Source organism: Macrotis lagotis, chromosome 2, assembly GCF_037893015.1.
Source record: "Macrotis lagotis isolate mMagLag1 chromosome 2, bilby.v1.9.chrom.fasta, whole genome shotgun sequence".
NCBI lineage: Eukaryota > Metazoa > Chordata > Mammalia > Peramelemorphia > Peramelidae > Macrotis > Macrotis lagotis.
This window is the reverse complement of record NC_133659.1, coordinates 64,411,101-64,555,279: the sequence shown is the minus strand read 5'-3', so window position 1 is coordinate 64,555,279 and position 144,179 is coordinate 64,411,101. Positions and strand designations below refer to the sequence as shown.

The window sequence follows — 144,179 nt, the reverse complement described above, 5'->3', positions numbered from 1 at the left end:
CTCCAGTGGATTAAGGCAAACAGAAGTTAAGTACTTGTCCATGATCACACAGTTAATATAGTTCCAGTCTCAGTACTCTATCCACTGTGCCACCTAGCACTTCCTAGTGGCAAGTTAATATTTAATTATTAATAGTGCTTTTGGAACCATGATTTCTTTAGTGTCTGTTTTCTTTTGCTATGGTAGGGGATCAGGGAGATTAATAATAATCCCCCTAGAATTATAGGAAAAATGCTCCTTTTTATGGGTTAAGAAAATCTTTTATTATTTGATTCACTTCCTTGCTCTTTACCTTTTGCATGTCTTAAATGCCTTTTCTATTATGTTTAGGTATCTTATGTGTATATAGTAAGAGAGGGAAAATTTTTATTGTAGGTAGGTTCTGGCCACGAGTTGAATATGTAACTAATAGGAACAGCAAGTAGCTAAATGCTGATCAATTGGAGCTGATTAAAAAAAAAAGAGAAAGTCTGATGCCTAGGAAAAGAGGTATGGGGGTTCTTACTAATTATTTGCAATTTTTGTAGCAGATCCTTCACTGTGATACCCAGTATATTTTGGTAGTCTCTTACTTATCTATCTCATTTCTCCCAGTGAAGTAAAGATTTACTATTCTTCCCAAAGTTTCCCATACAAGCAACCAGGCTTTGCACCTACGTAAACTTCCATAAATGTCTGTGACCAAGTAGAGGAATAATTTTTGATTGTTTAAATGATTTCTGTATAAGCATATTAAAATTAAATAAAAAAATCCAGTATAGACTTTTATGACTCCTAAACACTATATTTTTAAGAGTTTAATACTGCAGAAAAATCTAGTAGAGTCCAAAGTCTGGGACCCTTGTTGGTCCCAGTACAGCTTGTCTTGCTTATTAGCAATATATCCACCAGTCAGACTCTTAATTCAAATGTAGCTTGGGTGGAGGCAATTTAGTGGGGAAAAGAAGAAAGAATGATCTAACACTTAAATGTTTTACTATAGTGCTTCTTTTGCATGGGGCCCTGAAGCTAGGGGAGAATTGGAAAGAACAGCTCCTTTAATGTCCCAGAAGGATCTTCAAGATCATCTAGTTCAAGAGTCTAATTTTATAGATGAGCAAATTGAGGCACAAATTAATTAAATGACTGACCAAGATCACACCGATTTTAAATGGCAGAGCAGCATTTCAGTCCCAGGCTCCAAAGACTTGAAGTACAGTGTTCATTCTATTTTACCTCTTCTGCTTCCCAATCATAATACCTGTCCTTCCTAGCAGATGTGGAATGAGGATTCTATAAGATATAGATATGAAAGCATATAAAAATGCTATACAAATATTAGATCTCATTATTTACATAGATAACTGTGGTGGACAGACATGTTTAGCTTCTCCTTTTTGGTCATCTCATCCAATTACTAACATTACTTATATGAGTTTTCAGGAATAATTGCTTTTTTTCTATTTGGGATATTAAAAGTGCTGTTCTTTCCATTCCCCCTTTCTCCTGACCCCCATCTCCAAGCCTCCCAACCAGAGGAAGCACTATGGCAAAGAACTTTTATTTTAGATCTCTCTTCTCTGGTATTGCTCCCACTAAATTGCCTCCACCCCAACTACATTTACAAGTATAGCCTGACTAGCAAAGACTTGTAACTTAATAGTCTTTATTAAAACAAAGTAAATGTTTAAATCAAAGAAACATGAGCAGACTTTTCCACTGTTTAGAGTAAAAGATTTCAGGTTGCCATGAGAGAGCCAAAAGGAAGATATAGGAATAACTGCCCTGGGATCTGTACTCTGGGATTGGTGGTTAGTTTTTTGGTTGTTGTCTTGTTTGTTTTTTACTTTTTAATTTTTAGCAACAAAGCATCTTATTCCAAAATGCCTTTTGGCCTGATTGATCCAAACTGCATAACTCCCTGAGTCCTGGCTCCTTTCTTTGTGGCTGCTACTTCTGTTGGACTTTAGCTTTCCCATACAGTTCTAGCTGTGTTCCACACAGTTTCTTAGGACTTTACCTTCTCCAACTCCATGCCTCTTTAATGCTTCTCATTCAAAACTAGACTTTCCTTGAGTTTGATTTATGCCTGGATTGACTAAACTGATTTCTAAAGGTTAGGCAGGAGGTTATAGACAACCATTTTCCATCCTATGACTGTTCTTTTTCTAATTTGTTCAAAGGATTCAGTCACAGTATCACTTAGTATCGCCATATTTTTAGTGTTAGTTTGGGTTTCTTTTTCTGTCTTAGGATTTCAAGGATCAACTAACTCCTTTACATTATCCCTTGAATTAAATATTTTCAGTCCTCATTATGGATGAGTCTGGATATATTTGTCTTATTGTTATTGTCTCTCATAATCTAAGAACACCATGACATTAAATGAAGATGGCATTATGTTTACTATAGTGAGGGCTATGTGCAATGATATCCTTCTCATTGCCTTTTTCTGAACCATTTTACCCTGTGGACTGATTTGAAAGAAAACAGGGCTGCTGGTGAAGGTCTGGATGCTGTGGAAGTCCTTGACATTTTGCAAAATCACCAGTATGTGACTTTTCTGTAGACAAGTTGGCAACAACATGGTATATTCATACCTGTTTCATGGTGTAATTGTCAGTACACTCCAATAGTAAATATTAAAGTTGTTTACTGAAAAGTTTGTAGTTGAATCCTGAGATCAAGATGAAGGTCTTCTGGGAGGTGAACCACCATCTATCCCAGTCCTTGCCTCTCCATACCCCATCAATCCTCTTAGCTGAGTGCCCTGTGGAGCCCAAAGCATTTACTTTGAAAAAAAATTAGAGTGTTCACAGCAGACCCGAGTTGTCTGAATACCCCAAATAGGAATAATGGAATGAGACTCTGGTTTTTGCACCACTTGAGATGAAATTCCTGGACTGCACAAGAAGGACCAAAGTTAGAGTATTTGCCAAGAATGTTTTCATCAATCAGAAATGAAAGTTGGAAGTTCAAAGATGATCAGATGTTTGCCTATAGTCTTAAATTCCGGTTAGCATTTTAGTATCTATAATTCTAAATGACATGTGGGTCATATTATATTCTCATATCACAAGAGCACAGAGTGTACACATTCATACAAACAAATGGAATAATCATCCATAACAAAGCAATGCAATGTTGACAATGATAGACCTTCATAATAAGTAAACAATAACCTTTTATTAGTATGTTCCAAGGAAGCACTGTGGTAATTTCTGGGGATACAAAGAAAGACAAAATATGGATCTTGTCATCAAAGCTCACTTTCTAATGGAAGAAACAGCATGCAAATGATAATGACATGCAAAGTATATATGATGTAAATGGAAGACAATAGAAAGGTAAAACAACAGAGAAGGGGAAGGATGGAACCAGAAAAGCTCAGAACAGGCAGAGACAACATTATATAGAAAGAGACAATAGCAAAATTATGCATAGCTAATGGGCAAATGTAAGGTACATAAATGTGTACTTTTACTCCTTGAATCAAATTATGAATAAATCAATATGAATCACACTATGATCAATGAATATGCAATTACATGCAGGTAATTTTAAATTAGTATTGTAAATATTTCTTTGATTTTCCTTTGTAACATCATAGAGGAGTCAGCTTATAGGTAGTCTATCTATCCTGATTCCTGTTTCCCATATCTCACTCACATAGTAAGAATATGTATCTCAACTAATCCTTCCATTTTTCAATGCTGGAGAATCATTGAAGTAAAATCTTTGGATCTGTTTTTGAGGCTGTAGTGTCAGTATTCCCATGGTATTCTGCTACTAGTTGCCAATATTTTTTAAGCGTCTGTGTAGACTGCAAGGGGTAGTTTGGGATAAAAATAGGAACCACAATAATTTTGCAACATCTTGATGGGCTAATCTCCCAACCACTTGGAGGCCTAATATTAGAAAGTCCCCAGCACCTCTTGAAGGAGAAATAAACCATAGCAAACTATGCCAAAGCATTCTAAAGTAGAAAGTTCCATCCATTGTTGTAACAACTACTCATTGTCCTTGGAGCAGAGATTTTCTTTTTGTCTAAAAGGACTTCTTTCCCAATTGTAAATGTATTTGGTCACTTCCCTTTCCTTCTGCCTTTAAACACAGAATATTTTTCTGATTGTGTTTTTTTTTGGTGTCATTTTTATTCTTTATTTCTTTTTAACACTTTCGTTCATTACTTATTTTTAAAACTCTTTTCTTTTTAAATTTTGAGTTCCAAATTCTTTTTCTTCCTTCTTTCTCCTTCCACAGCTACTGAGAAGTCAAGCAATTATGATATTAATTATATATGTGTTTATATGTATATATATATAAAACATTTCCATATTAGTCATATTTCTAAAAAAGCAAGAAAAATAAAGGAAGTGAGAAAATTATACTTCACTTTGCACTCAAAAGTTCATCAGTTCTCTCTCTGGAGGGATATAGTTTTTTTTTTTATCATGAGTCCTTGAAATTGTTTTGGATCATTGTTTTGATCAGAGTAGCCAAGTCTTTCACAGTTGATCATCATTACAACATTGCTGTTCTCATAGTTCTCATAATTTTCATGGTTCTCATAGTTCTTCTCACTTCACTTTGCATCAGTTCATATAGGTCTTAACATGTTTTTCTGAAATCATCCCTTCTTGTCATTTTTGAGCACAAATAGTATTTCATCATGATCATATGCTACAATTTGTTCAGCCATTCTGCAAGTGATGAACAGTCACTCAATTTCCAATTCTTTACAAAAAGATCTGTTATAAATATTTTCTATATCTGGGTCCTTTTCCTGTTTTCTTTGATATCTTTGTGATATAGACCTAATGGTAATATTTCTGGGTCAAAGGGTATGCACAGTTTAAATTCCTTTTGGACCTATGATCCAAATTGTTCTCCAGAATGGCTGGACCAGTTTACTGTTTGACTAGTAGCTCATTAGTGTATCTACTTTCCCCTCATTCTATCCAGCATTTGTCATTTCTGATAGGTGTGAAGTGGTACCTCAGAATTGTTTTGCTTTATTTTTCTCTAGTCAATAATAATTAAGAAATTTTTTCAACTGATCATAAATAGTTTTTTATTTCTCCTGAAAACTGGTTACTTTATGTCCTTTGACAATTGGACAATAGCTCCTATTTTTATTAATTTTGCCTCAGTGTATATATTTGAGAAATAAGACTTTTATCAGAGAAACTTGGTGATAAATTTTTGATGTTAACTTCTTGTCTATGACACCTTTTAGCACAAGCTTTTTTCTAATTCTAGTTTTTTTCTAATTATCTTTTAATTAGAGCTATTTTTGTTTTGTATAAAATCATGATTGCTGATCCTGCCTTTTTTTACTTCAGCTAAAGCATACTAGATTTTACTCTAGCCCTTTATTTTAACTCTCCATGGCTTTCTATTTCAGCATACTATTGGATCCTGGTTTCTAATTCATTCTGTTAATTACTTCTATTTTATGAATGAGCTCATCAATGAGCTTACATTCCTAGTTATAATTACTAACTATATTTCTCTCCATTCCCCTTTTCTCTCTCTCTCTCTTTTTATCTTGTCCCTCTTCAAAAGTTTATTTAGCTTCTGAAGTCTGCCTCCCTTAACCTGTCCCCTCTTTTGTTATCCCCTACTTTTTCTCTTATCCCTTTCCCCTTCTATTTCCTTATTAAGTTATATTTCTATATATAATTCTGTGTGTTTGTTTGTATGTATGTATGCAAACGAGTGCATACATAAGTATGCAAGTATATATTCTTCCCCTTTGAAAGAATTCCAATGAGAGTGAAGTTCAACCACTGTCATCCCCCTTCCGCCTAATTTCCCTACCTCTTTTATGTGAGAAAAATTTCCCTATTCTACCTCTCCCATGTCCTGTCTCCCAGGACATCCCTCTTTCTTACCTCCTCATTTTTTGGGGGGATTATTCCAACATAACACTTATGCTCTCTCTATGTAAATTCCTTATCTACCCTAATAATAATAAAGATTTTTAGGAGTTACAAGTATCATTTCCCCTTATAGAAATATAAACAGCTTAGGTTTATTAAATCATTTATGATAACTTTTTCATGTTTATCTTTTTATGTTTCTCGAGTCTTATATTTGAAAATCAAAATTTCTATTCAGTTCTGGTCTTTCTACCAGGAGTATTTGAAAACTCTCTCAATTTAATTGAATATACTTTTTTCCCCCTAGAAGGATTACACTTGGTTTTGCTGGGTAGGTTATTCTTGGTGATAATTTGCTTTCCAGAATACAATATTCCAAAGCCCTATACTCCTTTTTTGTTTGTTTAACATGGAAGCTGCTAAATTTTGTATAATCCTAACTGTGGTTCCACAGTATTTGAAGTATTTCTTTTTGGCTACTTAAAGTAGCCTCCTCTTTGTCCTACAAATCTTTCTCCCTCTCTCTCTCTCTCTCTCTCTCTCTCTCTCTCTCTCTCGATATATATATGGCAGTAATCAATGATTTTAAAATTATTTCTCCTTGATCTATTCTTTTTAGGTTTTTTGCAAGGCAAATGGGGTTAAGTGGCTTGCCCAAGGCCACACAGCTAGGTAATTATTAAGTGTCTGAGACTGGATTTGAACCCAGGTATTCCTGACTCCAGGGCCGGTGTTTTATCCACTGCACCACCTAGCTGCCCCTTTCATCTATTTTCTAGATCAATTGTTTTTCCAATGAGATATTTCACATTTCCTTTTACTTTTTCCTTCTTTTGACTTTGTCTTATTATTTCTTGATGTCTGCTAAAGTCATTAATTTCCAGTTACTCAATTCTAATTTTTAAGAAATTATTTTCTTCAGTGAGCATTTGTACCATTTTTTTTTCCATTTGGTCAATTCTGTCCCCTTCCGTCCCCTTATTTTACATTTAATTTATTGAAATAAACAGGTATTTGTATAACATTATATAATAAAATGATTGTTGTAAATGAAACTGCAAAGCTATTATTTACAAGCTGCTATTTGTTTTAAGTATATAATAAAGTTATCATGTGTATTTCTTTTTTCCCTTTTCTTCTCCCCCCTCATCTTAGAGATGACTACCATTAGACACACATACACTCACATATTTAAAATTATACTATACATACTTCTAATTATGAATAAAAACAAATTTGAATAACTAGAGAAATATTCATTGTTTATGGGTGGGGGTCAATTTAATAAAAATCACAATTTTATCTAAACTAATTTATATTTTCAATAGCATCCCAATTAAATTACTAAAAATTTATTTAATTGAATTAAAAAATAATAACAAAAATCATTTAGAAGAACAAAAAGTTAAGAATATCAAAGGAACTAATGAAAAAATGTAAAGAAGTTTAGCATTACCAGATCTTAAACTGTATTAGTAAGATGGTATTATCAAAACTATCTTGTATTGACTAAGAAATAGAAAGGTAAATCAATGGAGCAAATGGATGCAATTTACACCATCAAATACATATAATAACCTTATATTTGACAAATGTAAAGACAAGATTTTGGAATAAGAATTCATTATTTGGTAAAAAAAAATTGTTGGGAAAACTGGAAAGCAATATGGCAGAAACTGGTCATAGATTAATATCTTTCATCACTTACCAACATAAAGTCAAAATCTATCCATGACCAAGATATAAAGAGAGACATAAAAAGAAAATTAGAAGAAGATTAATATGTTATTAACAGACTTATGGATAGCTGAAAAATTTATGAATAAGACATAGAGAACAAAATTTGATGTAAAATGGGTAATTTCAATAACATTAAGTTAAAAAGGTTTTGTACAAATAAAACAGATGTAGCCAGAAAAATTTATAGACATGGAAAAAATTTATAGACAATTTTGCTTTGCTTTTTAATGAGTGTTTTGGTGAATTTTTGTTCTTCTTTTGCCATTAGGTCAATTCTTTTTTTTTAAGGTTTTATTTTCTTCAATATTTTTGGTACCTCTTTTCCTAAGCTGTTAATTTTCTTGCATTCTCTTTTTTCTTTCCCTAAATTTTCCTCTACAGTTCTTATCTACTAGGAATTTTTGTTGGACTTGGGTCCAATTAACATTTATCTTTGAGGCTTTGTTTATAGCTATTTTTCACATTAAATCTTCTTTTAAATTTATGTTTGGTCTTCCTTGCCACTGTAGTAGCTTTTTCAAATTATTATTATTTTTTGTTTGCTCATTTTCTAGCCTATTTCTTGACTTTGATCTTTGTGTTAAAGTTGGGTTCTGCTTATCTGGGTGTGGGGAGGAACTATTTCAACCTTTAGGAATTTCTGTGCTCCTCAAAGCTAGAACTGGGAATATGCAAGTTTTTGGTGCTTCTTAGTTGGTATGATCCTGGGAGAGGTATGTGCTTTTGTCTTCACTACAGGAGAAATCCTTGTTTTCTGCAGCCACAAGCATTTACATTTCTTTCTTCTGAACTATGATCACAGCCCCTCCTTCCTTGTGAACAACCACCAGTGCCCTGGAACTGTGAACTAGAACTGCAAATGGTCAATAGAATTTCCACTTGGTGGCAGCTATACCTAGTGTCAGCAAGATGTTCCATGGATCTCTTTATGACAAGTTGTCTGAACCTGTTAGAGTCTCTAGAACTGAAAGCTCCCCAAACTTTTCTACTTCTGTAAGTGCTGTTGTATGCGTGTGCTCCTAACAGGTTTCTGCCCAGGTGTCATAGACTTCTGCTGACCTTATAAGTTTTCTTAGGCTTTAGGAAAAAATGTTTCTTACTAATATTTTATTGACTCTGCTACTCAAAATTTGATTTGAGGAGTAATTTTAAAATTGTTTAGAAGAGAATGTTGTAACTACTCCTAATCTATCATCTTGACTTTGCCTAAGATTATTTTCTTGTAAAAAAAAATCCTGTTAGTTGCATTTCAAATACTCCCTTTTTTCTCTCTTGACTCATTGCCATCTTTCTCTTTCCTCTCCTTCTTCTGTGTAATGTTTTGCTTAGCTATCCTAAATTGCTACAAAATGTCACTGATTGGCTGTGTAACCTAAGCAGGCCTGAAAGGAAAAAACAAATATGTACCCCCCCCCTAAAAAAAAAAAACTAAAGTTGCTAAAAGTGGGAGCAGCCCTTCTTAGCTTGCTAATAAAATTCTTAGTTCTCAGTTTGGTCTCCTATCTTTGATCCATAGTCATAGGACTCTTTTAGATTAGATTTTTTTTTTCAAGGCAATGGGGTTAAGTGGCTTGCCCAAGGCCATACGGCTAGGTAATTATTAAGTGTTTGAGGTCGGATTTGAACCCAGGTACTCCTGGCTCCAAGGCCGGTGCTCTATCCACTGCGCCACCTAGCCGCCCCATAGTCATAGGACTCTTGCTAATTTCTGATGATAGATATATCATTCCTAAGAGGTCCCATTCCTTTTGGTCAAGAGAATTCCCCGACAGATGTGGAAGTCTGTAAATATTGAGTCTTAGTATATGTTCTGCAGTATCCTGCTAGTAGTTATCTTGAATATCCTAGAATCCATGTCAACTAGTGTTGACATGCCAAAGATATTCTCTAGGTCTAAATGTGTCAGAAATAAGGTGTCCCCTTTCCTAATGTCACCAACAACCTTCTTAGGAAACTTCAGACTGTCTCTGATGGATCCCGGATATGGGCAGTTTGTCACTCAAATCTCTAAATTCAAGCCCTTCCAAAGACTGTAACAGGATTTTTGTTAAATATCTCTTACAAAATGACTAGGAATGATGGTGATTTTTGTTCTATTTTGCAACACATTAGTAGTGCATTCTACAGTATCAGTCATCGCTGCCATTTATGTCTGATCCTGAATCCAGATGGAATAAACCAATAGAACATCAGTTTATTGTTTCCAGAGTTGAGCAGGACATTTTTCTCTAGTTCTCTTTTCTTTTCCCAGCACTAGTCCTATAGATATACAAATCTCAGCTTTTGCAATATCAAATTCATTTTTCAAAAGTTGTAACAGTATAAGAGAAAGTAGATCTCTCCTACTTAACTCTTGTTAGTGTTTTATTTTATCTACCTCTTTGGCTTCCATTGCTTGAGTACACTCACTTTTCTAGTTAATTTGATTTTGTCCTTGTTTCCATCTCTCATCAGATTTTCTTTGTGAATATGGTCAGTTGACTCCATATCTGCCGGTCTGCTCACTTGCTTAGCTTCCATAGTCAATACTTTGAAAGTCATTTTTAAGGTTGTTAGTTTTTCAGAGAAAGGTTTTTTTTTTTTAGCTCTCTAAAAATCTTTGAATATTTTCACGTGGTCTACCTTTTTTTTTTTCAGAGAACAATAGCTATGTATTTTCTATAGCAATCTGAAGGCATATACTTAGATAAAGTCAACTCCATAATCCTTTGATTCCTTGGTCAACCAAGGTATGTCTGCTCTTTCCTGGGCTATTTTTCTCATCTGTCTCAGGTGATTGTTCATCCACCTCATGCTAATGTTGTTCAGGACAAAGGTTCATAGTGTTATTTAGTTTATCCAAGATTTAGGACAGTATTTTCTCATTGTACTGAATGTTGTCACCAAACAGTACATTCCATCTTAAATATTAGACCTGGGCCAAAAAACTACTCCAGTTTTTGTAAGCATTTCTGATTGGTGATTTCAACCTTTCTTTTCTTTAGGATTCAGTGGAATTCAAATGTGAAATCTGTTAATTTCCATTAGATAATTTATTTATTTTCTTTTACACATTCAACCCAGACCTCTACTATTCCTGAGATAATTCCTTTATTGACTGCTATAGGAAGATATTTCTGAGTGTGGGTATAAAAAGAAAGCACAATTAAAGGTAATTACAACACAAAAGAAAGAAAGAAAGTGAGAGGTAGTTAAGAATTCACTTGGGTTTTGGTTGAGGTAGTTTTAACAGAAAGGCTGTTGATTAACTTTTGAATACAATGGATCAAGTTTAAAAAGTGAGAGAGGCACAAGCCACCCCTTACATGCCCTCAGGGTCCATGGGAGGGACAGTGTTTTTGGGAGTGGTCAGAGTCTTGTATTGGAGAGATTGAAGTAGGAGGTGTGGATATAGAATGGACCCCTCCCTAGTTTAAGGTGACATATTTTTGCACCTAAGTAATCTAGTTTGACCCACAGGTCAGCCAGGGTCAAAATAAAAGTCAAGAGGAACATTTTAGCAGTGCAGAGATTAGAAAGATCAGTTCCTGTTATATACATACATACATATATACATGCATGCATATATATATAAATTTATATAATTTCAGGATTTAAATATTTTAACAATATAGAGAAAGATTACAAAATTTGTTTCCAGTTAGTTACAATATTTCCCTGTGTCCATAATTCCCTGCATCAAGAATGCCTATTATTGTTGTCTGCAATGAGGTATTTTTGTCTCATGTCTACCTTCAGATGAAGCTCTACACAGGTATGTTTTTTTTTTTTTCAAAAAAAAATTTATTTTATTTTGAATATTTTACAATTTTTCCCCTAATCTTGCTTCCCTCCCCCCCCCCCCAACCCACACAGAAAGCAGCCTGTTAGGCTTTACATTATTTCCATGGTATACATTGATCTAAGTTGAATGTGATGAGAGAGAAATCATATCCCTAAGGAAGAAAAATAAAGTATTGTGCCTGATTGTTGCACTAATGGAATGAGCAAGTCCATCAAGGTTGGTCATCACCCCCAAACTGCTGTTAGGGTGTACAATGTTCCTCTGGTTCTGCTCATCTCACTAAGCATAAGTCCATGCAAATCTTTTTGGGCTTCCCTGAATTCCTATCCCTCTGGGCTTCTAATAGAACAATAGTGTTCCATCACATACATATACCACATTTTGTTAAGCCATCCCCCAATTGAAGGACATTTACTTAATTTCCAATTCTTTGCCACCACAGAGCTGCTATGAATATTTTTGTATAAGTGATTTTTTATACATTACTAAAATATTCTTGTTTAAGAGTAAACATAATATCCCCTCCCTTCAAAAAATATAGACCTCCATGTGAAATAGTAAAGGAAAGAGGAAAAAAAAGTGTGTTTGTCTGTGTTCTGATACTATCAGCTCTATCTTGGGTGGATCACATTCTTTATAGTAAGTCCATCATAAAAGTTACTTACATATTTTTCCACAGTTGCTGTTGCTGATTGTAAATCCCTCCATCCATGCTGTAGGGTCGCTGAGTAGTGCAGTGGACTGATCACTGCCAAGAGGCCCTGAGCCCACATACCATCCTTGAGACCCAGCAACTACCCGACCCTGTGGTCCCAGACAGGTCACCCAAATCCAGCCCCTTGTGAGAAGTAAAAAAGAAAATGTGTTATATCTGATGGTTCTCTCCTATGATCTACCCTCTTCTTTATTACCTACATCCCCCCCTTTCCCTTTTCCCCTCTTCTCTCCTTTTTACTCTTGATGTCTATACCCTAATGAATGAGTATGCTGTTTCCTCTCTGAGCCATTTCTGATGTGAGTGAAGGTTCCCTCATTCCCTCTCGCCTTCCCCCCTTCCATATCATTGCAAAAGCTCATTGTAAAAAGAAGAAAAAAATATCTTTTATATGAAATACCTTAGCCTATTCTACCTCTCCTTTCTCTTACTCCCAGTACATTTCCCTTTTAGCCATTTACTCCATTTTTACACTATATTATATCTTCATATTCAGTTCTCTACTGTGCTTCATCTATAAAATCTACTTCTACCTGCTCTATTAAATGAAAAGTTTCATATAAGTATTAACAGTATCATTTTTCTATGCAGGAATACATGCAGTTCATCATCATATTTTACCCTTCTCCTCCACTCTCCATGCTTTACCTGAGTCCTGTATTTGAAGGTCAACCTTTCTGTTCAGCTGATTGTTTCAAGAGGAACATTTGAAATTCCCTTGGTTCATTGAAAGTCCACCTTTTCCCCAGAAGAGGATGTTCAGTTTTGCTGGGTATTTGATTCTTGGTTGCATTCCAAACTCTTTTACATTCTGGAATATTATATTCCAAGTCCTATGAGCCCTTATTGTAGTTGCTGCTAAGTCCTATGTGATCCTGACTGCAGCTCCATGATATTTGAATTGTGTCCTTCTGGCTGCTTGTAATATTTTATCTTTGACTTGGGAGCTCTTGGAACTTGGCTATAATATTCCTGGAGTTTGTTATTTTTTGGATCTCTTTTCAGGGGAGATTGGTGGATTCTCTCAATTTCTATTTTGCCCTCTGCTTCTAGGATATCTGGGCAATTTTCCTGTAGAAATTCTTTAAAAATGAGGTCAAGGCTCTTTTCCTGATCATGACTTTCAGGTATCCCAATAATTTTAAAATGATCTTTTCTGAATCTGTTTTCCAGATCAGTTGTTTTTTCAATGAGATGCTTCACATTTTCTTCTAATTTTTCATTCTTTTGGTGTTGAAGTATTGTGTCTTGACTTCTTGTAAAGTCATCAGCTTCTTTTAGCTCCATTCTACTTCTGAAGGATTTGTTTTTCTCAGAGAGCTTTCTTATCTCCTTTTTGATCTGGCCAATTCTGCTTTTTAAAACATTCTTCTTCTCAATGACTTTTTGAACTATTTTATTCATTTGAACTATGCTAGTTTTTAACATGCTATTTTCTTCAGCATTTTTTTGATCTCCTTGACTAAGCTGCTGACTTCTTTTTCATATTTTTCCTGCATCTCTTTCATTTCTTTTCCCAATTTTTCTTCCATCTCCCTTACTTGATTTTCAAAATAGTTTTTGAGCTCTATTATAGCCTGAGGCCATCTTCCATTTTTTATGGAATCTTTAGATGCAAGAGCTTGTACTTCCTCATCTTCAGATTGAGGAGGATTCTTGGGATCATAGACAATGTATTTCTCAATGGTGTTCCTCTTTTTTCTCTGTTTACTCATTTCTCCAGCCTGTGCCTAGTTTTGGGGTGCTTCCTGAGCTATTGAATATTATTGGGACACCCACTTTGGATTTTTTTTGGTACACCCCACTGGAACCTTTATTCCTCCAAGGGCATATGCTCTCTTGCCTGTCCTTTGATATGTAGATAACCACAGGCACTCCACTCTGTCCTGAAGCTGAGAGGAGGGTCCTTGCTATCTAAATATGGATGGCCAAACTGCAACCTGGATCTGAGTGTGGGCAAACAGCAGAGTCCTGCCCCAGGGAGAGCAGAGAGATTTCTGCAGTCTCCTCTGACCCCTCACCATCTGTGGGCTGTGCTCTGGAGGTGCAGGCTGGTTTCCCCCGATTCTTGCTGTAGGTTCTACAGCCGGTATTCCTCACTCCACACTCATTCTGGTGTAGCAGAGTTCTCTCACAGACCCTTCAAGCTGTTGCTGGTGATCCCTGGGCTGGGCTGGGCTGTGTTGTGGCCACGTTTTTTTTTCTCATTGCCTGGTCCTGGTGAAACACACCTTTCTTGCTGAACTTCTGAGTTATCTTGGACTGGAAAATGTATCACTCAGTCTTTCTGTGGGTTCTGCCCCTCTAAATTTTGGCTAGAGTCATAATTTGTTGGCTTTTGGAGTTTTGGGGGGAAGGAATTTCTGGGAAATTCTGCCTTCATGCCCATCTTTGCTCTACCCCCCCCCCCCCAAGATATGCTTAAAACTCTCTCTCTCCTTATCTCCACCTCATGTCTCCACTGACTTTCTTCTAATCTTATTTCAAGTGCCACCTTCTGCAAAAATCCTTTGCTAGAGCATTGGCCCTGAAGTCAAGAGGACCTGAATTCAAATCTAACCTCAGATACATGATATGAGTCATTTAACCCTATTGTCCCAAATAAAATTAGAAACCTTTCCTAGTCCTCTTTAGTCTTAGTGTTTTCCCTTTTAAATCACCCCTAATTTGTCCTGTATATCTCATTTGAATCTATTTGCATGTTGTCTCTCTCTCTGTTAAAAAATGAACTCATTGAGAGGGACTCATTTTGTTTTTTGTTTTGGCTTTTCTTTGTATTCTCAGCATTTATCACAGAATCACCTGGTAGGTTCTTAATAAAGATTTATTGAATGATTGATTAATTTCCTAAGGGCAGATTTTGACTAGACTTGGGGTTTCAATTGATTCTCAAGCTATAACTAAAGCCAAAAGATCTTGTTGGTCAAGGAATGGATGCTTTAAAGATTGTTGTCTGTTCCATTATATTCACTCTCAAGGATAGGGGTGAGGGAATTCCCAAGGGATAATCTACCTCAGTAGGGCTAAATCTGGAGTCTAGAAAAAGGGCTAACTTTCCTCTAATTTTAAAAGTGGGATCAAAGAAGAGAATAAGTTCTTCTTCCTTTCACTTTTGCTTTCTACTTTAAACTTCTAAACTTGTCAGATAACCAAGGTAGCATAACTTGCTGATTCCATGTATATAGGATGCTCTAAAAGTCTTTTATTAGCTTTATGTTAGAATATCCTATATAGAAATTATTATCAATAATATTGCCCAGGTAGTCCCTGCAATATAGATTCTTATTTATATTGCTATTAGAATTAAATATAGCATTTTCTAACTTTTTCTGTACTGAATTTCATTTTTATTTTGGGGTAAGTACTTTTTGCTCAGTATAAAATATAATTTATAACAGTGGCTATGCTTCTAAATCCTATTTCCTAGAAATCTTCCTTAGGTTTATAAAAATAGGGGACACCTACATTTGTGCATCAGTTCTAGTTGAATAATTAAATTTAGTCACTAAGGGATAAAATCTTGAATAAATTAAATAACCCTATGAACCTTTTTCCTGTACAACACTAGCATGAGGTAAAAACAAAGAAAAATACATATTAAGAGCAACTTGGAAGCACAAAATTAGTCCACAGAGAGCAATGTTCAATTAAGGGAGCATAGAATGTTGGTAAAGTGACTACTTATCTGTTATCAATTACTCTTAATTATAAATACTTAGTCTAGAGTGATTAAAATAACTTTTATTAACTCTTCTTTGCAAAGAAGGACCTTTTCTCCAAGTGAAAAAAAGGCATGAATTATAACAATGTTCAGTCTTATATGCAGTTGTTTAGGCTTGTTCCTTCCCTTCGTGCCAATCATTGGTCAGGGTTATAATCTAATTAATACATTCACCCCTATATGTTTTCCCTGCTCTGCTCATTATACTAATGAGCACAGAGGACCATGAACTTCTGGAGCAGACACACTTGTAAATGACAAGGACTCTAGGTCAACTTGAATCCATATGGGACAGGGCTGATCTACTCTCAAGTCTAATCAGGTTGGGATCAATTCCTTTGTCTTACACACACATAACTGCCCACAATCACAGGGAGACACTAGTCTTTGTAATGCATTATATCTATATCTATATCTATATCTATATCTATATCTATATCTATATCTATATCTATATCTATATCTATGTCTATGTCTATGTCTATGTCTATGTCTATGTCTATGTCTATGTCTATATCTATATATCTATATCTATATCTATATCTATATCTATATCTATATCTATATCTATATCTATATCTATATCTATATCTATCTATATATCTAACAATCTCCTTGCATTCTGTGGAAGCCAAGCACCCACTTTCCTCATCACACTCCTTGTTACTGACAGGACTGCTGACTTTTTCTAAAATATTTTTACTTCCTCATTATCAGAGACATGAACCCATTCTATTTTACTGATAGAATTTTGTACTATTTGGGTTATTAACTGGATCATGCATGGGAGGCATATAAGTAATAAGATTATCCCACTCAGGGTCAGTAGTCACTTTCCTAACTAGTATCCAAAATTAAAAGTTAATTTAGATGAGATCAGACCATAATGTCACCAATTTGCATCAATGCCATCAATCAATCAATCAATCAATCAATCAATAAACATTTATTGAACACCAAGATCAAGCAGGAAACATTTGTCTTGCATTCTATGCTCCCCTAATTAAATGTTGCTCTCTGTGGACTAATTTTGTCCTTCCAAGTTGATCTTAATATGTATTTTTCTTTGTTTTTACCTCAAGCTAGTGTTATACAGGAAAAAGTTTCATAGGGTTGTTTAATTTATTCAAGATTTTATCCCTTCATGACTAAATCATGTTTCCACCATGAACCAGTAAACCAGTTCATCAAAGAGGTATCAAATGGGCTTGTCCAGGTTTGAAGAGTGGCACATGTCAACTTTCTGATGTCCCTCATTACTTCCGTTACCACTTGCTCATTGTCATCTATCTTTCTTTTTCTTCTTTTTTCTTTTTTCTTTTTTTGTAAGGTAAATGGGGTTAAGTGGCTTGCCCAAGGCCACACAGCTAGGTAATTATTAAGTGTCTGAGGCCGGATTTGAACCCAGGTACTGACTCCAAGGCCGGTGCTTTATCCACTACGCCACCTAGCTGCCCCATCATATATCTTTAGGAAGTGACCTGATAGGTTCAATTTTACCACAAGTTTTCCTTCTTCAGCAACAGGTGGTTTAATATGAATCTATACTGAATAACTCTCTCTATTGTTTGCATGGCTTAGAAACAAGTCCAAGGCCCTAGCTATCTGATTGGTAATTATTTCTGCTACAACTTGGAGTCTAATCAAGATATAAATTGGGGTTCTATAGCCCTAACTCCCTTTCTGTGCCCAGGTAGCAGGCCCAAAAGTCTGGATAATTCTTTCTGGATGCCATGAATTTCCCAAACCATTAGCATCCCCAGACTCAATTAGTGGCATATCTATTATACAACCTTACCCCCAACCTTACCCCCTTACCTCCTCCCTATGTTGGCAGAAAGAAAATTTTGACTTTACCAACACTTTATAACAACTCCCTGACCTATCCTTGGGCAGATGGGTATATGCAGTTGTAATAACAATTGCCCTTACCTTATGGATCCTGACAAGGGATCCAGTTAACATCATTACATCACACATGAGTCTGGGTCCACCTATCTCTATAAATTGTACAGTCCAGAGTACGTGTACCCTGCTTCAGGACATAAGTCTACAGACATTTGCTACTCCCCAAGTAAGTGTCATGTCCAGGCTGGTATAAACAATAATCACCCTGAACTGACTCCATCAAATGCCATGGATGTTTTTCCTCTCTGGACCAGAATCTTATTCCATGGTGCATCTCTGACCAGAAATTGAGAACACAGGTCAGATTCAGGGGGACTGACACACAAGGCTAGTTCTCAAGTTGTTGTGGACCACAGCAAGTCCAACAGTCACACCAGAAGACTGGGCAATGATTTCTTTCAGCTGAATGTATTTATTCTCCCCCCCCCCCCCCAGCAGAAAGCACCAAGCCAGTAAAGACTAGTATAAGGGGAGTAAACATAGTGGTATCCTTCAGCAAATCTTCTCACTATTTCTAGTACCCCATTCTCTAAATCAGAGATTAGACTCTCCCTAGATAGGATATACTCAGATTTATGTAGGATATAATCATACCTCACAACAATCCCTACCTCCTTTTCTCTCACCCCACCACTCCTCTTTTCTATCAAAAGCTTCATCCTTTGGTCACTATATTATCTATAAAGAGGGGGCCATAAGTAGGGGTGACACACTTTTAGAATTAAGGGGAAGTTAGATCAAAATGGGCAGATCCTCTGATCAAACAACTCATACACATAGGCACAAGATGGAAAATATGAACAGATGAACTGGTCCAGTGTCTGTCTGTCTGTCTGTCTGTCTGTCTGTCTGTCTGTCTGTCTGTCTGTCTCTCTCTCTCCTTCCTTGGAAACATCTGATGTCCTTTTGCATTTTCTGACTCTGTTCCCTCCAACTCAGATGACTTGTGTAGAGAGCTCTTTTTCTGATAAAGGAACTTGTATGTTAACATTTTATTCAGATCAAAACACAAATTTTCAGTACAAAAGAGAAAAATTCTGGAGCTTATTACAATTTACATTTTGCCTTACTGTCATGTTGATATACCTACTTCAACACAATAAACTTCCACAATTGTTTCACTCCATGAGAGAACTCTAAAAATTGCTAAATTAACTTGAGTTTGTAACATATACATTTGCTAAACATCTTGGTACAAAGAGTATCCAACAAGTGATTACAAATAAAACAGACTTTACCTTTTGCTCTCCTTACAATAATGACTAAAACATCTCTAGCCAAAATGAATTTTTTTCCCCCAAAATATTTCCAAATATACCATTGTTTTTCTTTTTCCTGATGTATGTAACTGACTCACATTCCTTTCCTTAAACTAGAACTTGGAACTATGATTATACAGGTTCATATCTTTATATTCTAAAAACTTCCCATTCTTCTTAGCTAAATATCCTCTTCCATAAAAATTAAGGGGTCTTAATTCTTATCAAAAAACATAGCTGACAGTATGTGCCAGAACCACACATTTAATTTATCTGGCTCTTAAATTCAATTTATCTAAAACTTCTATAGCTGATTTGCTTACATCAGTTTACTATAAAGATTCAGAATATCAAAGGAAAATTCCTTTATGGATATAATTTTGGATGTTATTGTTCATGCAGAGGTCATATGGGCAATCAAATGTTTTAGGCCAGATTTAACCTACTAAGTAAAACATTATCCAAATGTCACATTTGGGAAATCAAGAAAGGGTTCAACCTCAGACCATAATGTAAGGTAATCCCTTGAACTGTTTATCCTAATACACCTGTCACTTGTAGTCTTCAGGCCCCTATTGGGCTCCAGAAAAAACATTGACCCACCAACACTTCCTTTTGCTGACCATTCCTGGTATCAGACACAGAACAGAAATTCAATTAAAAATCCCATGATCTAAAATAGTAATTTTCCCTAATTAGAACTTCAAGTGAGTTCAATTCACTAAATTCCAATTTTAATCTTGATGGGATTCCAATTAATGAGCTCCCTACCCCAAAACTCAAATCTCTGAATGTCCTTCCTGGGTCCTTGCTAAAATCAGGAATTCTAACTATGATTGGCCCTACATTCCCTATTTCCTACCTCTTGCTCAAGGCCTTTGATCTCCAGTTTCCTTTTATTATAGGGTTGCCTTCTAACCTTATGCAAAGATCAGTTGAATTCTTCCAGCATTTGGAACATTACAAAACCTCTTTCACAGTCATATGCCAAAATTCAACTAAAAGGTCTATTGTTTTGGTAGCAATAGCTTCTGATCTCCAGCCCCATATCCATTTGTCTGAAATCATATCTGTTCTTTCTCTATGTACAGGTGGTATGTCAGATGCCTCTTGGCTAGAGACCCCTTCTTCTAGCCTGCTGAATTATACAATAAATAAATATGTCTTTTGGCTAGGAGATTGCCTATCATCTCAAGAATTCTCACATAACAATTATCTAGAAATTGTCACAGAAAAATCTTAAATTATTAATATTATTTTTATCTTTCTTATATTACTTAGGTGCTTTCACTTCAAAGCAAACAACCACAGTTTTGGGATATATAACCACAACAATCCATACACACACACACACACACACACACACACACACATATATATATAACTGGAAAATTTCTATAAAGAAAAATTCACATTAAACCTGTTTAATAGTCATGCTTAAAGAACAAATCATTACTTTCAGAATTCTTTGAAACCATTAGAACATTTTAGATGACTTTAAATCGTCAACATGTGTTATAAATGCTTGGTCCAGAGTGATTAAAATGGTTTTTTATCACTTTTCTTTGCAAAGAAGGACCTTCTTTCTTAGCAAAAGAAGTCCCTGAATTATGACAATGTCCAGGCTTATATGCAGTTTGAAAGACTTGCTCCATTCATGACAAGCATTTATCTGAGTAATATCGAATTAATATATATTCACCTCTATACATTTTTCCTGCCCTACTCTTTATACTAATGAGCACAGGGGAGTGAGTAATATGTATGAACCATCTTGAGCAGACACACTTGTAAAGGGAGAGGACCCTAGGTCAACTTGGAACCAGATGGGGCAGGCCTGATCTAATCTCGGGTCTGATCAGGTCAGGGTCAGTTCCTTTGTCTTACACTCAAATACCTGTCCATAGGTACAATCACAGGCAGACCTTAGCCTTTGTAATGCTACACACACACACACACACACACACACACACACACACACACACACACACACACACACACACACAGAGACACACAGAGACACATTTAAACTAGGAATCTCCTTACATTCTGTGGAAAACAAACTCCCACATTCCTTACATTACCTAACTCTAGAATCATCTCATTTTTAAATTTTGGTTATCTTGGGAAACTTCCTGTCTTGGGACAAAAGTAACTAATATTTTTTATAGTATTTTTGTGGTTTATATGCCACTTGATATATAACATCAAAAGTCTCTGAAATAGATAAGTTGGCAATTGTTCAGTCATTTCAGCATTGTTTGGATCTTTGTGATCCCATTTGTATTTTTCTTGGCAAAGACACTGGAGTGGTTTGCTAAATTTCTTCTCTGGTTCATTTTACAAATGAGGAAACTGAGGAAATCAGGGTGAAGTAACACACAGTTAGCAAATGTCAGAAGTCAGACTTGAATTCAGGAAGATAAGTTTTCCTGACTCCAAGTCTAGTACTCTTCATTGTGCCACCTAGCTTCCCCCAAAGATTACTATTATAATTTCCCCACCTCATCCCACCACCTCCTCCTCCCCCTCCCTCCACCCACCCCCAATTTATAGATGACCCAGGGAACTAAGACCCAGGGAAGAGATAAAAATTGTAAAAGGTAATTTTATCAGCTATTAACCAGTCAAATCAGGATGCAAACTCAGATTTTCTGACTCTAAATCTAGGACACCTTTTCTTATCACACTGAATATGAAGTTTGTGATAAGGATTTGCTAAAAGCTAGAAAAGGAGGAATTACTCCTGGAAGAGTGGTCATGTGGTCAGAAGCTGACAGCGTTTCTGGTGAATGAGAAGCACTTCTTATAATGTTCCCAGTTTTCTATTGCCTCATATGATTAGATATTAAGAGTTGTCTTTTCTAGTTTTGTGGCACTCATTCATGAATGAATGATTTAGGTTTCCTGTCCCTTCTTGGACACACACTTTTTTGCTTATAGAAGTCTGTGCCATTCAAATATGCCGTGTAGTACAGGGTATGTCTGGGCTTTTATTCATGGTTCCCTAATACTGATATTACTATATGAAATGGGGAATTCTGAGGTACAGAACATAGCACCACTCCATACATATCTGCACATTCTCATTCATGCCTATCAAACCTGACAGGGCTTCAGATTTTGTCCATAATACATTTGGCTCCTTCGCATGAGCTGTCACAGTCCCAAACTCCCAGAATTGCTGCATAGTCACATTTAATATTCTGTCTCAAACACAATTCTTTTTTCACAGTCATTCTAGCTCTTATACAAATCCAACAGTTCTCTCTCTGCTTAAAAAAAATTAGTTTATTTTTTAATTAGAGGACATTTCTTTTTTCTTCTTCTCACTTCCCTCCCACTGAAAAGCAAACAAAAATAAAACCCTTGTATCAACTAGAAAGGGTCAAACAAAATAAATTCTTTTATGGTTATGTTTAAAAATGGATGGTTCCTTCTACATCTTGAATTCTTTGCCCAAAAGATGAATAGTATGCTTAATCATCCATCCTCTGGAATCAAGATTAGTCTTTGTATTGATCTGGGGGCAACTAGGTGGCACAGAGGCCATAGAGTGCCATGCCTGGAGTCAGGAAGATTTATCTTTCTGAGTTTAATTATGACCCCAGACTGAACCTGGACAAGTCACTTAATTCTGTTTGCTCCAGTTTCCTTATCTGTCAAATGAACTGGAGAAGAAAATGGCAAACCACTCTAGTACCTTTGCCAAGGAAATCCCAAAGGGTTAATCATGAAGAGTGGGGCATAACTGAAAATGACTGAACAACAAGCAACATTATATTGATTGGAATTCTCAAACCTTTAAAAGTTGTCTTTACAATGCTGAAGTTATTCTAAAAATTGTTTTTTATCTTCTCCCTTCTCTCCAGTCTCTCTAATTATCTTACCAACTAAACATAAGATCTCTAAGCTGGGACCAGTTCCTCCCAGTACCCTTAACAATAGCATCAAGGAAATAGTCAGACACCTCTTCTATAGACCTGCAAAATAATTCCTTCTTTCCACCTTGGTATCCTCTGATTCTATCTTTTTTACCAAAACATCCGTTAAGGAGGTGATAGCAATAGATCTTTCTTACAGCTAGAGAAATGACATCTGGGGAAGTATGAACTTTCATAACAAGATGCTAAAGATTTCCAGGGTGGCCAAGAACAGCTATACTTGTGTTTGGGGAATGTCTTGAAATCTCCAAGGAATAACTATGATGACAGAGGTATGCTGTCTCCAGGTCAGTGCATTTGCATCAACTCTGTGGTGGCCTGTTTCCTTGACTCCCAAAAAACCTTAGTGGCTCAGAATAAAATCATTGCTTGTAACTTGTTACAGATACAGAGCCCCAGAATAATAATAACACTAACATTTTTTTTTTTTAGATTTTTGCAAGGCAAATGGGGTTAAGTGGCTTGCCCAAGGCCACACAGCTAGGTCATTATTAAGTGTCTGGGGCCGGATTTGAACCCAGGTACGCCTGACTCCAAGGCTGGTGCTCTACCCACTGCGCCACCTAGCCGCCCCTCTAACATTTCTATAGTGCTTTCAGGTTAACAACTCACCATAAACTTGCAAGGTAGGTAGTGTCTGTTTTAGTCTTCCCATTTGACAGATGAGAAAACTGAGAGACAGAGAAGTTATGGGATTTGTCTAGAGTTTTGCAGCTAATAAGTGTCATAACTGCAATAAACTAAGGTGACTTCTAGATTTCTAAAATCTCCAGACGTTCTCTGTGTACAGAAGAAAATATAAAACCTTCTGCTTGACTTTTGGAGTCCTGACTTGTTTCATATTTTTTTTTATAGATATTTTGTTACAGCTATTCCCTGTGTAGATAAGTATCTTGGAGGTGGAAAGTTGATTGTTAAAAGTTCAGTGTGAGCACTTATATCTTGCAAATTGGCAAATGCCCAAATTAGGGCTTAATTTATTGTTTTGTTAATTGTCTAAACTAAAGATAGTGATGAACAAAATGTTAATCATTCAGATTAAATTTAAAAGCGTGTGTATGTTTTTCCCACCAGAGTTGGTTGTTAAGCATTTACCAGCAGCTAGGTGGTACAGTGGATACAGCACTGGCCTTGGAGACAGGAGAACAGGAATTTGAATCTTACCTCAGACATTGGACTTTTTAAAAAACATTATTTATTTAAGGCAATGTGGTTAAGTGATTTGCCCAAGGTCACACAGCATTTAAATTTAAGTCCTCCTTACTCCAGGGTTGGCACTCTATCCACTGTGCCACCTAGCTGCCCCAGACACTTGACTCTTGCTAGCTGTGTGACCTTGGGCAAATCACTTAATCCAATTGCCTCGCATCCAGGGCCATCCCCAGTTTTCCCGATTCATATCCGGCCACTGGACCCAGAAGGCTCCGGAGGAGAAAGTGAGACTGGTGACTTAGCACAACCCCCCTTATTCAAATCCAATCCATACGCTTGTCAGAACCTCACCTCCCTGTTGTCATGGTCTTCTCTGAGAATGAAGGGCAAACCCGAAGCACCACAGAAATGTTAATTAGTGTTATTGTTATTATTCTGGGACTCTGTATCTGTATAAGCAATGATTTTATTCTAAGCCACTAAGGTTTTTTGGGAGTCAAGGAAACAGGACACCACAGAGTTGATGCAAATGCACTGACTTGGAGACAGCATACCTCTGTCATCATAGTTATTCCTTGGAGATTTCAAGACATTCCCCACTTCTCTACATTATCCCTGGAATGACCTATCTCCTCATTTTCCCCCTCACAAAATTTCTAGCTTCCTTCAAAGACAGATGGAGCTCCATATATTTTATATTTCCTTATTTGTACCTTATCCTATTTTCACAGAAGAATTTAAGCTTTTTGAGGTCAGAGACTGTTTGGTTTTTGTGTTTATGAGCTCATAAGTGAATACAAGACATTTACAAAATAATGCAAATTAATTTTGAGAGATGCCTTATTAGAAGTTAGGGCAATCAGTAGGTCTTTCTAGAAGATAGAATTCTAATTGCCCTTTGAAGGAAAGTAGGGATTTTATCAGGAGAAATGTCAAAGTGAGTTATTCCAGGGAAATGGGATCATCTATGCAAAGGTACATAGGTGGGAGATCGAATTAATACATTAACATAATTGTTTTTCTTTTGTCATTTACCTTATTTAATTCATTCATTTTTTTCTCTTTGAGTGGTACTCAGTATTTATTGTAATCTGTCTATATAACATTAAAGAAGCATGAAAAGAAAAATTGTGGAAATTTCAATTAATTCCTTGAGTCAAAGGATAGAAATATGGGAAACTAAAATGGCAACTAAAATGATAATTTCAAGTTCAAAGTCAATGAAATTCTTTTTTTCTGACTTCAGGTATAGAAGAATTCATGATAAAATGAAACCCAACTTTTAATGTCTTTTGTCACCATATTCTGTCATATTGTAATAATTTGTACATATTCCCTGTTAGATTATAAACTCCCTTAAGGAATGCTTAGGTATGATTTATTTATCTTTTTTATCCTCGGTGTCTACTACCATATTTTGTACAGTAGTAAACGATCAAGAAAAAATGTCACCTGAATGACAGTCAGATGACAATCATTTATTAAAGCTCCTACTTTATGTCAGATACAATGGGGGGAAAAGTGAAAGTCCTTGTCCTCAAAGAAACTTGAACTCACTGGAGAGAAAGTAGTACTCACATAGATATTAATAATAAATTGTAAGAAACTGAATTGGACAATATGCCTTTTATGGACTTTAAACTACCTTATTAGGATGGAGGACCTAATGATGTAGAATCAAGTGCACCAAGGCTATTGTGAACTCCTGTAACTTGATTCAGACTGAGTTATAAAAGCTTGTTCAAACCAGAAACCATCACTTCCTCTGCTCTTCTATCATATAAACTACATTCTTCTGCTCCTCCAACCTAGCATTTTAAAGACTTCCACAGTAAAAGTGGTAAATAGCTTGTGATTTACTCCAACATTGACCTACCTAGCCATCTAACTGAATGCATATAATTCTTGTAAGTCCCTTTTCTGGGCATCCCTGCCTGAAAAAGGGAATGTGTTTCCCCAAATTGCAATTCCTTGACCCTGAATAAAATGCCTTACTTTATTCATTGATCACTTAGTTGCTCTGAGTTCTTATTCAGTTTGAAATAATGCTGTAAGAAGTGGGATCGGAAGGAGAGCATACATATTTAGATCCTGGATTCAGTCCTGTGAGTTTGGTATCTTCGAGGACCTATTGTATCCATCCAGGGCCCAGAACCTAGACTGTGCTTCTCAGATCTCTAAACTACCACTTTTGGTTGAGTTCCCCAAGTATTTATTTGAAGATTTCTGGTGATTAGTTCTTAAACTTTGCCCATGGGGATTTGGTTTAGTTATTCTCTGGAACAACTTCTGGTTCAGCAGTCATTTGGGCCAGAGTCTGGTTATTTGGTAACAGCTGCATATATCTGTAAAAATGATAGTTGATAAGTAAATCTTGTGTTTGAGAACATGTCTAGACAAGACAGCATCTTCCTACCACTATCATCTTATTTGATCCTCATAACAACCTTGAGATGAAGGAACTATTATCCTTAATTTAGAAATCAGGAGAATGAGGAAGATAAAGATTAAGGAACTTGCCCAAGGTCACACAGATTTGAACTGAGGTCTTTCTGAATTCAGGTCAAGCATCACCTAGCTGTCTCAAATATAAAATGTACACAGTTTTATAGTAAGGGAATCAGGAAAGGTCTCAGTGTCTTAAATTGTTTGAAGGAAGTTATAGATTCTGAGTTGGAGATGAACACTTATGTTTGGGGAAAAGCAAATAGGTCATTTTGGCCAAAGTGTAGAATGTATATGAAAGGAGTAATGTGTAATAATCTTGGAAAGATCATTTGAAGTCAGATTGTAAAGACTTTTAGTTGCCAGACAGGACTTTGAATTTTATCCTGGAGGTGACAGGAAAAGATAATTAGCCCTGTTTTGAAAATATTGTTTGGTTGAGTCTTTCCAACATTAGACTGAACATCCTCACTTTATTCAGTGAACTCTTAAATGACATGATCACCAGATCTTCCTCATCATGGTTCCTTTCTGAAGGATGTCCTTCCATCAACTGTTCAAGTGACAATCTATATCTTTCTGCTGTAAGACATTGAAGTTTATTTTTGGAAGGAATCTGAAAGAGATTTAGGGATAGCAGTGAACTATAAGCTCAGTAGGAGAGCACAATGCGAGACAGAAAATGAGATCTTAGTTTTCATTAAGAGGCATAACTTGCAGGAATAAGGAAGTGATAGTTACATTCTTCTCTATTAAGAAAAAATAACAGAAATCTATTTTCTTTCTCTTCCACTTCCGCCCCATTGAAAAGTAAGAAATGAAAAACTTCTTGTAATAAAATGCATAGTCAAGCAAAACAAATTCTTATAAAGCTATAAACAAAAAGGGATATCTCATCCTGCGCCTTAAATCCATCACTTCTCTGTAATAAGTAACTTGTTTCATTATTGGTCCACTGGAATCATAAGGAATAAAAATGGAAAGATTTATTAGTGGAAAAGGTTAGATTAAAAGAAAAGTTATAGAAGTATCCTAGTGTCTTAAACTTACGTCTTGTTCAGGTCCCCTGACCACCTCCTACCCCTATTTGTCAGAATAGTAAGTTTATGAGTAGCCATTATAAAGGGACAATAGTAATAAGTAAGATTTCAAAGGGGAAGCTGGAAGTCATGTACAAATCATCTCAAAGATCAAAGGAACATATCGCTCTCTCTCTCTCTCTAAATATATATACATATACACATATGATTATTAATATAATTTGTATATGATACAATATTCTAGTAATATGTGATGAATCAGGGGAAGTTATCTAGACACTGTTTTCAGTGGTTTTGTTTCTATTATATGTAAATCCCAGACAAATTTCAGAACATCACAGTTCCAGATCAGCAGAACATCAAAAGTTGTTGATAACTTTGAAATAATTTGAATACATAATGAATTTAACTTAAGGTGGCACAAAACTTGGTGGCAAAAACCTCTAAAACAAGACCTCAAACTCCTGCTTCCTTTATCTCTGCCCTCCAGTACTCTTCCATTTCCATTGGTTTCATGTAATCCAGTCAGCTCCCAACTCTAAAACATGGTAATGTGAATGGTATGCTCTGCCTCTCCTTATTCATCCGATTTCCTTTTGACATCCCATTCCCCCATCCTTGAGCTGGGACATCTGCCTCTGTATCCTTTTTGCTGCTTGTCACTTGTTAAATAATTTGCCACTGTGCCTTATTAAAGTGTGATTGCTACCCCATTTCCTATTGCCAATCATGATCTTTTCTGGCAATTCGCAGAACAGGACATGTCTGCCCCATTTAATAATTATTCATTTAATATTAATCTAATATTTAATATTAATTTAATATATTAATTATTAATTCACCTAATGCTCAACAAATACAAAGACCCCAACTACTGGGGAAGGACTCACTATTTGAGAATAATTGCTTGGAAAATCAGATAGCAGTATGGAAGAAATTAGATTTAGACAAACATTTAATATTTTAGAGAAGTCTAAACTCCAATGGATATTGACCTAGATTTAAAAGGTCACAAAAAAATTACAGAACCATGGAAGAAATTATCTCTCAGATTTGTGAACAGGAGAAAAGTTTATGAACAAAGAAGTTAAAATAGATAATTTTGACTGCATAAAAATAAAAAATTTTGAACAAAGAAATCTAATGAAGCTAATTTAAAAAGAGAAATAGTTAACTGGCAAAAAAATCTTTAAAACATATTTCTCTGATAAAGGTCTCATTTCCAAGATGTATTTGAATTTTTTAAACTAGTATATTAGTGAAAATGTTTTAATTTGGCACCTAAGATTCAAAAAGAACATTAATCACCGATTTTTTTTAAGATACCATTTGCATATGATATCCCACTCGATGAATGATCCCAGTGAAAGCTGTCTAATTCAAGTGATTTGTTCATCAATCTTGCAGCTTTTATCCATGGCTTTGATGAATCAACTTTTCTTGTAGTTTTTAGATCTGTCCTGCACTTTAGGGAAGTAATTTGTCATGTTGATATGTCAATCAGTATGATTAAATTCAACAAATATTTGTCAAGTTTCTTTAAATAGAACACTGTGCTAGGTTCTAGGAAATTTTAGGTAAAATATTTTTTTCTATCTTGTTGGAACCTGCAGTCTTCTAGCAGGAATATAACACCTGGATAAATAACTCAAGTTCTTCAATACTTCAAAAGAATTGATATAAATTTTGTGGATTTTCTCTTCATTGATATAGATCAAGAGTTTGCCATGCCTTGGTAGCCATTTTTTTAAAGATTTTATTTATCTTTTATTTACACATTACTAAAATATTCTTGTTTAAGAGTAAACATAATGCCCCCTCCCCCACAAAAATACAAAATCTCATGAGAAATAAAGTAAAAGAAAGAGGAAAAATGTGTTTCAGTCTGTGTTCTGATACCATTAGCTCTGTCTCGGGTGGATCACATTCTTTATCACAAATTCATCATAGAAATTACATATTTTTCCACAGTTGCTGTTGCTGATTGTAATTCGCTCCATCCATTTCTCCCCACTACCATCTATTATATATTTTCTCTCTCCTTTCACTCTGTCCCTCTTAAAAAACGTGCTGTGGGACAGCTGAGTGGCGCAGTGGACAGAGGACCGGCCCTGTGTGCCAAGAGGCCCCAAGCCCACATCCTATCCCTGAGACCCAGCAACCACCTGGCCCCGTGGTCCTGGACAAGCCACCCAATCCCAGCACCTTGCTAGAAGTAACAAAGAAAATGTGTTATATCTGACTATCCTCTCTTATGACCTACTCTCTCTTCTATCGCCCATATCCCCTCCCTTCCCCTTGTCCCCCTTCTCTCCTTTTTCCTCCTATACCCTATTGAGTGTGTGTGTGTGTGCTGTTTCCTCTCTGAGCCATTTCTGATGAGAATAAAGGTTCCTTCGTCCCCGCTCACTTTCTCCCCTTCCATACCATTGCAAAAGCTTCATGAAATATCTTTTATATGAACTATCTTAGCTTGTTCTTGGTAGACATTTCATATGAGTTACTTTCATCAAGAAAATCTTGACCTAGTTGCCTGCTTTCTAATGGGGAACATCTTGAAGCTTAGCTTGACTGGTCCTCAGACAACAAGGGCACAACCCATTGGAAAGTTCTATTGAGATAGAGATTGTTCTTCATTTGTATGGCATTTTGAAACTTGGTGTAAAGTCCATGCTACAATGAGGCTATGGAGTAGTAGAGGATACAACTATATTATATAACTAGAATATAAAATAATGCCTAACGAGTCATAGGAAAGATACCCACCACAGGTAAGGTTTTGTGGAGGAGTTTGTATTCAAGTTGAGCTTCAAAGGAATTAAAGGGAGGCAGAGATAGCATTCTAGTCATATAAAACAGTATGAGCACAGATGTAGAGTTTGGCAAGCTTGGTTCTTGTTCTGGGTCTGGAGAAGATTCAAGTTTGATTATAGAATGAAGTATTTGGAAGGGAATGAGGGCAGAAAAAGGGGGTTTCATATTGTGAAAGGTCTTTTGAATGCCAAACAAGACAATGAACTGTACTAATTATGCACTGAAAGATTTTTCCACATTGTTTTGCAAATTTGAAAAAGGAAATCTGGATGGGAACTCTGCATAAAGAAATATGGATTGCAGATGGAAGAGAATGAAGGCAAGAAAGGAAAAAATATCTTTTTTTTTTTTTCAAAGAAAGTACACCAACTATGGGTGCTTGTTGGAACTGAGGATAGAGCACTGAGTTTAGTTACTTAGTCCTTATTTAAAATGCTGAAAATAAATTGATTCTATATATTATAACAAGCACACAGCTTCCAGATTATTTTTAAAAAATCATTGCTGTGGGAGTTGCCCAGAATAGAAGATATCTGATGAATTATATATCAAATAATGATCAGTCTAGTTAATTTTGAAAAGACTTATTATTAGCATGTGATGAATTTTGGGAAATGATATCCACAGCATGCACCAAGAAGGATTCAGTTAGCCTCCATCCACTGGATCCTTGTGTGGTGCATGTCTTTTGAGGCATGGAGATGACATGGGCTCTTAAAGGATATGCCAGAGTGTAGACTCTGACCTCCTGCCTAAGTGAGAAAGTCTTTAACTGTGACTTTTGGTCATCATGGGTCTGTTGTCCAAGGACTAATTTTGTTTAAACTTAGAGAATTCTATGATCTGAAGGGGGAGCATCAGGCAGTGCATAGAAATGAGATGCTAACTTAGAGAGGACTGAAAAAATTGGGTCTACTGATGATTTTACTTCATAATTTTCATCATATCTTGGATTCTGAGCTTCCCCCCCCCTTTTTAATGCATTTGATGTTGATAAGCCTACATTTAATACAGAGGAATTACATTGTTCTTAAAATTTGCCATATTTATCTCAAGAAAGCTTTCTGTCCATAAGATTTAAAAGTATGTATTTTAGGATGACTTTTTCTTTCTCACTCAATATAATTAAGCCAATGACTTAATCTTGAATTCCATTTATTATTAACATATTTTTTTACATTTAATCCATTTTTTTGTATAGGATAAGTTCAGAGAAAATATTTTATAATATTTTTCTTTTTTTTACTAGTGTTTTCATAATGCAATACACACTGTTACAAAAATGAATTCATTGATGTGTATAATTTCTTTTATAGATGTGAATTGCAGCTCTTCATGCCTGTCTGTCTTAGGTGACTCTTATATGAGTCTTTCTCTAAGACATAGGGTTCTACTCCATCTGGGGTCCTTCCACTCTTATACTCTTTCTACATTAGAAAGTTGCTAGTGAAGTCCTGAAGTTTTTCTTTCTTCTTGCCATGTAACTGATACATTTTAGGCTATCCATTTCTTGATTGATGTCTTTTCTGACTTTGCATAATCTCTTAGTTATGATGTGATGTAGTCTGCTTACACCTGCCAATTGCCTCTCTGTCACTTTTATGGGTAACACTCAACTTATAATTTTTTAAAAAAAGATTAAATAGTTGATTATTGCTAGCCCTATGAGAAAATTTGTAGTTTAGTGTTTAAAAATGGATCTTTTTTTTTTTTAGTTTTTCAAAGCAGTGGGGTTAAGTGACTTGCCCAAGGACACAGAGTAAGATAATTAAGTGTTTGAAGTTGAATTTGAACTCAAATCCTCTTGACTCCAAGGCTGGTGCTCTATTCACTGCACAACCTAGTTATCTCTTTGGATCTTTATTTTTTTATTTTTATTTTTTTTAGGTTTTTGCAAGGCAAATGGGGTTAAGTGGTTTGCCCAAGGCCACACGGCTAGGTAATTATTGTCTGAGACTGGTTTTGAACCCAGGTACTCCTGACTCCAAGGCTGGTGCTTTATCCACTACGCCACCTAGCTGCCCCATGGATCTTTATTTTTAAAAGAACCCTGGATCATTTAAAAAAATGAGTTGAAGAAAGTGTTAGGAAAAATAAATATGTGTTATTTACAAGTTGAACATAGTATTTCACTATTTTATTTATGAAAAATGCTTAACACAATTTAGAGATTATATTATTCAATCCCCTTATTTTCTAGACTGTTTCATTGTAAGATAACTGGTAGACAAGTTATAGTATTTCATGGTTGTACACAAAATTATAGATTTAGAACTAGAATTGACTTAAAAGATTATCCAGTCCAGCTCTTTTCTTTCTTTCTTTTTTTTTTTAGTTTTTTTTGCAAGGCAATAGGATTAAGTGGCTTGCCCAAGGCCACATAGCTAGGTAATTATTAGGTGTCTGAGGTCACATTTGAACCCAGGTACTCCTGACTCCAGGGCTGGTGCTCTATCCACTGCACCACCTAGCTGTCCCAGCTCTTTTATTTTCTAGATAAGGACATAGTTCTACATTGATGAGGAAATATGTTTAAATAATTTAAATGATTTGTCCAAGGTCACAGATATGTTGTGTTAGGAAGCCAGGATTTAAATGCTTATATTCCAAATTCAGTCTTTTCCTGATATACTACTCTGATTCCTCATTATTTTTCAATCATTAGATTAAAAGCTCTTGGAGGGCAGGGACTATCTTTTACCTCTTTTTAATATACTGAGTGCCTGACACATAGTAGGTACTCATCATATATTGACTGATATTTCACACTGCTTATCATCAGCAACAATTGATGGTGAGCAGGTATCAGTATTCATATAGGTCACAGACGTTGTTGGAGTGGTAGCATTCTCTAGAACACTAATCCTGCTTTCAGATCATCCCTTACAACTAAGAAGCAACTCCAATGGAGAAAAGTCTAGCCCATCTCAGCAACTGCCCACTAACTGCCACCCACAGAGCGCAGGTTAACTGAAGCAAAAAGACACTTGAAGAAGGGACAGGAGGGAGCATGAGCTAGGCATGTCAAACTACAATCATCATCTTGCTTGCCATCTCTCATGACAGAAACATGCAGACAGCTCAGTCCTTTGAATCTGAGCCTTTGGAATAGCATTTTTCCTACCCCAGAGTCCCCAGCCATCATCCCGGAAAGAAACCCCTGTGGAGATGCAACCTGGGACAGGTACAGACCCAGAAAAATACATTCTTGCCAATTGACAAAGAATTTGCTTCAAGTTCTTATAAGTCCCTAAATCCAGATAGGATTTTATCAGGGGAAATGACATTAAAGAAGAGACATACTGTCCGCTTTGTCACTGTCCCCTAAGAACCTTAGAACCTTAGGACCTTTCCATTAGATTTGCAGCTGAAACTTGCCATATTTTTTTTTTCCTTGTAAGACTATGACTTCCTAAAGATTGGGGACTGACTTAATAGTTTATTTGTATCCCAAGTACTCAGCACAGCAAATGCTTAATGTTAACATTTGTTATTCATTCATTGTCTATAACATGTGTGAATTGGAGTCAAGTTTCTGTCCCATCTTACCACTGAAGCAGTACCAAAAATCTAAAATTGAATAAACCTGGGAAAAAAAGGTAATTATACCTAATACAGCATATTCCTATTGAGGAGTCATTTGATGAGGCTTTGAGTGAATGAGTATCATCTACATAATGTTGATCATAACTTTTTTTTAGGTTTTTTTGCAAGGCAAATGGAGTTAAGTGACTTGCCCAAGGCCACACAGCTAAGGTAATTATTAAGCATCTGAGACCAGATTTGAACCCAGGTACTCCTGACTCCAAGGCTAGTGTTTTATCCGCTATGCCATCTAGCCGCCCCCTGTTGATGATAACTTTAAACCATCCCAAATCATACCATGTATAAAGCCCTGAGCCTGGGTTCAGGAAAATCTGAGTTCAAACCAAGCCTCAGACATTTAATAGTTATGTGATTCTGGGAGAGTTAGTTAATCTGTATTCTTCAGTTTGTTCAACTGTAAAATGGAAATAATAGCAGAACCTACCCCAGGGTTGATATGAGATAATCATGAAAAGATATTTGTAAAATGCTTAGCATAGCTCTGCTACAGAGTAGATCTTATTTCAATGCTAATCCCCTTCCCTTTGTCTTCTGTGAATTTAGACAATTTCCCTGTGTCCTGTGTTGCAACTGGGAGCTGTGAATGGACAGATGCTGACTTCCGGTGGTTCCATGAACTAGACCTTGACTGTGGTGACTGTGACTAGGGAGAAACAACTTAGTCCTACTGGAATTTTTCCTGCTTTGCAGGAGTTGGATCTGGAATATGATTTGTTGCTGTTCAGTCATGTCTGATTCTTTGTGCCCCTAATTATGGTTTTCTTGGCAAAAAGAGCAATTTACCAATTGCTTCTCTATGAGGGTCTGAAGCAAACAGAGTCAATGACTAGCCCAGGGTCACCCAGCTAGTTAAGTGTCAGAGATCATATTTGAACTCAAGAAGATGAGTATTTCTAACTTCAAAGGTAGCACTCTAACTACTGAAACACCTAGATTCTCTGGGATAGGATTAGATTATTATATTTTTCAATATTATAATACATCTTTTGTACCTTCATCAACTCTAATCAAACTATTGTAATAATTATAATTAATAATAATTAATAAACTACACACAAACCATTAGTTTTGGTGAAGTTAACTGTAAAGTCAGATAGAGGAAAGAAAAGATGAGGTTGTTTCAATAAGAGCATCATCTGTGGAGTGAATCATTCTCCTAGATGAGGAGGGAGTAGAAGTAGAAACTATTGAGTTGACCATGGTTCTGATTATTCATAGAGAACCATTCAGACACAGAACTACTAAATACCCTGATTATCCTGAAGAATGCTGGAACAAATGAAAGTTTTATAATAGAATAATTCAAAATAGAATTATAGAGCAGAGATTTTAACAACTTCCTAATCTAACATCCTCATTTTGCAAGTGAAGGCACTGAGGCACAGAAGTGAAATGATGTACTCATAGTCATGCAAATATTAAAACTGTGAAATAAGATGAAACCTTGGAATGTCACAATTTTCATAGTGATTTCACATACATTATCTTATTTTATTCCTCAACACAATCATGTGCAACAGGTAGGATAGGTTTTATTATGCTCATTTTACAGATGAACAAATGGAGGTTTAGAGAGAGAGTTTAAATGAATTCTTCAAGGCTTATCTAGTAGAAATGGAATCAAAATTAGTCCTAACTCCTTATTCAATGTAATTTCCACTTTTATCACGTAACTATGACTGATATGGCAGGTTTTGAGATAATTAATTTTTCCCAGTTCAATACTGTGATACCCCATTAGCAAATCAAAAGTGTTTTTTTTAAGTTGTCAGATGTTCTTTAGGCTCAATAGCAGAAAATATTCTTAGATTCTCTCTAGATTTTTAGTCAGGGGCTATCTAATCTTGTATTATATTAACATTTCTCATGAGAATTGAATGTGACATGGCTATTCATATAGTGCAAAGGGATGAGACAATAAAAGTGTTAGATACATATATGTATGTACTTATATATATGACAAGAAAACAGGGAATGGGAGAGTTTGTGTAAAATTCACCAGAAAGACAAACTTTCTTTAATTACCTATCATATATATTTTCTTTATTTTCATCAATTTATATGAAGAAGAGGGAATAAAATAATCTTGAAGTAAATGTAGTAATAAATGCTTATTTGAGACTAAGGAAATTAGAGAGTTGAGTATGAAAATTCTACAAAGGGAGACCTTCACTTCCTCCCTTGACATTTCATATTTTTTAATCACTGAAAACCAAGGTTCTTTTTTGAGCATTGTTTTTATTTATTTATTTATCCATTCATTCCTCTATCTATCTATCTATCTATCTATCTATCTATCTATCTATCTATCTATCTATTTATTTATTTTTTGCAAGGCAATGGGGTTAAGTGGCTTGCCCAGGGTCACACGGCTAGGTAATTATTAAATATCTGAGATCGGATTTGAACTCAGGTACTCCTGACTCCAGGGCTGGTGTTCTATCCACTGCACCATCTAGCTGCCCCGAGCATTGTTTTTAAAACAGTTTTTGTGGAGATCAATTTGTGGCAAATCTTCCTTGTATTATCCTATGCTAACCAAAGCAGATAATTACATTTTGTTTTTTTTAGTAGATCAGAAATCATTTTCATGAAAAAATTATGAAAAAGCCAAATTATTTAATCTTATTATAGTCCTAAGATCATATATTTAGAACTAGAATGTACTTTAGATGTCAATGCCTCTAATCCCCACATTTTACAGGTGAGGAAATGATTGACTGCCATTTAGATGATGTGATTTGTTCAGGAATCTCACAGGCAGTTAGCACAATCAGGATTTTTTTTTTTTAGGATTTTGCAAGGCAAATGGGGTTAAGTGACTTGCCAAAGGCCACACAGCTAGGTAATTATTAAGTGTCAGAGGCCGGATTTAAACTCAGGTACTCCTGACTCCAGGGCCGGTGCTCTATCCACTGTGCCACTTAGCCACCCCACACAGTCAGCATTTTTAATCCTTGTTTTTTGACTCCAAATTCCATCATCTTTCCATTTAAGCACACTGCTGTCTGCCTGGGAAGGAGCCAAACCAAGTATAGATAGGTTCATCATCTGTTTGGTCACAAAGTGATCAGAATATTGACCATGGAAATCTAAGAAGCAAAGAAAAATACAAATTGTCCCTCAGTTCTCTGGGGGGTCCCTTCTACTTCTATAATGATGAAGGTAAAGTAGCAGAAAAAGAGAAGGGGGCGCTAAGGATGACACTTTTTGATTGTCTATAAGCATAATTTGAACTATTAAAAAAGAAAATTTTGTCCAATAAACAATGAATTGGCATAAGAACAAGATCACAGTGATGCAGATAGTCTTACTCCAAATTAAGTATTTATAGATAAATGGAAGGATAGTTCAAAGTTTCCCATGAGAGACTAATAAAGGTGTTAATGGAGTTGATTTCATCATAAGTTCAAAGGCAATGAAAAATATGATTTTATGGGACACTTGTAAATGATGAATATAAATAAGAAAATGATCACAAAACAATTGGAATTTATTTATCAACATACTGTATAATGGGGTGGCTAGGTGGCACAGTGGATAGAGCACCGGCCCTGGAGTCAGGATTACCTGGGTTCAAATCTGGCCTCAGACACTTAATAATGACCTAGCTGGGTGGCCTTGGGCAAGCCACTTAACCCTATTGCCTTGCAAAAAAAACTAAACAAAAAACAACCCCCCCCTCCCCAAACCCCCAAAATATACTGTATAAAGAAGGAACTAGAGATATCAACTCTATACATAGATCTTCATATTTAGTGACTTTAAAGCATAATTGGACACAGGGGTTAGAAATGATGGAGAAGAAATGAAAGACATCAAAAGCTGTTAGGCTACTCAGAAACCACATGTCCCATTGTTCAGTCTTTTCATTCACGTCCAACTTTTTGTGGCCCCATTTGAGGTGTTCCTGGCAAAGATACTGGAATAATTTGCCATATCCTTCTCTAATTCATTTAACAGATGAGGAGCTGGGAAACAGGGTTAAGTATCTGAGTAAATATCTGAGTAAGTATTTAAGTATGTATCTGACCTTAGATTTGAACTCAGGAAGATATATATTCCTGACTTCCAGATATGGCACTCTTTTCACAGCTCCACCTTACTGCTCTACATCTATAATCATTTTTTTTTAGGATTTTTCCCAAGGCAAATGGGGTTAAGTGGCTTGCCCAAGGCCACACAGCTAGGTCATTATTAAGTGTCTGAGGTCGGATTTGAACCCAGGTACTCCTGACTCCAGGGCCGGTGCTTTATCTACAGCGCCACCTAGCTGCCCCTACATCTATAATCATTAAGAAGAAAGTTGCAAAGTTTTGACTATAATAAGCACTAAACATCATCACCAGGGACACAATTTGTAGAATGATGCATCATTAGATCCAAATAATTAATCATTTAGAGACAAATCTCCTGGTCATGACCCTTTTTGATTTTTATTCCTTCTCACAGACACCAGGCAGTCAGTTATACCTTTCTGGTATAAGTATGACCGAATTTATCATAGCTTATATTCTACTGTTTTAGTCTTGAAGAATGCAAGATCACTTTCTATGAGGAGACATTAGAGTAAGACATTAGTGGAAGAATGGAATATTCTTTCCAAAAATGTATCTCCAAAAAGAGCAATATCAATAATAAATAGATTAACTTTTAAATAGGCTGGTACTTGTAGAAATAAGTGCTACATGGAATTTACTGTTAAGATAGAATTTTCCATATTTTCATCAACAAAGTAGTGTAATTGATGGGTGGTGACTCTAGAGTGTATAATTGAACTGGATACTATAATCCTATGGAAAAGAAGTCATAGGGAAGAATCTAAAGCAATTACCTTGTGTCTTATTAGTTCAGTAGAATGGAACACTATTCTTTGGATCTATGGAAAGGTCATTGAGCCTATAGTTTTTTTTTTTTTTGAGCCTATAGTTTTAAGCAAGAAATGATTTCTACAATTCCATGATTTTACATACGAAAACACTGAATCTGGAGAAAAATGAACCATTTTTTCAAGGTCACACAAGTGGTGGGTAGCAAATCCAAAATTGGAACTCAGATTTTCTGACTCCAAATCCATACTCTTTCTGATCAATGCAACCAGGATTTATCATTATCTCATGCCCACAGACTGCATTCTTGGACCTAGATTATCACCTCAGACATGTATTTTGAATTGAAAGCCAGTAGAAAGGGATGAATGAATCAGTCCTACTCCTCCAACACAATTAGAAAATCAACTCAAAGGGAATAGTCCGAATTATTTCTCCTTTGTTCAGGAACATCAGGAAGGTGGCATATTTTCATTGTTCATTAAAAACATTAAGAAAAGGGAACATTTTTGCTTAACCCTCATTGAATTTCCATATAAATTCAATAATTCAACTTATTTTTAAACATATAATCACACAATGTCAGAGCTGGAATGAACTTTCAAGTGCATTTTTTTTCATTCAAGTCCACACTCTGATTTTGCTAACTTCCAAAACTAGACACAAAGAGTTTAAAGAAAAGGAAAAGGACTTAAATGTACAAATGGGAGCTCTTTCTGTAGTAGCAAAGAATTAGAAATTGAGGGATTGCCTATCAGCTGGGGAATGGTTGAACAGTTTGTGTTATATGATTATATGAATACAATTGCACTATAAAAAATGACAAGTGGAGTTGATTCCAAAAAACCTGGGAAGACTTAAATGAACTGATAGAAAGTAAAGTGAGCAGAAGCAAGAGAACTTTGTAAAAAAAAGGAATAATAACATTGTAGTGATGATCAATTGTGAATGACATATTTAATCTGATCAAGACAATGATCCAAAGTAATTCTCATGGACCCATGACAAAAAAATGGGTCTCCAGAGAGCTGATTGCAAATTCAACCATACTTTTTCAACTTCTTTTCTTTACTTTTTTTGCAACATGGTCAATATAGAATTATGTTTTTCACATATATAATTGATATCATATTAGTTGCCTTCTCAGTGAGTGAGGGAGGGAGGAAGGGTATTGAGGTAGAAAATTTAGAGCTCAAAATTTTTAAAAAAGAATGCCAAAAATAAATAAATTAAAACATAGAAATATAGAGAAGGGCAGAAAAATAGGAATTAGTGATAAATGAATATCCATGGGAATCTTTTATCTTAGAGGTATATTTTGTATCCATTTAATTTCTGCTGATAGTTTTATTATTATTGTTGTCATTTTTTTGAAGCACTCAGATTCTTGTACCTTAAGGTGTTAGAATAGTTATTGTGAGCACTCATAGCCTAATATTCTAGCTTGGCATCTATCATGCTTTGTGAAATTCATGCTGAACAGATGATTATATACTTAATTGTGTTCACATTCAAATTCAATAGTTCACTCCAGTTTAAATGTAGTAACATATCTTCACTTTCACAGTTATCTTTGCAAGTTAGTCTACTCTCAATTTAATTTAGCTGCATATTCACACATTTTGTTTGATGTCTCTTTCTCTATTTGCACACTCCCCACTGAATCCTGATGGTCTCTAGGTCTCAGCTGTTCTATTCATAGATCTGATTGACAGCATCAATTAAAATCTACTAGTCAAAATCCTTATTTGAATTTTCAGGAAAATGGATATCAGGAAGAACTCAAAATCACCAAAACATTAGTGAATTAAAGTCCATCATGTAGATTTTACTTGTTTCTGAGATTAGGTTTAGAAAGTAGATCTGCACAATTCTGTTCTGTGCCAACACTGAAAGAACATTCAGTTAATATTAATTATCATCTGAGAAGATGAGCTCTACTTTCTGGTTGAAATTTAAACTTTGAATTTTAGTTATGTTATACCTAAGAGATTTTGTTGTGTTGTTCAGTTGTTTCTCAATATCTGATTTTTTGTGTGACTCCCCCTTTGGGGTTTTCTTGGCAAAGATACTGGAATTGTTTGCTATTTCCTTCTCCAGCTCATTTTTTAGATGAGGAAACAGAGGCAAAAGGGGTCAAGTGACTTGCCCAAGGTGACACAACTAGTAAGTGTTTTGAGCCCAGATTTGACCCCAGGAAGTTGAATCTTCCGGACTTCAGGTCCAATACTCTATGCATTATGGTATCCTCACGCAAGAAGGATAACAGAAGAATAAAACAAAAAGAAATAAAAAATGGTATAGCGTAGAGTTGAAATGCTTCCTGGGTAGTGTTATTCTGAGATACAACTATCTTTAAAAGCCAGTCCACTGGATCCTACACTAAAAGTCAATGGTGCCTTAGCATCTGTGGGAAGGTAGTAATTCCTTTCTCAGTTGTCCCTCCTTCACCCCTCTCCAACCTTCAGCCAATATATGATGACATATGGAGTTTAGAGGTAGTTTTGTGTGAGACCACTAGAGGGAGCAGTCACATCAAAGTCAGAGTCTATGTGAATTGTTAACAGTTCATAAGAAGATAGGCTCATAGAGTATTTAAAACAAGGAGCCTTGAAAACCCTTTTAGTACAAATAGATCATTTTGCAAATGAAGAAACTAAGGCTTTCAGCGGTTGTTTGTCTAAAGTCACACAAATATACTCTTTAATGGAAGAAACTATTTTGTCTTTGTCTCCACTACTAGAATAGTGTTTTCTTAACACATAGTAAGTAGGCTAATAGATTCTTGTTGAGTGATTGTAAATAATGGATCCATTGATCCTCCTGTGAAAACAAACACCAAAGGTAAACAAGGATCAAATCAAACGGTTTATTATGTTATTAACACATGAGAAGAAACATTCTTATTAGGAAATAATAGTATTTGGAAATCCCACCCTCTTCTTTTTAGAAATTTTATTGTGAACCTGGGCAATTTTCATCATCTGTAACATGGATATAATAGAATTTACACTCTCTACCTCGCAGTGTTGTTGTTAATTTTGTAAGTTTTAAAGCTCAATAGAAATGTGAATTGTTATTTTTGTTGTTATTTCTTATTGACAAAAATCAAATTTTTGCAGGCATTGTAGATGGATTTAATAACTGATTTTTAAAATTCAACTCACTTGATGAAAAAGTTGAATTATCCAGACTATAACTGATTAGTAGGTTCTTGTAATGTTAAAGCTTAGAATGGACCATGGAAATCATCTAGTCTAAGATTTCAAAAATATCTGGATTTCACAAAAAAAAAAATACAAACCACTGATCATGAAATTTCAGGTACTGAAGCAGTCTAGTGGGGAGAATTATGATTTAGAATGTGGAGAGAATTTAGAAATGATATAATCCACTTTTCTTTCATTTTACAGAAGAAAAAAACTGAGGTGTAGCAGTTATATGAAGGTTTCACAAATAGTAACAGTAGCAAATCTAAGATTCATGCCCAGGTCAGCTTACTTCAAATCCAGGGCGTCAGTATTGGGTACAGGGAGGTCTTTTGTTGAATTCTGCTCCAATTTATGTCATAATTCTTACTTTGTTTATATGTAATGTTGGCTCTGACAACATTTTTTTCCCCAGTAGTTGGTCCAAAAGTAGACTTAAGGCCAAGGGGATAGTGTCAGTGAATTGTGAAATGACAGAAAAGACAACTATCTTCATATGTAAGCTGCTGAATACCTACCTCTAGGTAATCATTATTGAATAAATATTTATTGAATGGCTGCTATGTGCCAGGTTCTTCTCTAGATATGGAGTTTATAAAGACAAAAAATCCCTACTCTGAAAGTTTTTTTTAACAGTAGGAATATATAAGTAATAGATGTTAGAATAAATAAACCATGTGCTAGATGAGTGGGGTAATTTAAATATTTTAAGAGAGCAGAGAAGAGGAGAATCCTTCCTGGCCAGTGACAAAAGATTTAAAGTTGGAAAGGACCTTAAAGATTATGTAATCTAACTCTCTAATTTTATTGCTGAAGAAATTTGACCACCAAATGTTTTATGATTTTTCTCAAGGTTACACAGCTAGGAAATAGCATTCTAAACACTATGATCTTTCTTCTATGCCACGCTACCCCATGGACCTTAAATACGATGAGTAAATTTAGTTAGAGATGAATAGCAATGGGAATAGAGAAAGGGCTTTCCAAATGGAAAGAATGTCAAGGGTAAAGGAAAAGGATTAAAGAATAGTGGAAAGATTTAGATTTGGAGTTAGAGGACTCAGACTTTAATCCTGACTCTGACATTAACTTTTGATCTTAGGCAAGTCAAAACATCCTGAGGTCTCCATTTCCTTAACTATAAATTGTACTGGATGATTCCTAAGATTTCTTCTTTGAAAATACATAAATTAGTTAATTTTAAGGAAAAATAGGATAGGCAATATATTGATAATATTGTAGGATACAAGTAGCAAGTAATAGAGTTGGAAAAATATAATAATGACAATTGTATAGAGCCTTAAATAATAGACAGGATTTAAAATTGTTTTTTGTTAGGTAACGGAGAACTATTACAGACTTTAAGAAGGGAAATGAAAGGATCAAAACTGCATTTTAGGGATATTAATATAGAAATGGAATGTAGAATGATTGGAGTGAATTTGAAAGTTGGGAAAGCAGTTCAATGATTGCAATAGTTCAGGCATGAGTTAAGAGAGGTTGGAATTACAGTGATGGTGAAAGGAATGTAAAAAAATGGATAAAATTAAAATAAGTCAAGGGGAAAAATGCCTGATAGGATTAGGAAACTGATAGGATGAGGGAGAAGAAGGCTTGAGGAAATAAAAATATGACTCAGGTTTGGAGCTTAAACTAATCCTAGGGACTGAGAGTCATTTGATTTAAATTTCTTCAAATGAACTCATGCATAAGGTACTTCACCTTGTTCCTAATTATGCATTCCCTTTTCCTACCAAAAATACCTACTTGTACTTCTCCATACATATCATTCTATTTCTGCCTTTATATTTTTGAACAAATTGCATCTTTGTCAGGAATGCTCTCTCTCATCTCTGACTCTACTTTCTGTCAGGGATTCATCATTATTGTACATGAAGACTTTCAGATTTCCCCAGTTGTTAGTGGTCTCTCCTCACACAAATAACTGCTTTGCATTTACTTCTCTCTATATCCCTAGCATCAACATATTATATTTGCTCCCCTCAGTAGAATATAAGCACCTTTGAGACTGACAATGTCCTGTATTTATCTTCATATTTCCAACACTTAGTAATGCTAGGCATTAGAAATTTCCTAAATAGAGTGAACATTTTTGATTAATTCTTATTGAACTGAATTGAATATCTCCATTCCCTCAGTACTATGGTTCACTAAAATTTTTACTGTATTAGGGAATAATGATTATTGTGTTATTGCTTGTTATAATAGGTGTTGATACGTAAAATAGTAGGTAGGTGAGACCCTTTGTCATGAGAATGAAAATAAGACAGTGAACCTGTGAGAGGAAAATTTAGCTCTCTGTAGTTAGGCTAAGAGGGAAAAGTTCAAAGTGTTTTTTTTAAGTTGTCAGATGTTCTTTAGGCTCAATAGCAGAAAATATTCTTAGATTCTCTCTAGATTTTTAGTCAGGGGCTATCTAATCTTGTATTATATTAACATTTCTCATGAGAATTGAATGTGACTTGGCTATTCATATAGTGCTGAAGTGATGAGACAATAAAAGTGTTAGACTGGATGTCTTGTACACATCTAAAACTCAGCATGTTCGAAACTGAACTCATTATCTTACCCTTCAAACTATCTCCTTTACCTAACTTTCCTAATAATTCTGAGGATTTTAACATCTTCCCAGTTACTCAGGCTTCTAACCTATGGGTCATCCTTGACACCTCACTTTCTTTTACTCCCTCTTATCTAATCAGTTGTCACATCTCCTGTCACATCCACCTCTTCTCTGAAACTGTTGCCCTGGCGTAGGCCCTCATCACCTCCCACTTGCAAAAGACTTGTAGTTGTTCTCCCTGATTCAAGTTTCTGTCCATTCTAGTCCACTTTCCATTCAGCTTTGAATTCATTTTAATATGCTCAGGTCTATTCATGTCAATCTTCCCACAAGCCCTTGCCATCCAATTACATCCTATCTCTGGGATGAAATGTAAAATCTTTTATTTGATTTTTAAAATCCTTTCTAACGTGAATTCTTCCTATGTTTACCAATCCTGCATTTTCCTCCTCCCCACATATTCTATCACTTTGTATCTGGTCTCCTTGTTACTTCTCCTACACAACACTCCATTTCCTAACTCTTTCTTTCCTCATCTCTATCTTCTAGCTTCTTAAGCTTCCTTCAGGTCCCAGCTAAAATCTTATCTTCTATAAGAAGATTGTCATGAGCCCCCCCCCCTTGTTAAAACTAATTCCTTCTATTCAAAATTACTTCCAATCTATCCTGTGTTTATCTTGTTTGTATATCATTATTTGCATATTGTCTCCCCCATTTGACTATAAACTCCTTGAAAATGGTGACTTTTTTTTTGCTTTTCTTGTCTAAATCTCATGCCTGACCCTTAGCAGGCCCTTAATAATCATAACAATTGACTTGAATTAATTTATCCAACAGATGGGTAGGGGGAGAAATGATAGCCAGTGTATCACCATTTCATATTAGTCTGATAATCTAACTGATCCAATCATATTCATTTTCTCATAGTGCTAGCTAGGTAAGTAGAAATTCTCTCTGCCACTCCTGTGATCCCAGTTAGTGGCAGATGAAATGAAGATTTATAAGTCAGCAGAACAGCAACAAATAGAATGGGTGGCCCCCAGACCTTTAGCCAATGGGTTACTGAGGTAGGCTCAGAGTAATCAGGAATGATTCGAGTTTGTAAGGGTTTGAGTGTCCGGTCCCACTGAGTCATGATAGCCTTTCTGGCTCCATCCCATTTCCCAGGGCCCATCAGACGGTACTGGTAAGATGTGCACGGACCAAAGAAAACTTCCTTTGCAAGTCTGGGATCCTTAAGGAACAGGAGCAAGATGTTGGGCTTTACTCCCATGCATGTAGCAAGTTCATCCAGATAGGTAATATAGTCCTGCTTCCCCTGGGTGGGATCCTTAATAACACCCCTTTGAGAGAAAAGGAAAAGAGACAGATTATGTTTCTTGTAAATTTTTCTCACCCACTCTTTTATGCTCCATGACCATCATCATCAGAGTTGGAGCACCAAGTTTATGAGTTGGCTATTTCCTACTGAAGTGCATGAAGGGATGGAACTCAGAGATGTTTACAAAAGTCTGACCTTTTTGCTACACTTAAATAAGCTTTATGGAACAAGATTAAGTTCTATAATTCACCTGCTTCTAAACTGGATTAAAATCAACTTCATAAGTAAAAGATGGGGGATAGATGGCCAAACTGATCTTATGTCTGAAAATGATCTGGGGGTTTTAGTGAACTAAAAGCTAGCTTTTAGTATGTAGTAATATCAACAGCATATGACAATCAAAAAACTAATGTGGTCTTAGACTGCATGACAAAGGTAAAGTGTTCAGGATTAGGGAAGAGATGATCCCACTCTACTCTTTGCTGGTCTGTCTATGTTGGAAAATAGTGTTCAGTTTTGGTCAACACAGAGAAACAGAATGGAAGCTCCATAAAGGAATAGAATTTTTTCTTTTTCTCATTTTTTGGACATTTGTGTCCCTAGTCCTTACCACATATCTGGTACATATTAGGTGAAAATTAAGCATCTATCTTTGCCAAATCAACTAGTGTACTTTAAAATCCACATGAACGTGTAAAAGGACTTCCTCTATCACCAGCACATATTACGACTTGTTTTAGTTACATTCCTAGAACTTCTTTTATGCTAGTAGATATTGAAAGACTTGCTGAGAGTCTCAAAAGCTAATTGTGTCACAGGCAGAGTTGAACCAAAGTCAAACCTCTAGCTACTATGCCTGTGTAAGAGTATAGGAGAATCAAAAGGAGAAGAAAACCAATGAAATAATGGGAAATCATGTAGTTTTTAAAATAAGCTCTATAGAAATTCTTAGTAGACCCATGATCACAGTCTTTGAGTAATTGAAGAGCTTTTTCATGGAAGAAGGATCAGATTGGCCTTGTTTGGTCTCAAAAAGGTCAACTAGGAATACCATATAGGAATTGCAAAAAGACATATTTAGGTGCAATGTCAATCATCCTTAACTTTTTACTCTCCATTACCTCTAGTCTAATCAGTTGTTAAGCCTTGTTGTTTCCATTTCTACAGTATCTCATATGTCCACCCCTAATTCAGACCCTCATCACTTCTTGTCTAAGCTATTGCAGGAGATTATTATTTGGCCTCCCTACCTGAATTCTCTTCCCTCTCAATAGCAACCAAATAAAGCAAAAATCTGATCATGCCTCTTGTCCACTCTATAAATTTCAATAGTTCCCTATTATTTGTAGAATTAAGTGCTTTTTGTTTTGTATTTTTAAAATAGATCCCAATCTATTTTAACTGTTTTATTATACATTATTCCTCTCACATACTCTCTAGCCTATCCTTCTTGCTTTCTTTTCTACATAATACTCCATCTTCTATGACTTTCTTTGCAGTAAACTGTCCCTTCTGCCTGGAATGCACACCATCCTGATGACCACCTTCATTTGTTTCCTTCAAAGCTCAAATATTACTCTCTCTAGGTAGGATTTTTCCTACCTACTTTCCCTTCTTCCCATGATGCTGTATTTATTATTTATTTTCTATACAATTTTTGTCTATACATATCTTTCCAGATAGAATTTAATGTCCTTAAAGGTAGAAACTGTTTCCTTTTTAGTCTTTGAATCCTCATCTCTTAGCAAAGTCCCTAGTATATAACACTCCTGTAATTAAACTTGATATCTGAATGATTATTCATATTTTCATCATTTAATGTAATATCACTTTTCAACATTACTTAATACTGAATAGATTTACAAGTTCTTGCCATGATTTATGTGAAGAATACTCATAAAATCTATGTACAAGTATATTTCAATATACATTCAATGGTTTGATCCTAAAAAGTCTAACTCTAAGATCATAGTCAGAGCTTCCTATTTATAGGTTTCTAAGTATAGTGGAAAGATCACTGGACCTGAGTTTAAATGTTGACTCTACTAATAGTTGTGTGACTAAATGTCTGAGTCTCAATTTCCTTTTCTGTAAAATGGAAGAAATTCGTTCACTACCTGACTCAGAATATAGTCTGAGTAACTTGGAGTACTTCAGATTCTTTCAGGGGTTCCGTGAGGTCAAAACTATTTTCCCCAAAGAAATATCTAATAAATTAAATAGAGAAATAATCCACTTAAACAAAAGCTCAGTAATTTTTAAGGTGTGAAGGGATCTTGAGACCAAAAATTTGAAAACCATTACCTTAAGCAAATCTCTAAAATTATAAGGTGTAAAGTAAGGTATTGGTTGACATTAGTAGAGGATGTGTTTTCACTTGGATTTTCCAGTACCAATGAAATAAAAAATCTGGTCCAAGTAAAAAAATTACATAAATCAATTGTGTTAGGAAAGCAAAAAAAAAAAAATGAAATTTTAGGTTGCTTTAAGAAAGGCATACTATGGGGCTGCTAGGTGGTGCAGTGGATAAAGCACTAGCCCTGGAGTCAGGAGTACCTGGGTTCAAATCCAGAAGTATCTGGGTTCAAATTCGGTCTCAGACACTTAATAATCACCTAGCTGTGTGGCCTTGGCCAAGCCACTTAACCCTATTTGCCTTGTAAAAAACCTAAAAAACAAAAAAAAAAAAAAAAAAAAAGAAAGGCATACTAATGAGGTAATCCAGCCACTGTGCTGCTCTGGTCACACCACATCAGAAGCAATGTGATCAGTTTAGGGTACTACATTTTAAAAGGTAGGCTACAAAGTATTCAGATAAAGTCAACTATAGATTAAAAGTCTTAATACCCATCAGGTGCAGAATGATAAAAGGAATTGAGGTTAGATGGTCCGTTTAGAAAATAAAAGATTGGGGGAGCATGAAGGACAGACATTCATAGGAAAGAGGAATTAGGCTTATTCTGTCTGACCCCAGAATTAAGAACCAAGAGAAATGGGTGGAAGATTCAAAAAACAAATTTAAACTTGAGATCAGGAAAAACCTTCCTAAGGATTAGAGTCCTCCCATCATAGGATAGCTGTTTTGGGAGGTAGTAGGTTCTCTTTCACTGCATAATTTCAAGTAAAAATTGAATAGTGATTGTAGGGCATACCACAGAAGAAATTCTTGTTCAGGAACTCATTGAAACTTCAAAGTCTGGGGCGGCTAGGTGTTGCAATGGATAGAGCACTGACCCTGGAGAAAGGAGTACCTGAGTTCAAATCCGACCTCAGACACTTAATAATTACCTAGCTGTGTGGCCTTGGGCAAACCACTTTAACCCCATTTGCCTTGTAAAAACCTAAAAAAAAAAGAAAGAAAGAAACTTCAAAGTCTAATGAGAACTTGAACAAGATTTCTTCTACTGCATGCCCTATAAATCACTATTCAACTTTTACTTGAAGTTATTCTTATCTATATCTACATACCTATAACTATACCTACATATATATATATGTATAGTTATAGGCATGTATATATACAGTATGTGATATATAGGTACATATATATGTACAGATACATATATATGTATATATATTATACACACACACACACACACACACAGGAAGATGGGTGTTATCTAATTGTCATCCCTTATTTACTCATCTTTCTTGAAAAGTCCTTTTCAGTCTTTAGTTTTTTCAGTTTGTGGTACACATAAAGTGGGAAGAAATGAAGGGAGTTGAAAGATGAGTGCTTAGAATTTCCTGCATATAATTCTTTGGGATCAGATTAAAAAACAACATTGCTTCTATGGGACAATCCCCAGGATATGGAAAAGATCTTCTCTGGGTCTCTTCATTAGATTTTTATCAGTAATGTGATATCTAATTGACACTTTGATTTTTTTCATTTGCAATCTATGGTAAGCCTCTTCTTTCAAGTGTTGACTACCATGGAGAATATTGGAAATCCACATTCTGGCTTTGATACTTCCTGTACAATCATGGGCAAGTGATATCATTGTTCATTTTAAGTCTCACTTTTCTGTAAAACAGAATTAGTCCTGGTTATGCCACTTGTGTTTTAAGGGGCCATTGGGAGGAAATTAATTTATAAATCTTAACTATAAAACATAATTATTATTATTATTATTATTATACCTTTTTATGAGTTCTTCCTTCTTAGTAGCCTCAGTCATCATTTTGCTTGATGGAGGGATCTTACACAGTCCTTAGTGGGGGGAAAAAAAGGATTTGATATCATCTAAAATACAATGAACATTTGACTTTTTCTTTAATTTGTTGAAAATCAATAGCATTTATTAATCATCTACTAGTAAAATTAGTACTGAGTTAGGTGATGGAAGAAATACATTTCATTTCTCTCATCACCTCAGCTTCCTAGAATCTCTAGATTCCTTTAAAACTTAGCTTAAGTATCTTTTGTGAATCCTCTCCCAATTGTTTTTTCAGTCAACTTTCAGTCACACATAATACTTTGTGACCCTATTTGGGATTTTCCTGGCAAAGATCCTGAAATGGTTTGCCATTTCCGTCTCTAGCTCACATTACAGATGAGGAAACTGAAGCCAACAAGGTAAAGTGACTCGTTCAGTCACACAGCCAATAATCGTCTAAGGCCAGATTCTAACTCAGGAAGACCAGTCTTCACGGCTCCAGGCCCCTCACTGTGGCACCACTTACCTGATACTTTGGATCTATTTTGGTACCTGGTTGCAAATGTATGCATTGTCTCCTTTGACACAATATGGACTTCCCTTCCATTGCTGTGCCTAGTGCAATGCCTGTCACAAGGAAGCCCCCAGTAATGGTTGTTAATTGATGGAGTGAGATAACATTTCCCTCCCAGAGCTCATAGTATGACTTATGTGTCAATAAGTGTAATAATACAAAATAAGAGAGATGAAAATGAAATGCACTGAAAAGTAAAGTGGAGGAGGGGATTATTTCCAAACAGGGAAGTTCAGGGAAGGTTTTCTAGAGGAGGTGGCAGTCAAGCTGAGTTTTAAAGCCTGGATTGGCAAGAGACAGGTAATTACTTCCTTTCTCTAGGCTTGGTGTCTTCAGACCCCTTCCAGCTCTAGATTCAATGATCTAAAGGAAAAGAAGGCATTATTCCTGTTTTATATATGAGAAAACAACCTTGGAGAAGTGAAATGACTTGCTCAAAGTCACACAACTCATAAGTATCAGAACTGGGGTTCAAACCCTGGTCTCAGTGATGCCAAATCCATATTCTTTCTGCTTTGCTGAACTAATAATGAGGTCCTGAAGGAGGAAATTCCAAATATATTTTCTATTATAAAATAAACCTCAGTTCCATCAGTAAAAAATGTGAATTCTTGAAGTTCAAAAAAAGTATTGTTTTTTTTTGCTATCCATTATCAAGTTAAATGGAGTCCTTATTTTTGGAGAGCACCTCATTTCTCAAAAGAACTTCATAGGGTTGATAGCACATTATAATAAATATTTTGCCTGAAAACCCCTCAAAACTTAATTCTATACTTATATAAAGCAGGGGTATTAAAAATGAGACCACAACTATTATATAACATATAGAAATGAGGCTGAACTATGTTAAAATGTAATTGGGAAATATTTAACAAAATAAATAAAAATACAATAGATATTATTACTACTTCCCAAATTTGTCACCCTGAAAAATGACATGTGAAAAATTAGTCCCTATCAGTTAGACCTGTACATGCTTCACTTACTCATCCTTGCCTAAAAGATAGTTAATATTTGATTTTTTTAGGGTTTTGCAAGGCAAATGGGGTTAAGTGGCTTGCCCAAGGCCACACAGCTAGGTAATTATTAAGTGTCTGAGACTAGATTTGAACCCAGGTACTCCTGACTCCAGGGCAGGTGCTTTATCCACTACACCATCTAGATGCCCCAATATTTGATTTTCTTAGTCAACATGTGACCTATATGGATACTAATATAAAGTTTAGGGATCTTCATTTCTATTTGAGTTTGCACTGTATATATATATCTATATATATCTATATCTATAACTGGTATAAGGTGTGTGCAGCAAGGACAGAGAAGGAAACTAAGAAGCATGAAAAAATAAGCCTTCAATAGGACAAAATAGCAATGGTAACAGATTTCAGAAAAAGAATTAAATTGCACCTTGAATGGATGGAGGCATAAGCCCCTGCAACAGGTTCCCTAATGTACAATTACTGGAATCATTGCTATAGGGCACAAATTACATTTTTCCCTTCACTGCAGAATCTACAAAGAGTCTTTCCATACAAATATAAATAAGAAAAAAAAATCTCCAAAAAGTGATCTTACCATGGAAAAATAATCCTAGACTTGTATTTCTCCCTTTAACTTTGCTTGAGTAGCTTAGTTCTAGAAAATTATCCTGGAATCAATGACAATTAGCTTTTACTCTGAAGTTTTATTCTCAAACCACAAACTCCTATGCTGCCTTTTCTGCTCAGAATCCATTTTATGTTCTCATTGTGACCTCCCAACCCTTGATTCCTCTCTCCTTCAACTTTATCTCTGCCACTCAGTTTCATTTGTTCCATACCTGGACTTTAACTCAGTTGTTCACTGCTGTAATGATTTACCAGTTACCCCCTCCCCCCGGCCCCTGCTAGAATTGCTTACCCTATCTCCTTGAAACATTCCTGACCTATTCCCCCAAATAGCCTTTATGGTTTCACTTCTCTGACTCGACTCTAAGGCTGCTGAGTATCATTGGAGAAAGCTCTAGCTTTCTTCAAAAGCTCTGGACTTTCACTCACTTTATTGTATTATTTCAGCCGAGATTTCATTGCTGTGAGTCAACTATCCCATTTTTTTTGGCAGACAAATGGGTTGGGTGACTTGCAAGGTCTCACAACTAGGTCATTATTAAGTGTCTGAGGCTAAATTTGAACTCAGATACTTCTGACTCCAGGGCTGGTGCTCTATCCACTAAAATATCCTATTTTTAAAAGGAATTTAAGATTAAGGGCAAGTGAAAACAAAATATAAAAATACACGGAGCATGTGATTTTAGGCAAGTATGAGTAAGTGAAGCATGTATAGGTCTAGCTGATAGGGACTAATTTTTTACATGTCATTTTTTCAGGGTGACAAATCTGGGAAGCAATAAATGCTCTTTTAAATACAGAAGTTTTAAATGTCCATAGACACTATATGGAATGACAGCTGGACAGAACTGTAGAGAGATCACCTAGTGGATACGATGGCAAAGGGAAGTGGAACCAGAAAGATAGGGGTGTGTATCCTGTCTCTGACACTTGGGCAAAGGAACCCTGTGCTTCAAATTCCTCTTGAGAAAAGAGAGAATTGGACTAGATGGCCTCAAATGTCCCCCCCTTTTTTTTTTTAAAAAAATCATTGATCTTATAAATCTAGTCCAACTTCATCCTTTTGTATTTAAATAAAAAGAGTCTCAGAGAAATGATTTTCCAAGGCCATATAGTTAGTAAATGGCATAATTGAAAGCAGAATTAAAATCCTAATATCTAGCTAAGAACCCCCAGGGTATTTCTGAAATAAATACTATTTTAAATTTTCTCTAATAAAATATCATAATAATGTATTAAGCAAAGTTTCATGAAAAATAAGAAATAACTAGCATTTACATAACGTGCCAAGCACTACACTGAGATGCAATATTGGAAGTTTGAATTACTGAATATTTCCATGTTGTTAAAAAAGTCAGATCAAGCTCTTGCCTCCTAGAATCGCTGCTTTACTTTTAGGCAGTACAAGAGTCCGGTGCTACAACGGTGCAGTACAAAAGATTAGTGGACTTAATATTTGGGAAGACCTGAGTTTAAGTCCCAATTCATACACTTATTAGCTGTGTGACCCTGAACATGTGACTCAAGCTCTCTCAGCTTTAGTTTCCTCATCTGTAAAATGGTGGTAATCTAACTTCCGTGATTGTTGGGTGATTCAAATGAGATAACAGATGGCTATTATTATTAATATTATGATTATATTATATTATATATATTATTGTTATTATTATTATTATTGAATAGTCAAGAATAATATAACCAGCCTACCAGAGCACCGATCTGTTTTATTTTTGCCTGTTTATTCTGTGAGCAGCTAGGTGGTGCAATGGTTAGAGCACTGAGCCTGAAGTCAGGAAGACTTGTCTTCCTGAGTTCAAATTTGATCTCACTTATTAGCAGTGTGAACTGGCAGAAGTCATTTAACCCTGATTACCTCAGTTTCCTAATCTAGAGTAAGCAAATGTAAAACCACTCCAGTATCTGTCAAGAAAACCCTTAGAATGAGAACAGAAAGAGTGATACACAACTGAAAACTGCCTCAATTTATTTGATAAATGGATGGAAAAATGTCTTCAAGATGGAAAGAATAATTTATTCCCTTAGGCTGAAAAAAATACCTATCCACATTGTGTTTACACCATTTTTTTTTTTTGGAAAATTTTCTCTTGCCATTAGCTTTTCCCCCCCTTTGATTACAAAAGACTGTTTGCTATAAGGGGAGCACTAATTGAATTTGACAATTTATTAGGAATTTTGGTAATTAAGAGGATTTACTCACCTTTGAATACTCTTGTGGCCCAGCGGGCCTGGAGTTCTGTGCCTACTATGATGGAACCTTGCAAACCAACATGACCAATGAGAGCCAGAGTTGCCTTCTCTAGGTTTGAGGGGAAGATATATTTATATATAAACATCTTATTTTTACAGAATTTTTCCATAGGTTCTTCAAGGAAAGGAAGAGAATACGTGTATCCTGTAGCAAAGAACACAACATCGATGTTCTCCACAGTCCCATCTTCAAAGATGGCACATGTTTCTCTAAACTCCTTCACGCTGATTTTCATAGTGACAGCACCACATAGGATATAGCTGGGCAATTCATCATTCGCAATTCTCTTTTGTTGCTGCCTATATTGTAGAGAAAAAGCAAGTACCTTACTATATGTGAACACAGATAGATGTCCAGACACATTCAACTAACAAGGTGGTTAATTTAGTAAATAATAGTTACACATTATTTGGAATGAATTGACCAGTTATAATTTAGCCAAAACATTTTATAGCTCCATATAGGTAAAACTTGGGCCATTGTCTTGAGAATATTTTGTTTTTCTGCTACAAATAGAAATAATTTTAAATTGCTGATTTGTTAATTAACAGCAGTTAACCTCTTCTTTTGGTATGAATGATTGAGAAAGGCAATGGAAGCTTCTTTTTTTAGACCTTAAAGATGAAATAGATGATTTATCATTTTGAAAACTAGCTCAATCACATAACTTATCTTAGGTTCAGAGAGCTAAAACATTCAAAGGATATAGTATGTTGTGGCTAAAGAATATCAGTTTACAGACAAGAAAATGTCAGGCACATAGATACTTGATATATATTTGTTGAATGAGCTTAAAATATAAGTCAATCCTTGATACTATGTTTTTTCAGACTCCCAATAATTATTGCTGTTAGCTAAACATTAATATGAAGTTAGTCCACTGTCAACTCAATTATTGCATATTTTATACATCCTTAGTTTACAATCAAAATAAACATTTGTATTTTGAGCCGTGCTTCTTCCCTCACTTCCCTATGAAATGCAGAGATGTGTTTCTACCAAAAAATGGTTTTTCAAAAATATGTGATAAAAGTGATATTTTAGAAATTTCATCTTTATTGCAAGAATAGGCTTGTCATGTGTGATTTAACTAAAATTATGAGTAGATTAAAATATCCTTACATATTATTTTATTATAACTTTATACCTCCAGTTTTTCAGTGAAACTGAAGGCAAGATGATATATGTGGTAGAAAGACCACTGAATTTAGAGAAAACTTTGACTTGAGTCTTGGCCTTGCAAGTTGCTCCATCTATTTAGGTCACAGATGCCTCCATCTAAAATGATGGTGTTGGTCTATATGACCTTTAAAGTCGTTTCCTTCTCTAAATACAAGGTATCCCAAAAGTCTTGGTACAACCTGGTATACCCAAACTTTTGGGAAACCTTGTATATGACAGCAGAGATCCAAATGAATATGAATACCTTCATTCACTATTCTTGTCTATATATGCTGCACATTTTGCATCAATCCCTTTAGGACATCTCCAAATAAATTTCAATAACTTGATTTTTTCTTGTGTTATATAGGAAAATTTCTCTCTCTTCTTTCATTAACTTTCAATTTTCCAAGTTAGTACTTTTACCTCTTCTAAAATAAAATTCAACTAGACCAGGTGTTTCTTAAACCTTGAGTACAATTTTCAAAGTGAATTTAATATATATATATATGTATATATATATACATACATATATATATTTAATGAAAACATTGAATGTGAGCAAAATTTTGAGTTTCTCACACAAAATATTAAGGAATTAGATGATTTCTTTTTATAAACTAGATTTTTATTAAATAAGAAATAAAGTACCCCTTTGGAATACTCAATCCATAATTCTTATGGTTAAACCATTTACTCATGCGCTTCTTCCCCATCCAGTTCACGATGGCTGACGGTAAGGAATGTGCAACCAGATGAAGAAATCTTGTTGTTTGAATCATATGGGTAGGGTAGCCATCATCAGAAAGACGGCTATCGACCCAGGCACCACTCCTAGTACTGAGAAACACCTAAAAGGTAAGGCAGGATGGATAAATGTATCATTTAATGATTTTGTACTTCCCCCCACTGATGTGATATGTTTCCTTCAGTGCTTTCCAGTTTTCTTAATGGTGCTGAAGCAGATACTTATCTTGAGTTGAAAGAGAACATGGTTGAAGGACTTCTGCAGTGAAATGGGCATTCAGATTCATGCCCATCATGACTTGGATGGTTCTTGTTGATGTGAAGTCTCCCACCCCTGGTGCTACAAAATATAAAAAAGGCTATGCCTTTTCTTTTTTTCTATTACTTTTGTCCACATTCTTCCATAAATCTCCCCTGTGGGATTAGCCCTGAGTTCTGTTTCTATTGTGGGAATCTAGTGAAGGACTACATAATCAATTTCAATGGAATTGGAACTTCAATCACTAATTTTTAAATAATCTTGATCTACTTAAGACACATCTATAAAAATGGATCAGTTTAGGCACCCTGTAAAAGAGACCTGAGATTATATTGCTTAACATTTTTTTATTGGTACCTATTATTTTTATGTCATATACATTTTCCAACATACTCTCTCCTCCCAACTCTGATCAATGATGTGTAACAAAAAAAATTTAAAAGAGGGAGAGAAAGGTCAGAGAAAATAACCGACAAAATAATTTGACTTTATATGCCAGTGTTTCACATGCATTGTCTCTCACCTCTGTAAAGAAGGAGAAAGCATCTCCTTATATCTCTTCGTTAGAACCCATTTAGTTATTATTTCATAAAATTCAGACTTTATTTTACTTTTTGACAATTTAATTTCCTCTCATCTGATATAGTGTTGTGATATAATACTTCTAGGAATATAATATTAAATGATAATAAGAAAAAACAAAAATAAAATGTAAAAGAATAATATAATAGTGATATATCCCAGGACTATTTCTCTCTTAATTCCATTGAATTAAATTGAGAAAAATGACATGATATTGTTAATAACAGTAACAATAATAATAGTCATCTATTTAGAGATCTCAAATTTATGTATTTTCTCATTTGAATTTCATAACAACCCTGTAACATAGCTGTAGAAATTAGACTTTTCATAGGATTTGGCATCATCATGGAATCATAGATTTTAAGGTGGAAGAGCCCTTGGAGGTCACCTTCACCATCCCTCTCATTTTACCTATAAAAAAGGAGTCCCAGAGAGATTGTGACTTCAATAAAACAGAAATTAAAAAGCATTTCTTAAGCACCTACTATGTATCAAGCACTGTGTTAAAGTCTTGGAATAAAAAGAGAAAAATGATACAGTTCCTGTCCTCAAGAAGCTTACAATCAGGTAGGACAACATATTTACCCATATATGCTTCTCCCTCATTTTACCTCTATGTAGTAGAAAGAAGATAATTTTTGGAGGAAGACTCTCTCTTTTTTTAGTTTTTTTTTAAAATTTATTTAAGTTAATGGGGTTAAGTGACTTGCCCAAGGTCACCCAGCTTGGCAATCATTAAGTGTCCGAGGTTGAATTTGAACTCATCTGATGCTGGTAGGGCTGGTGGTCTATCCACCATGCCACCTAGCTGCCCTAGCAGGAAGACTCTTTAGTAGAAAGCATTAGATTTAATCATAGTCACAAAGATAGTAAATGTCAGAGGTGGAATTTGAACCCAAGTCTTCCTCCACTAAATTCTTACTCCAATGCCTCATGTTGTCATCAAGATTACCCTGAATTCTGGAAGTTTATGCCAGCAGGACACAGATTCTGAGAAAGGCTCTGAATATGGACCTAGCAGTTTGTCTTCTGAGGATCACTTTATCTAAATGTAGAGGGATTACTATCTACTGAGACAGAAACTGCCTGACTCAGATTGGCTGCCAGAAACTGAATTACTTTCTTTTTCTTTGTTTTCTCTTCTTTTGCAAGGCAATGGGGTGAAGTGACTTGCCCAAGGTCACACAGCTAGGAAAATGTTAAGTGTCTGAGGTCAGATTTGAACTTAGGTCCTCCTGACTACAGGGCAGGTATTCTATCCACTGTGCTACCTAGCTGCCCCCAAACTGATTTATTATTATTATTATTATTATTGTTATTATTAGGATTTTGTAAGGCAAATGGGGTTAAGTGGCCTGCCCAAGGCCACACAGCTAGATAATTATTAAGTGTCTGAGGCTGGATTTGAACCCAGGTACTCCTGACTCCAGGGCTGGTGCTTTATCCACTGCTTCACCTAGCCATCCCGAAACTGAATTATTTTCAACCAAGTAATTCAAAAAACTGTCTTCTAAGTATAGGGATTGCACTCTGCTTCAGTGTAATAGGTATCCCAGATATTTCAAGGCAAATGATATAAATTGTAAAGAGGTTTTGACCAGAAGATTTAAGATCTATGAATTACATTTTTAATGTCTTTGGTTGTTAGAAATTTCTACACTTTGATAACATCCTAGCGCCTATAGCTAGCTACCTTTAGAGCAATTCACTAGGGTTTGGTTTCTAGCTAGTTCAGCAGTTTTCTTATGGATGGTGGTTGACTGTTGGCTCATGATCAAAAGGCCACATTAATGAAGCAAAGGTCATGATTTTATTCTATTTATAGCTCTTTATCTTTGATTTCATTCTATGCTAATAGTCTGCTTTCTTAACCCCAGCCTGTGGTTTTGTAAATATTTGCAGCAGTTCAAGAGGGGTTGAAAGATATATAAATATGGTCAAATCAAGGCTTGTTGCTGAATATAACCCTTGATGCACATACATTAGCATATAATTAAAAAAGAATAAATATGTATATATATATATGGATTCCTATATTAGATATGTGCATATACACACATACATGCATACATACATGTATACATTCTATTGGAGCATCTAGGTAGGAGGAAAACCTGAATTCAAATCCAGTTTCAGACAATTGTGTGACTCTGGGTGAGCACTTAACTCCTGTTTGCTTCAGTTCCTCAACTGTAATATGGGAACACACGGAGAAAGAAATGGCAAACCATTCCTATCTTTGTCAAGAAAATGCCATGGACAAGTTCATGGAGTCACAATGAATCAGTTGTGACAGACCAATAGTAGCAACTATAGCATATTCTATTGCCACCTATAATTTATATACCATGGAAAGGATTTTTAATCATATAATTCTGTGCTGTCATGTGGAATTATTATTTCTTTTACTTGGGTAACACGAATGGATGACTAAGTTGGGTCTGACCCAAAAGATAAAAAGATCTGTCTTGGTTAAGCCTGGATTTAGATATTCATCTGTGTGTCATTGCCTAGATGATCGCAGAGGTATTAGTAGCCTGAAGGTAATTGCTTTTAGTATTTTTCTTGGATAGCATTGGGAAGGGGAGGGTCCACCTGAGTCTGGAAATCACCAAGTACCTGGTATCAATGAAGTCTTCTAAGTCTGACATTGATGGTATTACCTCTTGCTCGATGCTTGGAAAGGGCTGGGAATGCCACAAGAACTATCCAAAGCTTTTATGTTCACCATTTATTCAAGCAATCCAATAATTACCAATTAGGGCAGCAAGGTGGTACTGTGGATAGAGTGCCAGGCTGGGAGTCAGGAAGATCAGAGTTCAAATATAGCTTTAGATACCTATTAGCTGTGTTACCCCGGGCACTTTATTTAACCTCTTTTGCCTCAATTTTCTCAGCTGTAAAATGAGTTGGAGAAGGAAATGGCAAATCTCTCTGTTATCTTTGCCAAGAAAATCCCAAATGGGGTCACAAAGAGTCAGGTATGACTGAATAGAAACAATGACAACAACAGCCACGATAACCAGATAAATGTAAAACTATGAAAAAGAACCCTTGTAGCAATAAGAGATACTGCCAGGGTTGTACCTACTTTTTCTGCCACCCGACTGAGTTCCACTGCAATATCACCGCCAGTATTCCCAAGACCAATCACAATGACCCGTTTACCCTGAAAACTTTCTGGATTCCTGTATTCCTGACTGTGTAGGATCTGTCCTTGGAACTTGTTGATTCCTATGAGAAAATCAGAAGCTGGGGTTTATCTAAGGCAGGGATAAGGGATACTCAGGATAGGGATCATATGGTTCATAGGAGACAAATCAAGATGCAGGGACAAGCTTGTGGATCACTAAATGATTAATGGAAAAAGAACAGTTTCTGCAGTCTGACAACCCTCATCATATTCTAGCAGCCAGAAAGAGGAAACTAAAAAAAGCCACTTTCACAGAAATACTAGGGTATATGAGTCGAACTCTGAAGGTTATTTTAGTGACTCCAAAAAAGTTCTCTCAATCTATGCTTTGAATACTCTGCCTACTCAACTGTCTCTTGGAATCAGCTCAAATACCACTTGAGTCATTTCCTGGTTGTTAGCATTCCCTACCTCAAATTATTTTATATATTTTTAAATATTTACACATAGGTTTGAATAAGGCATGAGGTAATTCATGTTCTGTATAAACCTCTGGTGAACATGGTTTTCTGTCCTTTTGAATAACAGTATTTTAGAGGGCAAAAGCTGGTTTCATTTTTTTTTTCATTTATTTCTTTATATTGAACATCATTCCTGGTACATAGTAGATGCTTTAAAAATTTTTGAAATGGAAATAAATTTTGGACTATGATATATTACTGGAATAAATGTACAGTCTCCCCAGGTATGTACTTTGAAGGGTCAATGCTTATTTGAATTCAGAATTTCTGGTATGTTTGTTTAAAGAAGTCTTTTATATACAGCCCTAGTGTAATTGGCTTTATGCAATAGACATATTCCTGAAAATCAGTTAAAAATAAAAATAATTTTAGTTCATATGTCCTCAAGGGTCCTCTTTTTTAAAGAAATGCTATTGTTAATTATCTTATAATATCAATAATTGAAATGGGCTGCTCAGTATGTAGTAGGTTCCTTCTTCCCACAAACTGAAGACCTTCAAGCAAGGTTCAGATGCCTTTTTTTTTGGTGGGAATTTTATATAGAGGATTCTGATTTGATTATGGATTAAATTAAATTAGTTCTGAGGTTTCTTTCAACTCTGAGATTTTGAGATTTTATGATACTCTCACCAAGAATTTGTTTTTTATTCAAGTGTAGAATTTCTTAAAATTGCATATGTTCTATTGGATTAGTTTAAAGTATTCTTCTCGCACAATTACTTAATTTGTATACTTATCTGTTTGGATCCTTTCTGTTGAAATTATTTCAGAAGAAACCTAAAATTTCTAAGAACCTGGGAGTCTCAGGGACTATATGATATTTAATACGTCAATGATGGATATATTAATACATTCAAAGTATAGCTTAATATGTGAAAAATTAATTTTCCCACACAACCCATCAAGAAAAACAAATAAATCTTAATCCTTCTCTTAAATTACCTATTTTATATAGAAATAACCATTATTTTTCAATTCACACAGGTGTGTAACATTGGAATCATTCTTCACTACTACTCACTTTTCCTCCCTCCCCATATCCAGTCAGTTGTTAAACTTTGTTGATTCCACCTTTACAACATCTCTCATATTCAACCCCTTGTCTGTATCCACACAGGCTTTGCTCTAATTCAGGCTTTATTTATTATTATTATTATTATTATTATTATTGTCCTCCTCCAGTCTCATCCTTCTTCAAATTATCTTCCATGTGGTTGCCAAATTATTAAATAGAAACACAGATTTAACTCGTTGACTCTAATTAAAAAAGTCTTCAGTGGGTCCCGAAAGTCTCTAGGATAAGATACAAACTTTTTAGCCTAGTAATTAAAATCGACCACACTATGATTCACATCAATCAAGTTTATTCCATTTTAGACCTATTTATATACTCTCCATTCCAGTTTCCTTATATTACATTCTATTTCCCACTTCAAATGGTACCTCATGTCAAGGATATGCTCTCTCTTCACTTTCACTACTTAAAACCTCCAGCATCATTCAAAATATATCTCAGGAGCTATTTAATATTTGATATCTTCTCTGATCTTCTCAATTATTGGTACTTTTGGTCTCTTGAAGTGATTTTATATTTACTTGTTCAAGTATATACTATATATTCCCTTAGTAGAATGTAAGCTTGACAATGCTTTTTTTTTTTTGTCTTTATATTCTTAGTGTCTAGTGCAATGCTCTGTCAGGTGGTGCTTTATGTATTTTTATTGAATTGAATGTCTTTTAGTAATATATAAGATCCCTTGAGAGTAGGGATTGTTTTATATTTGTCTTTGCAACCTAGGTGTCTAGGATGGCACATTGGCATATGAGGAGAGGAATTTGATAGATGCTAAACTTTATTGACTAGCTGACTTACCAGGAAAGGACTCCAAAGGCAAACGAGGATTCAGATAATGTCCCGTGCAGATCATTACTGCATCAAATACAGCTGTGCTTTTTTTCCCATCTGTCTCTGTCACCACATCCCACTGGCCAGTGGTGGCAAAGTCTTGGTGCTTTATAACACTGGTCACAGTGGTCTAAAAGGAAGCACAGAGACCTCTCTCCAGAGAATTCAGGGCTAGATTCACTACACAATGGAATCAATTCAAGGAAATACAAACATTCAAAACTAAAAATGTTAAAAGATTGCTTTAATATATAATTGTGGAAAAATATTTGTTAAAAAGTAGGTAACTTTTAAGGTCCTTTCCAGCTTTTAAAAAAATGTTTTAACATGCAAATGGGGAAAATTTTTTAAAAAAGTCTCCAAAAATGAGATCTGTAATTATTTAGTAATAGTAGCCAGAATATTATTGAAGTTTCCATCTAGCCAAGGTGGACTTGGGAGAGCAGCAAGAATGGAGATGACATCTCACATTTCACTGTGTTCAGGAGAAAACTTCTTTAGGCAAGACTTGTAGTTTTATATTGATATCTTCAACCAATTGACTTCAACCCTTGAACACTATACTGGATATATTATCAGACTAGATTGTTTAGATTTGCTTAACTGTTGTTTTTTTTTTTTTTGGTTTCAAATGAATTCTAGTTGAATAAGTGACTGAAAGAAAGAAGTTTATTTTGGGTAGAATACATTGGGGGAATGACTGTGATGTTAAAAAAAATCATGCCAAAAGACATTAATAAAAATGGAAAAAAATTAAGCAGGAGAAAAATAAATGAAACATAGCTTCTTTTCTTCCCATTAGCATAGATGGAACATTGGATGGTTTTGGTGATGTTTACAATTTGATCAATTTGCTAGATGATAGTTTCTGGTTAATTTATTCATATACTAGTACTTATTCCAAGTGAGAGTTTGAATAGAACTCACAAGGAACAGACTAGGAACAACACTAGGAAAGAACTATTGCAATTCCTCAGCTTAAACATCTATTTCCTTCATCTGAAGATACATCATCTCTACTGTAAAGATCTGAAAATCAACCACCCAAAGAGAGAAAAAGAACAAATAAACCAAGAAATAGAAGAAATATTGGGACATACCCCAGTTTTGACCAAACTATTACACTTGTGTGAAAGAAAATTATTAAAAGATTTAGAGGAAGAGTCAGAAATGTTGATTTTGAAAAATTAAACCATGAATTATAACTGAAATTTTGGGAAACATTCTTAACTTTTTTTTTTTTGCTACTTATTCACTCATCAAGTTAGGAAGTGTGGCAGTGGGTCAGTGATTTTACTGGTTTTGGGAACTTTCAGGTGAAGAAATCCCTTCTATCAATGCAAATTAACACTTCCTCTGCATCTAGTAATTACAAAGAACTGCCTGGAATAATCAAATTCTAATTGAAATGAATCCCTGCAGGTCACATATTGACCTAGAAATGATGCTTACATTATCTATCTTTTATTGTAAGTTTAATTTATTTTGTTAAACATTTTCCAATTCCATTTTAATTTGGTTACTGAAGGTATGAAGGCATGTTGCTGCCAATTTGTGGCCTCCTCATATTTGCCACCTTTGGTCAACAGTAAAGCGATTTGTCCAGAGTGGTACTTGAATCTAAGTCTTTCTGACTCTGAGGTCATTATGTCATACTGCCTTTCTTAGTTCTGCATACTATTACAAAATAGATGCTGTATAAATGTTATCTATTTATTATTATTATTATTATATACATATTCACATACATATTCATATATACATATTCACAGTGTTTTCATTATCTTCCCAACTGTCTATCAAGTGATTTTAATTTTCTAAGGTCTCTTACCTTTAAATGAATGTATTTGAGAAGGTCAAAGTGTTTAGCATAGGAACGAAGATATTCCATTAACATGGTGTGCTTCATGTAGTTGGGAAAATCTTCAGGGAAGGGGAAGTCACTATAACATGACATCTCCTTGGTAATATTGGTCACTACGGATTTGTAGACTTTGGTCATCCCATGTCCAGTAGTTTCCTGTAGAAAAGGGGAAAACCAAAGGTGTTCAAACCTTTTCATCCAATGATACCAACACTGGGCCTATATTCTAATAAGGTCAAAGATAGGAAAAAAGGTCCCATGTATTCCAAAATATTCATAGCAGTGCTTCTGTGTGGGGAATGGTTGAAAATATTATAGTATATGAATGTAATAGTATATTATTGTATAGTAATATTTTTTAAAATGAGGAATTTAGAAAGTCAGTTTTATGAAGTGATATATAGTCAATTTCATAGAAACAGAGTAACAATAGACCCAGTGATTCTAACAATGTAAATTAAAATTGTATTAATAGAACTCTGAATAATTATAATAGCCCAGATTCTAAAAGGAGAATAAATAAAAGAAGCATCCTGCCTTCAACCGTATATTGAGGTAAAGTATTGCAAGGGTAAAAGGTTGTATACTTTATCAGACAAATTCACTGACTTGATTCTTTTTACTTAACTGTTTTTCTTTGTTACAAAATAAGGTTCAATTTCAGATTGGGATCAGTAGGCAGGGGTAGTAATGATGGCATTATTTTAAGAAAACATTGATAAAACTTATTAACAAATAAAGGGAAGATAAAAGTCAGTTTTTTTCAAGCAAACCTATATCCTTTTCAATCTTAGGAAAAATCTTTTGAGGATGTTTGAGGGCTTGGATATAAGTGCTTCTCTTTTATGCAATAAGGAAGGTGACTACACTCACAGTAAATTTCCACAATCCTCCAATGTCATCACTTCTCTCAAAGCAGATAGGCTCCAGGCCCTCTTCCAAACAACCTTTGATGGAAGTCAGGCCACTCACACCAGCTCCAATTATTGCGACTCGCTTAACCATGGTCTCCTGCATCAGAGGAAAGTGAATTAAATTTTTGTAAGGCCTCAGGGCCAGAAAAGAGACTTTGACATCAAACAAATGAGCTTCATGAAGTTTTAAATACACCATGTTGTACTTTTTGCATGACTCATTACCTCCGTAACCCTGGGAATGTTTTAATCAAACTGTTGAAGTCTTAGTTTCTTCATCTGGAAATGAGAATAACATATAGCTCCTACCTCACAGAACTGTCTATGCAGACATTTGTCTGTTCCACCTCATTTCATCCATTTAATTGTGATGTAAGGTTGTCACAGAGAGTACCTTTCCACCTGTTCCAAAGATTGATGAGTATATAAAGAGCTTGTTAACCTAAAAGCAGTTCTATGAAAATGAACTATTAATGTAAATTGTTAGTTGTAGCAGACCCAAGCCCAGGACCCAGATGGATGTCCTGACTTTTTTTTTTTGGCAAGGCAATGAGGTTAAGTGACTTGCCCAAGGTCACACAACTAGGTAATTATTAAGTGGCTGGTGCTAAGGCTGACTCCAGGCTGGTGCTCTATCCACTATGAAAGGTAGCTCTCCCATTGTCCTGACTTTCAATCTAGTCGGTATCTCACCTTTAACTCCCCCAATATATGATGATCATAGTTTCTTTCTTTGACCCTGGAAATTTGCAATTTTTTTCTAAATTAGCTTTTCCTGTTTCAACCTTATAAGTGAATATATATATATATATCCACACACACACATATATATATATATATTTATATATGTATATATATATATATACCAGACTGTAATTTTGTCAAATTTCATCATGATTTTAAGCCCCTTGGTAGTCTTGTCCCTGCTAAGATACTTTGCTTTCTATCTTGTCCTCTTGAGGAATCAGAATTTCTGAGCAGTAGGTACAGAAAAAATTTATGAAGTCCCTTCTAGTTCTGGTAGTAATAGTTCCAAACTTCAGTGAGGCCCATTGGGGTGAGTTTAGCCTTCTTCTGAATCCTCAGACTCTCTTAGCATGGCCAAGACAACTCTCAAGCAAACCTGGTAGAAGTGGGCTTGAAGGTTTCACTGCCCTTCTTCTAGTCTAAATTAGATTTGATAACCTACTTCTCTGAGTTAGAGGCTCTATCCTATCTAGAATTCTAGAATTCTTTTTTTGTTGCCTACCAATCTAACTGCCTCTTTTCTTTCACCTAGAGGAGAAAGGGACCTCAGAGAACATCTAATTCAGCTCTTCCTATCACCTCCCAACTACTTTCCAAAACAAGACCCTGAGACCCAGGTAGTTTAAGTTACTTGCCCAAGTTCACAACAGGGAGTGTCAGGGACAGTCCCACATAAATTGTATTCTGTTCTAAGGGGCTGGGATATGCCCTCAAAAATCCTGGTAGCTCCTCTAGCAGATACTGGCCTTAGGCAGGGGCAAATATCTTCAACAAAATAAATTTTTAAAAATTAGTAAGCCAGGGCGGCTAGGTGGCGTAGTGGATAAAGCACTAGCCCTGGAGTCAGGAGTACCTGGGTTCAAATCTGGTCTCAGACACTTAATGATTACCTAGCTGTGTGGCCTTGGGCAAGCCACTTAACCCCGTTTGCCTTGCAAAAACAAAACATAAAAAGAATTAGTAAGCCATCAGGCAGTTTCAGGTCATTATCTTGTCTAAGAGATTGATCTCAAATACAAATATTAAAGGAAGTATAGATTTAGTCAAGTATATGATTGAGTACATGCCTAATTCATTGTATCCTTTCCTGCTTTTCTAGTCCTTGCTTGCACTGGGATTCAGAAGGGTAGAAAGGTGTGAACATAATCCAGTCATTTTACTAGTTTTCTTAGGGGTGGAGAACTGCCTCATTTTGTCTTGAATTAATTAAACAGCAAAGAAGTCAGAAGATATATTATACATAGCATATCTCTAAATAGAGTCAACAGGTTAAAGGTTAGACTTATGGGATTCTGGGTTGGAAATCAGTGAGTCTGACTTCCTCACATTGCAAATGAAAAAAAACCAAACAAAACCAAAACTGAGGTCCCGAGAGTGATTCAAGGTTGCAGTCAGTAACAGTCAGGATGGATAGAGACAGACACACATACACATACATAAAGGGACAGGGAAAGGGACAGGGGATTAGATCTATAATTTTTTTCTTACCTTTTAAAATTTTTTTTTCTGTTAATAGTATTTTATTTTTTTCCAATTATATGTAAAGAAGTTTCCAACATTCATTTTTGTAAGATTTTGAGTTCCACCAGAAGAACATTGTATACCCTAATAGCAACATGGGGTTTATGATCAGTCTTAATGGATTTGCTCATTCCATCAGTGCAACAATCAGGGACAGTTTTAGGGTATCTTCGATGGAGAATACCATCTATATCCAAAGAAAGAATTGTGGAGTTTAAACAAAGACTAAAAACTATTACCTTTAATTAAAAAAAGTTATCTTATTATATAACTTTGCTATCTCATATTTTATTTTTCCTTTAAGGATATGATTTCTCTCTCAACACATTCAATTTTGGTCAATGTATAGTCAATGCCTTCTGTGGGGGGTGGGGGGAGGGAAGCAAGATTAGGAAGAAAATTGTAAAATTCAAAAAACAATAAAAAAAAGTTGAGTTCCAAATCTGAATTGAGTTTAAATCTGATGTAAGTTACACATGTACAATCATGCTAAATATATTTCCATAATAGTCACATTGTGAAAGAAGAATCAGAACAAAAAAAAGAACCCCCCCCCACATTTAGTAGGTTTTGGTCTGGCATTCAGACTTCATAATTCTTTCTCTGGATGTGGATGGCATTTTCCATCACAAGTCTCTTGAAATTGTCTTTGTGGACCTGCGGTTTCTTTGAGAAAACTGGGCAAGGAAACTATCAAAACAGGATGCCAGACTCTAGTTTACAATCTTCAAGAACTGCCTAGAACATACAAAAGTTAAGAGATTTGCATGGGAACAGAATTTGTGTGAGAGGTAAGCTGAATACAAGACACCTGGGCTCTAAGGTTTAGCCACTGTGTCTGTCTGTCCATCTGCCTGCTTGCCTGCCAATCTAACTGCCTCTTTTCATTCAGCGAGAGAGGAAAGGGACCTCAGAGACCATTTCATTCAACTCTTCCTACCACCTCCCAACACTTTCCAAATAAACACCCTGAGATCCAGGTTCACAAAGTTGTCCAAGTTCACAAGTCAGAGACAAAATTTTTTCCCACAGTGCTCCCTTTCTATTGTATCTCACTGCTCCCCATTTTCAAGCAGCCACTCCTTTTTCAGCAGAATATTATATTACTATTTTAGCTTCCCTTTCTTTCATTTTTATTCCCTCCGATTGTTTGTTCTGTCCAGAACCTTGATAGAATTGACAAACACAGAGACTTGCCTCTTAAAGCTACTATTTACATACACAGTAAGAGAAAACACCTAAGGAACCTAATGAAATAATGCAGGTTTTTTTTTAACCCATCTTTAAGAAAACTTGCCCAAGCACTTACCTTCTTGGTATACAGTATTCGGTGTTCTGTATTCTGATTGTGTATTATTTCTGATCTCTAAAATTCAAAGGCTACAAGTTAGCTTAAAATCAAAAATCTCCAACGGCAGACACATATTGGTAATGAGAGGAAAAAAAAAAGAAATGGGATGAAAACTCTTGGCAAAGCACTTTCTGATCAGTCTGGTTTAAAATCAAAATATCATCCTGCAGAAGAGGCAAAAGGTAGGGTGTCTTCTTCAGTTATTCAGGGAACCAGCTTTAAAACTTCCTAAACCAGTTGGAGGGTAAGTGACGATTTTGAAGTCAGTAATATGATTGGCCAATGGGGAAAAAGCCCTCCCTCTTTCTTTTTTTTCCCCAACCCTCTTTATCTTCATTGTTTTTGAAAAGCTGTAGTTTCTGGGGAGTTGCAATGTCAGCAGCCATCTTCTGACTGTGGGCACTAGAGGGAGCAGGGTTCCCTTCAAAGGGAGATCTGTCTGGTTGAATGGGCTGTACTTTGTTCTCAGGCTAGGTCTGAGATAGAATCAGAGCAAGGAGGATCACCTATTCCAACTCTCTCTCTCTCTCTCTCTCTCTCTCTCTCTCTCTCTCTCTCTCTCGTCTTTGTCTCTGTCTCTCTTTTAATAGATGAGATGTCCAAGTGGAAAAAACTCACAAAAAAGATTAAGCAGCAGGGCAAGTGTTTGAATATACTACCTCTGACTTACAATTGAGAATCCTTTGACAGAAAAAAAAAAAGATTAAATCAAACAACTACCATTTCCTAATCATCTACTATGTGTCAGGCTAGGTAGGACCTAGGAAGACAAATGAAAACCTAACTGCTTCTGATCTCAAGAACCATACTCTCCTAGTACTGGGGAAACTGGGGGAGTTGGAGGAGGTAACGTATATTTATTTAAAACTATATACTGTATACACAAAATAAATGCTAAGAAAAATTCCTACCATAAAGTTTGTTCTTATTGGAATATTAGAATCAGAGTCCATAACTACTTAGACTAAGTGCTTCAGAGAGTTTTGGGGATTGTAATATCCCACCAATTGCTTTATTTCTTCCTATTCCAAACTTTCACAAGTACAAGGGGCACATCCATCAGAAAAATGAAAGTGAAGTACATTCAGCGTTTAGATTTTGAGAGAGAGCAAAGACCTGAAATCACTAGATTAAAAAAATCTTATTGTCCCACATCTAAAAATCATAAAGAAACTTTACTGCATTAAGGTTTCTAAAAGCCTTTAGGATAACCTACAGTGAAGTCTCATTAACTTAGATATTTAAACTTGAAGGAACTTTTAAATCATCTAGTTTGTTCCTCCATTTTTTCAGATGACATAAGTTCTCTGGTAATACATATGTAATATCTATATCATAAATAGATATTATATATATATAATCCCCAATATGATCCCCAAAGATCATATAACTAGTTTGTGACATAGAGGACACTGTAAGTCAGTTCTCTTGAATCTCACAGGAATTTTTCAAATCCTGCTGAAGTCATTACCTGAACAAAAAGGTTGACCTTTGCACATGTTTTAATTACTATTTAAAACATGAACATTGTACTTACTCCTTAGGAAAAAACAGAACAAAGATTTTTCTAAATGCTTGAAGCAGGACTATTAGTGCAGCTTCTTAGGAGATACTGAGAAGTTGTACAGGGAGGAATATTTATTGACTGTGCCTGCAGGGTGGAAGGTTTTTTTTTCTTAAATTATAAGAGTCCACTTTTTGCCTAGTGAAACCAACTCTAGCATGAGGATTCATCAAATATACCTCCCAATTTAATCAAGTGAAATATTTTTAATTCCTCTCCCTCTTCTTACCTATAACAGCTTTATAATTGTTTTTAGGTTTTTTTTTTTTTTTTTTTTTTGCAAGGCAAACGGGGCTAAGTGGCTTGCCCAAGGCCACACAGCTAGGTAATTATTAAGTGTCTGAGCCCGGATTTGAACCCAGGTACTCCTGACTCCAGGGCCGGTGCTTTATCCACTGCCACCTAGCCACCCCTCTTACCTATAACAGAGCAGTATTGTATAGAGGATAGAAAGTTAACTTTAAAACCAAGAAGACCTGGGGTCGTCTTGACTCTGAGACATATTGATTATGTACGCCTGAGCAAGTCATGTAACTTCAGTGCTATACAATTAACTCTTTTAGATTATAAATTGTAGAGAAGGCATTCACCTATCTGTGTAAAGGGAGCTTTTTCACCATGTCATGAAAACTAGATCCTGTCTGTATCCTTATCCTTTTGATAAGATCTTCGAAGGTACATGACTGTTTATCTTGGAATAGGCAAGAGCATAATTAGAATCAAGATTCTGATCTAGTGTTTACTTCCTTACAAAAGGTGCTATATTTGTTAGGACCCATTTTAGTCCTAAGCAATTGTTTATAGACCCAACTTATAGATGCCAGATATCCAAGATATGAAGGCCTGAAAAAAGGCCCTAAGTGAATGTTGATATATTTATTGCACTAACAATGCTTTAGAGAATGACAATTCACTCAGGAGAGTTGGGTCAAGTTAGAAATTTAGCCATGAATAAATTTAAGCACCTTTGATTTTTGTATGAAATTATGAGGAAATTTTGTAGTCTAATTAGGTCTTTAAAAACCATTTAAAAAAACCATTCTGCTATTTCTATCACAAATTCATTAAATTCATTAAATAATAAGATATATATATATATTTTAAATTAAAGGAAATATATTTTCTTTTTCTCTATTCTATTGGAAAAAGAAAAACAAATTTCTTGTCACAAAAATTGAGTCAAGGACAACATTCCAGGGGTGGCTAGGTGGTGCAGTGGATAAAGCACCGGCCCTGGAGTCAGGAGTACCTGGGTTCAAATCCGGGCTCACACACTTAATAATTACCTAGCTGTGTGGCCTTGGGCAAGCCACTTAACCCCATTTGCCTTGAAAAAAACCTAAAAAAAAAGGACAACATTCCTTCACTGACCATGCTAAATGAACTTCTATAGCTACATCTATCTCCACCTCCATCTCCATCTCCATCTCTATTTCCATCTCCATCTATATCTGTATCATCTATAGTTATATTTATATTTCATTCTGCACTGTAAATCCATCACCCCTCTTTCAGGCTAGTCAATGTGTTGATCATAATTATGGCTTTCAAAGTTTTTTTTTTTACTTTATAATGCTGTTTTTATTCTATAAATTGCTTATTTTATTCTGCAACAGTTCATAAAATAGTCTATTTTATAATACTGATGTTATAGTATAAGTTGTTTTTCTGGTTCTGCTCACGTCACCCTGTATCAATTCATACAGGCATTTCCATATCTCTTTGAATCATCAATTTTCTCATTTCTAATAGTATTATGGTACTCCATCACATTTAATAAATCATAATTTGTTCAGCTATCCCCCAAATGATAGATGTTCCTTTAGGTCCCACCTCTTTGTCTTTACAAAAAGAGTTGCTATAATCGTTTTTTGTACTCATGGGACCTTTTAGTATAGAGTTAGAGGTGGAATAGATAGAGTGAATGGCTTGTACTCTTTAGTAACTTTTTAAATTATAATTCCAAATTGCTTTTCAGAGGTCTACCATTCACAGGTCTATCAATAGGACACCAATATTCCTATTTTCTCACAGTTTCTCTAACACTTGACTTTTCTTTCTTGAAATTTTGACCAATTTAAGGGGTAAATCTCAGAATTGCTTTAATTTAAATTTCTCTAGTTATTAGTGATCTTTTAAAGATATGGCCTGAAACAGTTGAGTTGCTTCTCTTGAGAAATGTATGTTCATATCCTTCAATAATTTGTCAATTAGGGAATTGCTCTTATTCTTATGAATTTGAATTGATTTCTTATCTTTTAGAAATGATACATATATTATCTGCAAAACATCACCCCCCCTTCCCACTTATTTTCTTTTTAATGAAAGCTGTTTTGGATTTGTTTGTGTAACACTGATTTTTAATTTTATTGAATCAAAATTTTTCATTTGATCTTTTCTGATCATCTCTAATAGGCAATTTTCACCACATTTCTAATTTGTTTAATTTGTGACCTTTTATATTTAAGATAAGTAGCTGTTTAGACCTTGATATGTAGCATGAGGAATTGGCCTAAATTTAATGTCTTCTATATTGTGGTAATAATTTAGACATGAGTTGATGAACCACAGCATTACTCTCATCTCCAGCAAGCTGTTAAGGCTATTTAAAAATAGTTTCTAAATTAAAATTAATTTTTAAAATCAATATTAATCTATCTTCCCCCTTACAGACTTGTATAGTTAAAAACAAATTTCCACACTGAACATGTTTAAAAAATTTTTTTAGGTGGTGACTAATTTTTTTTTCTATTTCTGCTTTATTCATTGGTTCTAAGAGAACTTGGTAGTTTCAAAAAATTCATTTAAATATAATATCTGGGGGGGGGTTGTTTTGTTTTTTGCTTTATTAGTCTTGGATTTTAGTTACTTGATTCTTAAATTATTTCTCCCGGATCTCTTTTTTAGATCAATTGTTTTTAATCACAAAATATCTTATATCTTCTATTTTAAAAAGTCTTTTCCCTTTTAGTAATATTTTTTATTTTCTGGTGGAGTCATTAACTTTTATTTGCACTATTCTAATTTTCAGGGAATTCGTTGCTTTGGTAAAGTTTTGTATCTCTTATGTCAAGCTGCTAATTCCCTTTCCAGTTCTTTCTTATACTCTCTCAGTTCCAATTTTTTTCTTTAGTGTTCTCATTTCATTTATAGAAAAAATGAAAAACCCTCTTGACTCATCTCTTGTAGAAAAGCTAGTCAAGTTTGTTCATGTGTTTCTTTTAGGTATTGCCTGCAGATGCTTTGGAGTTATCCTCTTCTAGGTATTTGTATCTTCAAAAGCCTTGTTACCATAATAACTTTTTCTGTGTTTTTTAAAATTTGCTTATTCTTTCAATCTTTTTTTGTGAATTATAGGATCCTATTCCTGCTTTTTTTGGGGGGGGGATATTGAATATTTTTTTTTAGGTTTTTGCAAGGCAAATGGGGTTAAAGTGGCTTGTCCAAGGCCACACAGCTAGGTAATTATTAAGTGTCTGAGACTGGATTTGAACCCAGGTACTCCTGACTCCAGGGCCGGTGCTTTATCCGCTGCGTCACCTTAGCTGCCCCAGGAATATTGAATATTTATTGAATATTTTGTTCTAGGATATATGGGACAACTCTAATTGGGTTCCCATAAATTCTCTGTGCTTCCAAAAAAGTGAAATTCAGGGAAATGTCTTACTGTTGCCCTTCCGATCTAAGATCTACAAGTAATTGAGCTGGGTCTGAATCTGAGTAACACACAAGTAGGCTTATTCTGGTTGAAGTTCCAGTACACTGCTACATATAAATATATGTACGTATAATATGTATGTATGTGCTAAGTGCTGGACAAAAGTACAGTGATTGGGAAAATGCCTATATTTATAACACATATAATACTAAAAACTGAGCACAATCTTGAAAGATCCCTGAACTGAGCTTTGAAGGATGATAAAATTACATTAAAGCTGAGATGAGGAAGAATTTACTTTCAGGTATGGCAGATGGTTTTATGCAAATTCATGAAAGGGTGAATTTGGGAAATAATTGTCATATTTGAATGAAATTTAGAGTACCTAAAGCAGGGATTCTGTGTGTTTGTGTGTGTGTGTGTGTGTGTGTGTGAGAGAGAGAGAGAGAGAGAGAGAGAGAGACAGAGATGACTCCACTGATGAACCCTATAGACTTCCATGATCATGTTCATACATGCATAAAATAAAATTCATGAGATCAAAAGTTAAGAAATTACATTGAAATATATATCAAAATATAAAAAAAGCATAGGGGACCCACATTAACATCCTCTGATCTAATGGATAGAAATCTAATAACTAAAATTTATAGAGTCATTTAAGCTTTGAAAAGTGCTTTGAATATATTATACCATTTAATATGAAATAAGGCTGGAAAATTAGGGTAGAATGAGATTTTGGAGGGTCTTAAATCTTGGACTCAGTAGTTTAGATTGAGTAAGGGAGCAGTTAGTTTTGTGGGAGATAGAAGAGAGGAGAAACTGAAGGTAGCAGGCTATTATAGCTTAGTCTGGAAAGATTATTACCTCAGTGGCAATGAGGAAGTTTGGTGAGTTTGGGGATAAGGTAGAATGAGAAAGATAAAATCAGTCCAGTACAATTGTTTTGCCTTCTGTGATAATTTAAGGGATTGTTGGATAATCCATTATGCCAAGAAAATAGAGATTATATAGAAAGTAAATGGAGAAATAATACTGTGTCAACCATCAGAGAATAGACCAAAGGGGTCATGACATTTGCCTATTCAATTCTGTCCCATTTAGAGTTACATGTGCAATGGGACAAGAGACTTGAATGAAGTCAGTACTGAAAGTCTTTGCTCAAGTGGAGGGGGCTGACAAAGCCAAGGAAGGGGTTAAGGCCGAAGTTATTGATTATAGGGGTTACCAAGCTTTCTAATCAAGGAAATAGAGTTTGGGGAAGACAAGTTGTGCTTTTTAAACCTAGGACTCTTTGTTCTAGGCCTGCCTATATCTTTCCTGCCTTAAGGGTTTGGGAAGTGGACAGGGAGAAGAGGTAGAAGGGAGTTTTTGTTGCAGAAATGTTATTCATGTTTGCCAATTCCCAGCTAGGTAAGTGGGAAGTCTATTCTTCAGTTCACCAATTCCAGTCAATCTTAAAGGAAATGAAGATTTATAAGCAAGCAGAACAGCGAAAAATAGCAGAGATGCTCCACCCCAGATCTTTAGCCAATGAGGCACAGCACTAGGCTCAGAAATATCAGCAACAATTCGAGTTTGTAAAGGCTTGAGGGTACGGTCCCACTGAGTCAAAATGGCATTTCTGGCTCCATCCCATTTCCCAGGTCCTGTCAGTCGGTACTGGTAAGAGGTGCAGGGACCAAATAAAACTTCTTTTCCCAGCCTGGGATCCTTAAGGAACAGGGACAAAATGCTAGGCTTTGCTCCTATGCAAACGGCAAGTTCATCCAAGATGGTGATGTAGTCCGGTTTCTCTTTGGCAGGATCCATAATAATGCCCCTTAGAAAAGAAGGAAAGATAGTAAATCCTTTGTTGTTCAGTTCCTCCTCAAACTTCTCAACTCCTTTTCCATACAATTTCAAGAACCAAAACATGACAGGAATGGTTTTCTTGGGTGAGAGTAGGGAACTTGGTTTGTTTTGTTGGAGAGAGCAAGAAGAAAGATTTATTTTGAGAATTGGGGACAGGTATAGGGTAGGAGAGAAAAATGGCAAAGAGGTAAAATTAGTGGAGCAGTTTCAAGCATTGTTTTAGTAATATGAATTCACTATGAGGAGAAAGTGTGACCACTTTAGAAATTAGTCCTTCCTGTAGACATAAACCTATTATACTATCAGAAAAAAAGAATGAGACTTCCTAGAAAGTTCAAAGTGTTGGTTTGGTGGGTGTTGTTGGATTCCAAATACTGCTTTTCTTTTCATTAAAAATAAATCAAGAATTTGCTTTTGATGGTAAAAAAAATTGTTAGTTCAGCTCTTACTAGATTTTTCTGTAAAAACCAGAAATGACCAAAGAATTTAGAAAATGGAATCTTAATTTTAGAATCAGTTTCCTTATATAATATAGTATTTAAGTGTAATGAAGACCTCAGCAGCCATTTAATTCAATCCATATACTCAAAAGAATTCTTGATACAACATAATAATCTACCCGACAAGTATTTTTAAATCACTTATGAAGTTCAAGGCACAGTGAATATATAGTGCAAATAGAGATACTGGATAGGGAAAGTCCTGGGATTTCATATAGATAATGCCTAGATAAGGAAACTTCTATCATTGTGGGTATCTACATTCTCTGTATCTGTTGGAGAGTTGACTAGTTTATGGAGAAATTAAGTGACTTGTCTAGGGTCATAGAGCCAGTAAGTCAGAGATGGGATTTGAACAAAGACAAAATGAACCATAGTCTCTGCCTTTAAGGAGACTATACCATTCAAACTGACATTGGTCCTCTTCCAGAATGAAGGAGGAGGAATAAGAAGGAGGTACAATAACAACAATTTCTGCATGAGTTCTCTATACAGAGAAGACTTTCAGAGTAGGTGATGTGAGTTAGATCTTGTCACATATATTTCTTACATGTATGCCTCATTACTATGATAGTCTAAATTTAAACTTACTTTCTTATGGAAATTGTGTGCAATTTGTGAACCAGATTTTTAGGAGGTTTTTTTAAAAGTTTTTTTGCAAGGCAAATAGGGTTAAGTGACTTGCCCAAGGCCACACAGCTAGGTAATTATTAAGTATCTGAGATCGGATTTGAACCCAGGTACTCCTGACTCCAGGGCCAGTGCTTTATCCACTGTGCCACTTAGCCGCCCTGGAGAAGGTTTTTAATAATTGTCTTTATTGTGTTATCTGAGGGTGGTAGTAGTTGCCATTTTGAACTGAAATTGGGAAATGCTGCTATTGTTTCTTCTTTCTCCTTTTCTCTTTCTTCATCTTCTTCCTCTTAATGTCCTTCTTCCTTTTTTCAAAAAACTAGAACAGTTTACTTTCTGTACTGCATAGTTTTCATTTTTGATTTCTTGAAATATAACTCTAGAAAAATAGTTTTTTAAAGAGCCCATTGTGTTTTAAGTGGGGCTACTTGACTATGCCTTTAAATTGAAATCATTCTGGTCTTCACTGAAAGGGCAGTAAGAGCCCCAGGCCAAGTTTCTGGGACTCATTTTTAGATTTTGATAGCTTAGCATGAGTGTGAATATGAACTTTTTCTGTTTTAGCTACTCTGAGGGTCTTCTTCTCCTTGACTGATATATTTGTGATGGTAAATTGGGTCATTTTTTGTCTTGGTTCTTACCTAGCCTTCAGTTATTGAATGGGCTTGGGCTCAGACAAACTGAGACCTGGGAAAGACCTTAATATAGAAAGGCCAAGGTCACCTACTGCATTTTGGGCCAACACCAGTCATCTTGACCTTTGTCTTGCCACTGGATTTTGATGCAGCTCTGCCATGCACCAGTCAAGGCACCGCCCTTGTGATATCATTGGTCCTTTTAGAGAACAAATGACAAGCACCAACAGCATCTAGCATTTAATTGAATATCTCCAAAGAGGAGACTCGAGGTGTCTAGGTAGTGTAGTGGGTAGAGCTCTGAGACTGGAGTTGGGAAGATCTGAGCTCAAATTTGACTTCAGATACTTACCAGCTGTGTGTCTCTTTATATTTGTTTGTCTCAGTTTCCTTAACTATAAAACAGGGATAACAATAGTACCTAATTGGCAGGGTAAGGAGCAATTTAAAGTATATTTGTAAATATTTGCATGATGTCTGACACATAAGTGGGTACTTAAAAAGGACAAATTTCCTTTCTTTGTCCTTCCTTCTCTGGAAGCCCATTCAACTTTGGGATTGTTCTAAATTTTGGGGAGTTTTTCCTTATATTAAGCTTAAATTTGTGGGTTTTTTGGTGACTCCTACCTGTAGTCCATTGTTCTGTCTTCTGGGGCCAATCTAAGCCTTTTCACAAGTCAGCCCTTCAAATATTTTAAATGACTTTAATGTTAAAATTGTATCTTGTTCTGGTCCTCTTGACCACCCCACTACTACCTTTAGTCAGTATAATCAGTTTATAAGTAACCAGTATAAACTAACAACACCAGGAAGTAAGATTATTCAGGGGGGCCTAGAAGTCACATATAGATTGTTCCAAAGATCAAAGCACAATAATTTGCAAAGTAAAGCCTATGATAATCAAAAAAATTACATCCTGGTGATATATATCGATTCAGGGAAAATCATCTTGACCCTGCAGATGGGGCATTTTGGTCCCATGAGATGTAAATCTCTGCAGTAAGAACATGAGCACCCACCTCTATCTGTCTTCCTCTACTACCCTATCCTCAACACCCCCCACCATCTGCCTCCATATCTCCCTCTCACCACTTGTCTCTGCATTTTTATCTTGTTTTCTTCTACAACCTTTAAACTTTATGAAAGTGTGACTGCAACCTCACTTCCTGCTGCCATCTTAGTCTTTGTTGGCAGGTGCATCTGCCCCCATTTCATAGTTATGTAAGTTAAATCAAATTTACTTTTTTTCTAGATCTTCTCTTTCCAAGGCTAGACATTCCCACTGCCTTCAAATGAAACTTACATGCACAATCTTGAGGTCTTTCATGCTCCTAGATGTTGTCTTCTAGCAATTCTCTGCTTGATCCATATCTTATCTAAAATGTGTTGGCCAGGACTGAATACAGTGCTCTAGATGTGTTTTAACTAAGCTCTCTCCAGTTTTGTACACTGAGATTCCACACTGCTGATATAATTGGTAACTCATAAAGACCTAGAAAAGTAGAAAGTAGAAAACCCCCAGAATATGCTTAAATATGCCTTTAAGGGCATTTTTTTTTAGGTTTTTGCAAAGCAAACGGGGTTAAGTGGCTTGCCCAAGGCCACACAGCTAGGTAATTATTAAGTGTCTGAGACCGGATTTGAACCCAGGTACTCCTGACTCCAGGGCCAGTGCTTTATCCACTACGCCACCTAGCCGCCCCTTTAAGGGCATTTTTTATAATGAGTTTTGTTGTTTAGTCATTACTATCATGTCCAAGTCTGTGATCCCATTTGGGATTTTCTTGACAAAGATACTGGAATGGTTTGCCATTTTCTTCTCCAGCTCATTTTACTGATGAGGAAACCAAGGCAAGTTTGTTAAGTGACTTAATGTTTGAGTTCATATTTGACCTCAGCTCTTCCTGAGTCCCGGCCTGGCACACGATCCACTGCACACTATCCTGTTGTCCCTATAATGAGTTTAAAGGTCTCTAAAGTGTCTAGATATTTTTCTCAGATGAGTTTCTGTATTCATTATGACTTGCTAATCTCATGATTTAGAAACCAATTCTTTTAACCTAGCTTAGGAATTTCCATTTATCTCTATTAAGTGGGATAGGTATGCCACCTACGTCATTGATGAAAATGTTAAAAACCATTGATCCTGGAGAATGCACAGTGGTGCTTAATACATGTTTTTTCCCTTGCCTTCCCTAATCCTTCTTCCCATGAGAATCCATTCTACTTTGTGATAGTTCAATTATTTGGAAGTTTTTCCTTAGGCCTTCTAATCTAAGGGATTTACACAGGATTATTGCATTGAATATATGTCGAACCTAGATCTAAGTCTACAGCAAACACTAAGGGTCAACTCAACACAGAGTCCTCTTCTAGTCTGGGCAACTACAAATTTTATTTAAGATAGACTTGTATAGAATATGATTCAAAGAGATAATTACCTACAAAAGCTATTTTAATATTTAAAAAATATCATTTCTATGAATCATGGAAAGGACTTTGTTATGTAAAATTTATTTTGTGAAAAAAATTTTCACTTAGTTGTCTCAATGGAGGGAAATATTTCATACCTTTTGACAAGCTGCTCCTTATTGATAGCCTCTTCCATCAATTGATTTGTTGGAGGTATCTTGCATAATCCTATAACAAAAATAAAATGTGTGATTTTTCCTTAATTGTAGACAATTCTCCAGAGCATGTCTGCTAAAGCTGCCAGAGTTAAATACTTCAGTGAATCAGTAATCTCATTCTTGTGGATACTCCTTTTACCAGTGTAGGTCATAATCTATCCATATTTTCTCATCCTGGATGACTCTTTCTCATGTTTTTGTGTAACTTCTCCACAGGAGAAATTTAGTCAGAATACTAAAAGCCTTCTGGTTTCAATATTTCTTAGATACCAGTGCAAGCCTTGGCCTATTCAGCTGTTATCCTAAGAGTTTATACAACAGTTAAAATTAATTATAGAGTAGTGCCATGGATTTAAGTCTAGAAGCAAATCTCTAAAAGAGATTTAATGTAACCCTCATTATACAGATGAGAAAACTAGGACTCAGGGATGTTAAAATACTTATTCCAAGGTTAAGCAGAAATTAGAAGCAGGATCTGAATTTAAACTAAGATTCTAAAGTCAGTTACTTTTTCCATGCTAAATATAATTATTTTAAAGAGGCAAACCAATTGATCCTAGAAACTGTCCTTGTGATATCTTAACTTCATTTCCCTAGACTTTTCCCAAGTGTAGTATAATTATGATCAATCTCCATCGCCAGTTCCAGTGCTATCTCCCTGTTAGTAGTAAAGATTCTCTTTCCAGATTATAGGCTATCTAGTCTACTTTGTTTGGTACTCCTCCTGAATACCTCAGTTCCTCTGCTTGGATGTCTGCTATTTGCTAACAGAAATTCCTTGACACAACTTATTTGCCTGCCCTCCCCTGCCAAGACAATCTCTTGCTGATTGCCATATCCCCTGACACTTTGACCAATTTTCCATTTAAAGGTGCCCTTTTGTAAAAACCGCAGTCATCTGCTCAAATTTCCTTCTAGTACCTGCTTTTGGGACCTTCCTTGTTCATCTGCCTTACACTGTCTTTGTCTAGTTTCCAGATTCCGCTCATTCCAGTCTGACCCTCATTGCTACTATGAACTTTGATCTTGACTAAGAATAAGGACATCACACCAATTTACTGGAAATACTATAAAACCTTAGAATCATCGATTTAGAGATAGAAGGAACCTTTAAGATCATCTGGTTCATTTTTTTTTTATTTTACAGTTAAAAAAGCTGTAGCTTGATGAGATAAAGTAATTTATTCCAGTTCACACAAGAGTGGCATAGTATCTAGATAAATTGTACTTGAAATCAGGAAGACTTCTCTCAGGAAGACCTCAGATACTTTGTAGATATGTGACTCTGGGACAGTCATTTCATTTCTCTGTAGGGATTGGATTTCATTACTTTCACATCCCTTTCACCTCTAAACCTATGATTCTATGTTAAATAACAGAGCTGGGATAGAAACCAGTTCCTTTGACTCCCTTGTATTTATTATTCTCATTGTTCCCACCCTAACTCTTTCTAAAAATAGAACTGTCTTGTCTGGAAGACTGCTTAGGTTTCCCAAATTTTGAATCAGCATGAAAAATTTGAACATGCACCAAAGTAAGATCTTATTTCTATAGTCACAAATATCATCTCAGACTGATGTCACACAGAATCCAAAAATCCTTTAAAATTATTCAGATTCTATCTGGATTATACCAAAACACAATTTGTGTAAGATAGTGACCCAAAGAAAGGTCTTATTGCTTGAAAGTTTATTTTAGGATTTTTTTTTAAAAAAAAAGGGAAAAAAATTCACTTGCCTGTCACCCTATTTCTATAAAGATTCTAAATGTTTTTAAACAAAAATTCTTTGGTTTTATATAGTCAGGGAAGTGATAACTGCCAGGCAGAATTAGGTAATTTTTAAAGAATTTTTTAATTTCAAGAGAATAACTTTACCTTTGAAGACTCTTGTGGCCCATCTTCCCTGGAGTTCTACACATGGCAAGATTGCTCCTTTAAGGCTGATATGGCCTATGACAGCCATTGTTGGCTTTTCCAGGTTAGAAGGAAACACATATTTGTATAGATAGATCATATTTTTGCACAGACTTTTTGTAGGTTCTTCAAGGAAGGGAAAAGAGACTGTGAATCCTGTAGCAAAAATCACTGCATCAATGTTCTCTTCCACTGTGCCATCTTCAAATATGGCAGAGGTTTCTGTAAACTCTTTCACATTAGCTTTAATAGTGATAGCACCACAAAGGATATAGCTTGGCAGCTCATCATTTATAATCACCTTTAGCATTTGCCTTTGATATAGAAGCAAAGAGAAAAAAAAACCTCACTTGCTGATTTTGTAAGTAGATCAATCATCAATCAATCATTAAACCCCTACTATGAGTCAGGTACCCTGCTAGACCCTGGATAACTGCTCAGGACTAGATACAAAAGTATCCAGATGATTTATGGAAATTTATGTTAAATTGCCAATTTGTATGAATACAAATCTATTTAGTCAAAATATTCCATTCAGTAACTTTCTATAGATTTAAGATGAATATTTTTTTCTTTTCTTACTTCCAACAGTAAGCCCCACCCCAGAGATTTCTTCATTATAAATTTAGAAACAAAATTACTCTCTAGGAAAACAGCTTATTCCTTCACATCATGACTTTCTCCACCATGGCTTTGCAGCTTGGCATAAGAAATTAAATGGGAATTTTGGAGGAGTTTTGTGGAAGCTGCAGACATCATGTGAAAGTCAGCAGACAACACACAACCTATGACCAAAAACAACCCAAATTTTACAATAAGATACAAAAAAAACGCTCCTTAAAAGAAAAAGAAAAAAAGTCATCTCTTCTCTGGTATGAAGGGAGGGTCAAAAATTTTTATGTGCATTTTCTAGAATGCTGGGGCACCTTCCCCTAACCCTTGTGATGTGGAAGGGATAACAGTACATTTTTTTTTTTTTTAGTTTTTTGCAAGGCAATGGGGTTAAGTGGCTTGCTCAAGGCCACACGGCTAGGTAATTACTAAGTGTTCTGAGGTCACATTTGAACTCAGGTCCTCTTGACTCCAGGGTTAGGGTGCTTTATTCACTGCACCACCTAGCTGTCCCTATAACTGTACATTTCTGAAAAAAGATAATGTAGCTGCTTCCCAAGGATTAGCTAATTGGAAAATCTGTTTAGGTCCTTATGATGAAGTCTAGCCCAAGTGGAAATAGAGTCTCAATGGAAACAAAATAAGTCTAAAGGAAAATGGACTGTGGAATGAAGTTCTTTAAAAAAAATAAAAAAATACATTTTCATCCTTTGTACTAAATACTTTTCAAAACAACTGATCAATAATGATATTCACCCATATGACTGATTTACTTTGAAATCATTGGGTTCCTGGAAAAATTGTATATTTAATCATGATTTCTCATTTATTTCCAGTATGATTTTGGAGCTATGGTTCCCATGGGGGTGGGAATGAAGAAATAGACTGAGGTTGTAATAAAAGTCATTCTTTAAATGTTGACATTTCCTTAGATGATATTCTCATTTGAGTGATATAGAGCTCATTACAAGTAGTTGGTTATTTAGCCGGACAATATATGCCATTCCTTCGAGAAGTTCATACCCCCTTTATTTCTATTTATAGAATCATTAATCTAGAGCAATAAGAAACCTCAAAGTCCATTAGGTCTATTTCCCTCATTTTATAGTTGAAAAAATTAAGGTCTAGGGTTAAGGTTAAACATTGAAATCAGGAATTGAGTATTTGGTTCCTGTCGTTTGATATTTGATACCTGCTAGTCATAGATGAATGTGTATCTCTTTGAGTTCACTTGTACTACACATATTTTACTCCTAGAGTCAATTTATCTTAGAGTTTTTCAAAGAAAATTTAAATTCCTGAATTCTCCAACTTGACATAAAGCCAATCTGCCAAGTATCCTTCTAAACTTCCTAATTAAACTTTTTTTTTAGTTTTTAGTCCCTAGAGCCCTTAACTCCAAGTATTTTTGATCAACCTAATTAATAGTAACATGATGAAAATATTGATATTTTAATATAAATGTTAACTTGTCATAATATCATGATATTAAAAAATTTCTGCAATTGAATATTTTTATTTTAAAATGCTTACCCCTTAGGCATACCCAAACCATAATTCTTGTGGTTAAACCATTTTTTAATTTGTTTCATTATCATTGAGTTTTTCATGAATGAAGGCAACATGCATGAAATCATATGATAAAATCTTGTATAGAAGATCATAAGAGTGGGGTAACCATCTTTAGAAAGACGGCTAAGGACCCAGGTACCACTTCTCGTGCAGAGAAACACCTAAAAGGGAAGCAGGATTAAGTGTTAGTCATTTTATGTTCCATCTCCCCATAGAATCATTACAATTGTTTTGTCTTTGAGAGATTTCATGCTTTAGAAGCGAGATATATTGAAATTTCCTCATTTGAGAGGCAATTCCATAGAGTGCAGAAAGTGCTGACTTTGAAGCCATCAAAACCCTACTATGACTACTTAATTCCTGTGGAAATCTCATCAGTTGTTGATCAGATGAGCTGATCTTTAAAGTATCTTCTAGGCAACATTTCTAAATGGTGCAAATTCAGCTACATCTTGAAATAATTAAAAAAGGAAGTTGTATTGAAACACTGGTGTATATAGGTGAACAGAAGAATTTTTAGACTTCTTTTTGGAGCTAATTGGGGTTAATTGATTTGCCCAAGGTCACACAACTAGTAGGTATCTGAGACCAGATTTGAATATAAGTTCTCCTGATTCCATGGTTGGTGCTCTATACACTGTACCACCTAGCTGCTCTTCCCATTATTATTTTACAAATATTATTTATTTGATAAGAGGCATCCAAGACATAGAAAAGGGAGAACTGAGACTGGAGACAAGAAGATCTGGGTTTAAGTTCTGCCTATGACATTTATTGTTTGTGTGACCATAGGTGACTCACTCACCTTGCTTCTTAGCATTCTAAAATGTTTCCTTACTTCTACTTACATAGAAAAAATTGATCCTGAATTGATAGAGAGAATTTCCTCATCTAAAAATTGCCTATATCAATGAAAACAGGTCCAAATTATATCCAGAGATAATTTAGAGTCAAATGGTACCATCCAGTGAGAACTGATTGTAAAATTTTCATTGTTAACATTTATATCTTAGAAATAGCTAAATGCTATCAGTCAGGGTTTTATTTATTACTTTATTGATTGTGTGGACTTGAAAAAATTATGGAGACTGGAGAAAATGTTAATAATGGAAATTAAACTTAAAAATATGTTCTGCATACATTTTTTTTGTCCCTGGAGATATGGTTGTTAAATATTTACCAGTAGATTTCTATCCAACACATATTTTTTTCCCCCGGTTTCTATAAAAGAAATAACTTGGAAAACACTTTATCCTATACCACTTCTCTGTCCCTGTCTACCTATATTAACAATTTTTTGGCTTAGCATCATAAAAAAGAAATGTAATATTTAAGGTATGCAATATTAACATTTCTACCTTTTATTCTATAGATTTATGAAATATAATGACGTATAGTGGAAATACTGTTTGATCTTGGAGTTGAGAGACAATATCTATTAGCAGTATGAGCATTGGTTTGACGCAATCTCTTTTTGTAAATCCTTTTTTTTTTTTTTTTAGGTTTTTTTGCAAGGCAAATGGGGTTAAGTAGTTTGCCCAAGGCCACGCAGCTAGGTAATTATTAAGTGTCTGAGACTGGATTTGAGCCCAGGTGCTCCTGACTCCAGGGCTGGTGCTTTATCCACTGTGCCACCTAGCTGCCCCTCTTTTTGTAAATCTTAAAGCACTTTATAAATGAGAATTATTAATGAATTGTTTTGAGAAAATATATACTAGATCTAAATTCAAATTTATGTACATGTATATATGTTTATAGTCTTCATCTAGGTATTATATATGATTAAAGATTCAAAGTTGGGATCATATTTAGAGTTACAGTAACTTAAAAGCAATTTAGGCTAGTTTTCTCACTTTGATTTCCCTCTTCACATTTGTTTCTTTGAAATTAAGTAGTGAATGGAAAAACAATATAGCAATTGGTGCCTAAATATCTGAATAGAATTCTGACTTTGCCACTTACTCTCTGTGTGGTGTTGGACAAATTACTTAATCTCTCTGAGATTCAATGTTCTCATCTGCAAAATGATAGGATAAGATACTTGAACTCTTACACTAAAATCCTATTCTCTTTTATTAGTAGCAAGAATGAGGGGCTGAACTCAGATCTTTTGACATTAGGTCATAGGGCAATCTAAATTTCAAATTCTTTTGTCTGGGAACCAGAGAGTAGCAAGAAAGAACTTTCTCTGCTACCCACCTAATGTCTACCCATCAAGAATATTTTTTCTAACACGCTCCTTAAAGACATACCCATTCTGCAAGTGGAAACTTGCTATTTTTTGGAAAGCTAGGGTCTAGATAGGAGTGTCTTTGAGAAATTCCAGGGTGTATTCATCTTAAATTATAATTATGTTGTATGTTTTACAATTCCAAAACAAAGACTTGTGGGGAAAATCCAGGAGCTTTTAGCGAGATCAGGGTACCTGAGATGCCACACGACTGAGTTCCACTGCAAGATCACTACCAGTATTCCCAACACCAATCACAAGGACCCTTTTGCCCTGAAAAGCTTCTGGGCTCCTGTATTCCTGACTATGCAGGATCTGACCTTGAAACAGGTTGATTCCTGTGAGAAATGAAAAGAAGAGGTATAACTAAGGGTAGAGTGCTTAGGAACACTATCAGTGGAAACAAAAGAGAGGCACCAAAAGTTCTCTGTTAGAAACGATGAACCAAATATATATTCTGTGTAGCAGAGCTGTAGTGGGTAATTATGTCACAGTTTTGTTACAGTTTTGTCACAATTTTGTCACAGCTTAAAAAGAGATCTGGGGTTGTTATTTAGTCATTTTTAGTTATATTCAACTTCTGTGAACTCATTTGGTGTTTTCTTGGCAAAGATACTGGAGTGGTTTGTCATTTCTTTCTCTAGCTCATTTTACAGATGGGGAGAGTGAGGCAAATAGTAAGCATATGAAGCCAGATTTGAACTCAGAAAGAGGAGTCTTCTGGGCTCTCAGGTTTGGCACTCTATCCACTATGCCACCTAGCTGCCCAAGCACATCTGAATTGAACTCTAAATTAACCATGGGTTAAGAGAGATTCCTGAATACCACCTTGAAGAGGGGAAGGCAATGATCCTGGGATACTGAATGTCAGGGAATGAGGACCTGTGTAAAATGAGTTCACCTCTGTATAGGTTGTTTCTTAGTGTGGAGTCAGGCAGGGATTGAGAAGGGACATATATATATATATGTATATATATATATATATATTTATACATATATATATATACCCATTGTTGAGGATGGGGTGGAGAGTGACTTCCTGGTTTAAGTTTATTCTTGACACTATTAAAGTTGTGAAAACTATAAAAATATAAATATTGCATATTTTAAATTTGCATAGTGTCCTAAACTGTTTCAAATTTCCCACTAGAGTAGTGTATTATGAGGAAATTACATTGAACTTAGAGTCACAAGAATGGACTAGATTTTAATTCTAGTGTCAATGGTTTTGGTAGTAACCCAAGAATGGTGGAAAAATCACTTATCCTCTCTGAGCTCAGTTTTCTCATTTGTAAAATGAGGATAACAATATTAACCCTATTAATCAATCACTTCACAAAGGAATTGTTAGAAAGCATTTTATACATGATAAAATGCTATGTAATATCAACTCTTATTGTAAGACAATGACTGATTTTAAGGAACTGAGTTTTATGACTGATTCAATGATATCACTAAACAGCCCTTTAGTCAGTCTATTCAAAAGAATCAGCTACTTCACTGAGGGAAAAATATTTTGTACAGTTTGGATTAAATCTATTAAAATAGTTAAAGGGCATTTGACTAATTTTTTTTTCTTTTTTGGTCTAGATCTTTCTTTTCTGATCTAGAACTCTTCTTTGTGGGCACTCTCTGTATTGGTGCAAGCTGTCAAACCTGCCATTTAATGGTATTAAATAGTTGCCTGGGTCTTCAAAGATTAAGGTGTTTTCCCATTCTTACAGATTTTGTTTATTAGAGATGAGGCTTACTACATACATGTCTTCCTGACTCCAAAGACAGCAGCCTTGCCTCCTTGTCTCTTGACTAAACTGATAATAAAAAGTGACAAAATTTAAAAGGTTCTATTGATCTTATATAGATGGGCAGCTAAGTGGTACAGTGTATAGAGTACTGACCCTGGAGTCAGGAGGATATGAGTTCAAATCAGACCTCAGCCATTTAATAGTTGTGAGGCCTCGAGCAAGTCTCTTAATCCTGATTACTTCACATCCAGAACCATGTTCAGTTGTTCTGATTCATATTTGGTCACTGGCTCAGATGACCCTGGGGGAGAAAGTGAGGCTGGTGATTAAACCCAGTACCCCTCTACTCAAATCCAATTCATGTGCTTGCATTGGCAACACCTACTCAATGTGACAGTATTCTTTGAAAAAATAAAGGACAAACATCAGATGTCATTTGTCATTATTGCCTGTTATTTCCAGGTAAAGAGGAGAAATAGTCTAGACATTGCCTATGTGGGAAACAGACAACATTCAGAATTAATTCCAGTTGTAAAGTCATTATTAACTGTTTGCAGGGCTTTGGGGGCTAAAGAGGAATTTTCAGAGAAAGAATTTCTTTAATAGCTCCAAAAAGACATCATTTATCCAACTTACCATTACTATACTGTAATAATTAAAATTCACTATTATATAGTGCTTTCAGATTAACAAAGCACTATATTTTCATTATCTCTTTTGATCTTCATAACAGCTCTGTGAGATAGGCAGATAAGAGAATTGAGGTCCCCAGGTCTTAAGTGACTTTGCAGTCATACAGTCAATGAGACTGAAGCAGGAGTCAAAGACAAATCTTCATGATTCCACATTCCGCACTCTGTCCACTACCCTGTACTGACTTTCTCTTACTTAAACATATAAAAAACACTTTAGATACATTATTTAATTATAGCTTCACAACAACAGTCTGAGATATGTACCACAGGTATTATTATATTTACTCTTTTACAGAGAAGGAAATAGAGACTCAGAGAGATTTGCTAATAGTCATGCAACTAGTAAGCATTGAAAGCATAATTTGAACACAGGTCTTCCTGACTCTACACTTAGCTATTTGGCCAAACTGCCTTTTATAATATAGATTTAAAGCAAGGAAACAATCTCCTGACTGGCTGACATAAAATGTTTCCAAATAATGTACATAGATTAAGTTTCATCCAGATTCATAAAAATATATTTCTCTGGAAACTAGAAATTTCAAACATCAGTCTTTAGGGCTCTTGAAGTTTTCTGGGATAAGTATGATGTGGAGTTCTAAATTAAGCATTAAATTAGTTTGATCTCTAAGTCATACAACTCTGGTTTCTTGTCATGTAAGACTAGAGTCAAACAATGACATATTTCATTTTCATTAATTTAAATAAATTTAATTTATTTCATTAAGTATTTCATTTCCCCACAATTCAATCATTATTACTTTTACCCACACAACTATGGTGCCCACAAAGTGATTGAGAATCATTCCTGCAGAGAACCACTCTCTCCTGCCTGGTCTGTTTGGGCAAAGATGTCCACCATGATTGACAATCATAATGGGAACAGGAGGGATTCAGAGCTTCTGGATCATTTAAATTGTCATTACGATTACAACTGCTACTATTCCAAAGTTGGTGATGATGATGTTGATGATGATGACCACTAGAAGTGCCTTACTTTTGAATAATAATTGATACTTTTGCAAGGTCTTATTTTGCCTCCAGTTTGTGATGAATTTGATCAGTAGAGTCAAAACAGACAAAAATGAGTCATTAAACCATAGTGAAGAATCTCTGCCCTGTATATTGACTAGAAAATCATAGATTAACGGTATATATGTTCTATTGTTTGTATTTATTTTGCAAAATACCTTCCTCTGTTCAGACTCCACACTAACCAACTCACCAGGAAAGGATTCCAGAGGTAAGTGAGGATTCAAGTAGAGCCCTGTGCAGATCATTACTGCATCGAAGACAGCTGTATCTTGTTTCCCCTCTGTCTCTGTCATCACTTCCCACTGACCAGAGACAGAGAAGTCTGGACGCTTTGTCACACGGTGCACAGTCGTCTGAAAAGAAGCACAGAAAGACCTTCTCCCTGTGGTGGGTTCAGTGGCAGACTCATTATACATTGGGATGGTTGCAAGAAAAAGCTCCAAACCTGAGATTGGCTGCTGTTCTCCAGTCACAGTAGAATGATACTAACAAGAGGGAAATACATAGAAATAACTCATGCCTAAAGGATTCAGTAAAGAAAATTGCAGGATTTACTGACAGGTCACACACCTTGATTCAATGTGAACTGAAACTGAAAATTGCCCACTGCCTCAGATTAGGACTTAACATTGTTTTTATTGAATATCTGGACTTAAGAAAGTCATGGAGAAAATGTCTGTAATGCATATTAAATTTAAAAGTGCATCCTGATTCTATTTTTTTGAAATGTTTGAATTTTTACCAGAACACCTTTGCACACAAATATAATTTTATAAAGAAGTCATCTTATAAAAAGGCAATTGAGGCTAATTGACTTGCTCAGGTTCCCATGGTTAATAAGGATCTGAAACTATCAGAACTCAGGTCCTCCTGACTCCAGGGTTCTATCCACTGAGCCACCTAGCTGCCCCATCTTCAACATTTTAGCAAATCAGTTAACACCCATGAACATTATACTGGAGGAAAAGAAATGAATACAAATACCTCCCTACTTATTAGCATAGCCTGTAGACTTAGTGAGTGAGGTAAATGTTCATGGTCACTAAATTTACCTGATTCCAGTATCCTTGCTTTTAATTTGTCCATATCTTAACTTTCATTCTGTGTTGGTCTGAAAGGTTCACTCAAAAAAACTAGCACAGGTAAGGGAAAGACTTTATATAATTTCCCTAGCAAAAGCATCTCTTCTTCCTTACTATCAAAGAATTATAGAGAGGATCATAAATTTTGAGCTTGAAGGAATATTAGAGAATGTCTTGTCCAAGCTCCTCATTATATAGATGAGGAAACCGAAGTCTTGAGAGGTCAAGTGACTCACACAAAGTTACAGGGGTAGAAAGTAGTCCAAATTCAGTGCTCTGTTCTCTAAACTATCAAGCCAAGCAAGTTAAAGAAATCAAGAAAGAGAGAATTTGTTGGGAAGTGCACCCATTTGAATTCTACTCTTGATTTCTGGGTGAAAAGAAAAGATTAAAAGGGGAGATCAGGAAGGATTCAGTTTAAGCATGAATCTACTGAAATCTGAGAGAACAACCCTCTTGATCTCCTGTGCCTCTTAGACATTCAGGAGAGAATTTCATTCAGGAGTTTACTCAGTCTTCTCCTTTCCACGAAGTGGTTGGCCTGCTGCCTGAAGTAACACCTGTTCCTCCAGTTCTCAATAGCTAAGGATTTTTCTTTTTTACCTTTAAGTGAATGTATTTCAAAAGATCGAAGTGCTTAGCATAGGAGCGAAGATATTCCAACATCTTTGCATGGTTCAGGTAGTTGGGATAATCTTCCTGGAAGGGGAAGTCACTGTAACAGGTCATCTCCTTGCACACATTGGTCACCACAGATCTGTAGACTTGGGTCTTTCCATGTCCAGAGGTTTCCTGAAGGAGTGGGAAAGTCAACTTTCAGAGTTGAGGGAAGGAGAGCGAGCAGAATTTAATATTGACTCCAAGAAGGATGATGGAAAGGTTCCCAGAAAGGGATGTTCATTTTGTATTTGTATGAGTTTCTACTTAAATCATCGAATTATTATAAGCCCAGTATTCCATAAATCTTGAAGCACTACCTAGATTTATATTACATGAGGTGACACAGTATAGAACAATGGACACAGAGACAGGAAGACCTGAGTTCAAATTCTGTCTCAGCTATACAACTCTGGGAAATCAGTCTGCTTGAGTTTCTTCATTTGTAAAATGGAAATAATAGTAGTACCTACCAACTAGAGTCGTGAGGATCAAATAAGATAATATTCATTAATCACTTTGCTAATCTTAAAGGTCTACATCATTGCTAGCTATTATATGATTCATCTTGCTGTTTAGTCCTTCCAGTCTTGTCTGACTTTTTGTGACTCCTTTGGAGTCTTGGCAAAGATATGAAAATGGTTTGCCATTTCCTTCTCCAGTTCATCTTATGGATGAAGAACTAAAGCAAAGAGGGTTAAGTGACTTGCCCAGGGTCACACAGTTTGGATATATCTGTGGTCAGATTTGAACTCAAGATGAGTCTTTTTGACTCTAGACCTAGCCCTCTAGCTAATTTACCATTTAGTTGCCCAAAACTCTACATCAGTGCTAGCTATTATTTCTGTTAATGTATTATTGCTATTACTATTACTGTTACTCTGTCTCCAAGGAGATCCCAGTCAACTCAATGCCACATCCCATATCTAATGAGGCACTAGTCCAAGGAAAATCTGATGACCAGGCTGTCTGTTGAGCAGAGGTTTGATGATAATATTCCAGATTTGACCTGTTCAGTAAAGATTAACTATAGGGATTAACTGGAAGGTTAACCTATCAAATATTACCTGTCACCTCCCTCCTTTTGACTATTATGCTTCTGTTTATTACTTTATGAGATGAGCTCTTTTTTCTTGCACACATATCCATCTATTTGTTGATTCATACTGAGTTTACATAGAATCCCCACATCAAAGCATGTTAGAATTAGAAGAGACCTTAAGAGATTATAAAATAACTCAGACCTGGAAAGGTCAAACCACTTCTCTAAGGTCACTCAGCTAGTAAGTGGAGTCGAATTGTTTTTTTTACAAGACAGGAAGAGATAAGATCTTCTCATAGGATAGGCTTAGTCCTACAATTATCAGAGTTGTATCAACATATGAAATTACAGGGAAGATCAAAAGGGAGATCATATACTCACAGTATATTTCCACAGCCCCCCAATGTCATCACTTCTCTCAAAACAGGTGGGCTCCAGGCCTTCTTCCAAACAGCATTTGATGGAGGTCAGGCCACTCACACCAGCTCCAATGACTGCAACACGTTTGACCATGGTCTCCTAATTAAATAAGACTTCTTTGCCCAAAAAAGAAAGGAGCTCTAATTGCAATGTAATTTGGAAATCCTTTATCCTTTATAATGAAGAAATAATAAAAGTGGGAAGCAGGTATTAGAAGTAATGAGGTAATATAATACGATAATGGAGTGCAAAGATGTGCTAACCCTAAGTTCAAGTGTGAAGGGAGCTTTCTCTGAATTGAAAGCAACAATGTCATTTGCTAGTGGAAGAAATCTTTCCCGGAGGCTCCTTAAAAAGTTGAGTTTATCAGTACTAATAACATGAAACCCTCAATCTCCATATGAAAAGTGGTCACAGAATACAGTGACATGGAAGTACATAGGTAGTGAATGCAGGGAACAGGGACACATTCTTTCCAGGCAACCACAAACACATTTTTAAGTAGCATAGTCCTTGGCATCAGAGAAGAGAGCCTGTCACAGATTTCAGGGAAACCTAACAAACACTAGACTTTGAGAGCTGAAATGCGGAGAAGAGCAGACCCTCAGAGTCCAACTAAGACTGACAGAGACACTAATCCCACATGGAAGCAGGACTCCAGAGGGACTTTAGAATTACAGAAACTCTGATTTCAGCCAGATATTCTTTCAAGATGACTATTTTCACAAATCTTCTCCTCTTCCTCTTTTCTATTTTCTGCCATAACCCTGATATGCAGGATAAGTTAAAAACTGAGGAATCTTAACCACACTTTTTGTTTGCAATCCTAGGAGACCAGATATCAGGAAAGCAATCACTACATAATCAAACAATATAAACATTTATCCACGAACTGCCTCAATAAACTTACCTTGTTAGCACAAAGTAGATTTTTGGCTACAGTCGGTATGTTATTACTTTTCTTAAAAATCCAGAAGCCAAGCACTTATTTCCAGTTAAAACAAACTATTAAAATTCAAGGCACTCCTTAGTTGTAATTGGGAATCCAATGAAATGAAAAGTTCTTCCAGATGAAACTAGTTTTACAAGAAGAATTTCCACATAGCCTTTTTTATCATACTTCCTCTTTTGTGTGAGGGACGGATGATACTATTTCCTGAGTCATGAAACTTTGTTTTATAATGAGACCTTTGGATACGGTGAAAAAACTCTCTCGATCTCTCTTTCTGTGTTTGACTTTTTCTGACTTTGCCTTTGAACACTTTTTTTGTCTCTGTTTCTCTCTTCTTTCCTCCCCACTTTGCCCCCCCCCCCCCCCCCACTCCCAATCCTTAGGTCACGTCATGATTGCCAAGAAAAAAATAGGATCAATGTTTCAATGTTGTGAAATTTCTTGAGGTCATGAATGAGGTGAAAGTTGAGGTAAAACCTCTTGAGGTCTAGGTTTTGTTTTCCAATAGAGCTGTACTCAAGGCCTACTGTTTGTTGAGTTAGTGGAGTTGGCCTGGAGGTGTTTATGCTTCACTTATTTCAAACTTCAACCCTTGGAGCCCTTGTCTTTTCTCAGGTCCTCTCAAGTTATCTTAGGACTACTGATTTAACCCTTGGATTTTTTGCTGCTCTTCATTTATTTTGTGGAGATTTTATAGAGGAAATATGGGGAGCCTAGAAATTTCTGTCCAAACCTGACATCTTTCCAGAATGTGATTTTGTATAGTCAGAGGATTAAAATTAATTCAAATCAGAGGAAATTACTGAAATGTCAAAAAGGAATGGCATCATTAAAATTTTTCTTCTATAAAGTTGGAGTGTATTTTCACAGAAAAATTAAATTTTATCAGTAAGAAGAGTGTACATAAGGAGAGTATACTTGTAGAGGGTATATATGGGGAATTTATAATAGTGTAGTTGTCTTAAATAAGAACTAGTTGGATAGTTTTATGCCAATTTGGAAAAAAATCTGAAATGGGATGAAGTTTCCTCATAAAAATGTTCTTAAACACAAATGGTTAGAATGACTTTCGGCACCTCTTATCGCTGTGGCTCACTAGGAAAGTAAAAAAAAAAATGTCTGGTTTCCATAGCACCTGTGATTCTTGGGAAATGAGACAATTTTAAGAAGAACTAGACTGATTCTCTGAATGAATATCTGCAAATTTGGTCAAAGGAAATGCATAATGAGGTTTTGTAAAACATCACTTTTAATAGGGTATAGATTAGCTATGAAAAATTATGGTAGTAAGGGACTGAAAACCACAACTTTTCAATAGGATAGAGATTAGTTATGAATAATTAGGATAATAAGGATTGAATTTGCTTTGGTTGGATAGTGTTGGTAAAAAGATTGTGAGCTTGTTTTATCATTCAATGGTAGGGAATGAGGTAGAATTATTATTATTATTATTATTAAAAGAGGCCTGTGAGCTTATATATTTGACCCTCCCTGACCAATGCTACTTTAAAATGGGGAGGTGGCCTTCTTTTGTTAGTTTTTGCAAGGCAATGGGGTTAGAAGTGGCTTGCCAAAGGCCACACAGCTAGGTAATTATTAAGTATCTGAGGCTGGATTTGAACTCAGGTACTCCTGACTCCAGGGCTGGTGCTCTATTCACTGTGCCACCTAGCCGCCCCTGGAGGTGTCCTTTTCTTTGAAGAAAAATAAACCCTTTGCTGCTAGCTGACTCAGACTTCAGACTTGAGTCCTGTGGTCATTATTGCACACATCTACTACCTACCTTCTATCAGTAATTTGGAAGATATGCTTATCAAATTTGCCAATGATGTATAGTTAAACTTAAACTAATGGAAGACAGGATTCAAAAAGATTTTAATGGATTAGGACATTGGGTTACACAGAACAAAATGAAGTACTAAATGCAAACTTTTGTATGTGGGTTCAAAAATTCAACTTCAAGAAACAAGATGGAGGAATGCATGAGTAGGAAGGTATCAAAGTATCTGAAAAAAATCTTGGGGTTTTAGAGGACTATTAAAGCTCAATGTGAATCAATAACATGAAGATAGCCAATAAAATTAGTGAGATTGTAGACATTGTTAGGGAGAGAACAGTTTCCAGAAATAAGGATTTATACTCAGGTGGGTCAGGTCCTTTCCAAAATTTTGTGTTCAGTTCTTGTCACATTTTTTGGAGCAAACTCTGATAAACCTGGAAGCTTCTGGAGAATAGTAAATAGGCAATTAAAGAACATCAAGTTCTTATATAGATTAATTGAAGGAACTGGGAATGCTTAGAGAAAAGAAAACTCAGAGGAAAGGTTAGCTCTCAATACATATTGAATGAATGAAATATGAAAGGATTAAAATGATTTTATTTGATCTAAAAGGGTGGGTTTAGAAGCAATGGGTAGAAGTTGAAAGAAGGTAAGTTTAGGTTTGCAGAAAGAAGAAACTTCATGAGAAATCTGAGCCATGGATGTTTCTTCTTTACCTCATGACATCCCTTAATGGAAATAATAAAATGAAAAAAATCACATTTAATTATTCAGTGCTTCTCCAAATCTCTTTAGGTTTCAGAGATGTAAATGATTTTATTATTGAACCATTTTTTGGTAATGAGATTTCATTCTTAGTTTTCATTGTGGTTGCTGAGATTTCATTCACACCTTTCAAAGGTATCCATCCCTCATCAGCTTGTTTACTAGGTTTATCTTACACAGGTCTGTGACAAAAAAAAAGAGCATACATGTCTAATTGTCTACAATTTCTAGATTTTAAGAATCTTTAAACTACTACCTGATGATAAATTCTTGTCTTCTCTTTTTGTGCAGTTCATGGTCTAAAAATTGTTTTTAAAATTTGCATTTTAATTTAATTTAAAATTAATTTAATTTAATTCATTGCTAAATTAATTTAGATCATTGCATTTTAAAGTGAAATAGAACTCTATTTTAAAATGTAAAAAAAATCATTCCTAACTAGCAAGCAATACAAAAATAGATATTTAGACTGTATTTGCCCATGGGACATAGTTTGCTGATATTTGGTTTAGATGATATCTTCTCTGTTACATAGAGGGTCCTTCCAGAGTGATGAAGGCTTGCCTCTAATTCCTTTATCATTTTCTATATACTAGGGCAGCACTTATGCTAACTATCTGTTATCCTTTACATATCAACACTTAAAATTTAGTGAATACTGAGAGTAGAGTAAGAATGACACAATTGATTTTAAGAAGTGAAATCTCCCTTCATTGTATATGGTTCAAGGAATCTTTCTGTTAGAAATGTGAAGATATAGCTAACTTGTATTCACCCTATTACCAGTCATCAGAAACACCTTAGGGAAAAGTACCTTCAAGGAGAGGTCTTTATATATCCATTGGGACCAAAAAAGAATACTTGAAAGGAGACACAGGAAAAATCCACTAATAATTCTGTGAGGACATCCTGATTAACTGCCCCTGGTATGTTCCTATCCAGATTCCCACCTGGTATCTTCACATGACAGATTCCCATCTGCTTGTCCATTCCCTCAAATTTACTTTCCTATGCATGTATTCAGACTTTAAATCTGTTTGCACCTTTCTCCTTGGTCTGCATCTATCCAGACTGGTTTTTATTACTCAGACCATGCTTTTCCTTGCTCTGGATCACTGAATATTGACTTTTGCACCTTTCTCATTTCCTTAAATTTACTTTGACACATTCTATTCTGATGTTTGCATGGCTCACTGAATTCACAGTCATCAGACTTTCTCTCTTCTAGATTTTCTTCACATCTCTTGGCACTTACCACATTCTAATCCTGACTCCCAGTCCTAGCCACTTCCCTTCTGCCCTGGTCTATTGCTGCCCACTAACTATACCTGATGAAATAATCATTCATTCCTAATTGCTATCAGAGGCACATTCAGTCTACTATCTACATGGGCTAGCTTGGGTACTATTGTATTATCTGTTCTCTGTCTCTTTTTATAACTGCATCAGTATGATATAGCTGAGCTCTCTTGTTTCTTTGTTTTTGCTAGGTCAAATCTTTATTTCTAGTCTTGGCAGAAATTTTGATCTCATTGTATAAGACCTCTTCCAAAAAAGCATAAACCCCTTTTCTTCTGACACCATAGGCATAAATAAAGGGCCTATGAAGGGTTAAGGAGGAAATTGAAGGAATTCATGACTTTGAGTCTTTTCTATAATTTAGTCTACTTATTTTATAAAGGCTTGAAAAGCAGTCTAGTTTAGTGACTCACTTGTGCTTAATTTCCAGACTAAGGTCAAGATTCAAATCTCGCATCTATTATGACCTCTGGAATTGATGATGAGCATATTTGTTAAACACTTTCAGCCTGTTTTCCCTTCTGAGAAGTGGAATTGGTGATGGTATTAACAAGAACAGTAGAGAAAATAATAGCTGGTTTATCAATCTTCTAGAGGTGTTGACATAAGCCTCAAATGAAATAAAGCACAAAAGCACTATAAAATGTGAGATATCATTTGCTAATCCTCAGAGAATATGTTTGCAACTTAAAGGAATAAATATTTTCAGTGTGGGTAGAAGTTTAGTAGTCTATCATATATCCACAATATAAGCAGAAGCCAACACTATTTATAGTGCTGTTTTGGTAGGCTAATTAAGAAGGAACTTTGCCAATTCCTTAAGATGGGGAATCTCTAAAAGATAGAACCTAATAAATGGTTATCAAGAGACAATGATGTTTCTGATGGTAATAAAACAACATTTAAAATATTGACTATTTCAGACTTTCCACATTATTAATGGTTTAGCTGTTTTCTTTGTTAAGGCATCTAGAATACTGTTTCCCCCCCCAGCTCATAGGGTGCATTTTCTGAGAGCTTCAGGAGATAATTCTAGCACTTTTCTCAGTTATAAGGATCTAATGAAATAAGATAGGAGATAGGGTAGGACCTCAAACCCAAGACTCTTGAGAATAGCAATGGTACCTGCCCCTGTGGTTGTTGTTCCTGCAGGTGCTACAGTTATAGTTATTAACTTTCATCTAACTAAACCCAGAAAAGAAAGTTCTTGCCACCAATATTTATGACACAGTGGAACAGTTTAACATCAGAAACAGATGTGATTTTATTAGTAGAAGTGACATCAAAAAAGTCATTTACATCTGCTTTGCACCTACCCTTTTCCTGACACCTTCCATATGTTTTGTCCCTCTCATTTGAACATGAACTTCTGGATTGCAGTGACTTTTTTACTTTTCTCTTTGCAACCTCAGCATTAAGCACATTTATTTGTACATTTGCACTAATAAAAGTTCCCCCCCCCCCACTTCATTCATCCATTCATTCATTCATTCATTCATTCATTCACATTCACAAAAAGTAAGACTCATATAACAGAGGTAACTAGGTATTGGTGTCACAGTAGATAGAGCACTGGACCTGGAGTCAGGAAGATCCATCTTCCCAAGTTCAAATGGGGCCTCAGACACTAACTTTGTTACCCTGGATAAGTCACTTAATCCTGTTTGCCTCATTTTCCTCATCTGTAAAATGAACTGAAGAAGGAAATGTTAAACCGTTTCAGTATTTATGCCAGGAAAACCCCAAATGGGGTCATGAAGAATTGAATACTACTGAAAAATGATTGATCAACAATCAAAGGCATAGCTGTGGTCTTTCATTCATTTATGAAGTGTGACAGAGTTCACTGATTGAACTGGAAGGGCAATTCCTTATTGGTTAGAAAGAGATTTACTATGTCCCTGGAGATCTTTAAAAAAACAGATTATGTGTTTGAAACTATGTCCCCAAAGTCACTAAACTGTCCATATACTTTAACCTAGTGATATCACTTCTAGGCCTATACTAAAAGAGGGGAGAGAGAGAGAGAGAGAGAGAGAGAGAGAGAGAGAGAGAGAGAGAATGAATATTCATATAGTTAATATTTTTTGTGATATACCCAAATTGGAAACCAAGGGAGATCTACCTTTTGGGAAATGACTAAACAAATAATAGTATATGAATGTAATGGAATATTATTGTGTCATAGGAGATTATGAAATAGACAGTTTCAGAGGGAAATGAGCAGAATTAGAACAGTTTATACAATGACAAAAACTCCATAATTAAAAGAACCAGTGTTGAAGCCTACTACATATTATGCAGGAATAGGTGATGGCCTTAAAATGCAGAGTGTGATGTATATTTTTGAACTTGGAACAGTGTAGGACTGAATTTTTCTGGACTATAAGTATTTCTTATGAGGGTTTTCCTTTTCCTTTTTTATTACTCATTGGTGTGTGGTAGAATTGACAGAAGAGATAATGAATATTTGTAAAAAAAAGAATAAGTAAAAAAAAACTTAAGTTGCTAAGCACCTGAGAAAGTTGAACAATTTCATCTTCTTGAGGTATGGAATATAACTCCTCAGTTATTAGAGGACTGTGATGATAGCGGGGTGTCAGGAAACAAGTTCATTGACCATGACATTGAATAGTGATGCTACTTGTCTAAAAGGACAAGCAAAACACAAGCTCTTTTTAGAGGTGGTTTTTGTTGTTCAGTCGTGTCTGACTCTTTGTGACTCCACTTGGGGTTTTCTTGGCAAAGATCCTAGAGCATTTACAATTTCTTTCTTCAGCTCATTTTACAGATGAAGAATCTGAAGCAAACATAGTTAAATGATTTGCCTGAGGTCACACAGTGAAGACCAGATTTGAACTCAGGAAAGTGAGGTCTTTTTTTTTTTTCTTTAGGTTTTTTTTGCAAGGCAAATAGGATTAAGTAGCTTACCAAAGCCCCACAGCTAGGTAATTATTAAGTGTCTGAGACTGGATTTGAACCCAGGTATTCCTGACTCCAGGGCCAGTGCTATATCCACTGCACCACCTAGCCACCCCTGAAAGTGAGGTCTTTAACCCTATCTACTGTTCTACTGTATCACTTAGGAGGTACAATCACACACAAAAAAATTCAGTTAGGAAGCAAGTACAAACAACATAACATGACAGTAGAGAAAAGAGTTGACTGTGGATTCCAAAAGGAGCTAGCCCTGGCAATTGTGAGTCAGCCTGTAAACTCTCTACTCAAACTCCACTTCCCTGTCAGATTCAGACTTGTATGAGTGGGTCCACACATTACACCAGCACTCATTTTGCCCCAGAAAGTGAGTGCAGATAAGATATCTTGAATGTTTTCTCTTATATCAATCCAATAAGCATTTATTTAGCTGGAGCCAAGTACTGTGTTAAAATGTGGGAGACACAAAGAAAGGTAAAAAAGAGAAAACTGGTTTTTTTTGCCTTCAGAGTTTGCATACAAATGGGGAAAATAGAAGTTAAGTAAATATAAACTATATACATAATAGATTGAAAATAGACTTCAAAGGGAGGTCTTAAGTGCCAGAAGGGACTAGAAAAGGTCTTTTGGAGAAGACAGAGCTGGAAGGGACCTTAGTGATAATTTTTGTCATCCTCTTTTTGGAAACTGAAATCCAATATCTTTTCTGGGGTCTGTTGGGTGCCTGGGTATGTTGGGTTCATTTCTGCTTACCAAAAAAATGACCCATGAGGTACTCACATTTATTGTCACACCCAAATCAGGCCTCTTTTGTAATTAGTGTGAGAAAAAGTTGAGATCTTTTTCACCATAAGCCTTCTAAATATTTGCATGTGCAGATAAAACAGCATGCAGGAGGATGGGAGATGAAATCTTCTATTGCTTTTCTGACTGGAAGAACAAAATAAGAATGCCATCCACACTGAGGGAAGCATCAGAGGAAATCAGCTACTAGATGGTTTGATTAGCTTTTTTGCCACCATACCCAGACAGATAAAGTATTTGCAAGTCAGGACAATTACAGATCTCCACCCCTGGCTTTTCCCTGCCCAGGTATAGTTACTTCACCATTTTTTGGACCTTGTCCAAGGTCATGCAGATAGTAAGTGGCAACATCAGGTCTTGAAACCAGGTCCACTGATTTGAAATCCAGTCCTTTATTTTGTCATGCCACACTGCTCCTGCTTGAAAGACTTTTTCAATTAATTATTTATTTTTTTAGCATTTGTTTTTGAAAATGTTGAGTTCTAAATTCTCTCCTTCTTTACTGTTCCTGTCTTATAAGGCAAACAATATGATATCTGTTATACATGAAGGGTTTTTTAGAAAGTAAAAGAAATATTGTCTTTCTATAGTCTTACATTTCTAAGAAGGTTCTAACTAATTAGATAAAAACCTGTTTGAATTTGGAGTTATAGATCTAACACTTTTTTTTAGGTTTTTTTTCAAGGCAATGGGGTTAAGTGATTTGCCCAAGGCTACACAGCTAGGCAATTACCAAGTGTCTGAGGTCGGATTTGAACTCAGGTACTCCTGACTAGAGGGCCAGGGCTCTATCTATTGTGCCACCTAGTTACCTCTAGTTCTAACACTTTTAAGATTGAATTAGGACATTTCTTGGAGTTTTGGAGTTCTAAGAGACTCTCTTTATTTTTTAATATCTTGGAACCCATCATGACTAGAATTCTGTACCTGCCAAAGAAATGGAGAGATAATAGTTAGATGATAGTTCGGTATATGCTTATGGAACTTGTAGAATGACTTGACCCAAAGAGAAATCAAGGAGAAGCATACCAATTTCAACTTGGAGTGCTATTTCTACTGCATTACCACAGAAATCTGTCCATGGTTCTGTACCATTAAACATTTCTTTGTTAATGACTTGAATAAAGGAATAGAAGAAATGGATATCAAAGTGAAGTTGATAAGAAGCTCAGAGGGCTAGATGACACTGTGGGCAACATACTTCAGAAAATAAAAGATCTCTTCAATATAGAAGAATGATATTAAATAGGGTTGAATGTATTATGTGCTACTTAGGCTGCTGAAACCTTCTTCATCAATCCAGGGTGGAGGAGACTTGACAACAGTTACTATGGGGGAAGGATTTTATTTGATTGTAAGATCCATGAGATTCAATAATATGTTATGGTAAACAAAAGAGGCAATACTCTCCTAGATTAGGGACAGAGTCCAGAATGGGGGGGGGGAGAAATAATTATGCTATCCTTTGTCCTCATTAAGTTACATCTGGAATACTGCATTAAGATCTGGGTGCCCTGCTTTAAGGACATAGAAAAACTAAAGCCACCCAGAAGAGGGCGACAAAGATCATAAAACTATGACAACATCCTTGAGAGGATGGTTGAAGGAACTAGAAATATCTAGTATGTAGAAGATAAACTTTAGAGGTGGATGTGATAGCTGTCCTCAAATATTTGAAGGACTATCATGTGTAAAACAGATTAAACTTGTTGGTCTTGGTCTACAGGTTAGAGATATAGGAGCAATGGGGAAAATTGTAAAGATGAAGATTTTGGCTTGATATAAGAAACAACTTCTTGTCTATTAGAGTTATTCAAAAATGTATGGGGTTGATTTAGGGTGGCAATAGATTCCTCTCACAAGATATCTTCTAAAAGAGTCTGGACAATGACTTGTTGATTATATATATATATGTATATATATATATACATATATATATATATATATATATATACTTGCTTCTTTTCACACAACTATACACACAAAAATTATTCGGTCTACCATTTCTTTTTTTAAATTTTTAAAAAATTTATTTAAAGCAATGGGGTCTGAGTGACTTGCCAAAAGTCACACAGGTAATTATTAAGTCTGGGTCTGGATTTGAACTCAGGTCTTCCTAACTCCAGGGCTGGTGCTCTGTCCACTCTACCACCTAGGTGCCCCTGTAGCATTTCTTTATATACTTTGGAACATATAGTTTCTGCCCACTTTGGAACAAAATATATTCCAACTAAGAATTTCCCTTTTTTGCCTATTCTCTTTGGCTAAATCCCTCCATATATTTTATTTTTTTAAGTTTTTTTAGGTTTTTGCAAGGCAAATGGGGTTAAGTGGCTTGCCCAAGGCCACACAGCTAGGTAATTATTAAGTGTCTGAGACTGGATTTGAACCCAGGTACTCCTGACTCCAGGGCCGGTGCTTTATCCACTACGCCACCTAGCCGCCCCATATATTTTATCTTATTTATTTAAAATCATTATTTTAGAAGGGACCACAAGTTATACCAGACTGTCAAAGAGTTCCATGACACAAAATTTATTGAGGATCCATTATGCAATTTAACCTCTCTTTGAAACATGAATTGTTTCGAGATTATGCCTCTGTAATCAGTAGGTGTCACAGGTTAGTAAAGAATTGGTTTGTGAGGGCTTGCCCTTCTTCCTGCCAGGTAAAAGCAAAGAGATAGATTCTTTTTAGATCAAATCTTTCTTTTCCCACCAGATAGTCCAATGGAAATGACTTTCTCCTATTCCACCCCGCTTCATTTTATAATGAGTTCTCTGAAATACCTGTGTTTGGGTTATCTAATTCTGGTTAACTAATGACTTAAGAAAGCTTAAAGAGAGAGATCCAGATCCAGTTTAATTCTTTTGGGAAGTATGTAAAAATTATTAATAATTAAAATCATTAGATTCTTAGAAATTTTTCTCTTCACTTTATTTCTGATTGTCCACCACTATGCCTCAGATGCCTTTTCACTTTGGAAATTCTCTCATTCCGTGTGGTCTTCTCACCCTAGAACATGCCTTTGCCCCTGCTGTCCCTTTCTCCCATTGGTGAATTCCTCTATGAATCTCCATTTTGAATAAGGATTTAGTCCACCCAGCCTTCCTTCTTCTTTAGGCTTTGTTTCTTTTCAGACTTTACCAACATGCTCCTGCATGCATACCCTTTCCCTACCACCAACTTTTCAACTCTCTTTTATATATTATCTTTTCCCATTAGAATGTAAGCTCCTTGAGGGCAAGGACTATCTTTTATTTTTGTTTGTATTTGTATCCCCAAGCACTTAACACAATGCCTAGTCTATAGAAAGCACTTAATAAATGTTTGCTGTCTTTGATAAATATAAATCTCAGGTCCTTCAAATTAAAGAATTTCCTAACTATTTTAGATTGAGGTGCAACTCTCTGTCCTAGTTAAACTTTGTATATTTTCACTTATCTGTACACAATTAATTGCATGTCTCACAGAGCAATAATAAAATATTATAGGTTTTATGTCAAGGAGAAAAGTTCTCAAAGACATGAATTAAGTGAAAAATTATAAACAGAATGAAAGAATAAATATTTAGGAGTATATGTCAGAGAGACAGGGAACATTTAGACATTTCATTAGTTCCCTTAGCCTCTTACGGAAGAACAGTTCAATGACTTCTCAGCCAGGGATCTTCTCCCAGAGTCACACAACTCAGTCTTATGGTGGAGAGAAAAACAATCTATATTTTTAGGATGGCCCTTCCTTTGTCCTTGGTACACACTGAACATATCTGGTCTTTAGAACTTTAACTCCTATCGTGCCTTTCTCTGTGTTACTGAAGTACTAGGGCTATAATGTCCAAGCGGGGATTTTTCTCAGCACTACCATTGACATTGGGGCAATTGCTACTTTACTACTTCTCTAAATTACTTATCTTAATCTAGCTTTAGACACTGACTGGCTCTGGGCTGTCTTGTCCAGGTCCTAACTGACTGGCTGCCCTAGTACTGTGCTGACTTTTTTGTTTACAGGAATTTTGATCTGTGGCCTAATTGGTCTTTGAACTTTTTTTGCCCACAGGTTCTAACTTCCTATCCTTCCCTCTCAGCTTTAAGCTATTTTTCAGTTAATTAGTGCAAAAACTGATAGGCTAGGTCTAGGGGCATCCAACATGGTGCTTGTTAGTACTTTATTTCCTGGAGCCAGATCTTGACATTGTGACATTCCTAGGAGTTCATGTTCCACATAAGATTTGGTAGAATCTGGGTTATTATAAAGGATATTTTTTTCCCATAGTAAGGGAAAGTCAACTGACCTTCTTCCATTAAATCTCTGAAGAGGATTCCTTAAGACTATTGGTTATTTATAACTTAAAGAGGCAAAGCTGTTAATGACAAATTGTTCATGGAATCCCCAAATCCTAGAACTGGAAGGGACCTTATTATCCAGTCTGAATCTGATGTATGTATTCTGTCTATAGCATCATCTAGCCTTTGATAGATCACTAGGGATGAGGAATTCACTTCCTGTAAACACTCATTCCATGTCTAGGAAACTGATGCCATTAGGAAGTTTTTCCTCATGGTGAATTGAAATTAATCTTTTAAATAGATTCATCTCATTGACCTTAGTTCAGGTGCCAAATTGAAGACAACTTGAATGTTTTCTATAAATCTTCTCTTTTCCAGGTTCTTTCTTTTGGTCATCTTATTCCATGTTTTTCATTGTCTTAGTCAATGTTCTTCCTAAAATCATGTTAAAAATTGCTTCTGGATTTGGTTTGCCTGGGAGCATAAAACAGTGGATCTATCAACTCTCTTCTTCTAGGCATTAAATTTCTGTCAATACATTGCTGAGATCTTAAGGACTTCTTTGACAATAAAAGCCTAATATTTGTGGGGAGATGAAATACTCACAGTTGAATTCCATCCTCCCTCAATGTCATCACTTTTCTAGAAGCAGGTGGGTTCAAGTCGGTCGTCTAAGCAGCATTTGATGGCAGTTATTCTACTCACTTCAACTCCAATGATTGTAATTTGTTTGGCCATTGTAACCTGGGTCAAGGAAGAAATAAGTAGAACTTGTTTGGCCAGGAAAAATAAGGAAGTTATTATCACAAGATTTAGCTTTCATGTTGATAATATTTCATCTTAATCTTGAGTGTTCCTCAAGACATAAAATGGCATTTGAAAAAATAATTTGACCAAATTTCTAGATGATCTCCAACCGATAATGATTGCTTATCTTTGCTTTGGAATTGGAGCTAGTTTTTAGACCATCACTGTTCATTCAATTACATATATAGTGTCAATGCCTCACAAGATTGACATTCTACCATTGTTTGCCTTGGAGACTTTTTATGTTCCCTGCAGCCTGGCAATGTTCATCATTTGCCCATTCTTAGAATTACATATATATATATATATATATATATGTATATATATACATATACATATATATATATATATATATAATTTTGGAGTCTCTAGTTTAATTCTCATAGAATTAGAACTCCTGGGGTTTGTCTGATTACTGGAAACGGAATGAAATTTCATTGTTAAATCATAATTTTGAAATTCTGATGTAACTCTTCCTTTAGCTCTCAAAGGAATTATGCTTCTGTGTCCTAAGGATGCATTTTTTTTTGGCGTCCGTCTTTTCCTTAGGAGACAGTCCCATTGTTGAGTTGTTTTTCAGTCACATCTGATCTTTGTGATCCCATTTGGAGTTTTCTTGGCAAAGATACTAGCGTGGTTTGCCATTTCCTTCTCCATCTTATTTTACATATGAAAAAACTGAAACAAATAAGGCTAAATGATTTTCCCAGGCTCATATAGCTAGTAAATATGTGAGGCCAGGTTTGAATTCAGGTTTTTTTGATTCAGAGCCTAATGCTTTATTCACTGTACCACCTAGCTGGCCCATAGCTCGCTCTCTCTCTCTCTCTCTCTCTCTCTCTCTCTCTCTATATATATATATATATATATATATATTTATATATATTTTTTTTTTTTTTCCACATTAGACTAAATTTCATAAACATTTCTGTGACTTTGTCTGGCCCAGGAAAGATGGGAGATATTATTCAAGAAAGTCTCCCATCATAGTTAAAAGACCTTCATAAGATATAGGAGATGAATTCCAAAGACAGACATGCTATTAGACAGGATTTCTGGAGTTGAAACTATTGTTGATTATTGTACTGTCTGTCCCTACAGCGAAAAACAAAATGGGGAACTATTGTACAATCAACTGAGCAAGTATCCGGTAATCTAGTGGAATCAGTAACACTTCCAACTGATACTGTAGAGGGAGTTCTAAGGAGTCATGGGAATAAAGACTAGGGACTAGACTGAACTACATTCAGTCTTCTCTTGAGAGGCAAAAAAAGGAAAGAAAATGAGGGCTAGGATTGTTCAAAATTGGTTGAAAAACTGAACCTAGAGAACCATATACCACTTCCTGACTATCTCCTTACTATCTTTCCTTTACTTGGACCACTATTTCCACTTTTTTTCCCCACCAGAACTTTGGACTCTGGTCTCTTGGCTCTGATTGGTAAGTTTCTGTTTTATCTTCCTGGAGGTCCAGAAAGATAAAGATATAGAGTCCTGGAGGACTCTATAAAGTCCCTGGAAGTCTCCTCACCAAAGCCCCCTGTGTGAGTAGTGTTAGTCCATCTGATTTCAAGCCATTCTTTATTAGAATGCAAGATCCTTGAAGGCAGAAACTATTCTGCTTGTTTGAATGTTCATCTCTAACACTAGAATAGGGGGCAACTGGGTGACACAGCGGATCAAGCATGAGCCTGGGAGTCAGGAGGACCTGAGTTCAAATCTGGCCCCAGACACCTAGCTGTGTGACATTGGCTAAGTCATTTAAGCTTGATTGCTTCCCATCAAGACCCATCTGACTATTGGACCCAGATGAGTCTGAAGGAGAAAATGAGACTGGTGACTTAGCTCAGGCTGCTCTGCCTGCCCCCCACTCAAATCTGATTCACAAGCATGTCATGGCATTACCTCCCTGATGTCAAGGTCTTCTTCAAGAACAATGGACAAACAAAAACACTAGAACAGAGCCTGGTATAAAGTAAATTAATATTCTAACTTCCCACTTACATACCTGTATATTTATTTACTTATCTACCTACCTACCTACCTACATGTCTGCCTATCCTTCCTTCCATCCATCCATCCATCCATCCATCCATCCATCCATCCATCCATCCATCATCCATCCACTTAACCCCTCATCTCACTCTCTCTGTTTATTTACAGAATGCCAATGGGACTTTGATAGAGAGAACTGGGAATAATAAGTAGAACTTGCAAAGAGATAAACTGAACCTTGAAGCCAGAAAAATTGCCAAAGAATTAGTGCTCTCCAAAACTGGAATGAACCAATTTAGAATTTCCCCTTAAGTTCCATTTTAAGAAGCAACTGGATGAACATTTGTCTAGAATACTGTAGAGAGAGTTCTTCAAGGAAGAGGTCAGATTAGATAAAGTCCCTTCCAAGTCTATAATTTTCTTGATTCTCTTATTCAATTAACGATTCCACTTTATTTTATTCCATCCACAAATATGATCAACATGTTTTCAATCAAATCATTTATAGAAATATTGAATAGAAAAAAGTCTGATTGCCCTGGAAGATATCTCTGACCTTGTAATCTCTTCTGATTGGTGAGTTCCTTCTCGAATTTTCATTTTAAGAAAGTACGAAGGCCAACTAGGGCCACTCCTTCACTTCTTTCCTGGTTCTGTTCCTAACTCTTTAGATTTCTTTTCCCATCATACATGAGGAATCTTTTCACCCTGGAAGATACCTCTACCACCATGCCTCCAAGACATACCTTCCCTTTCAACTCCTCACTTTTCAGTTTCCTTTTAAGTATCATTTCTTTCCAGTTAGCATGTAAACTTCTTGAAGGCAGAGATTTTTTTTCTTTGTTCTTGTATTGCTCATACTTATCATGGTGTCTTGTACATTACAAGTACAAAATAAATGCACATTGACTAATTAAAACATTGACTGAAATGCTGAAATCTCCCTTCCCCTCTCTTCCTCAAATGAGAACTCAAACCTAAAACAAATAAATCTACAAAACGGGGATACTGTAGAGCGGTTCATTTTTTGAGTCTAAATTAGACTAGAAAACCTTTTAGTTCTTTTCCTACATGGAGGTCATATGCTTCTGTACTCAAATAAAATTTAACCCCTCTGTTCTCAATTAGAAAAGAAATAAGAATGAATAAATTACCATATTCAACACATAGACAATGATGTTCTGAACAGAATCAGCCATACATATACATATATATATATATGTATATATCTGGAGGGGAAGCAAGATGGTGCAGTGGATAGAGCACTAGCCCTGGGGTGAGGAAGCAGAGTTCAAATTCAGCCTTGGATACTAGATACTTATTAGCTATATGATTTTAAGCATAGTGGATGCATCTAGCCTGGATGCAGTTGAGCTGGGAGAGTGGACACTCCAATGGAGTATGAGTGTCACACTTAGAATATGTGACTGATGACTTGTAATCTTTTTAAAATCTTTGATATAATTATTCACATTGGGAGAGGGAACAACCTGTTGTCCAGGGAGTTTGGCTCACATTCCCACAATGTCCCCTTCCTGATCTCAAGGAAGGAGGAAGAAAGTTATGATCATGTATGAAAGTGAGTCACAGGAGAGATTGTGTCCAACCTCAGACACATCTTAGCTGTGTGATCCTGGGCTGATCATTTAATCTCTGCCTGCCTCAGTTTCCTTGACTGTAAAATGAGGATGATCATCTACCTAGATATTTATGATGTAGTAGGCACTTAATAGATGCTTATTTCTTTTCCATAACTAGATCATGTGATTAAGTATTTTTGCCCAGTCAGATCCAGAGATTAAATGGCAGAATTGGGATTTGAACTCAGGTCCTTGATGGGACCATTTCCACTGCAGGGACCATTCCACCAGTATCACACTGCCTCCCCCAGATGTAGAAGCTGATGCTTGGTCCACTGTGTCACCCAGTTGCCCCCTATTCTAGTGTTAGAGATGAACATACAAACAAGCAGAATAGTTTCTGCCTTCAAGGATCTTACATTCTAATAAAGAATGGCTTGTCTACAGATGTTGCTGCCTCACTTCATCCTCGTCTGCTCCACTAAACATGAGTGGGATCTATTTGGTTTGCTAAATGTTCTGTTTAAATGTCCATGATTTCTTATTTGTCTTTTGGAATCTGTCCAACATTTGCTGCCTAATCTTTACACAACTTTTCCTAGAGTCAGCTATGGCTGGACTTTGCTACTTGGTGGTGGTGATATTGGGTTTGCTTCAATTCAAAAGTCTGACATTGCCCCTCTTTTACTGTGCCCTCCCCTTGAACTTTGCCTTATTTCTCTTCATCTCTGACAATGTCAAACCATCCCATGAACCTCAGTGACTCTGGAATTAAAGTCACTTTTTTTGGATTGTATGATTTTGGTCAGATATTCTTTTCAGAGGAGTATTTTCTCAGCAGCCTTTCATCCTATTTACATATTTTATTTCCTCTCCAGTGCTCTAGTCATAATCTTATCCACCTTATCTACAGATTAGATGAAAACTTTCCTTATTATCACAATTTCTTCTTTTAGGAAAACAGATAACAAGGGAAGCAAGACACTGCATAATCAAACATCCACCTGAAAGGAATCTGGTCCAATGGGTTTAGTTTACTGATCAAATAGAGATAATTGGCTGCAATCTCTGTGTTATCCTTTTTGTGAAAACAAAAACACAAGTTTCATACATCACACACACAAAAAATCCTTTCCATTATAACACTGAAGTAATATTTCTGGCAAGCATCAGTTCTGTCCTTTCTAGAGTTGCCATTGTATAATGCTGTAGATAATACTGCCTTTCTATCATTTTATTTTTTTAGTTATGTAAAGGACAGATAAGTTACCTCCAGAATTGCTAAAATCTGGTTTAGAAAGAATCTTGTGAAAGAATGTGAAGGAAGTCCAACCCTTCCTCATTTCTATCCTCAGCCTACATCATGATATCTAAGTCCCAAGAAGTGGTGTAGTGTAAAACATGGTCAGTAGCTCACTTCTAAGGCCACTGGGGAGGACTAAATTACAGAATTCTCTCAAAAATCTTAATCTTATTGAAACAAACAGATTTAGTCACCTTTCTTCTCCTACTCTGCCTATGCAAAAAAAAATGCAATTTATACAACTATTTAAAGAAGCTACTACCAAACTTTTTGGAGTTGTGGTACCTTTTGTTTTTGTTGGTTTGATTGGCCTCCAACTCTACTCAAGGGTATATAGTAGGCATGGTGGAGTGCAGTGATGGCAAACTTAAATGCCATATTTCACCCATGTAAAAGATGTTCCCATGTATAAGACACACTTTAACTTTGGGGCCCAAAATTTAAAAAAAATGCATAACAAAGTTATTGAACTCAAGTTTTATTCATGAAATTCAAGGACCTTCTGCTTGCAGCTTTCAGATATCTTTTGAGCAAGTCTAGTGTTTGGACACATGCTTAGTCCATCCCATTTCAGGAACCTGAAGCACCCATTGTGTCCTCCTTTGAAATCAGTCCCTTCTTTTTCATCAGCAATTCTTCTGACCTCCTGCTGAACCATCTTTTTGGACACAAGCATTCCAATGGCCTTTTGCTCTTCAATCCCTCTCTTCAGTTTTCTCTCTATGTCAGGCCTTGTGACTGCCTTACCTCTCTTGATCTCTGTGGGCATTTTCAGGAGGGTTTCTTCTTCCCTTAGCCAGTCTCAGATTGTTTTCTCAGTTGAAGGAATGTTGGTCAATCGTTGGTCAATCGTTAAGCAGAATGATTTCCATTCACTTTTGCAAACTGGATCACTTTGAACTTGAATTCAGTACTGGAAGAAAATCTTTTCTGAGCCATTTCTGGAGAGAATGTGGCAAAATGTAACCTAATATACTGGTAACAAATGCGAAACAATGAACGTAAAGACAACAGAATAAAAAAGTGGGAAATGCAAGTAAAAAAAAAATCTACAACCACTGTATAAAATGTTACCAGTTTTCAGATCCCAAATTTTTCAAAAAAGGGTGTGTCTTATACATGGGGAAATATGGTAGAAAGGGGGACACTAATTCATAAGTAAGGATGGCATATTGACTTAGAAATACAGACATGTATCAACATTATCTACATTCTTTGATTTATTTTGATTTATTTTGCTAAGTATTTCCCAATTATGTGTTAATGTGGTTCAGTTACACTTGTGAGTGTTGAGGAATAATACTGCCTAATGTGTCTATACTTCTGGGGTTGTAAAAGGAGGAAGAAACATATCTATCTATCTATCTATCTATCTATCTATCTATCTATATCTTAATTTTAAGCCATTTCTTTTAAATAGCAGTCTAAATGTATATTATCAAAGCAATCCTTTTAAACAATTATCTAAATGTATAATATGAAAGCATTCCTTTTAAACAGTTATCTCAATATATATTCATCCATTCCTTTTAATCAAGTATCTAAATGCATAATGCTAAACCATTCCCTTTAAACAACTAGCTAAATGTATAATTTCAAAGCATTTCTTTTAAAAAAACTATATAACTGAGATATTAATATGACTTACACTCTGACAGTATTGGTATTTTTCTTTTTTAAATTCAATCAACAAGTCAGTTTTATTAAAATATACGTTTACTATGTCTAGAACATTGCCCTGATCTACCAGTGTAATATGAGAATAGAAAATGAAGTTAGCTCAGAAACATCTATTTTTGGTAAAGCCATGATGGTTCTTAGTGGTTATTATTTCCCTTTCTAAATATTTATGTAACATTTCTCTCCTAATACATTTGAAATTTTGTCAGAAATCAAAATCAGGCCACCCAATTTTGAAAATGTAACATTTGTCCTTCTCTGATCCCATGGGGCATCTTTTATTCTATGTGAGACTACTACTTCTGACTCATCAAGTTTCCACCTAATATCTATGGAGAGTGTTTAGGGCTGGAAAGAAGATCTGTCTCTTACATAGATATATGTTAATTTAATTTAGAAGATCTTATTGAATTCTGGATAATATTTCTTGACTTTCTCATTCTTTGCAACAAATACTTGTGTATAAACTAATTATCTTCATAATGATCATTTAGCAAATGCCAATCACAATATAACCCAGCAAAACGAAATGACTAAGTGTCCCATAAAAAGATATTTCTTGTTGACTTTGGATGCATAGTAAAACCAACTAAATGACTTGGGATTTAGAGAATCCAAGTTCAGTCCCATCTCTACCACTTACTACCTTGGATGTTTCAGTTAGCTTCAGCTTCTTCATCTGTAAAATAAGAGATTCTCTCTAAGTTCTCTTCCTGGTCTAAACCTGTGATCTTTCTAATTCAATGACCAAGGTGAACTTTGAGTAGACCTAACTGATACTAGATTCAATTTATATAATTTCTATTATATGATAGTAGATTTACTTTTTTTTTTTAGGTTTTTGCAAGGCAAATGGGGTTAAATGGCTTGCCCAAGGCCACACAGCTAGGTAATTATTAAGTGTCTGAGACTGGATTTGAACTCAGGTACTTCCTGACTCCAGGGTTGGTGCTCTATTCATTATGCCACCTAGCTGCCCCTACTAGATTTACTTTTGCTTCTTTAATATATTTTCTTCCTTTTTCCCCTGCTGTCTCCCTTTGAATAACTTCCTTTGCCATTCACACTCCAGCACAGCAATAAATGATGTTCGCAATAACTCTTCTGGGCTTTGTAGTGAACAGATGTTACAGAAATCCAGTATATTAAGAGATATGGAAATTTGCATTGTTCTTTTCTAAGGCCTGAGCCTAAGTGTTGTTTGGAATCCTTAATCTAAACAGAAATTCCCCTTATTTCTCATATTAGGGTCACAAGATGAAACTCTGAGAGGTAGTGTTCACTTGATAGGGAGTGACATCATTCATGTACATAACAACATAGAGAGTGAGGTAGGGTGGTTGATTTCCTGGGATGTTGAATTCAATTGAAACAACTTGGAAAGACTGGATTACTCCCAATTATGAGTTACAAATTAATCCTAATTTATTTCATGGTGGTTGAGTTAGGGCTCACAGCAGCTTAATATATGTTGAGAAACTTCAGTCTTTTTTTTGTGTATCACTAAATATTTACTTAATTCATCTCTTTTTCTGCTGACTTCTCTCCTGTCCTCCTTCTGTTCACTTCTTTCTTAACATCCCTCTTTCTTTTCCCAACACTAAAGAGATTAAAAGAACACTTGAAAAAGGTTGGCTGCTTCTTTTATTGTTCTTCACTGAAAAGTATAACATACAGCTTCTAAACACTAAGTATTCATAAAGCTTCTCTTTGTTTATGGTACATAAATTGAATTAACAAGATTTTATAAAGTAGAAGGAACTGTATCTACTCCGATTGGTATCTCCTCTGAAATTACCAAAAATCAAAAAAAACATTTTTTCCACTGGCATTAAATGCATATAATAAAGAAGAAAATAATTACTGTAATTATAGCTCATATATATACATGTGTGTATATATATTTATAATGTTTTAAATTTTGCAGAAAAATTTCTTCCCCATAGAACAGTAGAATATGGAAGTTAATATAGAACTGGAAAGAGACAAGGATGGAAATTGTACACATGGAAAACTATTGGCCAGTAGGACTCCCAAAGGGTTTTTAGAGTGGGAAGTTGGGAAGAAAAAGTTAGTTTTCCTGGCAAAGACTTATAGGACTGAAACTCTGCTTTGTGGAGGATCAAGGAGATTACTATACTACTATGTGCATTTGTTCTAAGGAATTAAGGATTTCAGCTATTAGAAAATAAGAAATATAGCCACAAGTAGAGCCAAAAAACTGAAGACTTTGAGGAAATAGGAAAAAGTAACCGGAGGCTCTTGTACAATTCGAGTTTTTGTTGGCTTGAGTGTCCGGTCCCACTGGGTCATAATAGCATTCCTGGCTCCATCCCACTTCCCCGGGCCAGTTAGACGGTACTGGTATGAGGTAAGTGGGCCAAAGACAACCTTAAAGGCCAGTAGTGGGTCCACCAGGAGCAGAGATAAGAAGCTGGGTTTTGCATCGATGAAGGACAAGAGCTCATCTAGATATACGACACAATCTGTTTGCAAAACCATATTGAAGTGTAAACCAAACCTTTATGAAGAAGAGAAGAAAAGAAGACATTTTATTATGGATCAAACTGAAATTCTCTTTCTAAAATTTATAATCATATCTATGATTTCTCTTTCATTCTAATATGTATTAATATGTCTTCTAGTCTCAAAATTCTCTTATTCCTAACTATAAAGTAAATTTCTTTTAAAAACACTACTTAGGGGGCAGCTAGGTAGCGCAGTAGATAAAGCACTGTCCCTGGAGTCAGGAGTACCCGGGTTCAAATCCGACCTCGGACACTTAATAATTACCTAGTCGTGTGGGCTTGGGCAAGCCACTTAACTCCATTTGCCTTGCAAAAATCCTAAAAAACAAAACAAAACTAAAAACACTATTTAGGAACTATTGCCCTAGGGCTGGGTTATTTTAATTGGAAAGAATCAAACCTCTATCTAGGCCAGCCCAAGAGCCACCTGAGCTTTGCAAGGCAAATGGGATTAAGTGGCTTGCCCAAGGGCACACGGCTAGGTAATTATTAAGTGTCCAAGGCTGGATTTGAACTTGGGTACTCCTGACTCCATTGCCGGTGCTTTATCCACTGTGCCACCTAGCTGCCCTGGCTTTCTTCTTGATATTCTTCCCACCTAGGCTCTAATCTCCCAATCAAACCTCCAGAAACCATGCAGTTGAAGAGACAGGCCATTCAGATATGGAACAGCCACCCTGTGATCATACTGTCCAGATTGGTGATAATGCTATATTTATGTGACCCCCCAAAAAACCCTGATGTTAACTTACTTTACATCCATTCTATTGTCATGTGTAGGTTTATGACTCAGTATAGTATAATAGACAAAGAATTGTCTTTAAATTCAGTATTTCCTTGGTTAAAAATTCTACCTCTGACAAGTTATGTGATACTGGGAAAATCACTTAACCTTTTACTTTTCTACCCAATTCTTTTAAGTGTCAGAGAAGTTACTGACTTGCTATAGTTGAGGGAATTTCCTAACCTTAGAGTTGTTAAATTAAATCACAGGTAAAGTCTATTCTTAAATCCTGGATTGTTTGACATGGTAGATGGTCAAGATCTGGAGTCCTCATTGCTAGGACATGATGGCTCCCCGAATTTCTTCTTTCACCTACAACTCCCAATAAAAGTTGCCCTGGAACTCTTCCAGAGTTCATGATGCTCCATTTTCCTTCAGCTTGAAATTCACTGCTTTTTGCCATCTTAGGTTAAGATGCCAATCACTGACCCTTTAGGGAAATGCTTTACAGTGAATACTGAAAAAGTTTTGAAAACTCTAATTGTAAATTAAAATAGAATATACAAGTAATTAAGGGACATAGCCTACCCGGTGGCTTTATTTGCTCTCCTTATGTCAATGTTTTCTTTCATGACCTGTGGTGGTGGTAGTTTAGCCAAGCCTATAAAACAAAATGAAAATTTTCTTTTAGGCATCTATTAGAACTCTGGGCAAATCATATGAAAAACCACTCTTTTTCTTGTATCTAAGAGAATGACAAAATCTGTGATTCAGGTTCTTGGCTATTTGAACCTTCCACAAAGGCAAGTTGTGATTAATAAGTCACAAAGTAATCCTTGTGACTTAAGCTTGCTATGTCTTTGTAAGATGTTAAAGTAACTAGCAGAAAAGTAAAATTTAAATTAACTGTCCTATTGTTTGACCTTTGTAATCAAATCTCAGAGTTAGGAGACACGTCATAAGTCATTCAACCCAAACTATACCTAAATAAAAACCTCTGCAGCCTGCTGGAATAATGGTTACCCTCCAATGAGAGGGAGCTCATTATTTTCCAAGACAGATCATTCCATTTGTGGACTGCTCTAACTGTTAGAATTCCTACACCCCCCTCCCCCCAAATCAAGCACTCCTCCCTATTTTCATCCATTATTTTTAGCAAAGTCTCTGAGACAAAGTCAGGTAAGTGTATTCTTGTAAATGTAAATGTAGTTACCATAAAAAGTCTCTTAATATGCCGAGTTTCAAGGTTCTATACTATTCTTAACATCCTGCTTTTGATGCTTTCCAGTTTATCAACGTTCTTAGTAAACTATAATGCTCAGAGGTAACCAGAATATTTTAGATATGATCTGACTATGGCAGGCTCCAATTAGACAATCACCACTCTTGTTCTAGAAGTCATGCTTCCATTAATTCAAGCTAGAATTATAGGAACATATTTTTGATTGCCTTATCACATTGTTGACTCATTAAATTTGGAGCATGATACCTGCCAAATCTTTATTTTCCCACCTAAATTGATTCATTGCATTTTTCCATCTCGAACCCAGTTATAGAACTTTAAATTTACACTTAATTACATTTTACTTATTAAATTTGTTCCAATGTTCTAGTCTAATGTGATTTGATTTGCAATCCAGTCCCTTCTCTCTTTTGTGTTATTGGTGCAGTTGGCTTTGCTATCCATGCCTTCATCCAAGTCATTGAGAAAATTGATACTATCAAGGAGAGACCTCTGAGGGTACTACATTAGCAATCTCTTCTACTTTGGCATCAACATCTTAAATCAATGATTATAAATCTGTCTAACTCTCATATCACTGTATCAAGCAACCAATTTGGCTAAAATATTTTCACTAAGATCACATTTTGGTGTCTTAATTAGGCCCATTAATTTAAAGAAAAATGTCTGATGAACTGGTTATACATGCAGATGGACACAGCATGAATTTTGTAGTTTCTACTTTCTTGGCATTCAGAGATACATTATAAGTCATCAATGCCCTGTGACTAAATCAGTACCAATATAAATCCAGCTTTTAGAATTTCTGTCTCTGTTTTAAATGGGAACTGATGAATTAATAAAATTTCTAGTCTCTAAAATCATTAAGCCCTCATTTTAACCTAGAGAAAGACTGAGAACCTTGCCTTCCCACCATCTTTCTTTTTTCCCTTTTTGCTCCTTTGCCCTCCCATGTTTTCTGCCTACACACCCTTTAGGACTCGTGTGACCCATCGGGCTTGGACTTCGGTTGTGCACACCAAGGATCCCAAAGGCTTGATAAGACCAATGACCGCCAGCGTTGGTTTTTCTAGATGTGCTGGGAAGATGTACTTATACAAAGATGCTTGACTGTTTTCAACTTTCAGTATGGATTCATCAAGGAAAGGAAAAGCAAAAGTATATCCTGTGGCAAATACAATTATATCAATAGGCTCTTCTTTTGGAGTATTCTTAAACACAACAGAGTTTTCCTTCACTCTCTCCACACTGGGTTTGACCAACACCTTCCCAGTAATTATTCGTCCTGGAAGTTCATCATTCAGGATAGGTTCTCTTAGGAAACTCCTAAATAAAAACAGAGAAGAAAGAGATCTACCATGAATAATACGTCTCATTTATCCTCTTAGCTCTCTATGATTCTGCCTTTGGTTCTAGAATTCTCTTCTTTCAATGAATACGAGGAGTCAGGATTGAGAGAAGGAATTATGTAGGGAAGGATTTATAAATTTCTGATAATGGATTCTTCTTTATAGACCACTCTCTGATCAATCATTCAAATCAGGTGACCCATCTAGGAGGTGGACCTTAAGGTTTCTGCCTGCCCTTAAGTATCCCTGTGTTTTTTTTTTCCAAATTTCAGTGATTACTAATTGATTCTATTCACCTTCTAAAACCATAGCTTCTTTCTTTTAACTTCTTATTTTCTTTTATCTTATTTTTAAATTTAATTTTTTTCCCCAATGACATGCAAAGGTAATTTTCTACATTCATCTTTTAAAAGCTTTTGAGTTCCATATTCAATTTTGGGAATTGGGGAAAGAAGAAGTACACTGAGTGCTAAAACTTGAAATGTTCAGAAGCTCATATTGCATATGGCATCTGAGAGGAGGCTTGAAAACAGTTAAGAGTTCTAGGAGTTATGGCTGAGGTACACACATATTCAAAAATTTGGAGTGACAAACTGTATAAGGTATAGAGGTGGAGGTTATGTATGGAGTTCACAGAATAGTTGGAAATATGAGATAAAACATAATAGAATAAGGAATAATGTGAAAAAAATTTGGAAAGTTAGTTGGAAATCAGATTGTGGAAGGTTTCAATTATCACTGCTTTATATCTGTAAAGTAAATCTATAACTCCTTTCCAATCTTTCCCAGGGTTCCAGTTTTGTGGATCCAGTTCCTATTGACTATTTCTACCTTCATGGCCACAATATCTCAAAATGTCCAAAATGTGACTCATTACCTTTCTTCCCATGCTATCCTTCCTTTTAATTTCTGCATTTATATTGATGGCAACTCCATCTCCTATCACTCAGGCTTAGTAAACTTTGAATCGTCTTTAGCTCTTCTCTCTTCCTCCCTTCCCTCCCATTCTCTTAAGGTTACCACAGCAATATCTCTCACATTCATTCCCTCCTTTCTCTTTTGTTGCTACTATTTTAGTTTAGCCTCATCTCTCTTCTTATCTATATTAATGATAGCTGATATTTATATAGGGTGTTGACTGTTTACACAACACTTCTTTCCTACAATCTCTGAGGCAAATTCAGAAGTCTCTATCTCCTTTTGCTGTTGTTGTTTGTCCTTTGTTCTCAAGGAAGACCATGACGTCAGGAAAGTCATGACAGGAACATGAATTGATTGCTAATTGATTGCTGTGCTAAGTCACCAGTTTCACTTTCTCCTCCAGAGCCATCTGAGTCCAGTGGCCAGATATGGATCAGGTAGACTGGAGATGACCCTGGATGTGAAGCAATCAGGGTCACTTGCCCAAGATCACTCAATTAATTAGTGTCTGAGGCCAGATTTGAACTCAGGTTCTCCTGTCTCCAGGGCTGGAGCACTATCCATTGTACTTAGCTTACGTCTTACCACTTATCTCCCTTTTACAGATGAGGAAACAGGAATAGAAAGGATTAAAAACCATGTCTAGGATTACTCAGTAAACCTCAGGACCTGGAATCCAATTTAGGTTTCTTGACTCCCAGGTCCAACTGTCTCTTCACTCCATCACATGTCATAAACTTCTAAGCAGTCTTCCAGATCCAGTCAATATAATTGTCTTTCATATGGTTATCCCTTGAATCCTTCTAATTTCAATTGTATAACTCCTTGAAATCCTCTAGTGGTCCCTATTGCCTACAGAATAAAATAGAAGCTACTGATCCTGGTATTCCTTGCTCTGCTTTTGGTGTCAGGATCAAGCCCTGATGCTTATTATCTGAGTGACTCCAGACAACTTGCTGATGATGCTTGATGTTGATGACAGCCGTGTAGTACAGTAGATGGAGTACCAATTCTGGAGTCAGGAGGACCTGAGTTCAAATCCAGCCTTAGACACTTACTAGCTATGTGATCCTGGGTAAATCAATTAATCCTGAATGTCTCATAACCAGGGCTATCTCTATTCATCCTAATTCGTATCTGACCATTAGACTCAGATGACTCTGGAGGAGAAAGTGGGACTGGTGATGTAGCAACAGCACCGCCTTACTCAAATCCAATTCATGACTTCCCTGATATAGTCTTCTTTGAGAATGAAGCACAGACACCACCACCATCATCATCACATAGATATAGCTGTGTTCACAGATGTCTCATATACATAAATAAAAATAATCTCTCATCAATACATATATACATACACACATGTATATGTATATTTCTATATATTTGTTTTATATATATAAAACTTATTTGTATACAACTCCCCCATATACACATTTAGCTTTCTATGTTTATTTAATGCATGTTTACTCCACTGATAACATAAGTTTCTAGAGTGTTGGGACTGCTTCACTTTTACCTCCATATCTCTAGAAACTTTATTTCACCAGTGCCTGCTCATGGTAGGTACTTAACAAATGTAAGTTGATTTGCATCTCTCCCTCCCTTCCTTGGCCAACTTCACCACCTCCTTTTCCTTCACTCTAGGGCAGATGAAAGTTTTCTCTCTTCAAATTACTCATGGAATTTTGCTTAAACTTCTCCTATACATTTATCTTAATTCTGACCCTTATTTGTAATTGTAAGGCTAAGATCTTGATAGACTAATGTCAAAGCTATCTTTGTTCCCACACCATTTACACATTAGGTTTATTATATGTTGTTGAATTAAGATTGTTTTGTTGAGAGTCTACCTTGTGGTCATTAAGGAGACTGTGAATAGAAACTATAGGATGCAATTTCTCTTTACCAATGAAACAAAAGCCCACATATCTATACTTTGCTCAAACTGAAGCTTGGATGTTGTTCTATACTCTTTCTTTTCAAATATTTCAACAAAATAAACATAGATCTTGCAGCGGCAACACTTGTGTAGCTTTGCAAAAGTTACTGCGAAATCTGAGGTCCCTTCTTTTTAGGAGTACGGAATAGAAATCAAGAAATTACCTGTCTTCTGGAATCAAACCATAATTTGCATGATCGAACCAGCTACTAGCCTTTTTGCTAATTAACCAGTTTACAACTGGAGTTGGGAGGAAATTTCTTAATGCGTTTTGAAATCGAGTAGTGAACACCATGTCCCAAGGATACCCATTGTCGAAAACTCGATTTATTAACCATGCACCTCCAGTGGTGCTGAGAAATACCTACAAGCAAACAGACAAATTGTTTAACATTTACTTCATGAGGTTGCTGTGAGAATCAAATGAGTTAATATTTGTAAAGTTCTTTGCAAACTTTAAAGCACTATTTCAATATCATTTATTAGTAGTTTTTGTAAACCTTTAAGTGCCATATAAATATTATCTGTAATTTTCAAGTTAAAGGAACTGAATGCTCTGTCATTTATCACATTTTCATTGCTCCCTTGCTCTAATTTTCTAAAATAATTTAAAAAACTTTATGCTTTATATTGTGCTTTAAGATTTACAGAGGACTTCTCAGATATTATCTTGTTTGATTTTTACATCTCTGTAGTTATTGTGTCCATTTCACAAATGAGCAAGTTGAGTCTCATAGGGACCAAATAACACACAATGATATAGCACTTTAACCTTTTTGCTGACCTGATATACATGTCATTTGATCCTCACAACTTAGTGCTGTTATTGTTCCTGTTTTTACATACAAGAAAATTTGAGGCTGAGAGAGATTAAAGTAATTCTCAGAGGTAGAATTTGAGTCTGATCACTGTGACTCCAGGTGGTAACTAAAAAATTTTAGATGTCATTAACCAAAAAATAGAGATGACATGCTGAGGAACTTTTCTTTCTTTATCTTTCTCTCTGAATTCCTTTCTGCCTTTCTAAATAATAAATTCATATTTTACAGGCAATTTAGCCAAAATTTAAGAAGAGCTATGTTTTTAAAAGAACATTCATCATATCAGCATATTTTATATGACACTTAATCACATTATAATATCATTTAATTAATTCAAGGTTCATACCTTTTGTGCCACATGACTGGCCTCCACAGCAATGTCTGTGCCAGAGTTCCCCATTCCAACCACAAGAACTCTTTTATCCTTGAACAGATCTGGATACTTGTACTCCCGGCTGTGAAAGTACTGACCTTTAAAAGTCTTGATACCTACAAGAGAGAAAAAGGAGAGGAAATGAGGGACTTGACAAGCTCTATGAATATAACCTACTATTCAGATAATAACATTGGTTTGGGGTGATGCCTCAGTTAAAAAAAATAATAGTATTTGAAGGACCACTATGTAGAAAAGGGATTAGATTTTCTGTGTTTGGTCTAGATGAGGACTGCAGACTAGAAGCTATAAAGAGGAATTTATCTTGTAAAACTTCCAAACAATTAGAACTGCCTAAAAGAGGAATCAGCTACCTCTGGAGGTCATGGACATCCTTTTCTTTTAGGAATGCCTGGGACTAGATGGCCTTTGAGGTCTTTCCTGACTGAAATTCTATGATATAATGAAATGATTAGCAACATAAAATTATTCACATGTGAGTGCCTAATTTATTATGATAAAATATGGTGTAAGTAGTCAACCTTAGGTTTGAATCCTGGCTTAGCTACTATTTGTAAGATCCTGATCAAGTCACTTATGGTCTCCATCTCCTTATCTGTGAAATGACGATAATAATATTTGCACCATTGTCTCCCTCCTGGAGTTGTAGTATTAAAAATGCTTTCATAAGATTAAGAGCTAGAGCAGACTTAATCCACTCATCTAGGTTATTTTTCAGGTGAGAAAATACTATTTCAAAAATCTTGTCCAAAGTCAAAAACATGATAAGTATAGGGGGAATGAAAGCCAGATCTCTCCCTAAATCCATTTTTCTTTCTTATTTGTGACTAACAAAGTAGTATTTGTTATTATTTAGCTGTTTCAGTTGTCAGATTCTTTATGATCCCATTTAGGGCTTTCTTGGCAAAGATACTAGAGTGGTTTGCCATTTCCTTCTCTAGTTCATTTTCCATATGAGGAAATGGAGACAAACAGGGTCAAATGACTTGTCCAGGGTCACACAGCTAACATCCAAAGTCAGATTTGAATTCAGGAAGACTGGAGCCACTTAATGCCCATACAATTATTTACCATATCGTTAACAATAAAAGTCTATGGGACAGAAATGAAGGTGCTTATTTTATGATGCCTGCCTCATCATCATAAAAAGATGACTCTGGGATCATGAAGGGCATGGCAGTGGAAGGTGAGGTTTAGTAGATCCTGCCAGGTTGAATAGGCTTAAAGCAAGAAGTTGCTGATGAACTCTCACTTGAAGAACACCCCAAGTTAGGTTCAAACTCATCACCAAAAGGTTAGCCTCCAAATATGAGAAAACTGCCTGCTCTGCTATTCTTGGCAGTATTTTATTGATCATCTGACACCTTATTTATTATTTTCAAGTTATTTGGATGGTGAATTTTCCTGTCTTTATATTCAAGTCAGAAAAATAGATCACAGAAAAAGGGGGACCAATCAATCCTGAATTGAAAAAGTGATTTTGTGGACATTACCATGTCTGACTCTTAGGTCAGGTTTAGAACAAAGAAAGTATAATGTCTTTAATCTTTAAGAAGTTTTAAGGAGGGACGGCTAGGTGGCGTAGTGGATAAAGCACTGGCTTTGGAATCAGGAGTACCTGGGTTCAAATCTGGTCTCAGACACTTAGTACCTAGCTGTGTGGCCTTGGGCAAGTCACTTAACCCCACTTGCCTTGCAAAAAACCTAAAAAACAACAACAACAAAAAGTTTTAAGGAACGACTAGAGTTTCTAGCCAGAAAAAAACTTAATATGAGCCCGGGGAGACTGAGGTAGTAAGTAGGGCTTACAAATATTATATCATTTGATCCTTACAGTAATCCTGAAGGATAAGATGCTAGTATTAGCTCCATTTTATAGATGCGGAAATTGAAACAAATAAGAGTTTAAATGACTTGCTCAGTAACACAACTAGCAAGTGTCCAAGGCTAGATTTGAACTGAAATCATCCTGATTATAGTCACTGAGCTTAACTTTGTCTCCCTCTTTTGTATTCTTTCTTATTCTCTCCTCTCTTTTGGATCTGAGAATTGAATTTGATTTCATGTCAAGGTAAGCCAATTAAGCCAAAGAGAGCTAATTAAATTTCATCCTATATACAAGAATGCTATATGTCTTTGTCTTTAAATTTCCCATATTATAGACTCATGTAAGGACATTGGTGAGGTTTGTTGTTGGCAGCAATGCTAAAACACAGCAATTTTGCTGTTAATAGACAGGAATGTATAATAAAGAACTAAGACAGAAGTCATTAGTTCTTTTGTTTTTGAACCTGGGTTTCCTTGCAGGGTAACCAGAAGCTTTTAGGGGAAGGAGGACTCATGGAAACTCATTGCTCTATCCCCACATGGCTCCTTTGTGGAGCTGTGGGGTAAAAATGGCTTGAGGTGATGCAGACTGTGCATTTGACTAGAGTTTAAAGAAATTTTCTAACATCAAATCAAATTGTCTATTGGGCCCAATAGACAGGCAGCTGGAGATGTCAGTGGAAAAAAAAACCAAACCCTTCCTCCTAGGTCAAGGAGTTCTGCTATTTTTTAAATTACCTTTTGGGCCAGGTGAGATGATCATGACCTTAGGCTAAGAGGGTTCAAAGGATTTTAGCCTTCTGAGGCATCCCAGTTGAGAGAGCAGCATAAACTTGGAAATGGAAGAGTTGAAGACCAGAGGATGGCAGCAGAGAGCAGCTCAGGGACTCCAGTGGTCAGACATGAAAGAGAGACTAAAGAATTTTGAGTGGAGAACAGGGACTTAGAGTGAAAAGAGGGACTTGTTACTCTGTAGAGATGATGGTTCACTGTCCACCAATGAGTTGGAGCTGCAATGCTCAGCTAAATGGTGCCCCACAAGGAGAAGCAATGCAGCACACTACTGTCACCAGAGGATGAAAACAGCTCTGTTATATGGGAGGACACTTACTAACTGTATGACCCCGGACAAGTCACTTAACCCTGTTTGCCTCAGGTTCCTCAAATGTAAAATGAGGTGGTGAAGGAAATGGCAAACCACTCCAGTATCATTGCCAAGAAAGTCCCAAATGGAGAGTTGGACATGACTGAAAAATGAGTGAACAACAACAGTATTGGAATTCTGAGTTGTCCCGTTCACATGGGTATTCTGGCCAAAGATACTCAGTGTAAGTACCCTTCATTCATGAGCCCAGGTTGCAATTGTTTTCCATTTTTCTCTATTCATATATATTCTTTGACTACACTGTTTTCTTTATATATGTGTCTCTGCATTCACATTCCCTGATCATATATGTTCTTTGAATGTACACACTTGCTCTCTTCATTGCTGATTCCCCATTGGGTGTGAGAGGTTATTGGGGCATTTTGTCATCCCTTAATTTAGGTAACTATAGTTTCCTCTGAGCCAATATCTCTTTTTTTTGTTTGACAACATAAACACAAAAGTTAGAGTTTGTGAACTATAGTTTTGATTGAGTATAAAACCTGCAGTACTTTCTGGGTTCCCATCTTTGAGCAGAGTACTGGGACTTATATTCAATTTATAGAATCCATTTTTTATATATTCAAATGTTTGCATTGAACTACAATCTCCCTGAAAGTTCCTTGTGCTTGAAAGTCCTCATTGAATATTGATCACTTTTCCCTCTTTATTGAGGAAATTGTCCCAGTTTAATCATTGGAATTCATCCTGCCAAGCATTCCATTGTTCACTGTCTAATTTACTGGTAGGAAAAAAGAAGATGCAGATTATATTCTAAAATTCTAATTTGCAGGGAAGGGACTTAAAAAAGTAGAAAAAGATTTTTTTGCGTCATTAAATCATGAAACTGCACTATCATATGCTTGTTAAGAAAATTTAGGGCTAGAAGACATCAGAGGTATCTGCTCAGCCCTTATTTTAAGGAGGAAACAATCTGGGGAGGCCAAGTGGTCCCTCAGGATATACAAAAACAAGTGTCAGATATGGACATGGATCTCAGGATCTCTGATCTCAGAGTCAGTGGACTTCCTTTTTTAGCTTAGATAGATGGATAGATAGATGAGTGGATGGATGGATGGATAAAGAGGTGTAGATAAATAGGCAGATAGTTAAAGCATCAATAAGTGCTTATTATGAGACAAGAACTGTGCTAACACTGGGAATACAAATACAAAAACAACAAAAAAGACTGTCTATACTCTAGATGATTTCATTCTAAAAGAGGAAAACATTTTTATCATAAAAATGACAAAAATCAATACACACTAACAATCATTTCCTTAATCAAAGCACAGAAAAAAAGCACCATTTATGAATCCATAAATCTTTGCTACTTATAGTTAGATGGCTCAGTGGATAGAGTGCTGAGCCTGGAATCTGGAAGATCTGAGTGCAAATATGACTTCACACATTTACTATCATTGGGATTTTGGACAAGTCATTTAATCTCAGTTTCCTCAATTATAAAATGGGAATAATAATAGTACTTATTATTGTTGTTATGAAACTTGCACGAAATATTTAGGAAATGCTCAGCGCAGTATCGAGCACATAGTGAATGCTCTAATAATTTTAGCTGTTTATTGTTGTGATTGGTTTGGTTTAGCTCAAATTTAACATAATAGTTCCTACACTGTCCCACTGGTCTGTCTGTGTCTCCTTTTGAATTTCCTTCTATCTTCTATTTGCTGGTCCATTTCCCGCTATATTACTTTGCCTTCCCAAGTTATTTTTAGGGTAATTTTAATGTTTCTCTCTCTCTGTATCTCTCTGTCTCTCTCTTCTCTTTCTGTCTCTGTCTCTGTGTCTCTTTGTCTCTGTCTCTCTGTCTCTGTCTGTCTGACTGACTGTCTCTCTTTTAACGATCAGAAATGGGATTTGAACCCAGGTGTCTGTGAAAATATTAGATTTATGGCTGATGTTTGAGATCATCTGAAGCATTAAAGTAAAAAGTATTTTTGAGATGTTATAGAAAAAAGAATAATTTTTATAAAAATTTGACCTACATATGACTTTTCAGAAGCACATATCACCATGCTTAATGAAGTCCACTTGAATTTTCTTCTATGGAACTCTACCTAACAGTAAAGTCAATCTGACACTGAATGTATTTATCACAGCAAAATGAATCTGAAACATAAATTATTCTTTTCATTGAACAGGCAAATTCATATCTTCTGTTTGTATAATAGTGCCAAAGCAAAGATTCCTCATCTGTAAAATGAATGTATAATTTAGTGGGAGAGATGAAGATCTTATTTGATATGGTCCTACACTTTCATTGCTCTAAAGACATCATATCAGAATGGAAAATACAGTGGATTTAGTGTTAGGACTGACCTACTCTGACCCTCTCAAGTTGACTTAATGTTGACTTCCTCATGTATAAATCAGGGATAATAATGTCTGCTATGCCTCCTGGAAAAAGAGGATTTGAGAAATGAATGAGATAATACCTTTGATCACTTTATAAACTTTGTAATGTTTTGAGTTATAGCCACATGGAATATTCATGGGGATGGGCAGCTACCTCATGGTGCTGCCCTGCTATTTCTTTAATGACTCTATGTGCTGGCTCATCTTTTTGGGATAATGAATGTATACTCTCATTGGTTTCTTAGCTGCATGATGGTTGTAGGGCAGGGGTTGAATTAACTTAATAAGGAAAAGAACTTGTTCTTTTCCTTACTCTCACTGGAACAAATAGTTCTTTTTCCCTTGTTTTCACATGAAGGGTTGCCCTTTCCCCCACTTGAGCAGCTAAAAATGCTGTAGGAGCACATGGTATCTAAAGCACATATGGGTTTAGTAAGGTTAAGATGAAATCCCAGAGCTCTGACTGCCTCTTCTGCTTTATGTCCTTTCAATGAACATGAGTGATTGAGTAGTGATCTTGAGATAGACATTCCTAGCATTAAAGGCGGCTTTCTGACTTCCAGAGGTGAGATCTCCTGGGATTATCAAGTAGTGCTCATTGTATTATAAGATATGACCCCATATGTGACCAGGTCGGCACAGCGTCAACTACAGTGCTTCTTAGAAGAGAAAACAATCAGACAGGAGAAAGACTCCAAGCCATAATTTGGATAGCCAGAAGATGGGAGAGACTAATAGAACTGAGAAGAAATGGAAATCACCTATTCCTAAATTCTACAAAATGCTTAGCATTTTGCTGTTTAAGTTTCAAACTTGTAGGAATTACAATGATAGCTATGCCCCTTTAAAGAATTTTTGCCAATTCTTGATTAAGAATTTTTGTTTTTAAACATTTCTTTTGTATGAAAGGAATCAATAGCTATCCTATATTTGATCTAGAATATACAGTGAGTGCATTCTAGCACTTTCTACTCTCACTTTGAGGAGAACCTAGACTTAAGTCAAATTTAAACTTCAAGTAATTTTCCAGATCTCAAATAAGAATATTAAGAGTTAAAGAGTGAGAGAAAAGGAACTTGTCTTTTTTTTAGATAAACATGTTCCCTTAGAACTCAAACCGGAGTGAGGGTCACTTTAATGAAGAAAAGCTCAGTGCCTAGGCACTTGGACCAGATTGTGACAGTAATTGTTAAACATAAACAGATGTTTAACAATTTATAACTGGAAAGAAAATGGAAGTCCTAATCATAGACTGTAATAATGGTATGTTATTTACCCATCAAGACTAAGAGATTGCTTCTAATCAGAGTTGCTTTATAGACTACACGAAACATAATCTAAACCTATTGGTTTTCTGTATAAGGACCTTCATCCTGTATCACCTTTAGGATAGTAAGAGATTATTATTTAGTTTCATTTGGCTCAATGACATGAGGCAGTTATCTTGCTGGTATTTTGCTTTCTGGCTGAGATCAACTGGTGATATGGATGGCTTAATTTGGTTTATTTAATACCAAAGGTCAGTATCTTGAAGACCAACCAAAAAAATAGCTGGTGGAAAATGATTTCTGTAGTTGTTACACAATCAGATGGATTTCTGCTGTGAGGGAAAACAATCCTTCTCAGAAAAAATGATCAGGCAGCCACATCTTGAGAGGAGGTCTTGGGTTTGTCAGTTCTATTTGTGGTGACTAAAAATTGCAAGTTGAAGAATTGCCATATGAAATATTTATAGCAGTATTCAGAATTCAGATATATATATATATATATATATATATATATATATATATATTATATATAAATAATGACCAATCTTGGTCCCAGAGGATGATTGTGTCTCTTTCTTGGACATGATCTGGTTCACATACTGTTTTTCTTTTTAACACTTCTCTGACTTTATTATATTAATCACCTACTATAGATAGGTTCTGAGGATACAAATAAAAAAGAAATAATTCCTGCTTTTAAGGGCCTTATGTTTCTTATATAAGGATATATAGGGTTTCTAATAATAAGTACAAGGTAATTTTGGGGGAGATGATGCTAGTAACTGGAAGAAATCAGGAAAGACCTTGTGGAGAATAGGACATTTGAGCCAAATTTTGAAGATTTTAAGAGGCAAAAACTAAAGATGGAGTTGATTTTAGACGAAGTCTGTGCAGAGTCACAGAGATGAGATTTGGAGTTTCTTGAATGTTTGTGTAAAACATTTATTAAATGTATACTTTGTGAAAAGAAAGCACTGGGGATATAAATCTGAAAGTCAGATGGTCCTTCCTCTCAAGGAGCTCACATTCTAATGGGGGAAAAATATATGTGGAAAGTTCTGCAGCAAGTTGTGAAATCAGTCTCGTGTGAGACAGTTGGCTTGACCATAGAATGTGTGAAAGGGAGTGATGTAGAGTCAGACTGGAAAAGTTGATTGGAATCATGTTATAAAGGACCTTAAATGATAATCGATTTTATCATAGAGGGAACAGGAAACTAATGAAATTTACTGAATAGAGCAGTCAAACAACCAGATCTATGCTTTGGGATTAACACAATGACTATAATGTGGATGATGGATTGGAGAAGAGAGAGAGATGTTTAGAAGTTATTTCAGTAGATTAGAGGAAAAGTGATGGGAATCTTAAATAGGGTATGGCTGGGAGAGTGAAGAGAAAGTAACAGATGCAAGAGATGTTGAGGAAGAATGACAAGATCTGGCAGCTGGTTGGAAATGTAGTGTGATGGAGAGTGGAATATTGGGAATGATTCAGATTGGGAATTTGGGTGACTAAAAGAAGAATGGAAGAAAGATGTATGATTCAATGAGTTCTATTTTGGATATTTTGAATTTGAAATGTCCACAGTAATCCATTTAGAAATGTTTAAAAGGTGGCTTGGGAACTCAGTTGAAAGAAGACTATGGCAGGATATATACATCTATGAGTGATCTCAATAGCGATGCTAATTAAGCCTCTGACAGTTGATGAGGTTGCCAGGAGCTAGAGAATAAGAAAAAAGAAATCCCATGACAGTACATTTGGGGTACACCCACATTATAAGCTATAGTGATTTTTTTCAGAATAATTCAAAACTAACATGTATCAATAGGAAGAGAATTAAAAAATATAAAGGAATTTAGAAGACAATACCATACCTGGAAAACTATCTAGTGGCAAAAATGGGTTAGTGAGATAGCCAGTGCAGACCAGTACAGCATCAAAAATATTCGACTCTTGCTTCCCTTCATGTTCAGTGGTTACCTCCCACTGGCCAGAGGTAGGGAAATCTGGACATTTTTTCACATTGGTAACAATGGTCTGAAAAATAGAATCCAGAATATATAAATATTATTTTTCTCCACCCCCTTCAAGGAGACATGATATTCAAGCAACAAAAATAGAGACCCAGGAATTGTGGGCATAGGACTGGGTTAGAAATCATAAGTATCTGGATTAGACCCTGGATCATTCAGATAAAGGTCATACATAGACAGGTTTCTCCATATGGGTTATTTAGTATGAATAAATTTTTCCTTCCATGGTTAATTGAAGAGCCCTCAGAGGATAATGGAATCCTGCCATGTTCCTGATCTTTGCCAATTTCTCAATCTTATTAACCACAAAACTTGGATTTCAGATAGTGAGCAACAAAAGGAGATTATAAACATGAAGAACCTTTCTGCCAACCAAACAATACTTAGGGACATACCTTGAGTTTGATACATTTCAGAAGATTGAACTTATTTGCATACATCTTGAGATATTCCAAAAATTGGTGGTGTGGAACAAAGTTTGGAAAATCCTCTGGGAAAGGAAAGTCTGAGAAACAGGACATCTCTTTGCTGCTGTTAGTAACAACAGATTTATAAAGGCTGGGTCTTCCCTCTTCAACATATTCCTATAAAAAACATCACAAAGGGGAAATTATGATTATCTTACAGGAATTAAAATCCTCAACAAAGCAATGTTCAAAATGACCTGGAGAGAAATATTACCTTCTTAGTGGAATTTACCTACCTACAATAGTGAAAGAGAAAGAAAGCATGGATAAAGAGCCCCAAAGTCAAGATTGAAGATATGAGTTCAAGTTCTACATCTGACATATACTTGAGAAAGTAGATTAACATTTTAATATTTTAGGCAACTCTTTCTAAGTCACAGAACTGATCTGCAGCAAAGGGAGCATCCTCATTGGGTATTCCCTATATCAATGAAATCACAGATCAAGCTTTAAAAAAATGTGAAACCTATATGAGGATGAAATGTAGAACTCTTGAGGAAGTCACTTGATCTCTGTCAAACTCAATTTTCTTCTTTGTAGCATGGGGATAATAAGAGAATCTACTCCATAGGGTTTTTGTGAGGATCAAATAAGATTAAGACACATAAAGCGCTTTGCAACCTTAAAGAATTATATAAATGCTAGCTCTTTTTATTCTATCCTAGAACCAATAGAAATCTCCGATTGAGTAGATCTCAAATGTTTCATAACCAGATCTCATGAATTATAGAACAATTCCACAGGCAGAGTTGGAAAGGACCTTGGAGATTATCTGAGTGAAGCCTCTTATTTTATAGATTGATGCTGCTTTAGCAAGCATACTCAATATAAGAGTTAAGAAAATGTCACTTACTGTGAATTGCCATAAGCCTCCAATGTCACCACTCCTCTCGAAGCAGGTGGGCTCCAGCCCCTCATCCAAGCAGCATTTGGTGGAGGCAAGGCCACTCACACCACCTCCAATAATTGCCACCCGCCTGACCATGGTCTCTTGTATTCAGGGAAGGATCAAGAAGAATTTCTTCAGTTGTTCCTTCTGCTGACCTCTCCTCCTAGAATAAATAAGAATGCTCCACCCCATCTTTGTTTTTTTTCAACAAAGCAAAAAAAAAAAACCTTATGAAGATTAAAAGATTTAACCAGTTTGGATCACCTAAAACTGCTCTCTTTGTATGGGTGTGAGAAAACCATGCCATGGACACTGATTTAATCCTATGCTTTTCTACTTCATGCTTCTTATGGGGCAAGTGCCAATGTTACCGCAATTCTGGACAATAATAGCTTCAGGGAAAAGTACAAAGTGGGTAGGAAAGTAGGCGTAATCTTGAAGCCCAGGATCATGCTACTCTCCATCCTCAATGCTACCTTTCTGGATTCATCAGTAGATTACAGAATGGAAGGAATCTGACTATCTGGTGTAACATTTCGTTTGCTAGCTGAGAATTGAAGCCCAAAGAGATAAAACTGGTTGTTTGCAGAACTAGAATATTTTTTATAAAATCATTACATAGCCCTTTCAAATGCTTCCCTTCTTACTCAATTACTGTCATCCCCACAGCCCCTTCTTCCTGTAAATGCAGCTGACTCTATTGTCATTACTCCTGTACAAATGCCAATCCCAGTGCGTTCTCCACTTACTTTACTACTTCAGGGATCTGTGTTCTCAGCAGTAGGAAGACCAAGGTGCTGATGAGACTTTATGGATAGACAGCCTCACATGAGTACATCTCTAGGGATCCAGGTCTGTCATTGTTGGATGACACTGGGATGGTAAGTCTCATAGGTGAACCAGAACCAGAATGGTAAAGCCAAAAGAACACTAGATTCAGATTCAGAAAAATCAGTTCTGAGTCTTGGCTCTGCCAATTGTGAGCTTTGGGACTTTGGGACAATAGGAGTGGATGGTTTTTAAAGTCCCTCCCAAGTCTAAATTTATGACTTATGAGTCACCCAGCAGATGTAACTAATAAATAAGGAAATGAGAAAAGCAGTATATCTCAAATCAATTCTTAATTGAGGATAAACAAACAAAACTCCCAACTTCTCAGGACAATAGAACTAGAGAACTATCTGGTAGCATCAGCTTCCCTTTGCAGTAGTATATCTAGGATTATTTAAAGTACTGGGGTGGGGGAAGGAGATTTTCTTTTTGGTTTACTTTTCAATTCTCCTTTTAGGGAAAGGAGAAAATGAGACTATGGAATAACAGAAGGAAGGAGAAAGGAAAAGAGAGAAGGGAAAAATCACTAAGAATCATTGTATGATTCCTTCCTTCTTTAAAAAATAAATGTGAGATAATGCTTGGTAACATAGTTTTTGCTAAAGTCCTCATGTATTTGGTGATTTATGCATTTATAGTAAAATGCATGTTCCTCACTAATTTCAGAATGTGATTCATTTATGAACTTGCCGGTAGAGATTGAGATACCCTTCACAAATCATGCAGCCATCAATCAAACTGTCCTACAACATCACCATTATTTACTCAGTGATGTTTACAATCACTTTATAGAGTAACATTATTAACTGTCCCTTAATCTCCTACATTTATAAAAGAGACATAAGACATTAATGCAATGGTACTAAAGGAGAAGATGGATTATGAAGCTATTGCTGAATAGATTCATATTATGCCCTCTATTTGGATGCAGCTCAAGACGATGGATCTAGTCCTGGATCTTTTCTTTTTTCCACTACACTTTTCTTTGGTGATCTCTTTAGTTTCCATGGATTTAATGATCATTTCTATGTGGAAGGCTTCTAACTTCCCTTTTGGAGATTCAATCAAACATCTCCATCTGGATGTCACATTACCATCTCAAATTCAACATACTCATCTTTTGTCTTTAACCCACCACTCTTCAACCTTCCCTCATTCTTTCAAGAGAATTGCAATCCTTTCAGGTGCCTAACCTACCAGTCATCACCATCTGCTCATTCTCACCCTAGAGCTTAAATTGTCAAGTTTGTTGATTCTTCCTCTGGATCTCTCACGTTTTCCCTCTTATATACTCACATATCTACGACTGTTTTAGGTCCTCCCTCCCCCAATGTACTATTGAAATAGACTCCAAATTGTTTTACTTGCTTCATCTCTCCCTGTGCCAATACATTTTCTACATGAAGTCCTAAAAACAGGTTTGACCACTCACCTTTTTGATGCTTTATAGTGGCTCCCCTTTACCTATAGTATGAACTATAAATTCCTTTGTTTGACATTTAAAGCCCTTTGTCATCTGATCCTTACCTACCTTTCTAGATTTATTATATTTTACTCCCCTGGTATGTATATTCTATAGCCCAGTCACAGTGGCCTTCTTGCTATCCTCACACAGAACATTCCATCTCTCACCTTCTAGCCATTGCATAGATCCTCCCTCAGTTCTGGAATGCACTCTTTTTTCTTTTGTTCTTTGTCTCCTAGAATCTCTAATTTTCTTCAAAGCTCAGTTTACATAGTACTTTCCTGATTTCTCTAACTGCTAGTACTTTTTCCTAAAAAAAAATTGCCTTATATTAATTTGTATATTCTGGTACACATAAATGTTGTCTCTCCCAATTGAATGTAGACTCTTTGAGGGCAAGGATTCTTTCATTTCTATGCTTATATCCTCGGTGAAATAGTAAATAAATGCTTTTGAGTGCATGAAGAGCAACACTGGGGAGTGAAATATGAATTGTTATAAAGATCAGAACCCCGATTCTTGTACCAGATATTTCCTAAATGCTTGTTGAAGGGTGTGAAATAGAATTGGGGAAGAATTCTAGTGCTCATCTTGTTTTCTGAATGAGCAAGTAAATCTCAAGAGATAGGTGCTTGAGAAGAACGCATTCTAGGGCCAGGTAGAAGCAGGTCTCCCTTTCCATGGAGCTGACTGGAGAAGTCCTGAGAAGACCAGAGATGCCCCCTGCTCATTCTAAGTCTATTCTCTATTGGTGAGCTAACAATTCCAGGTCCTGGGGAGTTCTGGCAACAGAATTCTTTTTTTTTTTTTTTGCAAGGCAATGGGGTTAAGTGGCTTGCCCAAGGCCACACAGCTAGGTAATTATTAAGTGTCTGAGATCAGATTTGAACTCAGGTACTCCTGACTCCAGGGCTGGTACTCTATTCATTGCACCACCTAGCCACCCTGGACCCAGGTCTTCTTGACTTTAAGCCTGGGCTTTTATCTATACACTATGTTATCTGTTGTTGCAAATATCATTATTCCCATTTTCCAAGTGAGGAAAGTGAGGTTTAAAAAATTGACCAGAATCAAAGAGGAAGAGCCAAGAAATTAATGACAGATTTTTTCCTAGCAAAATAGAAGTAATCAGGAATGATCTATCTTTGTCCTTGTCACTACATTTTAGAAAGAAAATATAAGAAAAAAGGAATGGGACTGAGAGGGATCTTGAGTACCAGGAGTCTTAGATGGAGAAAACTTTTTTTTTTAGGGTTTTGCAAGGCAAATGGGGTTAAGTGGCTTGCCCAAGGCCTCACAACTAGGTAATTATTAAGTGTCTGAGACTGGATTTGAACCCAGGTACTCCTGACTCCAGGGCCGGTGCTTTATCCACTGCTCCACCTAGCCACCCCAGGAGAAAACTCTTGATGCCACCATGAAAATAAGAAATCTTGAACATGTGGCACAATATTCATACCTAAAGCATTAGCATAAAATGCAAATAGAACTGTATTTATACAATTTTGTTAGATGCCAAAGGGTGTCCTGGTAGCTCAACCAAATGTCAAAAATTTGGAGGACAAAGTCCCAGTTTATATCCCAGACCATGCAAAATAGAACAAAACAAGTCCTAAGCATCTTCTTCAAAATATTCTTCATTTTTTCTGTACAGAAAGTCTTCATGTGGCCCTTTAATCCCATAACTTAATAATTTCTCCTGCTGGGCAATTATCCATGTTGCCAGAGGATAATTGATTATCTTTTCAAAATAAGCCCTTTGTTGTTCCTTGTACTAACTTGAGATAAGAGCATGGAAGGATTTTTTGTTTTGATTTTTGTTATTCCCCCACCCCCAGGGTTAACAGATAGAGTTCTTACGATGATTCTGATGCTCGAAGCTCAGCTACCAAATTGGGACAACTCCTCTTCCATTCCATTGCCAATGCCCCCCCCCCCAAAAGGTCCTGAGCTCCAAGGGGAATACTTACTTTTTATACCTCCTGTTCTTAGTTTCCAGATAGCTTTGTTCCAGTAGGGTGGATAGCCTTTATTTCCTCCTTATAGATGTAGGAAATGGATTTTCCAGATATTGTGATCCAAGTACTTCCATGGAGCCAAGAGAGAACAAAACATCAACTTAGGAGGTAACAGTGTTGGCTTTGGTATTTAAATCTTGTCATTTGCATGTTTCAGGCAATGAGGAAGAATATATAACATTTTAGACTCTACAGGAGAGTCATTGCCCTCCATGGAGTTGTTGGCTTAAATATTAACTTTTGGATTAATTTATTTCAAGAGTACAATTTCGGAGGAACGATCTCTGATTACAGTGTGTTCTCTTTTCTACATGGCTTAAATTTAGTTGTAGATTTAGAGCAAGAAGGACCCTTTGAATTAGTACAACCTTTCATTTTATAGGTAAGAAAGAGGTCCAGAAATATGGGTGACTTCAGCTAATACACTTGTAGTCTTGGTGTCTTCCTAAGTTGGTCCCCTGAAGTACTCTAGGTTTCAAGATCTCTGTGTATCTTCATTCACTCAAAACTATAACTTGTGAGTCCCCACTGATGTTTTTCATCAGTCAAAAGGACACAACTAGTTTGAAATAAAGGTATTTAATGAAATAACATAACAAAAGAAATTGCAATGAGGTATTCTTCCTTTCAAGGTAGGCACCCTTTCCTACAAATGTAGACACCAAAAAAAGAGAGAGTCCATGAAGAGGGACAATGCATGAAGGAGTATACATAATGTATGGAGGGTTAGTTCACATACATCAGATGGTTGTTGTTTGTCCTTCATTCTTTTTTTTTTCTTTTTAGGTTTTTGCAAGGCAATGGGGTTAAGTGGCTTGCCCAAAGCCACACAGCTAGGTAATTAGTAAGTGTCTGAGGCCAGATTTGAACTCAGGTACCCCTGACTCCAGGGCCAGTGCTCTATCCACTGTACCACCTAGCTGTCCCTTGTCCTTCATTCTTGAAGAAGACCGTGACATCAGGAAGGTGATGCCATGACATGCTTGTGAATTGGATTTGAATCACCAGCCTCACTTTCTTCTCTGGAGTGATCTATATCCAGTGACCACATATGAATCAGAATGATTGGAGATGGCCCTGGATGTGGGGTAATCAGGGTTAAATGACTTATCCAAGGTCACATAGCTAGTCAGAATCAAGTGTCTGAGATCAAATTTGAACTCAGATCCTCCTGACTCCCTGGACAGTGTATTATCCATTGCTCTTCTTAGCTGCTCTTATTGGCACAATTGATAAAGTACTGACCCTTTTAGACAGAAGCAGCTGAGTTCAATATGATCTCAGACATTAAATACTAGCTATGTGACCCTGGACCAGTCACGTAACACCAAATACCTCTCCATCTGAAATGGTCCAGAACCAGAGATGCCCTCTGCTCATTCTAAGTCTATTCTCTATTGGTTATCTTTCCTGAACTGGTCTACTGAGTTGATCTGCTGTCCTGTTTATCCCTACTAGTATTATGGTTATTGCTGGGCAAATAGTCTCAGCGAGCAAGACTCCACTGGCCTTATTGCATCTCTGCTGGATGTGTTGTTTTGCTTGTTGCTTGTTGAACATCACAGTCAGAGGCTTTATTCTCTACTCCTGTCTTCTGGGCTAGTTTCATTAGGGCTACTTGTGCACCGTTTTAGTTCCAGTCTCCAATGATTTAATGGCTAGAACCTCTACCATAGAAAGGAAGTCTGACAGTTTTTAAATCATAACCACCACTACCAGCTAATAAGAGTCAGGCAGACCCTTAAATTTTTTCTTAGGTCCTTGTGTCAGCATAAAGATCAAAGCTTTCTATTTTGGATAACTAATAGTCTTTGTTAATCAAGATCTTATCTTGTTTAGCATCAGTCCGCCAACTGCATTTCTAAATGTGCCAGGCTCTATACTAAGCATGAATAAATCAGAATAAATAATAAGGCAAAATCTTTGTCTCTGTTCATTTAGCCCTAAACTTATCTTTATTATGTATATGTGTTATCAGTGAATCTTTATTGCTTTGGTGCTGTACTTTGACTGGTGAAAATCTCATAAGATACCTATATAAGTAGTAGGTAGCCAAGCTGGATATTGTACCACTGTTCCCTTATTCTAACTCGAGATTTTTCTGCCATGCCACTTACTGGAGATGATTGTATGATTTTTATCATTATTCTGACTTTAAGTTTTTTTTTAATTGTAAAAATGTTTTAGGAAATCCTAGAATACTAAAACTGAAAGGGACTTTAGAGGTCATCTGATTTTTAAAAAATAACAGATGAATCCAGCGAGGAAGATAACTAGATGGTACAGTGGATAGGACACTGGGCTTAAAATCAGGAAGACTTATCTTCATGAGTTCAACTCTGGTCTGTGTGACAACACAAGAGCAAGTCACTTAACCCTGTTTACCTCAGTTCTTCATCTATAAAATGAGCTGGAGAAGAAAATGGCAAACCATTCTAATATCCTTGTCATGAAAATTCCCAAAATGGGGGTCATGAAGAGTCAGACATAATGGAAATGCTTGAACAATAAGTCTGAGTGGAAATTGAAGTTGAGAGAAGTGACCAGATGGAAAATGTTTTATAAATGAACAGCTCTTATACAAATATACATTATTATAATTTCTGTTATTATTGCTCGTGGCATGATCTTTATTTTATTGCGTCATGAGAGAGTTGTTTTACTAGCTTATTTAGTCTCACTATTATAGTAAATGACCAGATTTTTAACATGCCAATGTGTGTAGGGTCATGAGTCTAAAAATGGAAAGGACTTTTTTTAGGCCATGTAGTCAAAACTTCTCATTTTACAGACAAAAAAATGAGAAACTCACCCAAAGTCACATAAGTAGTACCCATCAGAGGCAGATTTTTGAGGTGAGGTCTATTTCAAGCAGTTATTTGATATTTAATAAGTGTATTCTATGTGCTAAATATTAAGTGCTGAGTGATAGACGAAAATATGATCCCTATTCTCAAGTAACTTCTGTTTAAATGGGAGAGACAACATATAAACAAGAAGATTTATATTTATATGTGTATAAGGTAAATGTGAAATAATCTCTTAAGGAAGAATCTATACCAGTGTAACTAAAACCAATAAAGGAACTCCTTCAGGAAGCACTGTTATAAAGAACATGCTAATTCAATACTTATAACTGTGGGCTATCAGTAGTGAGATGGAATTGGGAAAGACCTCTTGCAGAAAATGAGATTTAAGCTGATTTTTGAAGAAAGCTGGGAGGTGAAGATGAAGAGGGAAAACATGTTAGACATGGTAGACAATATGATAGCATAAGGGAGATGAAGAATTATGCATAAAGATTAAAAAGGCCAATGTTGTTGGATTAGAGAATGGGAGGAAGGGCGTAAAGCATAAGAAGAATGGAAAGGTAGAAAGGGAGGGGCTAGCTTATGAAAAACTTTAAATGTCAAGCAAGATTTTATATTTGATCTTGGAGAGGTATCATGGAGTTTATTGGATGTACTTTGGAAAGTTCACTTTGATAGCTGAGTGCAAGATGGATTGAAGTGGGGAGAAACTTGAGTCAATAAGAAGGCTGACAACAATTCAGGTGCAAGGTGATAAATGCTTGCTTTAGTGTGAATTCATAAGATCAAAGTATCTAGAACTGCAAAGAACTTTAAAGAGTTATGCAGTTTAATTCAGCTCAGTTTGATTTAGTAAGTCCTTGTTTCACTCTCTCTTTTTCTTTCTTTCTCTTTCTTTTTCTTCTTTCTCTTTTCCTTCCTCCCTCCTTCCTTCCCTCCCTCCTTCCTTCCCTTCCTCCTTCTCTCCTTCCTTCCCTCCTTCCCTCCCTCCCTCCCTCCTTCCTTCCTTCCTTCCTTCCTTCCTTCCTTCCTTCCTTCCTTCCTTCCTTCCTTCCTTCCTTCCTTCCCTCCTTCCCTCCTTCCCTCCTTCATTTTTCTCTAGCTCTGTACTTTCACAAAGGGTAGGAAATTCTCATTGGAAAAGTTGCCAGGGGGGGAAACCTCCCCAATAGAAGCCTATAGGCGATTTCATTTAAAATCTTAAGAGAGTTTCCCATACAGAATTGTAATCTTAGAAGGAGTACTGACAGGCAGGGATAGGTCCAGGGGCAGATTTTCTTGGCTCCAAGGCCCCTCTATCTCCTTACTGCTTCTCAAGTTTTTAAAAACCCATTTATTAAGCTGGATGATCAGTACAGGTATTAAATTCTGTGAGATAGCCAGAAAATACTTATTTCTCAGTACCTTCCTGATTGGAGTTTACAATCTTGTCAGGGCTATAAGATTTATAAAAACAAAGCAATTGAAGGACCACACAGGAAGATATATGAGAATGATTGCTAAAAATTTCTGATATAGGCATTAGGTGCTAAAGGGAAGGCAATAAGAGGAGCAATTCAAGCTCTGAAAAAATGGGAGGGTCTTTGCCCTAATATCAATTCAAACAACTCTAGGCCAGGTCAGAATCTTGGCTACTGGGTCCCTTACATTATGCCTTAATCCATGGTACAATTCTCAGCAAACTTACCTTTCAGTATATGCTATTTCTTATTTATTTTCTAGCTAGCATTTAATAAAAGGTTAAGGGGAGCAGAGAGTGCCATTGGTGCTATTGGATTTGGTGATGCGTAGCAGTGGAGAGGGGGCGGGTATCACAGGTATTATTTTCAAAAGATTAAATACCTTCTGGCCAAAAAAGGAAGCTTCAATGGTACCTATCCACTTGAATCGACTTTACAAAACCAACTGTGTTTTTAAGTTGGATTAGGTAAGCATAGCAACTGAATAGTTGATGATGTTGGCTGCTTTCAACTGGCAATGCGCCAGACCCAAATGTTAGAGATGATTAATAGGGGAGACACGGTTAGAAAACAATTTTTCTGAAAAAAGATTTTGGTCTTTCATAGACAATCATTTTTTCAATGTTCTTGCTATTGTACAACTTATTCTTCTGATTCTACTCACAATTTAGATAGTAATGCAACAGCTATTCAACTTTTGTTTACTCAATTGCCCTGCTGCTGACTTGTCAAAGTCATCTTCTCTCTGTCTCTGTCTGTCTCTGTCTCTGTCTCTATCTCTTTCTCTGTGTCTCTGTTTTCATCAGTGGGGTGAGAGTGGTCAGTTGGGTCACTTCTTCAGGGAGACATCAAGAGAGGTCACTGTGGTAAGACCTATTCATCATCTTTGCCAGGTGGAGGGCCATTGTTATCTCCTCAGCTTGACTTTCTTGAACCCCTAGACTGGGACTGGCTATGAAGTATGAGTAAGTCTCAAGGCTTTGTAGGTTTAAAAAGTCTTGAGATACCTTTCTCCTTAGTTCATCTGTCCACATTACTCTCACTCCCTCTACTGGATGCCTGTGTCCTGCAGGGGTATTCAGGGAGGAATAGCACCTCTGATGTGAGGGTATGCTGAACACTTTTCAGAGCTTCTCATGGTGTTCCCCTGACAACCAATTTTCACCTGGGGTTTCAAGAAGATGTAGCATGGACAGCGACCATTACTTGGGAAAACTGTCTAGGCAGATGGGCTAATACAGGTTGAGGATAATCAACAGATTGCAAGCCTATTGGTGAGTTAGGGGGATGTCTACTCCAAGCATATGAAGATCTTCCAGTGGAATAGAAGGATGAAGCAGGTTCTGTGGAGCATTTAGAGCATGGTCAGTCTTTGAAGACACCACTGCATCCTGGGCCATTGCCCTGACTTTTGCCTTGCCATTGGACTTCTGTGACTATAGGAGAGATCAAGACCCATGACTTTTTGCAATCTGCCTCAATTATATCCAATTCATGCACAAGTCAAGATATCATCCTATGATATCAATGGTCCTTTTCAAAATGTAGGATGAGTAACATTTTCTCCAGCATTATGTTAATTTTAATCTGGGCTGTTTTTCTGGAATTTTTCACCCTCTTGATTTTCTTATTCCTCACTTCAGGCTCCTCCAACAACTGCCTTCTGTCTTTCTGAGCCTTACCTTAGGGTTGGTTTGATTCATGGGCTTCAACAGACCTTGCTAGTGAGGTTTCTCTAGGAA

At 35.9% G+C, this 144,179-nt stretch overlaps 3 protein-coding genes across 8 annotated transcripts; all 3 read right to left on the bottom strand.

Annotated features, from left to right (window-relative positions):
• Positions 1–41,409: 41,409 nt before the first annotated feature.
• On the bottom strand, positions 41,410–69,776 carry LOC141512786 (dimethylaniline monooxygenase [N-oxide-forming] 4-like). Of its 3 annotated transcripts, none has more exons than XM_074222001.1 (9): positions 69,213–69,776; positions 65,595–65,732; positions 64,689–64,877; positions 62,825–62,987; positions 60,389–60,531; positions 56,358–56,557; positions 54,495–54,844; positions 50,079–50,148; positions 41,411–45,957 (listed from the first exon to the last, which is right to left on the bottom strand). In XM_074222001.1, exons 2-9 carry the CDS (start codon positions 65,724–65,726, stop codon positions 45,528–45,530), a joined length of 1,677 nt encoding a protein of 558 aa, XP_074078102.1. In that variant the 5' UTR covers positions 65,727–65,732; positions 69,213–69,776; the 3' UTR covers positions 41,411–45,527. The 3 variants fall into 3 exon arrangements, with proteins under 3 accessions (XP_074078101.1, XP_074078102.1, XP_074078103.1); XM_074222002.1 differs by lacking the exon at positions 69,213–69,776 and adding an exon at positions 49,224–49,276 and having other exon boundaries at positions 45,896–45,957; positions 65,595–65,738; XM_074222000.1 differs by lacking the exon at positions 69,213–69,776 and having other exon boundaries at positions 41,410–45,957; positions 65,595–65,738.
• A 2,353-nt stretch (positions 69,777–72,129) lies between these two features.
• LOC141512785 (dimethylaniline monooxygenase [N-oxide-forming] 4-like) lies at positions 72,130–94,965 on the bottom strand. 3 transcript variants are annotated; one of them, XM_074221997.1, is made up of 9 exons: positions 94,644–94,965; positions 93,695–93,849; positions 92,218–92,406; positions 90,723–90,885; positions 87,253–87,395; positions 84,789–84,988; positions 82,605–82,957; positions 80,669–80,738; positions 72,130–76,298 (listed from the first exon to the last, which is right to left on the bottom strand). In XM_074221997.1, the coding sequence occupies exons 2-9, from the start codon at positions 93,824–93,826 to the stop codon at positions 75,866–75,868; spliced, it is 1,683 nt and encodes a 560-aa protein (XP_074078098.1). In that variant the 5' UTR covers positions 93,827–93,849; positions 94,644–94,965; the 3' UTR covers positions 72,130–75,865. The 3 variants fall into 3 exon arrangements, with proteins under 3 accessions (XP_074078098.1, XP_074078099.1, XP_074078097.1); XM_074221998.1 differs by having other exon boundaries at positions 93,695–93,832; XM_074221996.1 differs by having other exon boundaries at positions 93,695–93,905; positions 94,644–94,964.
• Positions 94,966–115,550: 20,585 nt separating this feature from the next.
• On the bottom strand, positions 115,551–138,324 carry LOC141512783 (flavin-containing monooxygenase 1-like). 2 transcript variants are annotated; one of them, XM_074221995.1, is made up of 10 exons: positions 138,120–138,324; positions 134,603–134,783; positions 133,818–134,016; positions 132,893–133,081; positions 132,339–132,501; positions 123,799–123,941; positions 122,796–122,995; positions 119,390–119,745; positions 117,765–117,837; positions 115,551–116,445 (listed from the first exon to the last, which is right to left on the bottom strand). In XM_074221995.1, the coding sequence occupies exons 3-10, from the start codon at positions 133,947–133,949 to the stop codon at positions 116,106–116,108; spliced, it is 1,596 nt and encodes a 531-aa protein (XP_074078096.1). In that variant the 5' UTR covers positions 133,950–134,016; positions 134,603–134,783; positions 138,120–138,324; the 3' UTR covers positions 115,551–116,105. The 2 variants fall into 2 exon arrangements, with proteins under 2 accessions (XP_074078096.1, XP_074078095.1); XM_074221994.1 differs by lacking the exon at positions 134,603–134,783.
• Positions 138,325–144,179: the final 5,855 nt, after the last annotated feature.

Excerpts from the sequence above, each read along its gene's own strand:
- LOC141512786 (XM_074222000.1), bottom strand. The coding sequence starts at position 65,738 with ATGCAGGAGACCATGGTTAAGCGAGTCGCAATAATTGGAGCTGGTGTG. Across the intron at positions 54,845-56,357 it reads GGATTGAGTATTCCAAAGGG|GCAGCAACAAAAGAGAATTG; the intron begins GTACTTTATTTC and ends TCTACAATATAG. Across the intron at positions 45,958-50,078 it reads AAGGAAGAACTCATAAAAAG|GGGTGTTATTAAGGATCCCA; the intron begins GTATAATAATAA and ends TTTCTCTCAAAG.
- LOC141512785 (XM_074221997.1), bottom strand. The coding sequence starts at position 93,826 with ATGGTCAAACGTGTTGCAGTCATTGGAGCTGGTGTGAGTGGCCTGACC. Across the intron at positions 84,989-87,252 it reads TCAGTCGTGTGGCATCTCAG|GTGTTTCTCTGCACGAGAAG; the intron begins GTACCCTGATCT and ends CTTCCCTTTTAG. Across the intron at positions 82,958-84,788 it reads GGTTTGGGTATGCCTAAGGG|GCAAATGCTAAAGGTGATTA; the intron begins GTAAGCATTTTA and ends TCTATATCAAAG.
- LOC141512783 (XM_074221995.1), bottom strand. The coding sequence starts at position 133,949 with ATGGTCAGGCGGGTGGCAATTATTGGAGGTGGTGTGAGTGGCCTTGCC. Across the intron at positions 133,082-133,817 it reads GAGGCTTATGGCAATTCACA|GAATATGTTGAAGAGGGAAG; the intron begins GTAAGTGACATT and ends TGTTTTTTATAG. Across the intron at positions 122,996-123,798 it reads CCAGTCATGTGGCACAAAAG|GTATTTCTCAGCACCACTGG; the intron begins GTATGAACCTTG and ends GTTTGCTTGTAG.